General features: G+C 41.5%; 3 protein-coding genes across 3 annotated transcripts; all 3 read right to left on the minus strand.

Annotated features, from left to right (window-relative positions):
• Positions 1–518: 518 nt before the first annotated feature.
• Positions 519–43,641, minus strand: LOC119653382. The gene is made up of 7 exons (XM_038057929.1): positions 43,037–43,641; positions 36,794–37,066; positions 28,703–28,854; positions 1,455–1,602; positions 1,175–1,375; positions 890–1,109; positions 519–810 (listed from the first exon to the last, which is right to left on the minus strand). The coding sequence occupies exons 1-7, from the start codon at positions 43,121–43,123 to the stop codon at positions 584–586; spliced, it is 1,308 nt and encodes a 435-aa protein (XP_037913857.1). The 5' UTR covers positions 43,124–43,641; the 3' UTR covers positions 519–583.
• An 11,287-nt stretch (positions 43,642–54,928) lies between these two features.
• On the minus strand, positions 54,929–80,754 carry LOC119653381. The gene is made up of 8 exons (XM_038057928.1): positions 80,542–80,754; positions 80,379–80,481; positions 73,976–74,018; positions 73,730–73,864; positions 56,815–57,338; positions 56,654–56,743; positions 55,649–55,818; positions 54,929–55,569 (listed from the first exon to the last, which is right to left on the minus strand). The coding sequence occupies exons 1-8, from the start codon at positions 80,628–80,630 to the stop codon at positions 54,990–54,992; spliced, it is 1,734 nt and encodes a 577-aa protein (XP_037913856.1). The 5' UTR covers positions 80,631–80,754; the 3' UTR covers positions 54,929–54,989.
• A 22,101-nt stretch (positions 80,755–102,855) lies between these two features.
• Positions 102,856–125,214, minus strand: LOC119653380. Its single transcript, XM_038057927.1, has 8 exons — positions 124,724–125,214; positions 124,568–124,670; positions 111,368–111,410; positions 111,167–111,301; positions 109,097–109,620; positions 108,936–109,025; positions 103,769–103,938; positions 102,856–103,707 (listed from the first exon to the last, which is right to left on the minus strand). The coding sequence occupies exons 1-8, from the start codon at positions 124,810–124,812 to the stop codon at positions 102,948–102,950; spliced, it is 1,914 nt and encodes a 637-aa protein (XP_037913855.1). The 5' UTR covers positions 124,813–125,214; the 3' UTR covers positions 102,856–102,947.
• Between the last annotated feature and the right edge of the window lie 18,965 nt (positions 125,215–144,179).

Consider the following 144,179-nt stretch of genomic DNA (forward strand, 5'->3'; position numbering starts at 1 on the left):
TCTATGAGCGATACCATGACCGTCCGGTTGTGGATAAAATCCGGCTCAATAAGTTACGGTGGGTGGGTCACTTAATCCGTATGGATGAGGATGATCCCACCCGGAAAGTCTATAAGGGCAATATCTATGGTAGAAAAAGAAGACGAGGCAGACCCTGCCTAAGATGCCGTTGCCGTTGATGATGATGATAATGAATATCTTAAAACTTTGCAATTTACTCATAAAGATATTCATGTATTTGAGAATAAAATTATTCCTTTGCACCGTTCCTGTTTTGAGATATTTACAATAAAAAAATAGGTTCACCTTTGAAAATAAAATAAGTATTCAATCATTTTACGTTATTCAACAATGTTGTCAATCACAATTTGTTAGTCTGATAGATTAATAATATAATAGATTTATAAATACAACAATTAAACAAAATATTTTCGTCATTTTTCATAAGAAAATAAAAAAAAAAATATTACCAAAAAGATAATACAAAGTTAGGGAAATTATATTTAATTTCACAAATGTTGAATGTTAACTGAATATGTATTTCATATTTGCATAAATATATAAATTTGACAATTTATAGATTTCACAGTTTCTTTGACATATTAAATTTAGTTGCATTACTTTTGGTAACATGTCCTTTGGTTAAATTGTTAGTGTTTGGTCTCAGATTAGTTCCACTTGATGTTCTGCGCAGCGGCGTCGTCGATTTTGATGGCGTATTTGTTTTTTCTGAAGATTTAAAGCTTTCACGTTTTATTATTCTGTTCTTTGGTAATGTTTTTGGTGTTTGTGGAGAAAACTTCGCTGGACCTAAGAAAACAAATTTATTAAGGAAAGAAGAAACAAATTTATTAAGGAAAGATCGAAACAGATTGAATTCTAGACTCACTTTCTGTGGAACTTCCAATAGATGACCTGCGCCCAGTTTGCATGGCAGGAAAAGTTCTCCTAGTTTTAATAGTGGACCGTGATGGCACTTTTGGATTCGGTGGTGTTAATACAATTTCTGTGATTTTGATATCTGATAGTTGATTAATATTTATACTGCTAGGTTTAGATTTAATGAGCTTAAGCGCTACATCTAAGTTTTTTCGAGCTTTCAATATTTTCTAAAAAATGAAGCGGGATTATTCAAGGATTCATATGTTCATATTAAACTTTTGAGCAATTGTACCTGGACTAAATTTCGATCCTTTTCATTCGGCTCGTAATCGAATTCGAAATTCAATTCATCCAAATCAATTGAATCAGATTTGAGACTAGATAACGTTGAGAATGTTAACGATTCGTCAGCATTTTTGTCACTATCACTTATTTTCCCATTTTCGCAACTTTCAGGCTCCCCACTAGTTGCAGCATTGGCATCTGAATGTGGCTGGAAAATAAAAAACTGATTAATTTACTCCGCACTCACACTGCCATATCATTTTCAAATATTCAAAATTGCTACTTACGTTAGAGTTTGCAGTGGTCAAATTATTTGCGCTTTGAGACTTTTGCATCTGTGCATCACTTTCTACAATAGAAGGTAAACTTGTTGTTCTCGACGCTGAAGACAGTTCTCCATTGTTTGGCATTTTGATATTGAGGTAGTCAGCAAATCTGTCATAGAAAACGGTTAAGATTGATTATACATATATATTTCAAAAATCTTTCACAAACACAGGACCAAGTTGTGGTCAACTTGCAATACTAGTTTAATGGCAAGAGGAGAAAGGTCATAATTGCCTCTGCTTACTTAGCCTATGACCTCCACCGAGGCAAGAACTTAGGGATCTGGTTCTGTATACAGAATCAAGTGGTGTTGAAATGTTAATAGGTTGTGACGCGAACGTTCAGCATATTTGTTGGGGTAGTAGGAAATGTAATTCTAAAGGAGAGAAGCTTTTATTGCTTTAGCCGGTCTGGTGACCGCAAGTGTATTGTGCGTCCCTACGATTATGAGGCAAGAGCTGCTATACTATCCTTCGGATACCTCGTACCACCTGACATGGATGGAACTTATTCAACGTTGCTAAAGGAAGGTAGTAAGCACTTAGAGCATATTTTTCGAGGATGTATTGCTGTGTGCTACATGGCTACCTCTTGACAAAAGGTTAAGGTAGTCTTCATACCTATTCAAGACTATTCAAATCCAAAGCACCTTAGACAAATCAGCTTCACATCATTTTCGCTGAAATGTCTGGAGAGAGAGCGTCAGATTGGCGAGACCGCGCTAAGGTCGCATCCACTGAATGAAAGCCAACACTCTTACCAGCGCGGGAAATCCTCCGAATCTGATCTTTACTCTAAGGTTTCAAAGATAAAGGATGCAACACAAAAGCGAATACGTGGTGGGCCTTTCCAAAAGCTCTGTGATGCCGCCAAAGAGAATGGTGTTGATGAAACTCTAATCAAGTGGATCTATACTATGGTAACACAGAGATTCCTGTGTGCAGAAATGTGTGTTGAATGCTACTTAACCACGGAAGCGACGAAAAGCTGCCCCCAAGGAAGTATGCTGTAGCCACTTGTGTGATGTGACCGGTCTAGTTGTTGGTCGAGCTCTCGGAACGGTGATTGACCAGTGCCTCAGGCATTGACTTTCAGTAAATCCAAATAAAACCACAACGGTATTATTTTCAAAATGAAGGAAACAGTATGGTATTTGCCTTGCAGAGATGAGGGGTGCAACGCCTCAACTCCCCGAAGAAGTGAAATATCTGGGGGTTATTCGAGACAAGAAGCTTCTTTGGAACAAACATGGAGAGGTAAAGATGAAACAAGTTCTCACAGTTGGTGGGCTGTTTAGGCAGACATGGGGGTTGGGGCTGTGGAGCAAAAGTCTACCTCTCGAATAAAAACGAGAAGTGGGCTTTTCCATTGCGATAATATACAACGGTCTTTCAGGCCGAAGAGTATGCGAACCCAAGGGTAGCAACCTGGGTGATTGACGATCGTACATCGCAATCTGTAGCGATGCTGCTTTGAGGGCGTTGGGCAGTCCTGTGAATACTTCAAATATCGTTCAGGAATGTACCTGGTCATTGTGGTGTAAAGGGAAATGAAATCTCAGATGCTTTAGCAAAAGAGGGTTCAATTTTCCCCATTCCCGGACCGGAACCAACAATTGGAATGTTAGTACCATTGACTAATGCTGCTACCAAAAACTGAGAACAAGCTTTCTATAATGGCAGGCAGACCCTTATTGCTGCTACACACACCAAACTTTTCCTGTTAGAACCAAATAAACATACTGCAAAATTTATCCTGCTGAAAAGCAGGAAAATTTTTCAGGAGTATTGGGGGCACTTTGACTGGTCATAATTCACTAGTTGGGCATATGTTCAGAATAAGAATTCTGTTCATTCTGTTATAAGGAAGCAGGATCCACATCAGACGTAAGATTTTTGGTGCTAATGTGCTTCAACTGCAACGGGTAGCATCATATCTACTAACGGATATCTTGCGATACATAAACAAATCAATGGACAACTAGTGTATGAGTGCTCAGGGGCTCTGCTTCTCATCCACCTCATACACACGTAGACACAATGCTGTGAATCATTTTCCATGTGCTGTTCCTAAAGTACAGAGAGAAGACTTTCAAATTGATTTTGGTGTTGAGATAGCTGTATTTACAGATTTTGAACAAAGCAAGGAAGGCATGTATTGATTGACGTCAAATTAGGTGTCATTCGGTTGTGGTGGTGTTGGAGTGACAAATTGTTCCATACCAAGGGTACTCTGGAAATCACTGCAGATAGGATGAGCCCCATGATATGTCTGAATGAAAGTTTTAGTTTTTTGTTGGCATTAATCTCCAATTCGACAGTCCTTGTTTTATTCCAAATTCAAAACTATTTGACTAAGGTCCAGGATTCGACAAGGGAGCAAGCAGATGTCATTAATGTAGTTGAATACCTTTACCTTCTCCAGTTAAAGCAGCATAAAAGACCTAATCGATAACGAGAACAAAAGAATGGAACTCTACCGGACTTGATATGCCACGTGATATTTTTCGCTATCATATGTTGCTCCCATAAGACCCACTAATTTCTCCAAAATTGAGTGGGGATCGAAACTTAGTATACTGTGCCACAAGGAGCCCACAAGTGTTAACGTGATCGGTCGGGAAAGATCCAAAATAATCGATAGAAAAATCACTCTTTCGAGATTTTTTTATGTATTCCAGGATTACTTCAGCTAATATATGTATGGCAGCAAGGTGTACGCAAATACCTCTCCAATTATCGCTCTCAAGGTGAGTGGTCTTTTTCAGGAAAGAATGTGAAAAAGATAGAAGCTAAGGATTTCCACTTTCCAAGCGGTAAGTAGTCGCAAACTTTGACTTTAACAGTGACTTTTTACAATCAAATCGAATCCGAAGTCGTGGATATTGTAGGCCTTGCTTAGTGCCTACGGCGTAATAAAACAGGAGAATAAGGCGACCCCCATGCTGAAACAATACCGAATTACTGATAAAAGGAGAAACGTCATAGTAACCTATCTCCCTATAATTCTCAGTGCCTTTCATCGACGCAAGAACTAAGGAACCTTGTCGCGTAGGTTAAAGCCGTTTTCAAACCGAAAGAACTTCAGGCAAACTAACTTACCATCATTATCGCTAAAATGTGTGGAGAGATTGGTTAAGCGTGACAATCGCAAGATGGGTACCCGCTAAATGAAAACTAACATGCTTTTTCGGGTGGTGCGAATCTTTAAAAGGTACTGTACATTTGTATGGTCCACCGTGCGTGCTATTTTTCCCTAACTTCTGACTTCTTCCTTATGCAACCACAGCAAAGTATTACGTCGCGGGTTTGATCATGGTTCAAGCCTCTTTCTTCGCCCATCGACTGCATTCACAACCGCTCCTCTGTCGTTCTCAACCTGCATTAAATCCGCCTTACAATGAGAGACGATATGTTCTGGGTCCCCTGAAAAATCATTACAGTGAGGACAATTACTTCAGGTGTCGAATTTAAGGGTGGAAACCACATTAGGAGGTTTTCGAAATCGACTTCGCTATTACTATCCCAAAATATGCTGCAGAAATGTCAAAGCGAAATTTGTGGTCCTTTAGATTTTATAGGCGTAGAACTAAGCGATTATCGGGTAAAGGCTCAGGATCCAGTACGTCAGTACTTTATATGAGTGCATGTGTGTTTGCTATATTTGAATTTTGTTCGTAATTAACAGTGGTAAATGTCTTCATATCCGAAAGGGGATTTTTTAAACAATTATTTTTCAAATGTGTTTCCACATCCCGCAGTTGGAGGACTATAGTTACTACCTTCAGCGGAATATTTTCGTATAACTCTTTTATTTTTGGCTACCGAATATAATGTCCAAATTTGATTGAATTCCAAATAATTCTTCCCACTAAAAAAATACCAAAAGTGAATGGGAAAAAAGGCCTTATTATGTGGATTCCCCACTTAATTCCGTACAAGTATTTACAATATACGTCATGTCCCGTGAGTAATTGCGTGAGATCATAGTTTACTTTACGATGGCTTCTCTGTCTCCACACCTTGATGCTGGTAATAAATCTACGTGTTACGTGTGATACGTGTTATCTCATCGGCTAAAATGTCGATCGGCATCCGCATAGGCCGCTTTGTCGGAGACGGTTCTAAGGACACAGCCCACTGTTAAGCCGGTCCTCCTATAAACTGCACTTATGAACATTGCATATGTCAAAGAGGGCAGTTCCCTAAACTGTACATACATAAAGCTGTATAGAGCTTACTACTCTCGTTATAAGTATCGCCGGCTCCCAACATTTGGCATCATTCTTGCCAGGACTATGTTGACATTCAATGTCTTAATGGAAACATCTTGCTAATACTGCTTGAAGTTAAACTTAGTTAAACCTTCTATCATCCCTCAAAGGTGTTTGATTGTTGATTTTGAGGTGATGATTCTGATATGAACTTTCGTTTCCTTACGACACTTCGATCCTTAGTCCTACACAGAACCTGCGGAGAAAATAGCTCAATAACTAAGTACACCAATCCTCGCCAGAGGCCTTTTTATTAGATTCCAACTGGTCGAATTGAATGTATTTTGCACATCGAGAGCAAAAACTGCGCAATACTTGCTAGTACTTCTCCCTCCGTACATCGCATTTTCAGCTACGTCAGTAACCATTTTAATGGCATCGATGGTTAATCTGGCTCCGTGGAAGCTGAAATGACCATCTACAACCTGGAGCAATCTATTATAAATTATTCGCTCTAGCGTTTTTCCCATAGTTGGGTATGTGTATAGTATGAATCTGTAGGAGGATGGTTCACCAGGAGGTTTGCTAACTTTACGCCACAATAGTAGGCTTGGGGGTTTCCATGTTTCAGGAAAAATATCAGGGATGCTTCAAACAACTCCAAAAATATGTCCGTCCTCGACTTAACAGTCAGCCTATGGACTTTGTTTGGTAGATCGTGAAGGCCTGGTGTTTTGTTGCATCCCAACCTACTGTAAATCTCCAGTACTTTTTGCGTCATTACTGCAGGCATTACCTCCACATCTAAAGGTTCTGGGGCCGCTGCTGACTTGCCCTCCTGAGGAAATAAACCGTAATTTTCAGGAGAAGATCGGGACATGTAATTTGCGGGGATGAAGCTTCTCATCGCAACAATGTAGGTGCTTCCCCATAGATTTATATCTGCGAAGAGTTGCTTGAAACAGTTTTTTCGACATTTTGTGGGCCCATACCTCAACGCCACAGGTGGTCTCCGTCCCTTCGCGTCCAAGACCAATTTGTCCATCATGTGCTCGAACTTAACCAGAGACAGGCTTCGAGGACCATAGCAGCTGCAGACGTATATATATTCCGCCTATCTGTGCCCTCACGAATTCTGTTGTATGTTAGACTGCCTTATATATGCTATATGGGTTGCTCATCATATGCCCACTTGTTATATTATTAGTAGAGTAATAGGAGGTTCGCTTATTATGGCCACTTGCATCTCCATTTCATAAATGGTCTGCAAGAGCAGGCCTTAAGCGACAATGATTGAGGTTGGTTTGGATCAACCTCATTTTCCCACTGCACCTTCTGTATCGGACAAATAGCACCTGTTTATGTTCTCGACAGATGTTCATTCAAGAGACACCAGAAGTACCTCCTCAAAAAGATTTGCTTCAAAAGAAGGCACACTACACATCCAATACGGACCTTCCCAACATCTAGCAGTTTGCACGCTGCCTCTGCTAGTAGTCGAATGGGTGTTAACTGTGTATCTCCATACGCCTTTCTGAAGTTTACAATTAATGTCTCCTGTAAGTCATGTACCTTAAACTGCTTTACTAAGGCAGTGCAGATTTCTGCTTTAGAAGTGCCTTCGTCTAAAACCTTACATTGTATAGTTTCAGCGAACACCGCAGTATTCTCGCCAAGGGAATTTTTGACTTGCCTGTGAAAGTTTTCGACTTTCCTCTCGTCGTCGTCTCCTGCAGAGATCTCCTTTCGGTGCCTCCGGACCTTCTGCTTACTTAGCCTACGACCTCCACCGAGGCAAGAACTTAGGGATCTGGTAGTGTATACAGAATCAAGTGGTGTTGAAATGTTAATAGGTTGTGACGCGAACGTTCAGCATATTTGTTGGGGTAGTAGGAAATGTAATCCTAAAGGAGAGAAGCTTTTATTGCTTTAGCCGGTCTGGCGACCGCAAGTGTATTGTGCGTCCCTATGATTATGAGGCAAGAGCTGCTATACTATCCTTCGGATACCTCGTACCACCTGACATGGATGTAATTTATTCAGGGTTGCTAAAGGAAGGTAGGGAGCATATAGAGCAACTTCTAAGAAATATTTTTCGAGGATGTATTGCTGTGTGCTACATGCCTACCTCTTGGCAGAAGGTTAAGGTAGTCTTCATACCTAAGCATAGGAAAGAAGACTATTCAAATCCAAAGCACTTTAGACAAATCAGCTTAACATCATTTTCGCTGAAATGTCTGGAGAGAGAGCGTCACATTGGCGAGAAAGCGCTAAGGTCGCACCCACTGAATGAAAGCCAACACGTTTACCAGCGCGGGAAATCCTCTGAGTCTGCTCTTTACTCTAAGGTTCCAAAGATAGAGCTGCTGATATTTCCTCCCCAAGTCCTTAAGGTCGAGGTCAGTTTTCACGTTCCTTAGTATGATTGCGTAGGATATACCATCAGTGCTAGAAATAATGATAACCTTAATGCGGATCCTTATTCCCTCCTTTCTCTTTTTCGCCTTTTTTGGGTAACGCTCATTTAACTGTTACATCCTTTTTGATTGGAGATCGACACCCTTCCTGGCATTAGTGTTTGGGGTACTATTTTTCATCTACGTGGACGACACGACTTTTCGTCTTTTGGGAGCCTGTTGGTTTCCCCGGTGCTCTTCCTATCGATTCTGACGGATTGAATTTGGGACCACAATCAGAGCCCCACCACGACTGGCACAGCGGTACTGGTTTATACTGAGTGCAGGCTCAGCATTCATACCAGTGGATGCGAGGCCTATCTAACACCTCTGCCATAACTAAGGGGCCCGGCACCCGAGTTGTACAGCGCAACTCCACGCTTGAGCTCCGAGGAGCTCCGCCCGTCACTAGGGGGCCAACCGCAAATAACCGGGCGGAGAACACATCCTCCAGGAGTTCTCCCGGAGCATATGCTCTCAGAAGGCCATCCCGGTTCCCATGGTACCAGATAACCTCCGATGAGGCTTCGTGGCAGAGCCACTTCAGATGAGTCCCTGGCAGACTCGGGTCTGATCGCGCTACACAAGTACGTGGGGTCCTTCGTGTACATAAACACGCCCATGCACGCACACCTTCAAATGCGTACATGTGCATAGTCATATATGCATATGCGTCGAGTATTTCCTTAAGCCCGCCATTCACGTTCAGTTCGGCCTGTGAGTTACGCCTGAAGAGTCCGCATTTGACCGGTGGCCGTAACGTGGACTTAACTTAACACGCCAGAGACATCCCGCTTTTGCGCCGATGCCCATCCATTTGATATCCCTAAAAGCTGTCCCCCTGTCCTCCCTTGCGCAAATTGTTATTCCGTTTACGTTGCCGGGCTCGTCGTTGTGTTGTCAGTCCAGTCCGGGGCTCCTTTTGTGGCTTCGTAACGGTTTGTTTTCCGTGTAGGGTTGTCAGCCCTGGAAGACCAATTGGTACAACTTGTCCCGTTTTTAGGCGCGGGAGACTTGCCTTTCATCCTTCCTCGCCTGCAGCTTTTCGTTAAGAAAAAGCTCCCAGCGGTCACCACTTGGAGGTGGAGAGTGGCACGTTTCCACGCCTTCAAGAAAAATTAGCCTTTTTATTAAAGAGACACAACAAATCAAAAACGCCATGGCCGGTGGCAGCAAGCAAATTGATGTACCTAAGTGTTCACTGCTGATCGCGCATACGTGGCGTGAGTATATATACTTTTCTCTGGAGTGCTGTCCACGCACGTGCTGCCTGAGTAGATGTATTGTCGTCTACCTCTTCTCCTCGGGAAGGGATGTATCGTCAAGAAGGCGGATTTGAACTTTCGACAGATTCAGTTTGCTCCTACCATTGATATTTCTGAGACAGTATTAAGTTTGCAGTATTCTGTGAGTACCCATTCCTTCTTGCTTCCAAACTATTACCTTCTGGTTGGGTTTCGTTTAATCTTTGTTGTTTCGACGATTGATAATGGTAAATTTGAGCTCCAGTATAGTTTCTGTTTTTCAACTCCACGTAAGTGTTTTTTTTTATTAACATTTAGTAGTAAGAGGTTGAGAATAGTTTTTTTCATGAAAACACTGACTGATCTGATGACGAACCTGTGACCTCTTCACTGATTCCTGGCAGCAATAGTAGCACCACCACTTCAAATGTTCAAAGCAGGTTAGATGCTGTGCTTATCGACATTGAACTTTTGAAGGAAAGTAATGCAACTCAACATGGTAATTTTCATTGATTATTCCAGTTATGTTTTATTTGAGTCGTTAGGAGTTCATTCAAGAATATCAAAATGGAATGATAATGAGATGAAAATTTTCATTGGTTTAATTTTTCTGATGACTCAATCCGATCATCATGTTTGTAACGACATTATATGCATTTTCTTGGTCGACCTGTCGCGGGGCCTGTCACCAAGAGAGATCAGGTAGGATTTAGCATAGTAGAATAACTACAACTATACTCTATTTATTTCTTTCCCTGATCTCAGCATTTTATTTTTGTTTTACTGAGGATAGTACAGAGTACGTTGCCTCAAACCCTCCTCCTTTACGTGGGTTTGGGACCAGCATACTATGTTAATAGCAAATCGTTGAAATAACTGTGAATCAAACCGGATTTGTCAAAAACTGCGGACCTGCTGACGCAATACACGCTGCACGGTTACTCCTGGAAAAACATCGCCCTCTTTACATTGCATTTCTGCATTCACCGTGTGCCACACGAACTCATCTGGTATGCTTTACGGCAACACTTAGTGCCAGAAGAACTCGTGCGCTGGGTTCAATTGCTCTACCGCGATCCGAAAAGTAAAGTTCGAAGTATGGCGGGTGTATCAAAACCGCTTCGTGTCTCTGTTGGTGTTCATCAAGGAAGTGCCCTCTAACCATTCCTCTTTGTTCTTGTTATGGACACCGTCACACGGGGTATCCAACGTCCAACGCCCCACACACTGCTTTATGCAGATGATGTTTTCCTAGCATCTGATAGCAAAAATGATCTCGAGCAACTTGTCCAAAAATGGAATGATGGTCACATGCAACACGGTCTCAGATTGAATTTAAACAAAACTGAATTTTTGACGACCGATCCCCATGAAATAGGCACAATCACTGCCAGCGGCAGTGATCTGCCCAGAACTGAGCGATTTAAATACCTCGGATCAACGCTATCAGCCAATGGAGAACTGCGTTATGAAATTGCTTCACGCATTAACGCAACGTGGATGAAGTGGCGTTCCACAACTGGTGTTCTTTGTGATCGACGTATCAACGAACGTCTCAAATCGAAAATTAACCGCAATGTTGTCCGTCCTGTCACTCTCTATGGTTCTGAGTGGCCGACTATAAAAGACAATGAACGGCATCTTGCGGTAATGAAGACGAAGATGTTACGTTGGACTAGTGGCGTCACACGTTTAGATCACATCCGAAATGAGGATATCCGCGATCGTTACGGGGTTGCACCGATTGTGGAAAAGTTGCAAAGAGGCGTCTTCGATGGTATGGTCACGCAATTCGCGCTAACGAAAATTCACTTGCCAAGATTGGTGTGAATATCGAAGTCGATGATAAACGACCAAAAGCCAGGCCTAAACAACGGTGGCTTGATACGTTGGATGGGGATTTGAAAGTCTCGAGATTGCACTCAGATCAGACATTCGATAGATCCAAATGGCGAAACCGATCACGACGAACCGACCCCGCTTGTGAACGGGACAAAGGCTGAATAAGAAAAAAAAAAATTTCTGATGGGATTAATTTCAGTCAATAGGATCAATTTATTGTTCCGCAAGTTCATGAGTCGAGATTGGTACTTGGTTCTACTACGCTGCCTTCACTTCCAAAGAGAAAGGAGTTCAGTTCAATTCAACCTAAGATACAATACATTATTTCAATCATAAAATGAACGAAATATGTTACCCATCTCGCGAGCTTACCATTGAGGAGAGCATGGTTCTTGGACGGGCAGCTGGCATGAAGGCAATTCCTTAAAGGAAAACGCCATAAATATGGTATCAAATTATATGTGCTAGCCGAACCAAATGCTTTAGTACATAAAATTCATGTACATGGAGGGGCGAAAGATATTGATGTAAGTGGACGGGGACATGCCTCCAAAATTGTTGTCAAATTAATGGGCAAAGGACACGCCTTGTACATAGATAACTTTTTTAAATCCATCACACAGCTACTTAATCAAAATATATATTGCACCCAACAAAAAAGTTATCAAAGGAGGAAATGGTTTGCATGTATACGAATGAAGGAATCTGTTGCTGCAAATGGAGAGACAATGGAGACGTTTTGACCATGGAGCCAAACTCGTAAAAATGAGAAATAAAGAGGCCAGAAAAAGGAAAAACTAGAACTTATCGTTGAATACATCAATAACATGAAGGGAGTTGACCCCCAGGATCAGATGTTATCCTATTATCCACTCATCCACAAAACGTTGAGATGTTACAAAAAACTTGGCAATGCTGAATTATGCATATTTTCTTTACAACAACCAGAGTGATGGAAAACAACTAATTTGCATGATTTTCATATTGAAATAGTTTCAAGCTTATTGCCTGACTTTCTACCCAGAGGCACAAACAACAAAGTGCAGCGCAAACGCTGCAAACTTTGCAGCGAAAAATATAAACAAGTCGGGAAACCGGAAGGTGGACGCTTCAGGTATGAAAGGTTTAGTGTATATCCTTTATAAAAACATTTGAGTGGACATTTGTCCCATTAGTATTATACTTAGCACGTGTTATCCACTTTCAACTTCTATACCTTTGTTACTAATAGTGCGATTTCCACCAGGAAGGATCATGTTCTATGTTATAGTCAACATTGCTGCAAAATTCTACGATGAGCTTAAGGGGAGTTTTGCAGTCAATTACTAAAAATTATAGTAATATACAATACTATTATTAGCTTTGTCTAAACAGATATCGATATGGAGGGTATTTCGGAGCCTAGGCACAATATAGTGGCAGCCTTTTGATTGTTTTCAAATTTTTCGGTGGGGCAGTATCTAAGAATGAGTTCGTGTAAGAGATGATCACTTTCGACCCCCCGCTATCCCCACCTTTCTAGCAAATGTCAAAACTACGACCGACTTCGGAAAGTACTAATCGAGACCTTTCATTTGATACCCCACATGACTATATGTGGTGAAGAAATAATTTACACCCCCTTTTGCATGTATGGTGCTCCCCCCCCCCCCCCCCCCCCCTCTAAATTCGATTCGGAATGATGTAACTCACTACAGCGTGAGAGTTCACAGTTCGCACTTTTTCAAATCAATCAAATTAATATAACCAATTTCACATGTCCTTCATGAACTTGAAAACATTCAAGAATGCTCTCTGTTATCATCGTATCACGTCAACGAACATTTTGTTGCTGAGTTTTCCTCTCCACACGCCATCCCAGCCACCTACCATCCTTTGTTTACTTTGGATAGATCTAGAAATCTTTCCAGGGGTAACTAGAGCACATCATCTAGAAAGATAAAATGAACAAGTCGGGAAACCGGAAGCTGGGCGCTTCAGGTATGAAAGGTTTTGTTTGCTTCTTCTGTGAGTATATTTGAGCGTAGAACTATCCCATTTGTACGTAGCCCGTTATATATATGCGTTTAGCATGTCAGATTTAGTACTTCGGGTTGTAAATTTATGCGTTAGAGACAACTTTGAGCTACTCTAACTTTGTTACCAATAGTATGATTTTGATTAAGCTCGGGGATAATATGCTTCATATAATACTTTATACAGCTACCTACTTTTACAACTCTAATATAATATACTATTATTAATTTAATTTGCACAGATATCGATATAGAGAGTATTTTGAGGCGTGGGCACCATATAGAGGCAGCTTCATGGATTTTTTCAGATTTTTCGGTTGGGTAGTTTCTGAGAATGGGTCCGTTAAAGAAATCATCACTTTCCACCCCTCCCACTCCCCGGCTTTCCAAGAAATCACAAAACTAAGACCAGCTTCGAAAAGTACTAACCGAGACGTTTCATTTGATACCTTACATGACTATATTCGGTGAAAACTCTTTTACATCCCCTAAAACTCAACGTAGAAGGATATCACTCACTGCATGTCTGGGGATCCACAGTTTCCACCTTTTCACCAAATTTCGTGCCAATTGATACAACCGTTTCTGAGAAAAGTGCGTGTGACAGACAGACAAACATTAACCTTAAACCTTAAAAAGGTTTATTCGTCGCGTATGTTTTGTCCGCTTAAGGGGGTCATCCCATGTGAAGGCCGTTTTTTTTTGCCTTTTTTTGAAAAATTATTTTGGAGGACTGGATAAAGATAGAAACGCGATTTTTTCACCATATGTTTATTGATATCTCTAGTATATGTGATAAATTTTTCAGTTTTCGGAATACGTGTCAATTTGTGCACCCATCTCCAAAAAAATGTTTTTCTGCTGCCACGCTGGAGGGCGCTGTGTTCATCTCCGGAAAAAAAACTAAACGGCATTTTAATGTGGGCAATATTCCACGGTCCGCAAACTAGGATAATTAGAAAATATTAAAAGGTAAATTTTTGGTGGGCTTTTAAACTTAATTTTTTGGATTTTGGTGTTTTTTACGGCTTTTTTTATGAATAAAAAAAAAACTACCCATCCGATTGCAATTATCCTAGTTTGCGGACCGTAGAAGTATGTATTAAAGAAGTCGTGGAAATTTGAATTTGGTTGGATAGATTTTGAGCTATGGTGGCAGCCGATTTTCAAGATGCAGTTTCGAGAAAAACGCATTTGAAAATTTAAATGTGATTATCAACAGTAAAATTTTCACTCACCATTAATCTGCTATACCTGGTCCATAGAGACCACCCTCCGTTTCTGAAAAAAAGTCTTGTAAGCCCGTTTGTTGCTCTCTAGTTTCAATTCTGGCTCTCTTAGCGAGGTCAGCCGATCGTCGTTTGGACCGCCAAATTCGCGCTTCATTACGGCGGTCGGCAGAAACCTGACATATGTGACCAACTTGACATCCTATTGTCACTAGGATTTTGAGAATGCCATTGAATCCTTCATTGAAAATAATTGCAGCCAGAAAAGTAGCTATTTCTACGACCTTGGCCCCAGAATGAAGGTGTTTAGGAGCGAAAGCCCAGGTCAATGCATTTAACGACTCATTCTTATTCTGGGTCTCTGCTCCTAAACATCTGTTCAAGAGATCATCTCGTGACAAATCTTCGTAGATTGGTTTGATGACTGTTTGAACTTCTTCAGTCAAAGGTGCCTTCTCGTGGTGGAAACTATCCAGTTCTCCTTTAGCTTCCGCTTTGCGCCATTTGCACCAACTGTCCTCGCCTGCTGGACAATTTTGATGCTGAGGATTTTCGTCTGTAGAACATTTATGGAAGAAAGTTTGCCAAATTTATTAATTCATTCCTTCTATCGAATTTGCCTTTCGAGGAATAGCTAGCCCAAAAAATGTAGCGGAGTCGTTAATAACCTTATCTGTAAGTTTTCCAGCCCCTTTTCCACCAATGCCTTTGTGATTCTTCTTTTCATTTCTAAGCCGCGTTTCCATTCTTTTCTCGACATGCCCTACGCATTCCTTTTTTACTACTACGTATATTTTATTATTTTCAGAAATTTGCAGAAATACCGGAGAAAATTCCAGCAAAATCCAATATACAAGATACAAAACTTGCCGCAATTGGAACATCCATTTTCATGCTTGCTAAAAGTTTCTTTGATAATAAGCTAATAAGTTTAGACAATTGATTGGTTTTCCATCTTTTTATATTTATACCTGTGTTCGAATTTATAAGGTTCAGGTAAAAAACTAACAAGTAAAAAAAGATTCGATGCTCTTTCTCATCCAGTACTCTAGCCACGGCTGCAAACTCGTTACCTGTTTAACACTGTAATTTCTGAACGACTCGGAATATCGGAAAATCCCTTTGCCCACATATTCTCCATTATATATAGATACAATTCATGCAAAAAAAAAACCATTTCTCCAATCCGACACACGGGATGACCCCCTTAAGCTGCTAACTCGCTGCTTCAACCCTTCTCAAGTGCCCTGTAGCCCTTTGTTCATACATTATGACAAAAGTGATAGGATTGGATATATGTAGACCCTATTTTTCTATTTTTTTCAAACCCTTCCTTCCTCCAACTCTTGATTTCACATTTTTCTTGCTACTCAACAGTTATTCAAATATTTTCTTTAATGAAACGAGTCTGATAATATTCGCCAATTTCGATTTGGCGATGTGTCATTGTCGAAGACCTAAATTTTACGAATAGAGAACAAATATATGCCCGAACCAAAATTCTTATACCCACGGTCGTGACTTGCTCATTTACTTCTTTCGCTAACCTGTGTGAAGTGAAAAGCGATAAATTCACCTTACATACATACACACCCGTCTAGTTTCCAAATAATGGCATGATTTCATTTACACAGTCAACTCGCTAAAATACATTAAGCCTCTGGTAAAGTGGCCAAAAAGAATCGCATCAAAATGTACCCAAGCAACGAAACAGCTTGCCATCATCACAATAACTCCGAGCAAATTGTACAAATACGAGTTACGTTGCCGGAAAAATATTTCACATTATATGCACATTCATACTCGTATCTTCTTCGCTCCTCATTTACATAAGATATTATCGTCGAGCAGTTTGCAATTAAGCAACAAACCTAACCATTATCTTGTGTGTGAATATTTGCAGTCAACTACGAAAAATTATGACTCCTTGTGATGCATCTCAAACTGCAATCGTTTGCGCAACCTAGATACGGTCGATTTACCTAATTATTGAATTAATAACGGCAAGCGAACAAGCATTCACAGAGAAGTACATATACTGAAATTTCATTGTTTTTCGTTTTTATCTATATCGAAAAATTAGCGAGTTTCATGTATGTAAGAAATACTCTCTCACTAAAAGCAAAAGTAATTAAAAATTGAAATCGGAATGGCCATGATAAGTTCTTATCTACCTGGCGCTCTGTGATAAAGAGAATTCTATTCACGTTAGAATGCCGTAGCTTGTCTTCTATTAATTAGATTCCTAAGAATATACTAACAATGATCTTTACGAAAAATGATTCCTACATTAATTTATTTATTTTGTGCCCTGAGCTGGAGCTTAAGAATGCATTCAAAATCGTTCATGCTTGTCGTTAGAAGCGACTAAAAGGGATACACGTTTGTGGGCTAGCAACTGCAAATTTTGAAACTTTGTTTCTTGCGAAACGTCATCAACACCTCGGATATGAAGTGACCTCACGAACTTTTGCTATCGAAAACGGACTATGATTGGTTTCTGAAATGTGCGTACGCTCCTCGGCAACGTTGTCGGGGGCCCCAGAATGCTCTCTTTCTCTAACTCGAGCCAATGATTTGAGCTGGACATTCTGGACCTAAACGAAGTACTCCCTCTTTGTATTCTGTAAAGCCGTGTCGTAGCAGACGCGAATCTGGTGTCGGGTTGCTTCTGGTGGCTACCGCAAGGTACGATCTCGACATGGAAGTCGGTCTCTGACAGTTTTATGACTACAAGATTCCAGTCCAGTGATGAGGAAATACGCTCTTGGCGATCGTAATGATAATAGTGAGAGTTTGTGGATTTCTGCAGCTTCCACCGCCTCGTTATTGGTGGCATATTGTTCGAGCACAGGCTCGCCATAAGGTCAGTTGGGTGTCAACTGACCGACACAGCAGTAGATTGGAGAGGTGTCTAATGAATGTGAATATCAAGACAGACATTGTCCTCGGCCTCGAAAGGGATCACCACCTCTCACAGGGTTGGAAAACTGCAACCCTCTAAGTTCAACATCGACCACTTATATGATCTAGCTGGCGACTCAGCTCGACAGGGAAAAAGCTATCGTGCTGACGGATACACTGAGAATATCGATGATGATTGGGTCGCCATCAAAAATGCTCTTTTCTCCGGTGGTACGTAGGCCGCCATCCAAAGAAGGATACCTGCTCTGAGTGTGACAATTGGAGGGGTATCATACCGTCTTAAATATAATAGCTAAAGTAATCCTGGAAGGCATCAAAGAACATCTCGAAAGCTTGATGAACAGAGAGCAGGCTGGTTTCCGCTTTGGATCCTCCTACATTGACCACATCAACACCCAAGGGATACTTTTATGTGCGCAGAGTTGAGATCTTCGTTCACCTGCTCTTCATCAATTTCGAGAAGGCTTTCGATAGTGTGAACAGGGAGTGTATCTGGCGTACGCAGGAGAAGCATTCCGGAGAAACTAATAGTTATTATCAGAGCTACATATGTTGGCGTAAAATGTCACATGCTACACCGAGGTAGAATCTCAGAACATTTTTAGGTCCAAAGCAAAATCCGCCAAGGGCTGCATTTTGTTGCCGATATTATTTCTTCTTGATATTGGTGACGTTTTTCATGTCGCTTTATCTGGAGGACGCAAAGCAATTCAATGGTTGATGATATCTTTTCTCAAACACCTCGACTACAGTCATGACATCTGTTGGCTCTCTCACTAGATCATGGAGCTTGGCCGAATGCCTCTGAATTTGAAAAAATAAATAAATAGATTTGCTACTAAAGGTAAACACCAGTAAAGACAAGGTTCTCAGTCTAACGAATCAGCGTACTTTCCCTATCTGCATTAATGGGGAGAGCGTCGAAGACGTCGATCAATTTGTATGTCTAGGAAACATAAGTTCTGTCGACGGTGGCACCGAACTGGATGTTGCCCGATGCATTAACAGCGCTAGGTCCGTTTTCGACGCCTTGTATAAAATTCGAAAAAGCAGTTATGTCAACATGAATATCAAGTTGAGACTATTCTGTGTAAATGTTCCTTCTGTGATGCTATATGGGAGCATCACATGGAAAGTGAACCTCAATATTACTCAAAAGCTCCAACCCTTGCTCAACACTTGTTTGCTTTGTATCATTGGAATATGCTGGTCTGATAGTATTACAAATGAAGAACTTGGTCGGCACACAGGCCTGACACCCGTATGCTATGTAATCGGAAGGCGGAAATGGCAGTAGATAGGTCATACATTAAGGAAGAGCGACAATTTCATTGCTAGTTACGCTCTGTAGTGCAATCCACTCAAAGGTGGCCGACAAATGGATTGCTTCAAAGGCACTTGGCGCAAACCAGTAGAGAAGGAAAGCAGGCATCTCAGGAAATCGTGGAGGAAGCTAAAACGTATCTCTGGGAACCGTAAACGATGGCGCTATACGGCACCAAGTGGCAAATGAGGAGGTCAAAGGGTAGTATAGGTCCCAAGTCGAAACGCGGATTGGTACCCATGATGGAGCATAAAACCTGGGAAACGCCTGCTAAACCAACACCAACAGCTCTACTAGCGACCCCTATCTCCACCTCCACGTGGTGATCGCTGGGGGCTCTTCCTTAACGAAAAGCTGCAGACGGAGAAGGATGAAGGCGAGTCTCCCGTGACTAAAAACGGGACAAATTGTACCAACTGGTCCTTCAGGTTGGGGGTTGGGTAGGGCTGGCAACCCTACACGAAAAACAACTTGTTACGAAGCCACAACAGGAACCTCGGACTGGACGGATAACACAACGACGAACCCGGCAACGACAGAGGAATAACAATTTGCGCATTTTCTCATGGAACGTGCGCTCCCTGTACAAAGATGAAGCTACTGAGCAGCTAGCTAGAGTAATGCTGCATTCTCAAAGTACGCAGGCACGCGCAAAAACTTATCATAAAATCCGTCGAGTGGAGAAGCGACTGCACAGACGGAAAAAGGAAGCCCGCGCGAACCAACAGCTCTGTGAACTCGAAAAGTACAAGGAGCAACCGCACCAGACGCCGAAGTTTAACCAACAGTCAGCAGGATGAAGCCTTACACACCTCGATGTTCATCCTGCCGAGACAAAGAGGGAAATCTGATTTCCAACAGAATGGGAATATTGGAGCGATGGGTTGAATATTTTGATGAACTATTGAATAACCAGAACATCGGCGATTTGGAGGTCCCACCAACTGAACACGACGGACAAATACTGCCACCACCAAGTATAGAAGACACAGTCCGTGCAATTCATTGGCTTAAAAATCATCAGCCGATTGAATTACAGTCGAATTTGTTAAATATGGAGGCGACCAATTAGACCAAGTGGTTCACCAACTTGTGCTCAAGGTGTGGGACAGCGAATCAATGCCTGATGACTGGCAAAGAGGCATTATCTATCTCATACATAAAAAGGGAGATATCACACAGTGCAGCAATTATAGAGGTATTACGTTGTTGAGGACCATCTATAAGATATTCTCCGCTATCTTGCTAGGCCGCATAGCCCCATACGCCCAGAATATTATTGGCCCATACCAAAGAGCCTTCACTGCAGGCAAATTTAAAGCCGCCAATTATAGCATAGCCAGGGAAAAACTGTACGCGGCCATGAGAGAATTCGGTATCCCGACGAAATTGATACGATACGAATAAGACTGACTAGGCTGACCCTGACCAATGTGCGAGGCCAGATAAAAGCAGCAGGATCACTCTCAAGGCCATTCGATATCAACAACGGTCTACGACAAGGGGATGCCCTATCATACGTCCTCTTTAACTTGGCCCTCGAGAAAGTGATCCGTGATGCTGAGGTGAATGCAAGAGGTATGATCCTCTTTAACTCCACCCAACTACTGGCCTATGCTGACGATGTCGACATCATGGGAAGAACGATTTGAGACGTACAAACTGGCTTCAACCAGATCGAGCAGGCGACGCGAGATCTTGGGCTGCACATCAACGAAGGCAAGACAAAGTATATGGTGGCAACGTCAGCATCAAGAACCTACCAACCAACAACATTAAACGGCACTGGTCATAAAGATAGGAGACTACAACTTTGAGACACTTAATAATTTCTTCTATCTAGGGTTGAAAATCACAACCGATAACAGCTACAATGATGAAATCCGCGCACGGTTGTTGTCAGCCAACAGAGCCTATTTTAGCTTACAAAAACTGTTCCGCTCGAAACGCCTCACCAGAGGGTCAAAGCTCTTACTGTACAAGATTATGATCTCGCCAGTCCTCATGTATTCCTCGGAGACTTGGATTCTTAGCAAGAAGAATTGCGAACTCTTGGCCGCGTTCGAGAGAAGAATCCTCCGAAGAAGTTTTGGACGATTCCGTAGCCTAAATAACGACGAAATCATCATCAAACATATTTGACACCAGTTGCAAAAGAGGCAGAATGACTGGAAACTTTAAAGTTAGCAACCTAACGGAAGAATGCTGCATACCATTATTCCGAGCACTCCGACAATTTCAAAGAACGCGTATAAGCGCAGAAAGAAACAAGAAACTGAAAGCTAAACGCTCCAGGTATGACAGGTTTTGTTTGTTTTTTCTGTAAGTATATTAAAGTGCAGGACTGACTCATTTGCACGTAGGCCGAAATTCATATGGATATGCATATATATATATATACAATTCACTTTAATGTGATATTGATATTTTGTACTTTGGGTTACAGGAAATTACATGGAAAAGACAGCTTTGAGTTACTGTAACTTTATTAGTAATAGTACGATTTTGATCAAACTTCGGAATATCATGCTCCATACTATAGCCTATATTACTTGCAACTCTAGGATAATAAAAGCAGATCATTCAACATCAACAACGGTCTAAGGCAACGGGATGCCCTATTATACATCCTTTTTAACCTGATCCTGCAAAAAGTGATTCATGATGCTATTATTGTGAGGGGCACCATCCTCTTTAAATCCAACCAACTACTGGCCTATGTTGACGATATTGACAGTATGGGAAGAACAACCCGAGATGTACAAACTGCCTTCATCCAAATCGAGAAGGCGACTGTACATTAATGAAGCAAAACGAAGTACATGATGGCAATATCAACACCAAAGAACAAAGAAGCAACAGCATCAAATCGCACTGGTTAAATAAGAACAATAATAATAGGAGACTACAACTTTGGGACCGTTGAAAGTTTCTCCTATCTAGGCTCGAAAAGTAGAACCAATAACAGCAACGATGAAGAAATCCTGGGATTAAGACAGGTGTGTCGGAAAGTGATCAGATCAGCGAGAAAGATTTCAACGAAGCTGGTCCCTCCCACAGGAATACGAACACGAAGGTGCGAAGGGAGAGAGCATATGCGCTGCTGTGAAAGTTTCCTCCAAGGATGGCAAAATATCAGAGGGACAATTTACCATCCTCCGGGAATGCCTGTAAAAAAAATGCTGGAGCTTGCAACGAACCCAAAAGTTTAACAATCAAGGATTTCCGCGATGGGCTCCCCCATTTGGGGTGCATTGATGAGGGTGCCTTGAAGTAGCTCCAACAGATAATCCCGGCTTTTAGTTCTGTGGTCAGCCCAAGTTCGCAATTGTAAATACTAAGCTGCGTAGGACAGAACATGTCGGACGTTGGTTACCTGGCCCTCGGAGAAATGCAGGGAACATCATCCGCATGTTGGATGAACAGAACTCGGGCATGAGTTTCAAACACTGAAGGGTAAAGTTCATGAATACCGGGAGGGACAAATCTACAAAAGTGGAGGGTATGGAACTCAGGAACAGTCTCCATATGGTACTCCGCTTTTTTCTATACAGATTGAAATACAATCATATCAGGAAACTGTAGAGCATAATCTCCATTTTGAGAATAATGATGGTCTCCGGCTCACACAAGATAGAGCAAATTGCAGCATCTTCGATGCGCTTTCCCACAATGGAGCTGCGCGCGGATGATGAGTGCATACAGTGGCGGAACCCCCGTATGGAGACTCGCCATGACCAATGGATTACCGAGTAAGCTTCTCTTATACCATTTATGGAGCAGACGGAAGAAAAGGAAGGAACGAAGTTCACTTGATGCCAGTTGTGATCGGATCTATGCAAACCGGACACCGCAAACCACTGCAGGTGTTAAGTGGAAAACAGAGGAATGCTCTGCATGATGAGATGCGGCCTTTTATGAGAACTGCTGTACCTCCAAATGCGGCTATTCTCAAACAAATCAATCACGAGGGGATCGAGTCTCTGGCGGTATGGTGTGAGGAAAATCCGGTCACATGTCGACCGTGGCATACGTTCATAACTGTTTTCCATTACACATTAGACTAAGTACAGCAGAAAGATTGGTCAGATTAATCTGCATCATGCCGTAGCCTTCTCCTATCTGCTGGCAGCGAGGTGGACTTCCCCTGCATTTTTCTGCCGCAACAGCCGTGGGTTCGATTTAATAGAATCTGTGATATAAGATCAGTAAAGGGGGCTAGGATCTCGACGAAAGATCCATAAGACCGAGAGCTTGTGTTCTGGTGTGAAGACGATTAGATGCAATCATACTGAGGGAGTTCTGCTCCCAGAACCTAGTTACGGTCATCGTACAAAATCAGCTTATTGGCGAAAGGAAAATATCATAGTTGCCTCTACTTATTTACCCTATGACTCTTTGTGTCCTCCACTGACGCAAGAACTAAGGGATCTAGTAGCGTATGCAGAATCAAGCGGTCTAAAACTCTTATTAGGTTACGATGCGAATGCTCAACATATTTGTGGGTCAGTAGCAAATGAAACTCCAGACGAGAGAAGCTATTTAGTTTCATCACTTCAGCGGATCTCATGACTGCAAAGGTAGGGTGCACCCCTATGTCTGTAGGATCGAAGAGAAGTAATTGACCTAATAATCTGTACTTCAAAGGTGTTTGAGTTCATTACAGACCGGCGGGCACCAGACGAAGTTTCACTGTTAGACCACCGATACCTAGAATTGAATCTGTCTATTGCAGGTGAATAGTCTGTAATATAAAGACGGAACTCTAGAAAAACGGATTGGACAAACTTTAGTGAACTTCTTGGCAATAAATTGCACCTCCTTAGGCGACTAAGAACTGTTTTGGCGCTTGAAGATTAATCGAAAACTATGAATCGCACACTTCTAAATGCTATGAAGATGTTTGTCCTATTTCCCGAGGCCAAAGCGGTAAAATGGTTCCTTGGTGGAACTATGAACTGCGAGAATTCTGGAAATTAACCACGCGACCTTTGAATTGTGTTGGTAAAATTAGTAAGAATGAAGACTGGTTAGACTTCCGGAACTCACATCGTGAATATAAGAGGCTCGTTGAGTGTTCGAAACGAGGCTCGTTCAGAGTGTGCTGTGAGGAAGGCGAAAGAGAGACTTCAAGGTGGTGCAGAGTCCTTAAAAGGGATGAATTGGCCAAGTTGGACTCTCCTAAAGAATTCGAGGGTAATTTTTCAGATCTCCAGACTCGAATCAGTACAGGCTCTCTTGGAAGTATTCCAGGAGAATTGGTGAGAGAAGTCGAAGAGGGGAGTTGGCGGTTCCTGCGGAAGTGATGCAAGGTGAATTCGAACATTGCGAAAACGATTGTTACCAATGAAAAGGTGAGAGCTGCCATACTGTCTTTTGAACACTTCAAAGTGCCTGGCTTGGATGGAAGGTATAGAACAATTAGAGCGACTGACAAGAAATATTTTTCTAGCATTTCTTGCTTTGGGCTAAGTGCCTATCTCTTGGCAGAAGGTTGAGGTCGCCTTGATACCGAAGCCCGGGGAAGATGATTATTCAAATCCAAAGGATTTCAAACAGATTTTGACATCATTCTTACTGAAAAGTTTGGAGGGATTGTTAAGCGTCACATTCTTAAGAAGGTGCGTGGGAAGATAGAAGATGTAAATCTGAAGGGTGAGTACGAGCGTTTATGGTGGCAGAGCCTACATGCTGCTCGACACACCAAACTTTTCCTGCCAGAACCGAACATACGTACCGCAAAGTTTATCCTGTCGAAAAGCAGGAGGACTTGCAGGTGTATTGTGGGCATTCTGACAGCTGGACATATGTTCAGAATAGGAATTACCGAAGATGATACGTGTCCCTCCTGTAATGAGGAAGCGGAATCTACAGAGCATTTCCTAAGTGAATGCCCCGCCTATGGACGCATCAGGCATCAGATCTTTGGTGCCGATGTTCTCCAATTGGGACGGGTAGCATTACATCCACTAACGGAAATCCTGCGATACGTTAACGAATCTGTAATATTTCGTTAGACGGGGGTGGCGAGTACAATGGGCCAACACGGCCAGAGTGCTCAGAAGCTGTAGCTTCTCCCCCACCATACACACACACACGAGCGTTTATGAACATTCCAAAAAGTTAGTGATGTCTCCAGAGCACATGGAGTTGATGATACTTTAATTAAATGGATCTATGCTAACGCAGAGATTGCTGTGTGAAGTGGGAGTCGATCGCTACCCAACAGTAGAAGCAACGAAAGGTTGCCCCCAAGGATATGTGCTATCGCCACCCACTACTATGCGAACTGCTAAATTTGCCAATATGAGCGTATATTCACGCTTCACAGCTTATGATGATGACTTGTGTAGAAATATACAACGTGTTGTTGATTTGATTGGCAGTTGGTGCCTCCGGCGTGGACTTTCAGTTAATCCAAATAAAACCACAACGGTATTATTTACAAAAAGAAGAAAACCGGATAGATTTTGTCTCCCACAAATGAGAGGTACAGCCTTTCAACTCTTTGAAGAGTGAAATATCTGGGAGTCACTCTAGATAAAAAGCTGGGGCAATGAGGCCGAAGACGAATCAACTAACAACATCAAACCACACTGGTCAAACACGAAGAAGAATAAGGATAGGAGGATACAACTTTGAGACCGTTGATAATTTCTCCTATCTAGGGTCGAAAATCACAACCGATAACAACAAAGATGACGAAATTCGCGCACGGTTGTTGTCAGCCAACAGAGCCTATTTCAGCTTACAAAGACTGTTCCGTTCGAAACGTCTCACCATAGGGTCAAAGTTCTTACTGTATAAGACTATGATCTTGCCAGTCCTCATGTATTCCTCGGAAACTTGGGTTCTTAGCAAGAAAAATTGTGAACTCTTGGCCGCGTTCGAAAGAAGAATCCTCCGAAGAATTTTTGGCCCCCTACATGAGGATGGACGATTCCGTAGCCTACACAATGACGAAATCTATGAGCGATACCATGACCGTCCGGTTGTGGATAAAGTCCGGCTCAATAGGTTACGGTGGGTGGGTCACTTAATCCGTATGGATGAGGATGATCCCACCCGATAAGTCTATAAGGGCAATATCTATGGTAGAAAAAGAAGACGAGGCAGACCCTGCCTAAGATGGAGCGATGGCGTAGGTCAGGACGCCAGATAGCTTTTAGGAATATCGAATTGGTGGACCTCGGCGCAAAACCGGGATGTCTGGAGTTCCTTATTAAGGTAGGCCTAGACCGGATACCGGTTGTTGCGCCGTTGATAATGAATGAGGCCTATGTTAACTTATGTATTGGCAGTGTGTAGGTTAAGGTGAGACAAAAAGTATTCACCGCAAACTAGCCCCATTGCAAAGAACTGTGTGTTTGAGTGTTACCGGTGCCATAAGCACGACATCCGGTGCAGCTCTAAATGCATTACTCAATTTGCAGCCCCTAGATATATTTATTTAAAGCACTGCAATGAGAGCAGCATATAAACTAATTCGCTTAGATCTATGGGGAAACAACAGATGTGGGGCACAGAGCATTCGAAAAGTTACTGGGAGTACTGAACCCAGTTCTTACAATGTCTTTCGATTCTCGGGTCCCCATACATCTGTCTGGTAGAAGATATGAAGAAGGAATGCGTGCCGGGATATACGGAAATCTTCCACACCGATGGCTCAAAAACAGAACAGGGTTCTGGAGTCGGAGTCCACCTCTTGAATAAAAACGAGAAGTGGACGTTTCCTTTAGGACACTCTCTATGCAACGGTTTTGCAAGCTAAAGTATATTTGAAGGGTTGAAGGGCAGGCGCATCGCAGTCTGTATTGAGAGCGTTGAGTAGTCTTTTGATCACAACGAAAATCGTTCAGGAATGCAGAAACCGTTTGAAGTCAATACGGTGGAACTACTCTGGATAAGAGGTCACTGCGGTATAGAGGGAAAGGAAATCTCGGATGTCTTAGCAAAAGAGGGTTCAATCTCCCCCATGCCGGGACCGGAACCTGCAATTTGAGTATCAGTAGCATTGGCTAAGCCTGTCCTCAAAAACTGGGAAAAAGCTTCTAGACTTCCTGTTAGAGCATAACATGCCTACCGCAAAGTTTATCTTGCCGAAAAGCAGGAAGACTTGCAAAAGTATTATAGGCATTCTGACAGGCCACTAGCTGAACATATGTTTAGAATGAGAATTGTACAAGGTGATACGTGTCCCTCCTGTAATGAAGAAGCGGAATCCAAGGAACATTTTCTATGTGAATGCCCCACCTATGAATGCAGATCTTTAGTGCTCATGGACTGACATCCACTAACGGAAATCCTGTGATACATAAACAAATCCGGGATGTTCCCATTAGACGGGTGAGTCGAATACAATGCGCCACACCGGTTTGAGTGTTCAGAGACTATAGCTTCTCCTCCACCACCACAAACACACACACACATTATTAATATTCATACTATAATAAGACGCTTATACAGAGTTTTGTTACGTAAAACAGATGTTGAAGCGTACCTTACGTAAAACAGAGCTGACGCCCCAAAAAGTATAATAGAATGGAAGGGGAGCTAAATGCTATAAAATCAATTCAGATAGACTAGAAATTTTACATGGATATTCTTAAGTTAGCATTCCATCAAAGATGTAAAAAACAAAATCGAAAAACGAAAATTTCTGGCACAGTAGGCTAACTCCTTAAATTAATTTTTGAAACCCAGCATAAAATGTAATGTACGAGACTCAGTAAGGTTCGATTTCTGTTTTAAATAACGAATTACTTCACATAATCAAACGTCATAAAAGGGTATAACGTCTTTCCTAAATGGATACATTGCTAAGCTGAAAAGTAAGCATGTCTTAAAATTGCTAACTAAAGATAGATTATTGGAGCTACCGTCTTTCTTAAATAGTCATTGTTGATGTTAGCACAGAAACATTGTATTTCTCAAATTACGCGGAAAATTCAAATGCGACTGCCATACGCAACTTTCCAACTGAAGTACCCAAAACGTGATTACAACCGAGAAGTTTTACCATCACGCACAAAGCCGTAGAGATAAAATCCGGACCCGGGGTGAAAATTATGAGTCTGGGGTAAGAATTATGTCGGACCCTATATTATCTCGATAAAAGTCTGGGCCCGGGGGATTCCCTCCCATTCCACCCCCTCTCGTCACGCATGATCACGACAATAATACCCAGTGCGTGGGTGGGCTAATACCGATCAACAAGTCGAAGCGATTATCGTTTCATTCGATCCAATTTTTGATAAGATAGAAGCACTGTTAAGAACTTGATAATCCATTAGCTACACATGTCTTCTTTCCTATCTTTGGGAGAAACTTGTTTTAGACATGATCTTTTAACATTTTTGGTTCAACCGCTTTAATGTTTGGAACAAGTTGCTGAGACAAACTCTAGCTTTTCTATTGTGAGTGTACCCGTTTTCCTGCACTGCCCATTTTCGACGCATTTCTCACTTCCCAATAAAGCTGGAATCATTGGCATACTCGTACATTCATGGAGGCACAAATATAGACACTTGCAATTGCAATCAGGTAGGAGTTTTAATTATTTAAGATATAATAGGTGTGATGACGAAACACTGATCCATGTAGAGTAAACAAAACGAGTAACGAGAAAATTTCAACGGAGAGCGGAAAACGACTTATTTGAATTATTAATGAGTTTATTAATTTTATTTCTCGAGCTTATGGTTTCTCATTTTCGGATCTTGTTTTCACTGCATGTTTTTGGGCAAGTGTCTAAATGTTTACTTGTTTTGATTGCCAATAAATTTTGGAAGAGAAAATACTATCTCTTAATGATTGAATAGATTAAAAATTATGAAGCAGTCAATAAGATATTTGCAGGTAATTAAGCGCAAATAAGTTAATTGCGTATTATCATTTGCAGTTGGAAGGGTGAAAGGTGTCGAGGCTCAGACTGAAATTGAAATTGAAAAATTCACTTACGTTTTCACATCTATCTTGTTTCCTTTACTCTTATCCGGCGAGAAATCGTTTTGGTAATTTTGTAAAAGCATTGCCAGAGTCGTCCTAGAGATGTTTGCAGATTTCCTACTAATATCAGGCAGGAGATCGCATGATGTGTCTTTCACTATTCCCTGCAAGTAAATAAAAAAAATAAAACTTTTGATTTTTTTTTCAATGCAAGGGTATGGGCATAGTAGATTTGGATTAATTTTGCAGAAGTCGGAGGAGGGGGGAAGTTGATGAGACCGGCGAGACAAATCCTCAACGAAGCTGGTCCCTCCCATAGAAATATCAACACAAAAGCGGGAAAGAAGCGAATTTAAATACCAGGAGCGGTCGCGATTCTAATCCCTGGCGTAGAAGTTTTCTCTAAGAATGGCAGAATGTTAAACAGACAATTTGCTATCCAGGAAAAAGCCTGTGGACAAAACTGTTGAAGCCTAAACCAAAGCTAAGTTTTAATAATCAAGCCTTTCACCCATGAGATTGCCTTGAAGTGGCTCCAGTAGGCAATCTCAGCTTTTAGTTCCGGCGGCCCAAGTTCATCCTTGTGCACCATATTTATTGCGTGACAGGGAAGTGCATTCCTCACGTTGTTTTGACGGTGACTTGATTCGCAAGAGAGCAATCAACGCCGATGCTGGGGTGCGATGGTCTGGCTTTGCAGTTAGTGACAGTGATAAAATGTCGGCGTCTTATGAGGATATAGTTGATTTGCGTTTTACTGTTCCCACTATAAATATAGGAAGATGAGACAAACGTTTAATAAACCATGCATTCCTAAGTACAAATTCGTGAGTGTCCGCAAAATCGACTACGTGCTCCCCACCCTCACGGCATTTCTATCGCGTTCACGTTCTATGTCGCAGATTTTTGCACCACACCATCGAATTTTTTGTAGAGCGCAAATATCAATGCGTCTTTTCCGAAGGGCTCTTGCATCGCCGAGAGATCAGGTGGGATTTAGCATAATGAAGTAACTGCAACTATACTTTATTTATCTCTTTCCCTGCTCTCAAGATTTTATTTTTGTTTTACTGAGAATAGTACAAATTACGTTGCCTCAAACCCTCATCCTCTATCTAGGCTCGGAACAAGCATCCTAAATAAATAACATGACGGAGTTTTTAGATAAGAATCAACATGCAGAGGTGAAATGTGGATTTTTGTTGCCATCATTAAGTCAATGTGCGCTAAGCACTTGTCGGGTGGTTAGTTGAATTGAGATAAAACAGTTTTTATTGTAAGCTAGCCTCATTACAAATAACTGGATGTTTGGGTATTACCGGTACTATGGATACAGCTTCCGGCGCAACTCTAAATGCATTACTCAATTTGAAGCCCCTACATATATCTAGAGAACGGCAATAGGGAAACAACAGACGTGGGGGTACGGAGCTTAGAAAGATATATTGGAAGAATTTAATGCCTTCTGATTCTCAGACCCAATATATATGTTTGTTAGAAGAAATGAACCGATGACTTAAAAACAGAATAAGTCTCTGGAGCAGGAATCGACTTCTCGGTTAAAAAAAGGAAGTTAGCCTTTTCGTTGCGACAATATGAAGCCGTCTTTCAGGCTGAAGTGTATACGACCCTACCTGGTCATTGTGGCATGGAGGGAGATGAATTCTCAGATACCTTAATAAAAGAAAGTTTAAGGGGGTCGTCCCGTGTGAAGGCGGTTTTTTTTTTCTTTCTTTAGCAATTTTTTGTGAAGAACTGGATAAAGATACAAATATGAATTTTTTGCCGTATATTAATTAATATCTTGAGCATGCGTAAGAATTTTTCCAGTCCGATAACATAGTTCATTATTGAAATGCAGAGTAATTTATACACCCATTTCCAAAAAAGGTGTTTTCTGCACCCACGCTAGAGGGCGCTGCGATCATCCTAAAGAAAAAAAGTAAATAGCATTTTAACGTGCGGACTTAACTACAGGCCGCAAACTAGGATTATTAAAAAATATTGAAACGGAATTTTTTGTGAGTTGTTAAACTTTTTTTTTGTAAATTTTGGTGTTTTTTCAAGGCCACTTTTATGAATAAAGAAGAAACTACCAAATGAATCGCCAGTATCCTAATTTGCAGACCGTAGAAATATGCTCTGAATAAGTCGTGAAAATTTCAAAGAATTTCGATTTTGGGCTATGGTGGCAGCAGATTTTCAACATGCAGTTTCGAGAAAACCGCATTTAAAAAGCAGGATGTGAATTTTAACCATAAAATTTGTTACACCTAGTCCATAAGCCTTAGGTTTCTTCAAGAGACACATGTACAGCCTTGGCTTCAGTTCTTGTCCTTTTAGCGAAGTCATACGCGCTTTATTACGGCGGTCGACAAAAATCTAGCATGTGATATATTGCTTGTTTAACACTGTCATTTCCGAACGATTCCGAATATCAAAAAGTCATTTTGCCCATATATTCTACACTATATCTAAATACAATTGATACCAAAAAAAATTCGATTCCGCGGATCCGACACACGGGATGACCCCCCTTAAGCTAGTAATGGAACGGAAGAATGCTGCATACCGAGTAATGTTGCATTCTTAAAGGACGCAGGCACGCGCGGAGACTTATCACAAACTCCACCGACCGGAGAAGTGACTTGACAGATGAAAAAAGGAAACTTGGTAAAACCAACAGGTCTGTGAACTAGAAAAGTATGGGAGCAACCGCACTAGGCGCGGAAGTTTTACCAACAAGTCAGCAGGATGAGACAAAGAGGGAAATCTGATTTCCGACAGAATGGGTATACTGGAGTGATGGGTTGAGTATTTTGATGAACTGCTGAACAACCAGAACATAGGCGAGTTGGAGGTTCCGCCGACTGAAGACGACTGACAAATACTGCCACCACCAAGTATAGAAGAAACAGTCCGTGTAATTCATCGGTTTCAAAATCATAAGTCGCCAGGAGCCGATGGAATTACAGCCGAGCTGGTTAAGTATGAAGCGACCAATTACACCAAGCGGTTCATCAACTTATGCTCAAGGTAGATAGAGGTATCACGTTGCTGAGTACTATCAATAAGATATTCTTGGTTATCCTACTAGGACAGATAACCCCATACGTCCAGAACATCATTGGCCGGATCCGACACACGGGATGACCCCTTAATATCTTCCTTACCAAGATCGGAGCTAGCAACTTGAGTGTTAGCTTTAGCCAATGCCGCTATCAAAAACTGGGAAGAAACTTCCCATAATGACATGGCCTAAATGCCACTGAACACATCAAACGTTTCCTGTTAGAATCAAACAAACATACGAGTACTAGAAAGTCTATCTTATTGAAAAGCAGGAAGACCTGCAGAAGTATTGTAGGCATTCTATCTGGTGATAATTCGCTAGCTGGGCATATTTTCAGAATAGAAAGCGAAATCCACGGAACATTTCCTATGTGGCTACACCTCTCCCCCACCTATTTTATCATTATCATTCACTCATTCAAGACCATAATGATACATTTGGAGACTGGGCGATCAGTAGTGCGCTCGTATATATTTATTACCCTGATTTGACTTGGGTACTCACCCACAGCTGAGCTGACTGGTTTCTGAGGTGCAGCCATGATACGAATTTCTTTGCCACCACAGGGACAGCTTATTGCTCTAACCAATAAACCATCTGGATGGAGTTTGTATATAGTTGGGTCATATTTGCATAGAGTTTATTTCCTTTCCTTTATTTCAATCATTTTAATTCAAACACAACGTCCTTATACTTGACGGTTTCCGTAATATTTAAACTTCCTCGAAGCAGATTCCTGCATGTTAAATATCGTATATCTTTCGTTTTTTATAGGTTGTGTGGTACTCGCATTTATTATATATGATATACGTAGCTAGTTCTTGTCAGGAAGGAAAAGATTGAAACGTTCACTCCTTATAGTAGCGACATTTTGGCTTTTGTGAAAGTCGTATTTTGACCTCTATTTACCTAACCTCAGACGCTAAAGAAGTTAACTTTGGAATTTTTACATATGTTTGGCGGTCTGTACAAGTTGCAATGCTATATTTGGGAGGTGACGTGCTGTTTCTACTCACACGCTTCCAATATTACAAACAGATTTACTTAGTAGCAGTAGCTCCAAGATATTATTGAATTCATAAGATTTGGCTTTCGCGGTAGCAGTTCATCTCTCGAGGGTTGTGGCGCTTGACTGAGCCGAATACAGTTTCCATATCATCTGCACCTTTTATATCCCATCAAAGCCAAGCTACTTTAATTTATAGTTGTTATAAACCGCTACGGTGGATGTAGCCCTTTAACCATATCTACCTATCTCGTCCGGCTCCTGACAATGTGCGTCAACTCCCCTCTTAATTTTCCAAAAACTTTGCAACATATCTTCTCTGTTCTGCGCAACGGAACTCTCAGGCGAGCGATTTATCGGAGCCCCTGAGCAGCGGCGTTGATCATTTTCCTTGTCTTATTTCCATATAGTAACACATTAGTGCGAACCAGCGTTCATTTCATGTTGATTGACCTACTTTTTAAGATTTTGTCTGTGCGTCTGTCTATCTGTCTGTCACACCCGATTTACTCCGAAACCACTGAACCGAATTTTTTAAATTTTGGAGAGAACATATAGTGTGTGTCCCTTTACATGCAGCGAATGGCGCCATTTTGTGTTGAGTTTGAAGGGGGAACTCCTCATACATGCGAAAGGGTGATATAAAATTTTGCAGGTCTTGTCTTCAGAATCTATCCCGTTCCGATATCTGCACAAATAAAGTTAATAGTTGTATATTACCATGTTTTAGAAATTTACCCGAGCCCGGGGGAGGGCCCTTAAGCTCACCCCAGAAATACAAAATGTGCAACAGTGTAGCTGATAATACAGGACATAATTCTTGAAAGTTTGAACGCAATCCAACTATTATTAACAAAGTTATTGGAAGTCAAAATATTGCATTTCATATAAATTTATTGGATTCTAGGGAGAGGAGGGCTCTTTCGTCGACACAGTTTGGTTTTTTTTTCAGTTATTTGAATATCAGTATCAATTACTGGAGACAGGCATGTCTGTATATATGTATATGCGAACCTTTAAATCAATTTTGTGCACAATATTTATGTCTTTAATATGTATCTACATATGGATAATTTTCTTAGCAATATATGACAGAAAATTGTGCATTCTTAGCTATGTATGAATGCATAGAGAGTTGCTCACATAAGATGAACATAAAACCTTTATACCTGAAGCGCCGAGTTTCCGGTGATGTTAATCTTCATTCCGAATCAAACTGCTTCCTTTTTCAAATTCAGAGCCATCTGGTCTAGGTCCATGACTTGGTGAGAGAGCAAAAAGAGCGTAACCGAGGTGTTCGAGGAAAAATAAAATCAGCCAGCCACGTCTTCATACCAAGGCAGCGTGGAGGGCATCACCGATAACGAGAAATAATATCGGTGACAAAATGCAACCCTACCAGAATCTACCTTACACATTGCTCTGAATTTTTACCTTGATGTAGCATACGACATCTCGCGCCTTCAATTTGATAACAGCTATTAGATTCTTCGAAATGCCCTTCAGCGTCAATGTGGTTGGTATATGGCGGTCTAATGAACACTTTCGTGGTGTTCTTCCAGGATTATTTAAGCTTTTATCAGCGTAATACCAAGAAGAGCGCCAATGCCTCACCGGTTGTCACAGTCAAGGTTTTGTATAAAAAAACCTAATTCAAATAGGTTTACTGTCTGTCTGTTTGTCACTCGCACTTTTCTGAAAAACAGTTATTCCCATTAATGTGAAATTTGGTGGGAAGATGGGAATTGTGGACCCGCACGCGTGCAGTCAGTAACACCGTTCTATATTGTGTTTAAGTTATAGTAGGTCAAAGAAGTATCACGGTAAAGTGAATTGCCTGCCATAATATATGTATATACATCACGAACTAGGTACAAATGCGCCAAACGACAACTCAAATATTTTTATAATAGAAATACACAAGATCTTTCATACTTGAAGCGTCCGGTTTTCGGTTGTTCGACTTCTTTTTATTTAAGTGAGGTAACTTGAAAAATTTTCATAATTTGCAAATCCTATGAGTAGGAAAGTTTCATTGTCTCTTGGTTTCAATTACAATATGCAGTTTTGAATCGGATGTTAATACTCTTTGATACAAGTAAGGAAACAAGTAAAACAATGTTTTATAGACAGCCGTCAAGAGCAATGTGAGCTACATATATACTATATGTACAGTGCAGTGCCAACGAATTATAAACACCACTGATTTCAATGCAACTATGAAATTTAGTGTCTGTAGTTTTATGATATGATATTAGCTTCTGATTATTTGTCCACTTTCTCTCCCTGCTAACAGTAGAAAAAGTACCGATGTTTTGTTTTACGCTCAAAAATTATTACTGAATAGAAACGTGATAGAGCATCTTTGCGTGACGTGGTTTGTAGCATTATCATACGTTATTATTACTGTTCTGTTTAGGGAAAGTCGCATCGCGTCCTTAAAGAACTATTGTGCCCCCTTTACTAGTTATAGTGTACCTATTAATCATAGTATCTCAAGCAAGCCTGTAACCGTCAGGCGCTTTAGTATGTTTCGTACTTCCAAATCTTTCAGCTTTGGATCTGGTATTAAGTGTTCTCCCAGAGGCGTCGACCTACTTTGCACAAGTGCCGGACACTGTCCCATTCTGTGTATAGAGCTTTCGTTACACTCCGCACAAAACCTGCAGGCAGTGTCCGTGGATATCCCTAGCTTCCCTAGGTGATAGTTTAGCCGACCGTGACCAGTGAGAATTCCCACTATGATTTGGAGGTTCTTTTTGATGAGGTTTAATCAATCCTTTGTGCCCATGGGTTCGTATCCTCCAATAAGCACCCTGGACTGCTCCATCCCTGGTAGGCCCGCCCAGTATAATTCCCCCAACCGTTCCTCTTCATTTCTTAGTGTCATAGCCATGAAACCGTTTCCGATTCCACAGAAGGGTTCTGGTCCATTTAAAGGCGTCCCTGCTCCCTTTTTGGCTAGTTCGCCCGCTGCTTCGTTGCCTTCCAACCCAGATTATCCAGACCTTCTTGGATGAGCCGAATGTATTCAATCTCTCAAGACATTCCCATACCAGTTTAGAGTTTACCTGGTTGGACCTAAGTGCCTTGATCGCTGCTTGGCTATCGGTGAGAATAACAATGTTCTGCCCCCTGTAGTTCCTTTGGAGATTAAAGAAGGCACATCTGTCCATGGTGTATGTTTCTGCCTGGAATATGCTAGTGCACCTGCCCTTTGGCTCGAACCACATTTTCTCGTTTCATACGTTGGTAAAACAGACGAATTTTATTGTTATATGTTTGACATCATTGCAGCATGTTTGATATCATTAAGATCAATTATTAAGTCTATAGATTTCAATAGTTTTGGAGGTAAGTGGTCTAAAAATGGGCGTTTTCTTCAAATGTTAATAAAATCGTGTAATTGAAAGTATGCGCAGGAAAGCTGATATTCCAGTCAAAACAGAGTCATTGTTGCCCTCATTCGTGGTAAATGGCGTAATTACCGTGAATTTGCCTGAATGGAAGGGGTAAGTTTGAGTACAGTTTCTACATATGCTAAAAATATCTATGGAGGAAAGAGCGACCAACCAAGTCAATGTCCGTTTGAATTTCGTAAGGTAGCACAAAATATTCACTGCAGCTAACTGGGAAAAGGTACGGTTTGAATAAAAAGTAATTTCTTAGTGTTTGCTATAGTAAAAAGTAGCTGCGGCTAATATTAGTTTTAGCTTCGATTTAGTGACGAATACACTTCGAAGGCATTGAGAGATCAATTTTTTCCGCTCGACGACGATCAGGAGAAAAGTACCACCCTTTCTGCGTTCAAATAACAGTTAGATAATCTTGGGGGTGGTAGTGAGCAAATGTCCTGGACCCTTGCAATTGTGCAAGGCGACGAAAATCAGCAATAATATTTAAAAGTTTTAAACGATGGTCCTCTGCCATTTAAACAACGAATGGAAGCCAATAGACATATCAAAACTTTCTTAGTGTTCATAATTCGATGACACTGTTCTGTACATATATTTCAATGCCTTACCTTAAACCTAGAAACTGGTGTTTGAGGACCTCTGCCTTGAATCTCCCAATATGAGTTGTTGTTTTCTGCTTGTTTATTTCGCTCAGGACAAGTACATTTTTTCGCGTTCAATAATAATTTTGATGTAATGCCTGAACGTTTACATCGGATTTCCATTTCGATATCACTAGAATCAACTTCAGGTGATGTTTCGAATTCAAAGGAAATCAATCGAAACCCTATTGATTTTAATAGTACGGTGAGCTCTACAGCGTCATATTCAAGTGCCTCCTCCTAGAATGAAAAAAGAAATAAAACATAATAATTTTCCATACTTACAGTGAATGAGCACAGGAGTATTTATATATTTTAATTTTATTTTCCCATTTACACATGCATGCATTACATAATCCGTCTTATTCTACATGAAATGTATTCCAGTGGTTGGAAAGTTGCTAGCTTTAATGATGATGGCGCGAAAATCCAATTGGATGGAGCAGGGTCTTAGAGAATGTTAGAGTAAGACAGTAACAGTAGACTACAGAAGGCAAGGTGGTCAGCATTGCGCTTGCCTGTGATTATTACCCTGATTTGACTGTAAAGCAGAGCTAGAATCTTTATAAAATTACGAACAAAAAAATTGAAAGAATTCTAGTCTAATAAAAAAAGTAAAAATGATTCATCGGCATTAACGGCGCAACAATCAGTGCCCGGTCTTAGCCTGCCTTAATAAAGAACTCCAAACTCCAAACCTCGACGCAGTCAACCAGTTCGATTGTTCTAGCAGCTACAAGGTGTCCTGGCCTACCCTAATGTCCTTTTTAGGGAAACAAGTTCTATGAAAATTCCCTTTTTGAACACGGTTAAGAACTCACAATTTTCTGACTAAGAAATCAAGTTTCCAAGGAATAAATGAGGGCTGGAAGAGCATTATCTTGGACAGTAGGGGCTGAGCCACTATGGTGAGGCCAAGTTCAACTGACTGATAACATTGATCCGAGATATATAAATCGGTCAGTTCTGGTTAGGTCGCTACCACTGACAGTAATAGACCTTGTTTCGTTAAAATTAGTTATCAAAAATTCAGTTTTATTCAGAATCAATCTGACACGGCGTTGCATGAGGCAATCATTCCATTTTTGCACAAGTTCTTAGCGACATTGCTATGAGACGCTGAAGCAGCATGAAGCAGTGTATAGGGCGCTAGACATTGAATGCTCCGTGTGACAGTGTCCATGGCAAAAACAAAGAGCAGTGGTGAGAGGGCGCTTCCACCGACAGAGACACGAAGCAGTTTTGATATACGCGCCACATTTCGAACTTTACTTTTCGGATCGCGCTAGAGCAAGTCAACCCAGCCCACGAGTTCTTCTGGTACTAGCTGTTGCCGCAGAGTATACTAGATGAGTTCGTGTAGTTAATAAACGTAGTGATTAAATTAGCGACAAAGTGTCTTTTCGTTATTAACTGCAATATTCCGTTATTTCTACATCGTTTGTGACTAATGACTCCACAAGGGCTCCGAATTTACGGTAGAACATGTTTTGACATAAAATTCCTTAAATTGTTCCAAACAATTATTTCCAAAAATCTCACACACATTTATTGCATTGCGGTTTAAAAATACACTGAAAGTATTTCCTGTTTGTCGTAAAAGACGACTAAAAGGCATAGAAGTCTGTCTGCTAGCAACTTGCACAAGAAACCTCATTGACACCGAAACGTCAACGCCTCGGGTAGGGACTGAACTCACGCCGAATATGCGCACGTTCCTCGGCAACGGTGTCGGTGGTCCTCAGAATGCTCACTTTCTTCAACTAGAGCGATAATTCCAGCGATATAAGATGGACATTCTGGGCCTATAGTATCCAGGTGGCTCAGTGGTTAGAGCGCTAGGCTATCGTAGCAAAAGGTCGCGGTTCAAATCTCACTGATGGCAGAGGGATTTGTATGTTGACTGAATGTCGAATACCAGTTGACTTAGCTGTGAACGAGTCAAAATTGGAATAATCGCGGGAGAACCAACGCTCTGTGTAGCCCCAAGCAGTATACCGTAGTGTACCGTTACCGTCTTGAATGAAGTGCTCTAACACACTTCAAGACCTTGATTCAATTAGATTGCCGCCGCAACGATTATTATTATTCTAGGCCCATGCGATATGGTGGTCAAAGGGTAGTATAGGTCTCAGGGCGAAACGTGATGGGACCGGTTTCCTGGAAAAGAGTCGCTACACCATATATTATAGTGGCCATCCAGTAAACCATGTGCTCGGAGTAGGTTTCTTAGTCAGTCCAAAAATAAATGAAAACATAAGCGAACTGTATTTGTGAGACAAATTTAGAAATATAAGCCTCAATAACGTTCACGCCCCTACAGAGGAGACTGCAGAGTCGGAGAAGAATACCTTCTTCGAGGCAAAAGAACGAAATCTCGAAGCCTGCCCCAGATATGATATCAAAATTATACTTGGGGATTTTAACAGCTAAGTACGGACGGAGCCCGTATTCAGGCGTTACATTGGCTCCCATAGCTTACATCCAAATACAAATGATTACGGACTGCGGATTATTCAATTAGCAGTGTCACACGAAATGGTTGTTGGAAGTACATGGTTTGTGCGGAAAACGGTCCACAAACATACATCGGCCTCTCCAGACGGGACCACTTTCAACCAAATTGACCACGTGTTGATCGAACGCGGCACCTCCCAGCCTTGATGAATCTCAGAACATATAGGGGGCCAATATAGATTCGGATCACTATCTCGTTGGCATGGTGCTCCGAGCTCGAATAACAACACCACCCAGAATCCCCTCTGACAATCAGGTGAGAGTTAACACTGAAGCCATTTGCAACACAGCCCTCCGCAACGTCTATAAGAATGGATGCTGCACTAACCACGGTCAACAGAGATCATGGAGATGAAGCATCAACAAATGTTTTTCACAATCACCTGAAGAACGTTATCATGAATACGGCTACAAACATACTTGGCCCCAGCCGCAAAACGAGTCGAAACGGTTGGTTTGACGATGAATGTAAAGGACGCGAGCATGCGCGGAAACTTATCACGAACTCCGTCGAGCGGAGAAGCGGCTTCACAGACGGAAAAAGGAAGCCTGGGAGCATCAACAGGTCTGTGAACTCGAAAAGTACAGGGGGCAACCGCACCAGGTGCGAAAGTTTTACCAACAAGTCAGTAGGATGGAGCCTGACATACCTCGATGTTCATCCCGCCGAGACAAAGAGGGTCGACTCCTCATCCACGATGATGAGTAGCTGAAGAGGTAATACTTCACCACATTTCCTTGCCATATCAGATCCGTTGAAGTTTTGGTTCGTGTGGATGAAATGGCTAGTCACCGTAACATGCCCGAGCAGAAAAGAAATCATTTCGGCTATCAGTGCACTCCAACGGAGTAGAGCCGCTGGGTTTTTCGTTCTCCCCACAGAGTTACCAGGTGTACTCCTAATTAATTTCCGTTTTTTTTTGTGAATAAAACACAATTCCAAGGGAACCGTAATAGTTATTTTATTCGAAATTTTTTTCATCGCTTTCTACACATTTCTCTCACCTTTCTGGTAATTTGTGAATACCACGTCAGTAGAATTGTCTTTGGAATTGAACCATTCAGTGAGCCATTTCCGCAAATTTTCGGAAGAGTCGAGGTGCTTCTCAAAAAGTGCGTGGCCCAATGAGGCAAAGAGGTGGTAATCCGAAGGGGCCAGGTCTGGTGAGTAAGCCCCATGGCTAAGCACCATCCACTTGAATTTTTCCAGCGTGTCGCGAACGACTTTCGACTTATGCGATGGTGCATTGTCGTGGAGCAAAATCACCTTCTGCTGTCTTTCTCGATATTCTGGTCGGTTCTCCGCAACCGCTCGGCTTAAATCTTCCATTTGTTGTTTGTAGCGAATGGCGTTCACAGTTTCACTAGGTTTCAGCAGTTCAAAGTAAATCACACCGTTCAAAGTAGATCACACACAGCATGACCATCCGACCGTAATGATTTGGCCGATGCCATCGATGTCGATGCTTCACCTGGACTCACCCACGATTTGTTGCGTTTAGGGTTCTCCAAGACAATCCCCTTTTCGTCGCCCGTAACAATTCGATGGAGAAAAGACTTTCTTTTGTACCGTTGAAGCAGCATTTCACACGTCACTTTTCGGTTCTCCATTTGTCTCTCGGTCAGTTCATGCGGCACCCACTTCCCACATGCCGGAGCGTACGGGGCCGTTCAGCTAGAAATCTCCACTTTTGAATTGTCGAAACCACGTTTCACATGTTCGAAGTGTTAATGCACGATCGCCATAAACTTCCATGCACAGTGGCTGTCGGACACTTTTTTTCCTTGATTGAACATGAAATGCAATGCATGGCGCATATGCACGAAATTCGGTACGTACGCCGACATATTTGACGCGCAATAAAAACTTGCTGGAGGAACTTTTTGGGGAAACGTCAACGCAGTTTAGACACTCGACAACAACTAAATAAAATGACAGATATGTGTGACCAACAGCGACACAAAACATAGAACGCCATCTATCCAAACAAAAACGGAAATTAATTAGGAGTACACCTGGTACGCCGCACCTGCAGTTACTGCAAATCTGCTACTTCTACTCGTACGGAAATTCTGAGAATCCAAAAACTTCCCAGAGAGTGGAAGAGGGACCCGTACCCGTCCCGAGTGTTACAATTGGAGGGGTACCTACGTGCTTGCTGTCGTCGCAAAGATAATAATGAAAGTAATCCTGGAACGCATCAAAGAACATCTCGAAGGCCTGATCGACAGAGAGTAGGCGGGTTTTTGCTTCTGATCCTCCTGCATTCATCTTTCAACAGAGTGAACAGAAAGTGGATCTGGCGTGATCTACGCAGGAGGAGCCTTCCGGAGAAACTTATAGCTATTATCAGAGCACCGTATAATAGCATAAAATATGACGTACTCTTCCGTACCTGTCCGGAGGATGTGAAACAATCAGGACGATGACATCTTTCCTCAAACAACTCTCAGTCTGACGGATCACCACACTCTCGCTTAATGCATTAATGGGCAGAACATCGAACGCGTCGATCAATTTGTTATATCTAGGAAGCGTGGTTTCTGCCAACGAACTGGATGTTTCTCGACGCATTAACAGCGCTAGATCCGTTTTCGTTGCCTTCTCTAAAATCGGGAAGTGTCCTATCTGTGCCGCTATATGGGTGTAGCACATGGGAAGTGACCCTCAGTATAGTTTAAAAGCTCTAAATCTTTGTGGACAAGTGCCTGCAACGTATCAACGGAGTATGCTGACCTGATAGTATTTCAAACGAAGAATTTGGTCGGCGTACCCGTGGACAATTGGATTAGAAGTTGGAGGTGGCAATAACAATAAGGACGACAATTGTATTGCTGGCTACGCTATTAAGTGTAATACACTCTCCCAAGATGGCCGAAGAGTGGGCTGTCGCAAGGGCATTTGACGCAGAACAATAGAGAAGAAGTGCAGGCGTCTCGGAAAATTGTGGGGGGAGCTGAAACGCAATTCAGGTAGCCGTGAACGATGGCTCGTAGGAGTGGTGCGATGCACGCACCAACTCTATATTTATTTCAAATTCAAAATTGTTACTCACACTTTAAACAAAAAGTACAAAATATCTGTCGTTTATACTTTTTTAAGTGAAACACGTAATGTAAGTCAGTAATTGCAGTCAGTATTTTTTTCAATTTTTTTTTAAGTAGCGCAATTGAGTTCCCGTAATGAAACAATAGTGATTTTTCAATGACTAGGAAACTATTCCTAGTGAGAAAAATACAAGCATCCCATCGAAAGTTGACATGAAACATCTTGAGCCGAAAACAAAGTTACTTATCCCTCTTTCAAAATAAACGGCTCATACGCAAGTCTCTTTTGGGTAAAAAATATTCGAAACCGCCTCCCCCTCACCAGGCAGCGGTGAAGTCAGAAAAACTTTCTGGATTTGTTGCCATGAAAATTTCGTTTTTCCGAGCAACTATCAGGACATGAATTGGCTTAGACTTCTCCTTATCATTTGTTTGCTTATTTCAAAAACAGTTTGGGAAAATACATAACACCTAATTGGGGCAGAATTTCGAAACCATCTTAGGCGCATGCCGAATTTCGAATAACAGTTACAATTTCTGCTGAGGGACCGTTCGTCAACGAATTTCGGGCTGCTGATACTGAAGGACCTCCACGTGGCCTTCACTGTTGCAAAATACACACAAATTATTCAGAGAGATACTTACCGTGTCAACGATGATGTCACATGTTTTATCAACAATTTCGCCAATTATGGAGCAAAATTTCTCCTTGGATGGAGATGCGCCCGACATTTTCAGCTTCTGAATATTTCTGGCACTCTAGCACTGGCACTGCACTCGCGATCGGGGTTGCATCAACGTTCATCTATAAACGCACTAATAACTCCAAACGCAGCGCGTACTCTTGTCTTATTATTCTTAACCAATTCTTTTTTGAGAGTGAAACCGCACACAAGAAAATAAACTGGCACTGAGGAATGCAAGCTCGAATCGACGCCGCCACCGTCGTCCGTCCGTTGCGCCGTTTATCTTCTAGCCAACGACTGAACGGGGCTAGAGTTGGAGAGCTCCAGCTGGCGAACAGTAGGTAGGTAGGTGACTCAGCCTATCACGAAATTCCAATCGGAATGCGAAAACAATAAAAATAATTAAATACGAAAAGAATAGGCAGCGCCAAACGAGAAACAATTTAAGAAGACGCTAATGCGCGGACATAACTAGACTAGAAATGAGAAGTGGCTTGAGTAAAAGCACTGGAGAAAATGTGAGTGGACAGTTGTGGCTGCACGAAGAAGAACTTCCGGCTTTTCAGGTCCCACCAGCTGACTGGCAACTGCAGTGGAGCCGAAATTTTGAGTTGGAACCGTTGCACTGCATATTCCAACTTATGGCTGCAAATTAGGGGAGCGGAAGCTATTCGTAAGTGAGAAATTGTCAAGTCAAATTGATGATACTTTTCACTTCAAATGTTTGTTTTTCTCTCATTTTTCATGAAAGTAAGTTCAGATTTTGGCTCAAGAAGGAAATCGTATAAAATGTTTTGTATTTGGCAACAAATATGTGTTTAAATGAGGTCTTCTTGCGGTTAGGGGGTGTGAGCCCTCTAAATAAAGAGTTTAGCAAATTTAAGTATAGTATGTTGATCGTAAAAAGGTGTGGTCACTCGGGGTTTTAAGGGTTGAAATATCGGTACAAAGTTTTGTGAAAATCATGTTTTTTGCATGTAACTTCATAACGGTAAAGTCCTGTGACCTCAAATTCATCATGTATATGGACGTTAAAAATTCCTATCATTTGACACTCTACTGAATATAATGTTGTTTGAGGTCATAAAGGACATTTTTCCGATTTTTTACATCACATTCACATCCTGAAAAGTTTGTCAGTTCATAGTATTAAGGCATCCTTTAGGATCCTAAAATTTGTTCGTGGTATGTCCTTGTTTAAGAATTTGGTGACCGTGAAAAGCTACTTAAAGAACAACAGTTTTTCCATTCCCAGTGAAAGGATAATCACAAGTTTTCATGAATTTTCAATGAATGAAAAATTGCCAATCCTTCAAAAAAAGCGAAGCGATGGCGGCTTTACGGTTTCTTACCAGGGCAGAGGCAAATCGTAAGACGCTGCCTCACCTCTGCCCGCAGATGTTGAGTGCTCCTTTATATAATTCGTAGAACACGACATGACTACGAATTATATTGAACGCAAATCCGCCTTATTGACCAGAGCTTGGCCAGAGCTGAAATATTCATTTTGAGAATGAGGGATTCCTAAGTCCGCATCAACTTAATGCTGGACCGGACCAAATGGGAAACAACTTACTCCCTCTTTCCTGGTCCACGGACCCCTCGCTTAGGGCTTGCACCCAAACTTTTCAAAAAAAGTGAAGCGATGGCGGCTTTACGGTTTCTTACCAGGGCACAGGCAAATCGTCAGACGCTGCCTCACCTCTGCCCTGGGAGCAGCGTGACCGTAGCGGCTCGCAGATGTTGAGTGCTCCTTTATATAATTCGTAGAACACGACACGAATGAAAAATTGTCAATCCTTGTTGTGTGTTTGTTTTTGATTCGCATGTAACGGTAAAATAATTAGCATAATTTTTAGTCAACAACCGATTCATGTCGATGACATTTCTTTGAGAAAGCTGAAAGTTGATATCATAATCATCAACGGCGCAACAACCGGTATCCAGTCTAGACCTGCCTTAATAAGGATCTCCAGACATCCCGGTTTTGCGCCAAGGTCCACCAATTCGATATCCCTAAAAGCTGTCTGGTGTCCTGACCTACGCCATCGCTCCATCTCAGGCAGGGTCTGCCTCGTCTTTTTTTCCTATTATAGATATTGCCCTTATAGACTTTCCGGGTGGGATCATCCTCATCCATACGGATTAAGTGACCCGCCACCCTAACCTATTGGGCCGGATTTTATCCCCAACCTTATGGTCATGGTATCGCTCATAGATTTCATCGTTATGTAGGCTACGGGATCATCAATCCTCATGTAGGGGGCCAAAAATTCTTCGGAGGATTCTTCTCTCAAACGCGGCCAAGAGTTTGCAATTTTTCTTGCTAAGAACCCAACTCTCCGAGGAACACATAAGTACTGGCAAGTCATTGTCTTGTACAGTAAAAGCTTTGACCCTATGGTGAGACGTTTCGAGCGGAACAGTTTTTGTAAGCTGAAATAGGTTCTGTCGGCTGCCAACAACCGTGCACTTTATCGGTTGTGATTTTCGACCCTAGACGGGAAAAATTATCATCGGCCTCAAAGTTGTAGTCTCCTATGTCTATTCTTCCCTTCCTGTTGGTTGGTTGGTTTTTGGTGCTGACGCTGCCACCATATATTTTGTCTTGCCTTCATTTATGTGCAGCCCAAGATCTCGCGCCGCCTGCTCGATCTCGATGAAAGCAGTTTCTACGTTTCGGGTCGTTCTTCCCATGCTGTCGATATCGTCACCGTAGGCCAGTAGTTGAGTGGACTTAAAGAGGATCGTACACCTCGCATTTACCTCAGCATTACGGATCACTTTCTCCAAGGCCAGGTTAAAGAGGACGCATGATAGGGCATCCACTTGATCGTAGACCGTTGTTGATGTCGAATAGTCTTGAGAGTGATCCTGCTGCTTTTATCTGGCCTCGCACATAAGTCAGGGTCGGCCTAGTCAGGCTTATCAATTTCGTCGGGATACCGAATTCTATCTTGGCCGTGTACAGTTTTACCCTGGCTGTGCTATCATAGGCGGCCTTAAAGTCGATGAAAAGATGGTGCAATTGATGGTCATATTCCACCAGTTTTTCCATCACTTGACGAAAGTTGAAATAACGTGTTCAATTGCAAGGTTTTTAATATGTGATATTTGTTCAGTTTAAGTGAAATTTACCGGAATGGCGATGGTTTTGTGTCGTGGTTGGAAGAAATTTAATTTAATTTAATTCCGCGGACGAGATTGTGGTGGAGCGATACCGGGCGCACTGAGGGCGTAACCTACCACGAGCCCGATTTGAATGAACGGGACTACTTCACACGCAGTAACCATAAGAAACCAAGTCGGGAAACTGGAAGCTAGACGCTTCAGGTATGAAAAGTTTTGTGTATTTCTTTTGCAAAGGCATTTGAGTGTGCATTTGTCCCATTAGTACGTAGGACATAATATATGCATATATTTTATAAAAATATCCACGGACAGACAGACAGTAAACCGATTTTAATAAGGTTTTGTTTTACACAATACCTGAAAAATGATTTTCGATGGCGAAGATGTCTTTGCTTTATTCATCTGCGCCACAAAATTTCTATTGCTAAAAGCACATGATTCGAACCATCGTAAATATGTCCTCAACAAGTGATTATGCTGTCGTATTGCTTTCTCCATCACTTCCCTTACAATGATGCTATAAGTTTCTACTTTTGATGAAATCCTGAGTTCGGAAACTGTGACTGTGCGGTATTCTTCTGCGCGAGATTGAATGGTGAAAATATAAGCGCGGACGTGTGGTTGATGGACGCTGGGTTATCGGTTTTGATTGAAAGAAATTCTAATAATCGCAATATTGAAATATGTCTCGACGGATTTCGTGATTCCGAAACTCTACTCAATATTAGAAACTAGTCGCGAAACCGGAAGCTAGACGCTTCACTTATAAAAGGTTTTGTGTTTCCCTATGGGAGGAATGATGAGTGCATAACAGTTCCGCGTGTACATAGTTAAATATTCCACTGTGCGCTATCTTTTAAAGCTCCATAACAAAAAAAAAATGATCTGGAAAGCACCGTCTTGATAATAGTCAATGTTATAGGCTTCACACTAGGAGTTCAATATTATTCATAAATATGACGAAGTTTACCTACAACATATACAAACAAGTCGGGAAACTAAAAGCTGGACGCTTAAGGTATGAAAGGTTTTGTGTATTTCTTTTATAAAAACATTTCAGTGGACATTTGGCCCATTAGCACCTAGCACGTAATCATCATCATCAACGGCGCAACAACCGGTATCCGGTCTAGGCCTGCCTTAATAAGGAACTCCAGACATCCCGGTTTTGCGCCGAGGTCCACCAATTCGATATCCCTAAAAGCTGTCTGGCGTCCTGGCCCACGCCATCGCTCCATCTTAGGCAGGGTCTGCCTCGTCTTCTTTTCCTACCATAGATATTGCCCTTATAGACTTTCCGGGTGGGATCATCTTCATCCATACGGATTAAGTGACCCGCCCACCGTAACCTATTGAGCCGGATTTTATCCACAACCGTACGGTCATGGTATCGCTCATAGATTTCGTCGTTGTGTAGGCTACGGAATCGTCCATCCTCATGTAGGGGGCCAAAAATTCTTCGGAGGATTCTTCTCTCGAACGCGGCCAAGAGTTCGCAATTTTTCTTGCTAAGAACCCAAGTTTCCGAGGAATACATGAGGACTGGCAAGATCATAGTCTTGTACAGTAAGAGCTTTGACCCTATGGTGAGACGTTTCGAGCGGAACAGTCTTTGTAAGCTGAAATAGGCTCTGTTGGCTGACAACAACCGTGCGCGGATTTCCTCATCGTAGTTGTTATCGGTTGTGATTTTCGACCCTAGATAGGAGAAATTGTCAACGGTCTCAAAGTTGTATTCCCCTATCCTTATTCTTGTTCGTGCTTGTGTTTGACCAGTGCGGTTTGATGTTGTTGGTTGATTCGTCTTCGGTGCTGACGTTGCCACCATGTATTTTGTCTTGCCTTCATTGATGTGCAGCCCAAGATCTCGCGCCGCCTGCTCGATCTGGATGAAGGCAGTTTGAACGTCTCGGGTGGTTCTTCCCATGATGTCGATATCGTCAGCATAGGCCAGTAGTTGGGTGGACTTGAAGAGGATCGTACCTCTTGCATTCACCTCAGCATCACGGATCACCTTCTCGAGGGCCAGGTTAAAGAGGACGCATGATAGCGCATCCCCTTGTCGTAGACCGTTGTTGATGTCGAATGGTCTTGAGAGTGATCCTGCTGCTTTTATCTGGCCTCGCACATTGGTCAGGGTCAGCCTAGTCAGTCTTATTAATTTCGTCGGGATACCGAATTCTCTCATGGCCGTGTACAGTTTTACCCTGGCTATGCTATCATAGGCGGCTTTAAAGTCGATGAACAGATGGTGCAACTGTTGTCCATATTCCAACAGTTTTTCCATCGCCTGCCGCAGAGAGAAAATCTGATCTGTTGCTGATTTGCCTGGAGTGAAGCCTCTTTGGTATGGGCCAATGATGTTCTGGGCGTATGGGGCTATCCGGCCTAGCAAGATAGTGGAGAATATCTTATAGATGGTACTCAGCAACGTGATACCTCTATAATTGCTGCACTGTGTGATATCTCCCTTTTTATGTATGAGACAGATTATGCCTCGCTGCCAATCGTCAGGCATTGATTCGCTGTCCCATACCTTGAGCACAAGTTGATGAACCACTTGGTGTAACTGGTCGCCTCCATATTTAACCAATTCGGCTGTAATTCCATCGGCTCCTGGCGACTTATGATTTTTTAGCCGATGAATTGCACGGACTGTTTCTCCTAAACTTGGTGGTGGCAGTATTTGTCCGTCGTCTTCAGTTGGCGGGACCTCCAACTCGCCGATGTTCTGGTTGTTCAGTAGCTCATCAAAGTACTCAACCCATCGCTCTAATATGCCCATTCTGTCGGAAATCAGATTTCCCTCTTTGTCTCGGCAGGATGAGCATCGAGGTGTATAAGGCTTCATCCTGCTGACTTGTTGGTAAAACTTGCGCGCCTGGTGCGGTTGCTCCCTGTACTTTTCTAGTTCACAGACTTGTTGGTTCTCCCAGGCTTCCTTTTTCCGTCTGTGAAGTCGCTTCTCCGCTCGACGGAGTTCGTGATAAGTCTCTGCGCGTGCCCGCGTTCTTTGAGAATGCAACATTACTCGGTATGCGGCATTCTTCCGTTCCGTTGCTAGCTTACATTCATCGTCAAACCAGCCGTTCCGACTCCTTTTGCGGCTGGGGCCAAGTATATTTGTGGCCGTATCCATGATAACGTTCTTCAGGTGGTTGTGAAGATCATTAGTTGATGCTTCATCTCCAGGTCCTCTATTGACTGCGGTTATTGCGGCATCCATTTCCCTCTTATAGGTGTCGCGGAGGGTTGTGTTGTGGATGGCTTCAGTGTTCACCCTCACCTGATTGTCTGAGGGGATTCTAGGTGGTATTGTTATTCGAGCTCGGAGCACCATGCCAACGAGATAGTGATCCGAGTCTATATTGGCCCCCCTATATGTTCTGACATTCACCAAGGCTGAGAGGTGGCGGCGTTCGATCAACACGTGGTCAATTTGGTTGAAAGTGGTCCCGTCTGGAGAGGCCCACGTATGTTTGTGGACCGCTTTCCGCGCAAACCAGGTACTTCCAACAACCATTTCGTGTGACCCTGCTAATTGAATAGTCCGCAGTCCGTTATCATTTGTTTTTTCGTGTAAGCTATGGGAGCCAACGTATCGCCTGAATACGGGCTCCTTCCCTACTTGGCTGTTGAAATCCCCAAGTATGATTTTGATATCATATCTGGGACAGGCTTCGAGGGCTCTTTCTACTGCCTCGTAGAAGGTATCCTTCTCCGACTCTGCAGTCTCCTCTGTAGGGGCGTGAACGTTTATGAGGCTTATATTTCTAAACTTGCCTCGCAAGCGCAGAGTGCATAGCCGTTCGCTTATACTTTCAAAGCCGATAACAGCAGGTTTCATTTTTTGGCTGACTAAGAAACCTACTCCGAGCACATGGTTTACTGGATGGCCGCTATAATATATGGTGTAGTGGCTCTTCTCCAGGAAACCGGTCCCTGTCCATCGCATCTCTTGCAACGCTGTTACATCAGCCCTATATTGGGACAGGGTATCGGCTAGCTGCTTATCAGCTTCATCTCTGTACAGGGAGCGCACGTTCCATGAGAAAATGCGCAAATCGTTGTTCCTTTGTCGTTGCCGGGTCCGTCGTTTTAATATCCGTCCTATCCGAGGCTCCTGTTGTGGCTTCGTAACGGTTGTTTTCCGTGTAGGGTTGTCAGCCCTACCCAACCCCCAACCTGGAGGACCAGTTGGTACAATTTATCCCGTTTTTAGGCGCGGGATACTCGCCTTCATCCTTCTCCGTCTGCAGCTTTTCGTTAAGAAAGAGCTCCCAGCGGTCACCACGTGGAGGTGGAGATAGGGTTTGGTAGTAGAGCTGTTGGTGTTGGTTCAGCAGGCATTTCCCAGGTTTTATGCTCCATCGTGGGTACCAATCCACGTTTCGCCCCGGGACCTATACTACCCTTTGACCACCACTACATTGCTGCTTCGTGATTCTAAAATGAACTTAAGGGAGGTTTTACAGTAAATCAGTAAAACATATTATACTGTCACTTACTTAATTTAAACAGATATCGGAGGGTATTTCGGAGCCTAGGTACCATATAGTGGCAGCTTGCTCCTCCTTCACATTTTTCGATTCGGTAGTTTCTGAGAATGGCTCTGCCAAAGAAATGATCACTTTCGATCGTTGGACGACAAAAACCATGATAACATCCACCGTATATGATCAAGATGCGCAATAGCAAGGGTACTGCAGGACCAAGAAATGGATGCGAATGGAAGGCGAAAGGACAATTCTGAAAATCAACACTAATCGTTCAGAAAGAGGCAAGCAGAATCAACATTGATGACTTTCGCACTCAAGTTAAACACTCATTTGGGGAGAATGCCGCAATGCGTGCCCAAAAACGTGAGATCTACAAACAATGTAAGGATCTCGATGAGGTAACATCGAAAGGAGAAATTTGTACTACTCTGAAGGAACAATTTAGGCTGGAAAAACTTGGAGTCTATGGCGGTACTCAAGCGGCCACAATACGAGCACCAGAGCGGGTAATGCAAGCTGTTAGCGGCGGGAAAAGTTTGGATTGCATGGGTTGTCTGCCGTCTAAGAAAACAAACTTCACAAAAAAGGTGCTTTAAATATCTCATCTTTGGGCACTTCGCGAAGGCATGCACCAGCGGCGTTGATCCATCGATGCAGAAGGTGTGGGGAGAAAGACCATATTGCCAGGGGGTGCAATGGGGACCCCAAATGCCTATTATGCGAAGTAAAAGAGGGACAGGATAACCAGCAAATTGCCGGAAGTGGTAAATGTCCGGAACTTAGGAAAGTGCTGACTGCAATGAGCAAATGAGGTTTATTAAAATAAAGCTTAATCCCTCAGAATTTACTTGATCAGACCACGTTCGAATCTGAGATAAAAATCGCCACCATTAGTAAAACCGTATAAAACGGTGGCATATGGGTCACAGAGTTGCCTGGTGGAGCAACGATATGAGCTTGCGACAAGCTATACAATGTATTGCAAGTCTGGCAGTGAATTCAAATGTATCCATGCCACTTTTTAAGGATTTGTGTGAAACAAAAACTTATTAAAATCGAGTCGATGTCTGTCTCTCCGTCTGCCTGTTTGTCTCTTTTTTTTTGAGGAGGTGGAAATCTTCAAAAGACACTGGTCTGGGCACACCAATGTGTGGGATTTTTACCCAATAAAACCACCCCCGACTCTCCCTGCCCCGCGGAACCAAGGTATTACATCACGGGGCGGAGTCGGGTAATTCTAGCTTAATCCCGTTTTTTCTATATGCGTACGTGATCGCGCTTTTCTCCTCCCCCCTGCCTTTCGCAATTTACCTTGAGTAAATACGATCATGCAATTGGCCGCATTCCAATTCTCTTCTTTTGCTAGCATTTTCGGCACCAGATTTTTTGGTACCAGCACCTCTCCTAGAGTCTCCTCTAGATTCCTCCTTTCTTCCACAAAGCTCGGACAGTGGAAGAATATATGCTCTGGGACTCCATCGCAATTTGGACAATCGGGTGAGGTCTCCAATTTAATTCTGTGCAGGAATTGGCGATATCCTCCATGGTCCGTGAGAAACTGCGTGAGATTATAATTAATCTCAACCAGTCCTTGATGGCAGGAATGAGCCTGTAAGTCCACCAACCCTTTCCCAAGCGTTCCCATCGCTCTTACCATCTATTTATGGATCTCTCTCTCAGCGTTCTTCGTCTGCAATAAGGGAGAGATTGGCTTCGCATTATATATATTCGTCATTTTATCTACCAAGATGTCAATTGGCATCAATCCAGAGATGACGAATGCTGCATCATCTGAGATAGTCCGGAAGGCAGAGCATACCCTCAGGGCTGTCCTCCTGTAGACTGCATTCCGTTTGCTAGTGTTAACGGATATCCGCAACGCCTCCCTCCAAACTGGGGTCGCATAGCGCATGAGCATGATCTAAGCAACCTAGAGGTATGCCGTGGCCCTCCCACTTTCCGCATCATCCTCGCCAGGGCCATACTAGCAGTGGATGATTTATCACAAACATATTGTGCTTCCTGTCTATCACCACCCCCAAATATTTGATGGTCGGCTTGCAAGTGATGATATGATTCCCGATTCTAACACAGGCGTAATTTCTCTTCCGGCGCTTGGTGATAAGGACCGCTTCAGTTTTTTTCCTCCGCAAGCGTCAGCCCAGAGTTCTCTAACCAGCATTTGACAGCACTGATTGCCTCGCTTGAGTATAACTCAGCATCTTCGAAATGCTTTGCGTACGAGTTTACATACCTGCATATATATGTACAGTATTCGGAAATAGGCAGTTTGTTTGTTTAGGGTGAGGATAATATCTACGGCTGTAATATGTACGTATGTCTAGTAGTTTATAAAAATATGAAGGATTATGTTGGAATTGTAGCTATATACGAATAGAAAAATATGCATTGAAGTTTGTTACATAAGATGAACACAAAACCTTTATACCCGAAGCGCGAGCTTCCGGTATTCCAACTTGTTTTTAACATATCGACGCCATATAAACACAAATGTAAGTCAAAATTTTCAGTTTTGAATGTAGCTTTGAAGAAATTCATTTTGAGGATTCACTAGCTGCCTTCAACATTTTGTGTATGGTATCCAGTGACAGTATCAACAAAATTTTTATGCTGTTCCATAACTTTGTGGGTATATTCGTGTTGAGCCAGTTTCAAATAGCCAAGTATTAAAATCGATTCACTGTCTGTCTGTCTGTCACAGGCACTTTTCTCTGAAACGGCTAATGCAATCCGACATATGGGAACTATTAATATGCGAACTATGAAATCCCACGCATACGGTGAGTGACATACATTTACGTGCAGTTTAAAAAAGGGGATGTAACACTTTTTTTCATCGAATATAGTCTTGTAGGGTATAAAATGAAAGTTCTGGATCAGTACTTTTCGAATCTATTTGTTTTGAAGTGAATTGTAAAGTACGCGAGTGAAGAGTCAAAATGTACGCACTTAAAGTGAGATAGCTCTCATTTTGGGAAACTACCCAACCTAGAGCGAGGGTGAGGGAAAAGAAGAAATTCCGCGCGGTGTGTACGCTGACACCATTGTATAGGTAAGGAAGCCGCAAATGGATAAGATTTCGCCACATCTCATCACATTGGCGTATATAACGATGAAATCTATGGGCGGTACCATGGTGTGTGTACTTGTGGACAAAATCCGGTTCAATAGGTTGCGGTAAGCGAGTTACTGGGTGAGGATGAGCCAGTCCAGAAAATCTATTATATAAATATCGATGGTAGGAAACAAAGACGTGGCACACCTTGCCTCAGATGGAACGATTGCGTAGTCTAGGATGCCAAACAGCTTTTAGGGGTGTAGAATTGGTGGACCTCTGCGTAAAACCGGAATATCTGGATTTCCTTATTAAGGTAGTGCTAGATCGGATATCGGTTGCATTGCTGATGATGATGATATCACATCATGAAAGAAGTTGTAGGTGGTCGTAAGGCTTTCGATGGCTCTGTAACAAACATTAAAAGTAGGCTACAAATCTGCATAGTATAACATCTAGTAAACCTGAACCTCTTGCGTGTGGCTCTTGTAGTCTCTGCTGTTGCTGTTGTTACTTCTACATATTGAGATGGTGAAAAGGGACGCAACTAAAGGGGCAAGATGTTAGCTAAAATCATATCGAAATGCATCAGGGAACACCATGAGAGCTAGATAAAAAGAGCAGGCTAACTTTCGATATGGATCCCTCACATTCCAACCAGATTAACGCAAAATGATATGTGCAGTAGCCAGATAAAATTCCACAGGGATTTGAAGTCGAAATCACGGAATCCGCCTGGTTTAATTTTATCACCCTTACTTTTTCTTCTAGTTATCGGTGATGTTTTTCATGTTATTTTGGCTAGAGAATATGAAGAGTTTCAATGGACGATGTCATCTTCCCCCAAAAGGTCGCACTATTCCTCCAGATACTCCAAAATCATTTTAAATTTCGATTTGAAAATTTCAAGATATATTATACGGAAAATCATCAACATTTTTAGATAGAAAAAATCTGAGTTTTTGAACTAGTTGCTCATATCTCCTCCTTAAGATGAAAATGGATTGAAAGTGTGAAATAGATTTCCTTCAATTTTTCCGCTGGAACATAACATTGTGTCCAGATGAACGAGAACACAAGGCACTTTTTCCAGTAAAACATGCAAATATATGTATGCAGAATGAGTAAATATTATTTAGTGTACTTAAAATCACATTTATTTTTATTGCAAACAATATAACTTTAATAGAAACGACACTCTCTACCTAATCACTACCACCCTGATCATTCTTTTCTATTGGCCGTAATGTGTAGAATCCTCCGCAATCTTTGCACTTTTTGCTCTCTCCTAAGTTAGGAATTAACTTATTATAATACGATTCAATCTTCCTTGTCACAAAAGTCTCATTGACACTGCTCAAAAAATCGTTGATACCTTGCCCTTCACATAATTTATATACTATTTTATAAGTAACCCATAAAACTTCCTCCAAAGGTATGAACCGGGATAACTGTCGGCTTATTTCCTGGCCACGTTCAATAAAATAGTCTCTTGCGATTCGGCAAAGTTTATCTAAAGCTTGTGGGTCAGCTACATGAACAGTAACATTATCGATAGTGTCCTCGAGAAGACCTTTATCACTAGCTGCACTGATTGCCTTTTCGCCCAATATGTCCATTTCTCGAGCTACCAGCTGGATCCGGTCCTTTTTGTCAAGTACTATTGGCTGGTCGAGGTGTTTCGAATCAGGCATACTATTCAATGCTCGAATCACATCCATTCTGCCCTGATTATCGGATCCCAGCAAGTTGACAATGTTCTTATGTGCATGATCAAGCTGCTCCCTAAAAAAACGAATAAAAAATTATATTAAAACTGGTGGCTAACTATTATCATTTTGAATATATAATTCTGAAAATATACCTCTGTCGTTTGCTCAGCTCTTCTCGGGTGTTTTCTATGCTTCTGTCTTCGAGAGCAATTATGATTCGCGTAACCGTTTCAAAGTTATGTACGGAGTGGGTAAGTAAGAATAATGAAGAACCAAGTTGAGCCACATCCAGTGGTGTAATTGTCTCCTTGTTAAGCCGTTTCTGTTTTATAAAAGGAAAGGAAATCAGAAGGTACTTAATCTAATAGGTAGCATTTTTCGATGGAAAGAGTTGGTTATTTAATAATGATATAATTCCAGAGAAGTCTAGAAAAAGATTATTTTTTTAGTCCCTTGCTTTTGCACAGAACTGGAGCCCTCCATAAGAAGAAATTGAAACAACTCCGAAACTGGGAGCTAAGCGCTTCAAGTATGAAAGGTTTTGTGGACTTTTAACGTAATAACGGTGAACAGCTTTGTATAAATATCTGATAGAGTATATATACATACAACTTTGACTTATTATAACTTCGTTAATGATCGAAGGAACTGGCAAAATGATTGAAAAGTGGAACTGGTAATGTTGCGCTGCCTGCCGTCACTACTACAAAGTTTTCCATAAGGCTGCTAGATAGTTTAAGAAGCACACATGGGTCCGTCAAGGATCTTTGAGATTGTAGAGATGTCATACTAAGGAGAACCAGACGATCGGGATAAGTCGAGTAGAGAAGGTTCTTTCCAAGGTTAGAAATTGACTAAATCTCGTTTGCACAGATTCAGTTGCGTCATAATCACAATTATAGTATGATGCGAAATTTTAAAGGATGACTGAGGAATGAATGATAGGAGGAACGAAGGATAGAGGTGAACATTGGAAGGAAGGGCGAAAATTAAATCATAGTGTGTTATCACACCGAAATAATGTAAAAAGATGGGGATGTGTTTCCACAAAAACTTAAAACGAAAACAATAATAACAGTTAGTTGAAAGTAATCCAGTGTTTTTGTATCTTGACTGGAATTATTGTATAAATTAAAAAAATTATGGATATCACTTACTAGTATAATTTCGAAGACTCCATTGCCCACACCTACACCGTTGATGGCGATGGTTGCGATATTCAAACTATTCACTGTACCCATAAGGATCTACACAACGTGAAAAGAATTCATCGACGATTTTGATCATTTAAGATTTCATATTTTTCGGGAATTGTTACCTCTGAAGCAGTTTGACCAAGTGCAGTATGGTGTGACAAGACTGCAGTTGCGCCACTAGCTCCAAGTGCAGTTACAGCTCCAGCCACGCCTATCCAGTCAGACCTAGCCTTAGAATCTTTCAAGTGTATCGGTTCTTCGTGAGTTCCGCGATCAATTAATCGTTTAGCTGCAGCGCCTGCTCCCCAAATTCCTGAACCAATACCTGCTACAGCCGCGACGGCAAGAACTGGCGCAGCCACTGGAAACGCTAATGCGGTAAGCGCAACAGCCGCAGCTCCGACTCCTACGATCCCTGCCGTTTTATTCGCAGCGTTACCAACACGAGACAGCAAATGTGATGCTGGGGTAGGAAAACATTCCAATAAAATTCGGTCCTTTTCATCGAAATTATAGAACCCATTTCGAGGAGCGACTAAAATTCCTTTCGGCAGAGTGTTGTTTGATTTATAGTCAGCCCAATTTTGGTAAACACGTCCATTGTCATCAACGAAAATCATGCAGCAGTTTGTGCTGTTCTCATCATCTAGAAAACAGTTTATTTTATAAGTTCATATTTATATCAGAGAGATGTATTACGTAGATACGAACTGTTTCCAATCAGACTAAGATTACGGCTTGGACTGCACATTAATGAAGGCAAGATGAAATATATGATGAAAATGTCAGCATCAAAAATAAATACAACAATAATATCCAATAGTATTTTTCTATTGAGAGCAATGAAGATGTAAGTCTACAGCTTTGAAATCATTCAACATTTCTAATATGTATTTAAGGTGAAAAATCACCATCTATAATAACTATAATGATAAAATTTGCAGACGGTTGTAGGCAACCAACAGAGCCAATTTCACTGTTGATGCCTGCCCTGAATGTGTGAATTTACCACTACCACTTCCATCCTCTAATCATCACTTCTGCGGGTATCTGACCCGTACGCTTACTACTATCTTCATTTGTTATTATTACGGGCCAAGGTACCCCGATGACATGAACATGATTTTGACAATTTTGATGCTCATGTTGAGAGGTCATAGTCCATTGAAATCTTCCATGTTGCCCAGACAAAGCAGCATGAAGAACGTCACAGATAAGGAGAAACAAGTCGGGAAACCGGAAGCTGGACGCTTCAGGTACGAAAGGTTTTGTGTATTTCTTAGTACGTAGCACGTAATATATGCATATATAATATTATATGAGAATATCCACTTTCGGATGATATTGACATTCATAGTCTTGAATTTGCAAGGAAGCGACAACTTTGACGTATGACAACTTTGTTAGTAATAGTGCTATTCCGACCAAACTTGGTGAAATCATGCTCAATGTTATACCCTATATTATTGTGAAATTTCATGGTGCCAACATGAACTTAAGGGGGGTTTTTCTGCCAATTACTAAAAATTATGGTAATATACTATTACTAACTTTATTTGTACAGATATCAGTATGGAAGGTATTTCGGAGCCTAGGCACCATATAGTGGCAGCCTCCTGATTTTTTTCAGATTTTTCGGTTGAGTAGTTTCTGAGAATGGCCCCCTTAAAGGAATGGTCACTTTCAACCCCCCGCACTCCCCACCTTTCCAACAAATGTCAAAACTAAGACCGGCTTCGAAAAGTACTAACCGAGACCTTTAATTTGATATCCCACATGAGTATATTTGGTGAAAAAAAAATTTACACCCCCCTTTTGCATGTATGGGGACCCCCCCTTAAATTCGACGTAAAAGGATGTAACTCACTGTATGCGTGAGCGTTCACAGTTCCCACCTTTCTACCAAATTTGGTGTCAATCGCTATAACCGTTTCCGAGAAAAATGCGTGTGACGGACAGACAGACAGACAGACAGACAGACAGACAGACAGACAGACAGACGGACAGACAGACAGACAGACGGTAAACCGATTTTAATAAGGTTTTGTGTTTACACAAAACCTTAAAAAGGTATCGGTGACAAAATGCAAACCTGGCAGACTTCAGTTTGGGCTTCGAATTCGTCTGAGATTTTAACTCGATGCAGCACGTGAGGTTTCTACCTATAATAACAGCTACCGGTTCTCCTAGAATAGTACTTCTACGTAGAGCTTTCCAAATACACTCCCTATTCGCCCTGTCGAAAGACTTCTCGAAATCGATGAAGACGAGGTGGAGCAGTGACCTTAGCCCGGCAACTTGTTTCATAAAGATCCCTAGGGTGTTGGTGCATTTAGTATACGAGTAGGAAACCAACCTACTCTCTGTCGATCATACTACAAAATATTCTTAATCGTATTCCAGGATTATTTTAGCTAATATATTCGCGACAAAAGAACCGCACCCATACTCTCGACTATTCTGATGACGTCTATTTACTCTCATCATGGACCTAAGTCAAATGGCTTTGAATTCGGAGAAGGAGACAACTAAAGTCGGACTAAAGATAAACACTAATAAAACCAGGGTTCTCGGTCTCAAATCCCTTCTGCTGCGGAAGTTCGAGGTGTATGGCCTGAAACAACAACAAATGAATGCCGCCCAAGAATTACATGCCGTAGAACAGTGAAGAAGTAGTGTGAGCTTCTCGAGAAACTGGAGGGAGTTGGAGCGCATTGCTAGGAACCGACAGCGATGTCGCGTAGATGTAGTTAATGAACTGTACCGCACAAAAAGAATATACTATATATACTGATATTTGCAAGAGTGCCCAAGTAACCCACCGAGGAGGAACTGCAGCCCCGGGTATCGATGGTAGGTAGCTTCCTTGCCCACTAACAAAAGATCATGGCACTAAAGTCTCGAGCCCTTGCAAAGTAAATTTCACTTCCTTTATTCAATCATTATGGCTTTAATTTTCTGGGTGTCCTTGCCGAAACTTTGTCGGTCTTCGCTCCAGAGATTTGCAAACAGCTACCCATACACAATCTGGCCCACATGAATACATATCTCTTCATAGCTAAATGCTCTTGTCCGCCATTTGGAAACACGCCCGATTATCTTGTGACCTGTGACTGTGAGTTCTCGCAGATCTCTCTTCCTGCCTGTCGGTGGGTCACATCTTATTTACTCGCAAACGGCTAAATCTGTTGTTACATTAATAATAATAATAATAATCGTTGGCACAACAATCCATATTGGATCAGGGCCTTGAAGTGTGTTAGAGCACTTCATTCAAGACCGTAACGGTACACTACAGTAGACTGTAGGAGGCAATGTGGTCAGCATTGCGCTCGCCCGAGATTATTACCCTGATTTGACTCAGGTACTCATTCACAGCTGAGTCGACTGGTATCCGACGTCAAATCACGATACAAATCCCACTGTCGCCAGCGAGATTTGAACCGCGACCTTCCGTACGACAGCCTTGTGCTCTAACCACTCAGCTATCCGCTTGTTACATTATTGGCGTAAATCTGTAGTCTATGAAATCTTTTGCATGCAGGAAGTAACACGACTTCGTGTTGGCTTGAAGGGATCAGGGGTAAATTTTTTTTTCCAGAAAATAGCCTGTAACTCCCCAAATGGAGGAGTCTGATTACTACCGATGAAAAATAGAAATAGAAAAATAGAAAAATTAAAACTCAAAATGTATGCATTATAGAGTGTAATACGACCCGTTCTAAGAACCGATCCCGTCATATCAACTATGCCAAATCATAGATGTCAAACTGCAATATAGGACTTGGCGGAAATGCTATTATTATTAGCGAAATTATAGTATAGAGGCCAAAGTCGTCTATTTCGGGTGAATTTACTGAATTCTGTGTCCGGATAGCTGAGTGGTTAGAGCAGAAGGCTATCGTACGAAAAGTTGCGGTTCAAATCTCACTGGTGGCAGTGGGATTTGTATCGTGATTTGACGTCAGATACCAGTCGACTCAGCTGTGAATGAGTACCTGACTCAAATCATTGTAATAATCTCGGGCGAGCGTAATGCTGACCTTATTGCCTCCTATAGAGTACTGTAATCCGGTTGTGTACCGTTACGGTCACACAACAGATTTCAAGGCCCTGATCCAATATGGATTGTTGCACCAACGATTATTATTATGACTGAATTCTCAGTACAGTCTGACGCGTACACACCTATATACGATGCCTAGATAACCAATGTAGAGCAGACTTCGCTCCAACAATAAGTATAACTAAGAACATGCTTATCTCTGTCCTCGAAAACATCACCCTGTAACCAATTCGACTGTATTTCCATTGACTATTGACGACTTATAAATTTAAACCGATGGATTGCATGAACTGCCTCTTCCATGGTTAGTGGTGGTAGCATTTTTTCGTCATCTTCAGTTGGCGAAACCTCCAACTCACTAATATTTGGGTTGTTGTTCATCAAAGTACTCCACCCATTGCTCCAATATGCTCATATGGTCGGTTATCAGATTTTCCTATTTGCGAAACAATGGTTCACCAGTAAATCCTCTAGCTTATTCCCCTCTCATTCATCTTTTCCCACTTCCCGATTCCATCCCCTGAGATTACATCCCACCACCCATACATGCTGTCGCGCCCCTTAAAGTTCAATCCATCATCCTCTCCTGAAAAAAATAAACAAGTCGGAATACAGGAAGCTCGCGCTTCGGGTATAAAGGTTTTGTGTTCATATTATGTAAGAAACTTCAACGCAGATTTTTCTATCTATATATAGCTACAAATCCAACATATTCCTTCATATTTTTCCAAACTACGAGACATACATACATATTACAACCATAGATATTACACTCAACCTAAACAAACAAACTGCCTATTTCCAAATATTGTAGACATATATGCACATATATAAATTGACCGTACCCATATTTCGGATTTACTTCTTATATCTATCTGAATTAGGCACTACCCGCAAAGTTCATTAGCACGCATATACTACATATATACCTACATACACACGCGTCTGGTTGGAGTAATTGATATTCATATACAAATGACTAAAAAACTAAAACAAAATAATTCTTTGCGACCCCATTCATAAAAACTCATTTCGTTGTGGTATTGACGAATTGATATGTGATGATGACGTCATGCAGATTGTAGAGTGCACGAAATTCACAAAAAATGGTAAAGTTTTACCCCCTATAACTTTGTTAATAATAGTAGGATTTTCTTCAAGCTTGACCAAATTTTGTATTATGTTCTTCATTACACGTATCCAAATTTTATATAATACTTCTGGGATGAACATAAGGGGGTGCCGGGTAAATTTCTAAAATATACTATTATTAACTTTATTTGTGCAGATATCGGAACCGGATATATTTTGAGGCCTAGATTTCGTAGAGATGCACCACTGTGATTTTTTTTCAGATTTTTCGGTTGGATAGGTTCTGAGAACGAGACCTAATTACCTGTTAATTACCGCGGCGAGTCTTATTAATTTTGTGGGGCAGTTACCCGAATCTGTGCTTAATAACCGCGTCGCGTCTTCCCTCAAAATGTTTAGACTTTCCCAAGGGTCCAAGGTTGTCGGTTCGGTTTATATGACGCAAGAGCTCAAAATTTTCCCCTAGATATACACTAGGCAGAAAAAGTGTGCGTACACTCAGTAGTATGATACTTTTCCTTAGTAAAACAAAAAAATTAAGCTAATTTTTGTGGCGAATTTATTATCCAAACATTACAAATAGTTCCGTAGTTTTAGTGTATTTAATTCACTAAGTTATAAGTCTTACAAAAACCAGGTTATAAAGCCAAAAATTAAAAGAATCGCAATAATTCAGTAGAAAAAGTCTGCGTACAGTAAACAAATATTTAAAAAAAATTATATTTGAGTAAATATGAAAAGCAAATCAGTAGCTTGTAGGATACCCTTTTCTTTTTATGACCTCTTTTAATCTTTTCGGCATAGAAGATACAAGTTTAGATGTTTCTTCAACACTTATTTTATTCCATTCTTCTTGTAATACATTTTTCAGCATATCCTTTGAAGTTATATAAATTTTCAGCACTTTGTTTTAAATTACGTTTTAAAATATTTAGGTAGTCATATTTGTCCATGGTAGACTCTATAAATTGCAGATTTCCTACGCCACCACTTGCCATACACCCCCAAATCATTATTCCGCCACCACCATGCTTTACCGTTGGCATCAAATTTTCTTTATTCAATGCTGTACATGCTTTTCTCCATACTATTTTTCTTCCTTTTATTCCAAAAATGCAGTATTTACTTTCATCTGAGAAAAGCACATTTTCCCAGAATTCATTTGATTGATTTACGTACTTATTCGCAAATTTTATTCGTTTTCGCCTATTAGTTAATGAAATAAATGGTTTCTTACGTGCAACTCGCCCATGGTAACCAGCTCTCTTGAGTATTTTCCGGGCAGTATCAGCACAAATTTTTTTGTTGAACTTAAGTTCAATATCTTTCGCGATTTGTGGTGCAGTTATTCGTGGATTCTTTTTCACCGAACCTATAATACTTCGCCTTTCCCTAATCGACAACTTCGATGGGCGACCAGATCGTGGCTTCGATGTTATTATTCCCGTCGATTTAAAGTTGTTAACTACCCTTTGAACAGATGAATGTCGCCTTCCTACTATCCTGGCTATTTCGCGGAAACTTTTTCCTTCTTCCCATAATTTTATTATAACTTTTCTTTCACTTACACAAATCTCTTTTCGCTTCAATTCCATAATAACAATTATACACACAAAATAACGAAAAAACGTCCTTATTTTTCACACTTCAAACAAAGCCATTAACCAATAACTCACAATCAATTTACTCCAAATGGCAAGGATTTATATTTCGGGGAATCACCTAATTATGTGGCTGTACGCAGACTTTTTCTACTGAACATTTGTGACTTTTCTTATTTCCCTTGTTTTATTTCAGTTTCCTTGAATTCTAATTTCGTAAAAGTGGCCTTATCAAAGCAACAAGACCACAAGCAATATGCAAACAATAAAATGTTTTTAAAAAACTAATTTATTCGTGTGTTTTACTAACGAATAACCAGGAACTGCTTAGTGTACGCACATTTTTTCTAGTGAGTGTATATCTACATTGAAAAATGAAAATTGTAGTTTGAAGGAAGCTACTTTTACTGGTCGGGATTAGAAACCAATACCTAACTTATTTGCTTTGAAAAGGTAATTTAGGTTTTTTCTATAATACTCGTATACTTGTAAAATATATTATTTTCCTTTATCCAATGAATTCTATACTTATAACACTGCACTGTTGCACTTAAGACTTTTATTCGTTTCACTGCCTTTGAGTAAATGCCTTAGAAGCAGAAACAAAAGAATAAGAAGTCGGGAAACCGATAAGTTCATAATAGTTCTGTGTGTACATAGTTTTCAAAATTCCATTGCTCTCTGTTTTTTAGAAAGCGATTTGATGGAAAGCACTGTATTGATAGTAGCAAACACCATACGCTTGACACTCAGAGTTCAATATTATTAGCAAATGTAACCTAAAACCGATACAAGAAGTCTGGAAACCGGGAGCTGGACGCTTCAGGTATGAAAGGTTTTGTGTATTTCTTTTATAAAGACATTTGCCCCATTAGTACGTAACACTTAATATGCATATATTATGTGAGAATATCCACTTTCGGGTGATATTGACATTCAAAATCTTGAATTTCCAAAGAAGTGACAACTTTGACCTATTATAACTTTGTTAGCAATAGTGGGATTTCCGCCGAATTTGGTAGGATCAAGCTCTACACTGCTGCAAAATTTCGTGGTGCTAGGATGAGCTTAAGGAGGGTTCCGCAGCCACTTACTGAAAATTATAGTAATATACTATTATTAACTTTATTTGGTTGGGTAGTTTCTGAGAATGGCATCCTTAAATAAATGATCACTTTCGATCCCCCGAACTCCCCGCATTCCCAACAAATGTCAAAACTAAGCCCAACTTCAACTTCCAACCCTTGAATTCGATGTAACTCACTGTATGCGTGAGCGTTCACCATTCCACCAAATTTGGTGTCAATTGCTGCTATAGTCTCCGAGAAAAATGCGCGTGACGGACAGACAGACAGGAAACCGATTTTAATAAGGTTTTATTTGACACAAAACCTTAAAAAAGGACTGAGAAGAAGTAGATTCTTCAAGAATGGAATTTTAATATTTCACTCGAATGTCAATTTATTTATTATTAATAGTTGGCGCAACAACCCATATTAGATCAGAGCCTTGAAGGGTGTTAGAGCACTTCATTCAAGACCGTAACGGTACACTACAGTAGACTGTAGGAGGCAATGTCGTCAGCATTGCGCTCGCTCGAGACTATTACCCTGATTTGACTCAGATACTCATTCACAGCTGAGTCGACTGGTATCCCCTCTTCGACCGGCGAGATTTGAACCTCGACCTTCCGTACGACAGCCTTGTGCTCTAACCACTCAGCTACTCGGACACTGTCATGTCAATTATTCGGGTTAATTATGACGTCAGCACCTTATTTGCATGGCTTAGGATTTGACACTAATAACCGAAACTTGGCATGAGTATGTGCGATACTGTCTTCTATGCCAGCGCAAAATTTAGTGCTCCTAAGATGAGTTTAAGCGGGGTTTTTCAGTCAACTTCCAAAAGTTGGTGATATACTATTAGTTAGTTTATTTGAACAGATATCACAGTGGGACATATTTCAGAAATTGGACTTAATTCAAACGAATATCAATTATCCTCGCTAATATTGACATCAGCATCTTATTTGTTTGAGGTACTATGACTTCGGCACTATCGGCCGGTTTTTCATGAAACTTAGCACGGGTGTGTGCGACACTGTCCTCTATGCCGGTGTGGTTTTGTGAGCCTAGGATGACTTTAAGGGGGGTTTTAAGTCAATTTCTAAAAGTTATTAATATGCTATTAGTAAGTTTATTTGTGTAGATATCGGAATTGGACACATTTTGAGGCCTAGATTTCATATAAGCGCACCTTCCTGATTTTTATTCAGATTTTGGGTAGGGTAGTTTCCGAAAATTAGTCCTGTCTCATTTTAAGTGTGTACGTTTTGATTCCTTACTCGCGCATTTTATAATCCATGTAAAAGCGAATACCAATCTCGGAAAGTACTAATCGAGACCTCTCATTTGATATGCGGCCATATCAGGTGAAAAAAAATGTACACCCCCTTTACATTTATGGGAAACTCCCTTTAAACTGCACGCAAATTTATGTCACTCACTGTATGCGTGGGATTTCATAGTTTCCAAATGTCCATCAAATTTCGTTAAGGATTGAGTTAACAGTTTTGGAGAAAGGTGTGTGTGACAGACAGATAGACAGTGAATCGATTTTAATAAGGTTTTGTTTTAAACAAAACCTTAAGAATGGAAGTGAAAACAAGTCGGCAAACCGGAAGTTGGTCGCTTCAGTTATCACAGGTTTTGTTTGCTTTTTCTGTGAGTATATTTGAATGTAGAACTATCCCATTTGTACGTAGCCCGTTATGTATATAAATTTAGCATGTCTAACTACCCACTTTAGTGTGACATTGATATTTTGTTGCAGTAAATTTACAGGGTAAAGTCAACTTTGAGTTCCTGTAACTTTGTTACTAATAGAATAATTTTGATAAAACTTGGGGATAATATGCTTCATATTATATTTTATACTACTGCCAACTTTTATAACTAGAGGGAAACTTAACGGGGGTTTTATTCAATTTCCCCAAAAATATATTAATATACTATTTATTATTAACTTAATTTGAACAGATATCGATATGGAGAGCATTTTGAGGCACCATATAGAGGCAGTTTCATGAATTTTTTCACATTTTTCAGTTGGGTAGTTTCTGAGAATGGGTCCCCTCCCCGCCTTTTTAACAAATCTCAAAACCAAGACCGGTACTAATCGGTACCTTTCCTTTGATACCATACATGACTATATTCCGTGAACAAAATTGTTACACCTCCCTTTTACATGTGTGACCCCCCCCCCCTAAATTTCAACGTAGAAGGATATCACTCACTGCATATCTGGGCGTTCACAGTTCCCACCTTCTCACCGAATTTCGTGTCAATCGGTATATCCGTTTCTGAGAAAAGTGCGTGTGACAGACAGACAGACAGACATTCAAATCCGTAAATCCCTGGTGAAGGTTGGTATTCCCGCCTATCCGGCTGCTATCGTCCGATCGTACCGATGACGGACCTCAGGAGTCCGTTGTTTCCGCGGGTGTCTCGCAGGGTTCCGTATTGGACCCGCTACTGTGGAACATCATGCACAACGATGTACTTAATCCCCCTTCCGGAAGAAGCCACAGTTGTGGGTTACGCTGACGACATAGCGCTGGTTGTTGTCGCAAAACATCTCGAAGATGCTGAGTTATACTCAAGCGAGGCAATCAGTGCTGTTAAATGTTGGTTAGGGAGCTGTGGTCTCACACTTGCGGAGGAAAAAACAGAAGCGGTCCTCATCACTAAGCGCTAGAAGAGAAATTACACCTACATTAGAATCGGTAATCATATAATCACTTCCAAGCCGACCATCAAATACTTGGGGGTGATGATAGACAGGAAGCTCAGCTACAAGCAACCCGTATAGTATGTTTGCGATAAATCATTCACTGCTAGTATGGCCCTGGCAAGGATGATGCCGAACGTGGGAGGGTCACGGCATACCTCTAGGTTGCTTATAGCCAGGGTGGTCACCTCAATCATGCTCTATGCGACCCCAGTTTGGAGGGAGGCGTTGCAGATGTCAGTTAACACTAACAAACTGAGTGCAGTCTACAGGAGGGCGGCTCTGAGGATATGCTCTGCCTTCAGGACTGTCTCAGATGATGTAACATTCGTCATCTCTGGAATGATGCCGATTGACATCTTGATAGATGAGATAGCGAATATATACAATGCGAAGCCAATCTCTCCCTTATCGCAGACGAAGAACGCTGAGAGAGGGAGAGATCCATAAATAGATGACAAGAGCGGTGGGAACGCTCGGGAAAGGGTCGGTGGACTCACAGGCTCATTCCTACCATCAAGGATTGGTTGGAGGGACGACACGGTGAGATTAATTATAATTTCACCCAGTTTCTCAAGGGGCATGAATGATATCGCCAATACCTGCACAGAATTAAATTGGAGACCTTACCCGACTGTCCAAATTGCGATGGAGTCCCAGAGGACCCAGAGCATGTATTCTTCCACTGTCCGAGATTTGTGGAAGAAAGAAGCAATTTAGAGGTGACTCTAGGAGATGTGCTGGTACCAAAAAATCTGGTGCCGAAAATGGTAGCACATGAAGAAAATTGGGATCCTCTGCGAAAGGCAGAGGAGGAGAAAAGCGCGGTCACGTACGTCGCGTATAGAAGAAAGGTGACTAAGCTAGAATGAGCTGACTCCGCCCAGTAATGTAATACTTTATGGTGGTTTCGCGGGGCAGGGAGGGAGTCGAGGGTGGTTTTATTGGGTCAAAATCCCACACGCTGGTGTGTCTAAACCATTATCTTTTGAAGATTTCTACCTCCTGAAAAAAAGACAGGCTAGACATTGAAAATTTGCAAACAAAGCCTTAGAAACCATTTTCCTCCTTATTCATAGCCTTGACAATATTTTTATCAAGCCAAATTTTATGTGGAGTGATGGTCAAATGACATGACCATTAACGGTGCATCTTCCACATTAGATTTTCCATAAACAAGCTCTGACCTTTCAGGCCATACTTTTCCAGTATAGCGGTTTTGAGTAGCAATGCTGTCCCATATATAAGGAAAACAACAGTATTTAGTAAATCCACCTTAGACTCCGAGTAAAATAGCTATAACTTTGAGATCAGCGCATACTTTACAGCTGCAATCTTTGTATTTTGACGCTTCTTTGGCGCTTCAGGAATCTCCATCATTGGGAAAAGTGGATGTGACAAACAGGCAGATTGAACCGATTTTAATAAGGTTTTGTTTCTTCTATGATATGTTTCAATTGAGGGTAGTTGAAATAATAATTGACATGTACCTCGAAAACTAGAGGTCATGGATACCACATATGTTTGGAACTTTTCATCTATGACTCATAACCTATTTGTTCCAACTATCAGTTAAGCGGGTACCAAAATGGCATAACGCAATGTAATTATTGCAGTTAAGATGAGTGCCTTTTATTAGAATATTGGCGATCAGCTCAATCAGCTGCAGCTGATTGGTTTCAAAGTTACACCCAATTACGTGACATCACTTTCGTTAATATGGAAAACAGGGACAAGAAGATGTTTCCTGTGTTAATTGTACATTGTTTATTAATGGGAAACATATTGTCCAAACCATGAAATGATTTGCAAAGTATTACGACGAGTCTGTCCTCTCGAAAACAATTTGTAAAGGGTTCAGTAACATAGTAAATCACGCCCCAGTGATATTGATTCCAGGAAACATCAATGATGTACATCGCATGGTTTTAAATAGTTGAAAAGTGAAAGTACGTGAGGTAGGTGACTTCTTAAAGATGTTAATAGAACGTGTGCGGAACATTGTGCATGTATGTATGTGCAATATTTTGAATATTTGCATACGAAAAACTTCTAGCGTGATAGCTGCGGCATTTTTTGACATCATCATCGTCAACGGCGCAACAACCGGTATCCGGTCCAGGCCTGCCTTAATAAGGAACTCCAAACATCCCGGTTTTGCGCCGAGGTCCACCAATTCGATATTCCGAAAAGCTGTCTGACGACCTACGCCATCGCTCCATCTCAGGCAGGGTCTGTCTCGTCTTCTTTTTCTACCATAGATATTGCCCTTATAGACTTTCCGGGCTGGATCATCCTCATCCACACGGGTTAAGTGACCCGACCACCGTAACCTATGGTGGTCGGATTTTATCCACAACCTGACGGTCATTGTATCGCTCATAGATTTCGTCGTTACGTAGACTACGGAATCGTCCATTCTCATGTAGGGGGCCAAAAATTCTTCGGACGATTCTTCTCTCAAACGCGGCTAAGAGTTCGCAATTTTTCTTGCTAAGAACTCAAGTCTCCGAGGAATACATGAGGACTGGCAAGATCATTGTCTTGTACAGTAAGAGCTATGATCCAATGGTGAGACATTTCGAGCGAAACAGTTTTTGTAAGATGCAACAGGCTCTGTTGGCTGCCAACAACCGTGCGCGGATTTCATCATCGTAGCTGTTATCGGTTGTGATTTTCGACCCTAGATAGAAGAAATTATGAACGATCTCAAAGTTGTAGTCTACTATTTTTATTCTTCCCGTTTGACCAGTGCGGTTTGATGTTGTTGGTTGGTTGGTTTTTGGTGGTGACGCAGCCATCATATACTTTGCCTTGCCTTCATTGATGTGCAGCCCAAGATCTCGCGCCGATTGCCGCATGCTTGATCTGGATGAAGCCAGTTTGTGCGTCTCGGGTGGTTCTTCCCATGATGTCGATATCGTCAGCATAGGCCAGTAGTTGGGTGAACTTAAAGAGGATCGTACCCCTCGCATTTACATCAGCATCACGGATCACTCCAAGGCCAGGTTGAAGAGGACGCATGATAGGACATCCGCTTGTCGTAGGCCATTGTTGATGTTGAATGGTTTTGAGGGTAATCCCGCTGCTTTTATCTGGCCTCGCACATTAGTCAGGGTCAGCCTAGTCAGTCTTATCAATTTCGTCGGGATACCGAATTCTCTCAAGGCCATGCACAGTTTTACCCTGGTTATGCTATCTTAGGCGGTCTTAAAGCCGATCAAAAGATGGTGCAACTAAGGTGCATATTTCAACAGTTTTTCCATCGCTTGCCACAGAGAGAAAATCTGATCTGTTGCTGATTTGCCTGGAGTGAAGCCTCTTTCGTATGGGCCAATGATGTTTTGAGCATATGGGGCTATCCGGCCTAGCAAGATACCGGAGAAAATCTTATAGATGTTACTCAGCAACGTGATACCTCTATAGTTGCTGCACTGGGTGATATCCCCTTCGTGAACAAAATAAATCCCGTTATCAGCTGTAAGGTATTGAGTTGCTGTCCCACATCTTGAGCACAAATTGATGAACCACTTGGTGTAGTTAATCGCCTCCATATTTAACCAATTCAGCTGTAATTCCATCGACTCCTGGCGGCTTATGATTTGTAAGTCGATGAATTGCACGGACTGTTTCTTCTACACTTGGTGGTAGCAGTATTTGTTCGTCATCTTCAGTTGGCGGGGCCTTCAACGCGCTGATATTCTGGTTGTTCAGTAGTTTAATTAAATACTCAACCCATCGCTCCAATATGTCGGAAATCAAATTTCCCTCTTTGTTTCGGTAGGATGAACATCGAGGTGTGTAAGACTTCATCCTGCTGAATTTATGGTAAAACTTCCGCGCCTGGTGCGGTTGCTCCCTCTACTTTTCGAGTTCACAGACCTGTTGGATCTCCCAGACTTCCTTTTTCCGTCTGTAAAGTCGCTTCTCCGCTCGCCGGAGTTCATGATAAGTCTCCGCGCATGCCCGCGTCCTTCGAGGATGCAACATTACTCGGTATGCAGCATTCTTCCGTTCCGTTGCTAGCTTACATTTTTTGAAGTTATTAATTCTTGTTTTCGCGCGAGACGACTTGGGATATCACGTGGCAGACTGTTTTCACCCATAAGTTGCTCATTCGGAGAAAGTCCTTCGCTTAGATGAGATTGGCAATGTTCTCCTTTAACGATGTAAGTATCCTTTGTTGCTCTATGTATTAGTCATCCATTTATACATAAACACCATATTCGTTATATATTTTATGTATTAAGAAATGTTTTCTTGTAACAAACGATGTTTACTTTTACATTCGCTTTTTTTACTCTCTTTGAACATATAAAGGAAAATTCACCAGAAGTGCTAAAAACTTAAAATATTGAAGCTTTTAAAAAACCTGTGACCACAAAATGACAAAACTTAAACGGACTTCAATTATTTTTCTATCATTCCGCCGCCTACTAATGGCACTCTTCCCCCGCCTGCTCTCTACTCCTGTGGCGAGCACTAAACTGAGTGAAGAGCGCCGGTGACGTCATCTGTCCGCTGGTATTCGCAACATTCGAAATAAATTTCGAATGCCGCGAATCCCGTCGCGCCACACATTCATCGTCTAACCAGCCGTTCTGGCCAAACGTGTCATAAATCATAAATACGGCCAAACGTGTTTGTGGCCGTATTTATGATAACGTCCTTCAGATGATTGTGAAGATTATTTGTTGATGCTTCATCTCCAGGATATCTGTTGATTGTGGTTATTGCAGCATCCATTTCCCTCTTATAGGTGTTGCGGAGGGCTGTGTTGTGGATGGCTTCAGTGTTAACTCTGACCTGATTGTCAGAGGGGATTTCAGGCGGTGTTGTTATTCGAGCTCGGAGAACCATCCCAACAAGATAGTGCTCCGAGTCTATATTGGCCCCCTATATGTTCTGACATTCATCAAGACTGAGAGGTGGCGGCGATCAACACGTGGTCAATTTGGTTGAAAGTGGTCCCGTCTGCAGAGCCCCACGTATGCTTGTGGACCGTTTCCGCGCAAACCAGGTACTTCCAACAACCATTTCATATGACCCTGTTAATTGAATAATCCGCAGTCCGTTATCATTTGTATTTTGATGTAAACTATGGGAGCCAACGTATCGCCTGAATATGGGCTCCGTCCCTACTTGGCTGTTAAAATTCCCAAGTGTGATTTTGATATCATATCTGGGACAGGCTTCGAGGGTTCGTTCTACTGCCTCGTAGAAGGTGTGCTTCTCTGACTCTGCAGTCTTCTCTGTTAATAAGGCTTATATTTATAAATTTACCAGCGCAGAGTGCATAGCCGTTCGCTTATGTTTTCAAAGCCCATAACAGCAGGTTTCATTTTTTGGCTGACTAACAAACCTACTTCGAGCACATGATGTAGCGACTCTTCTCAAGGAAACCGGTCCCTGTCCAACGCATCTCCTGTAACGCTGTTATATCCGTTCTATATTGGAACAGGTTATTGGCTAGCTGCTTGGCAACTCCATCTCTGTAAAGGAAGGGCATGTTCCATGAGAAAATGCGGAAATCGTTGTTCCTTTGTCGTTGCTGGGTTCGTCGTTGTGTTATCCATTCAGCCCGAGGCTCCTTTTATGATTTCATAAGAAGTTATTTTCCGTGTTGTCAGCCCTACCGAACCCCCAACCTGGAGGACCAGTTGGCACAATGTGTCCCGTTTTTAGGCGCGGGAGACTCGCCTTCATCCTTCTCCATCTGCAACTTATCGTTAAGAAAGAGCTCCCAGCGATCACCACGTGGAGGTGAAGATAGGGTTTGGTATTGGTTCAGCAGACGTTTCCCAGGTTTTATGCTCCATCGTGGAGGGTACCAATCCACGTTTCGCCCTGGGTCCTATACTACCCTTTGACTGCATTTTTTGACAACCGATCAAAATCAACCATACGCGGATTATTCAAAGTATTGCTGAAAGCAATTTCAGCGTAATTTTGGTAAAAAATCGGAGCAGTTGGTAGAACAAGGTGAAAATCGCTCAAAACGACCGAAGGGGCAAAAAACAGGCGGAGAAATGGACGATTAGTTTTTGCTCCCGAACTTGGCCAGGTGGTTGCAGAGCAGGAGAAACGGGAAACAGGGGCTTCTTTTAATTCGCTTTACAAATTTGACATTACAGAAGGTGTAGAACCGTTGGAGGAGCGCTGTAAAAGGTGTATTGCTCTGGAAGGGAACCACGCTGAACAGTATGTACAAATTTTTTCGAAAAAAATGGTTCTTTCACTTCCTTTCAAGTCTGCGAACTTTTCACTCCATGTAGTAATTGCATACAAAGTATCGAGAAATCGTTTGAGTATTCCGTTTTTCAAATATAATATATACGAGTATAACAGATGGATTAGATAAAGGAGAGGAGAATTTGAAATTTGGAGAAGAATATACCGAGCCAAAAATGGGACTATTCAACTACGGTTCCCATTAAAAACTAAATACATAAAACTTAAGAATAGTAAATCAAGCAAGATACTTACGGCAACATTTTCGCACTCTGAAAAGCGGATACACGAAGTATTCAATTTCCTTAACAGCTTCCTCCACATTTTCAATTTCCTTCGTGTAAATCACATATTGTATTGACATCAGAAGTTTGCCGCCATAAAATTTTCCTGAAATTATTAAATTGTTCTTTTTATTTTCACATATTACTTGCAGTAATGAAATGAATGGAAATTTGGTCAAACGAAACCAAGGTCAATTTCAAAGTCCGCTGTACTCACTTTGATTCCAAAGAGCTGCTACAAGAGTGGATCTTAATTTTCCCTGAAATTATGAAAAATGAAGTCAATTACTCGACTGAAAATGTAAATTTCTCCCGGAAAATGTGAAAACATTGTGTCGTTTTGGTTGTTGCATATATATACCATATGATTGCCACTGCTAAACATTTTTAACATAATCTCATGCATAGCATATGTTGAAAACTCTGGTGGCACGCTGACGTTCTAATTATCCGGAGTATATCACCGGAAAATTGGAAAATCATGGTTTTCTCCACCTAAGTAGGATTTGCGCCAAATCGTGCTGTAGTTTAGGTCCAGTATACTGCTTATCGTTGAGTCTGACCCCGGCGTTGAATACGAAAAATGTCGATTCAGCACCCTGCAAGGGTCAGCGTCTGCTAGAAGATCGACAAATTGAAGACCCGCTGGTCACCAATAAGTTGCAAAGTTTAACCCCTTCCTTGATCATTAACATTGGCTCGTGGTTGGAGGCAGGCTACGAAATGCGGATATATTTGACGGCCGCAAGCATCCGATTCTCTCGCCAAGAGATCGTGTTACTTTCCTAATCATTCTCGAGATTCATGCAGTACTTTGCATGGTGCCGCTTCTCAGAGTTCGAAACTACTTGAGAATGCGATAGTGAATCTTCAACGAGCAAAAGGTGATACGTAACGAGTGTTAGGTGCTCTACATGTGTGAAATATACGAGCCAACAGACTTTGACTCCACATCTCAGCAAGCTCTCCCCCAACTCCCCATATAAAACAATGAAGGCAAAAAATTTCTCTCAGGGAATACGGCCGAGCAGTACTTTCTACGTTCCAAAGCACAGCTTATATCGGAGGCTAGCCGATAAACTTGTTCAACAGTTACATGTTGTGATGTTACCAGTCCAATGATAGTTCCCAAGGGTCGAATTTGTGCCCCCTCCGATCCTAGCCTCTTTATCTTGCCATCTCTCTATACGAGTTTATGGAAAGTCGGAGCAGCTAAAATGCCAAACTTTTGGGAGCAGCAATTGCTTAAACTCCACAAGATTTAAACACGTCCTGTTCAGCTTTGATAATTCTGACGAACTATATATTTCTCAATTGATGTTCCCTAATTTATACAAAATTTACATATGCTTAGTCATCCTGTACTGTACTTTTAGATACATATGGATGTACAATGTATGGGAGAAAATGGTATGATAATGTGGGTAAGTTTGACAGTATTTTACAATGTTTTCTTCTGAAACCCAACTGGCGAGAAAGAATAACCTCTTTTTCGTCCAAGTTTTGTTGTAACTTGGATAATAGGAGCTTGTCGAATAACTTTGGTAGTGAGGGATGCAGGTTTATCAGTCTATAAGATGTGATAACCGTAGGATTTTCACTTTCCTTCGGAATCATCATTAATAATCCTTATAATAATAATCGTTGGCGCAACATATTGGATCAGGGCCTTGAAGTGTGTTAGAGCACTTCATTGAGTCCGTCGGCCAGTGGCTTTGTGTGGACGAATCTAAGTGTGTATACATGTACAGCTGCTACGCATCAACCAGTCTCATATTCTCTAAATTTGAAGACATATTAGACAACCAAGTTCTCGAGGCAAGAGTATGAAGTCCAAAGGTGATTGCCAATGATTTTAATGTTTAAGATCTCGAAAGCGGAAGCAGAGAGAATGATTACGCTGACACGATCTTTGTCAGACCTGTACTGGAGCTTGATATATCCTGGCACATTGACAACTACCTGGCAATTACCTTTTAACTATGGAGAAAGCCACAGTACAAGAAAACAACATACCCAAAGCCAAGAAGCACATCAGGCTGATCTACAAAAGTGTTGGTTGAATAAACTTTGGTAAAAGCATAAGACGTGTTCACCCTTAGGAGATATAGATTCCCCAGTAGAAGATCCAACTACTGGTGAACTGCTAAACAGGTCAGCTTACGATCTGATCATCGTTTTAGATGGCAGTAGGTAGGTTCAATTTGATGTAAAAAGGACATGCATATAAGAAAGCCTGAAAAAACCTCATAGGTCGGTCATCCCCACAGATCACGTGCTCTGCTCTATATCGAAAATCATCCAAGCGTTATTCCCCCTGCAAGAGGGGGCCGCTGACATCTTACAAAGGTCTCTGTATTTAATAACAAGAGTTGGAGATTCGGAATACCGAATCGGCGTGAAATCCAGACGAGGCATGTTCGCTTAGTGGTTCGAAACATCCATGTCCGAGGTTTCCTGCATCATGGAAGGCGCAGAAGCTGGAGCGGAGTTGAGTCTATAGAAGGGCAGCTTTAAGGGTAGGCTCTCAGAAGAAACGCATTCCAACAAGTATGACAACCTTGGGCTTCGGTAATGATGTTGAGATAGCAATACTAGAAAACTCCTAGATGAGGCCGAGATTTATGTATGCGAGGCGTTGTGGAAAATCAATTCCTAGTTGAGAAATTCCAGTATTTCTAATTGGAAAGAAAAGAAAGGAGACAATCGTGCATATTATAGCTGGCGAAAAAAAAACAATAGTCACAAGCGGAGTTGAAATATTTGAGAGTAACGATCGAAAGAAAGCTTAACTTTTGAAAAAAAACGCATTCAGTATACAGCAACTAAAATGTTTCCATCGTTGTAACGATCTCGAGAACATTGGCGCGCCAAGACAAAGCCATCTTTTTCTTATTTCAAGAGTAGTTAGCGCCGTGCTAATCTCCGCAGCGCGAGTTTAGGCAACTGCACTGGCAAACAAATTAAACTGTTGGAAACTAAGTGCTTACCGGACAAGATAAAGGGAAGCACGTACGTATTAACGAGACGCTCCGCATAAACATCCAAACGAACGCAGGCCGGTGTCTCTACGTAAAAATATACCCCACCAGGGAGTCAACGGTAGGAATCAATTGCAGCTGTTATGTGAGGAATTTTCTATGCACGTTTTTTGTTTCGTACATACATAGCTAAAAATCCAAAATTTTCCCTCACATATTTCCAAACTTCCAGGTACATGTATGTACATATATACATATTGAAGACATAAATATTATGCTTATGCTAAACAAAGAATGCATATTACCACATACCAATGTATATGTATATATCTAAATTTATCGCGCGTATCTCAATACGTAAAAAAAAACGGATCCCTTTCATTGAAACGAAAACTGAGGAAACATGATTTGGACGCCCTTTTCAGTAGCAAGAACAGCCAGCTCAAAATCCGTCTAGGATCACCCAAGGACTCAATCCATCAAATGAAGAAGGCGTATGGGGGTGCACAGACCGCTATTACAAGCTTGCCAGAGGAATTAGCGGTTAACCTAATTACCGCGTGCAAGATGCCGACTTAGGGAACAAGTGTCTCTCACGAGACGCTTCCGATGTCTCGATTTCGTTTGGTTGAAAAGGAGTAGAAAGTTTGGAGAATAGGGCCATTTCATCAAAAATTGCAATTGAAATCCACAATGCATGTTGTGCAAAGAGAAAGAGGGAGTGGACGACCGACACGTAACAGGTGGTGACAGGTGTCCAGCAGATAGTAGGGAGCTGAATCTTAGAGCTAAATGAGGTTGATACAAATCAACCTCAACTATTCCGAAGCAGCTAAAATCACTCCAAAGTCAAACGTGGGCGTAGTGGTAATCTGCGAACCTTAACGAAAGTACGTAATGCTACATTAGGGAAAGACTCATTTGGAAAGAAACGAAGGCATTCAAAGCTTTGTAGAGGCAAAAGTCAACGGCGATTATATCTACAGTCGTTACGCTTCTTTCACTGCAACATTAGCGCAATATGAGAAAATGCTAGACAGTTTGGTGTAGTACCATATAGACCACAGCCCTAAAATTAACGCGTGGGACTTGGACCGGGGAGGCCGATTGGCGAACACCAGGAGCCAAATCCTGCTTGAAACCTTCGTGAAGCTTTCCGAAAGCGAGAAACTTTGCAAAAGGGCAAGCGGGAAGCCAGAACATTGGCAGATGCAAAAAGAATATCATGATTTTCGAAGTAGCCTTAGAAACGCCGCACGGAACAGGAACCGGAATCGGTACACGCAGCTGTGCTTTGGTGCAAATACCAACCCATGAGGCATCGTTTACAAGGTTTTAATTAATAAGATTCGTGGGGAAAAATCACCCTAACTGACGTGCTCCCGACTTTTTTTTAAAATAATCGCATCCTGCCCAGTGGAGGAGGGGGAAGGAGTGTTTTCTCGCCCAGTGGAAGAGATAAAAGTTGGTTCTGCTACCAAAGTCTCAAAAATCACCTAGTGCACCCTCTTCATATCTGCTTTTCTGTCTTTTATGGAGAAGATGATGGAGGTAGTGATTTATACAACAGGCTGTTTTCGCTCGTCAAGCTAGCTTTTGGTCCATCGGAACGGAAATATAAGTTTTGGTGGGCAATGGTTGTGTGTCTGGCTCAGGAGACGTCGACCGTTAATAAATGCTGTGCGGTGGTGAAACTTCTTTGGTACGAAACGGGTGCCAAAAGAATATATTATGAGAGCAGGTGCTCCGCAAGGATCCGCATAGAGGCTCCTGCTGTAGAACTTTAGGTGTGACGGCGTGGTTGGCCTATGTGTGCCTGACTGGTTTTGCGTTTTGGCGGTGGTTAGAGCGCAAGGCTATCGTACGGAAGGTCGCGGTTCTAATCTCACTGGTGGCAGTGGAATTTGTGTCGTGATTTGACGTCGGATACCAGTCGACTCAGCTGTGAATGAGTACCTGAGTCAAATCAGGGTAATAATCTTTAAGTATTTATCCAATAATAAATACCCATATTATAATAAACATTTATAAGGCGCTTTTATTCATTTGCCGTATAGTTTAAATATTCACAAGAAAAACTGAACTTAATTTATAAGACACTTTTATCCATTTGCTGTATAGTTTAAATATTCACAAGAAAAACTGAACTTAATTTATAAGACGTTTTTATCCATTTGCTGTATTGTTGCTTCTCAAACGTTAGAGGCAGAAAAGACGTCTCACTTCATTTGTTTCTTTTCTGCCCCTAACTCATGGCACACTCGCCGGTCCTCCACTCCCGTGTCGTGCTCCGCAAAGTGGATAGATCCGCGCCATCTATTCGTGCGCACTCGCAACATTCGAAATAAATTTCGAATGCTGCGAATCCTGCCGCGCCACAATCTCGGGCGAGCGCAATGCTGACCACATTGCCTCCTAGTGTACCGTTACGGTCTTGAATGAAGTGCTCTAACACACTTCAAGGCCCTGATCCAACATGGATTGTTGCGTCAACGATTATTATTATTATTAGTAATTACGAAGCACCTTAAGGACGTGGAACTTTATGGAAGTGAAACCATTCATACCTTCAAATAATAATAATAAAGGACAACACGGTGAACCGGAAAAGAGTGAGTTTCAGCCAACCGCGCTGGGGGTGTGCAGCGCATACAGGACATGTGACAGGCCATCATCATGTGAGGCAGTGTGTGTCATCGCAGTAATTCGATCAATTTAGGAGGAGGAATATTTTATAGCTATGTATGAATTAAAAAACCTACATAAAAGCTCCTCACCAAGAAGACTACACACAGGAGATTCGTCTTTCGGTGCATCACTTAAATTTGTATGGTGGAAAAAAATCATTACGCATGTTCGTTTTTCTTTAGTACGCGCGTAAGAAAAATTCAGTGCAGTGCATTGGTGTGCGGCCATGTGGTTGGGAGCAATGTGTCAAAGTGGCAGGATATGTGCCACTTTGACACATTGCACAACTGTTTATAGCTATATGTATAGCTGTTTATGTATGGGGAAGAACACACAAGAAAACCATCTAGGCACTATCGACACACCGACAACAATATATGAGCAAATTAGCTACTTCATCCCTGCCCCGTTAATATGCAGTGACATTCCGTCCCCCTGACACTTGATTTGCTCCTCCTGTGTTTGGTCTTCTTATTGCTCGCATCAGCTCTCGGTATTCTAATTTATTTCCTATTGTGGTCATTCTGATGAAAGTGCCAAAAATTGGGGTCATTTCTTTTTTAATTTTTTCTTTGCTCTTTGATATATTGCTTAATTTTTCTTCTGTTAACTAATAATAAGCTTCTCAAAGAGCACAGGTACTATAATTTCGTACAATAGAAATTAAAATAGTTATTTTGGTTTCCTTCGAATTATTCATTGTGATTTGTTTCTTGTATAAATAGTTGTGTCCATGACTGTATATATTTTGAAATAAAATAATCAGATGCGGGTTGGAGACTTCTCGCTGCAACTTCATCATAAAATGTTATGGACTCCTCTAGCCACTACAAAGCATTTACACACTACAGCTGTCCAATGGTTTCAGCGCATGTGCGCGCTTCTCATTTTGTTTATATGTAATCATATGTTTGATGACGTCATAGACGTACTCAGATTAGCATTGCTTACCAGCCGCGTGTTTTCTCTTTGTGCGTTCTCAATCGAGTTATCAATATCTGGTATTAGTAGTTCAATTTTTCGCACGAGATACTCTCGATCATCTTCGTCGTACCTGCGTGCAAATAAGTTATTATTTAAATCCAAAGACATTCTATCCAGTTTGAGGACTCACAGATCCCACGAAATGATATCCTTGGCACCGAATAGGCTCCCAAGCTGTTGCTGCAATTGCGCCGCAGTTCTCGTTCCTTCGTCAACCATTTCACCTGTTCACAGTTCTGACTCTAAATTACCAAATCGACTAAACGCACCACACTCAACAATTGTATTTCACCAACTAATGAAGTGCGGAGTTTGCTAAGATACTCGAACAAGCTGTGATCGCGGTCATGAATCATCAACAAGTCACTAATTATCATATTATCAATACACTTCACGAGAATAATATTCGTCCATAATTATTTACAGGAACTGAAAGAGTCAGGTCGTGATCTTCCTACTTAAATTCATTTGCAGAAGCCGAAGCCAAAACATGAAATACTCATCCCTTTAAAGATCAAATAATTTTCCACTATTTTCTTGTATTCTTCAAAATGTTCAAAATTCCAAGATATTCATACACATACAGTCAAAGCCGGACATAGCGACTCGGTAATTTGGTCGTCCACCCACTTAAACAAGTGGTTACATCTTCAACTTCGCAATAAGTTTTCCACTTCATACTTCAAACATAAATACTCGTAGTTTAATAGTTCATTTGTATATAACTATATAAATGTGACTCTTTTTCGGTTATTACATACATATGTATATTCATTTTCAAGGGATTTTCTGGACAAAGTTGTGCAGAGGTGCAGTCCTTCATTCGCCTTTTCCAAATACAATCTAAAAAGGGAATGCGTTTACTAATATGGACTATTCCCTTCTCTTCAATTTTAACACCCTTATACTCCTCCCAATTTACTTTTCCCGCCCCCGGCGTTTACGTACGTATGTATCTTTAGAAATCATATAAAGCAGTACAGGTTATGAATATCCAATATAAGGAAGGCATTTGTGAATAATGAAGCTTTCTAATGCGTCCAATTTCCGAAAGTCGTTAACCTGCTTAATTACCCTTAGGTTATTACATGTTTCTCCTCCATGATGTGTCTGACTACCAATGATTTGAGGGCAAGAAAAGCCAGAAAGCCGAAAAAAAGCGAATATTTCCAAAACAAAAAGGGACATTTCGAAGTTATACAAAGCGTAGGAGAACATTTGAAGCGACAAACTCGTCAGTTAATTAAACATTGGTTTTACAAACATCTTCCAAATGATGAGAAACTTCTCAGGAAATGGACTTTTGTTGATCGTGACAAAGAAGCTGGTATATCAAAATTATTACTTGACATTGTTATGTTTTTAGCAAGACAAAACTTACCAATTCGGGGCCATAGAGGGCATGAATTTTCTATCTTAAAAGAGAATTTAGTGAGAATCCAGCACCGTACATCAGGAAACATGATTTCATACCTCTGTCCTAAAATTCAGAACGTTGTCTTTTGGGAAATACTGTGAAGTAAAGAATCACTAAAGACATAAAAAGACAATATTGCGGAATAATAGTTTATAGTACACTTGATGCATTTCGACAGGATCAATTGAGCGAGATAACTCCGCCATGCTATTAACATATATGCTGGTCCCAAGCCCAGGTAAAGGAGGAGGGTTTGAGGCAGCGTACTCTGTACTATCCTCAGTAAAACAAAAATAAAATGCTGAGATCAGGGAAAGAGATAAATAGAGTATAGTTGGAGTTATTCTACTATGCTAAATCCTACCTGATCTCTCTTGGTGACAGGTCCCGTGACAGGTCGACCAAGAAAATGCATACAATGTCGTTACAAACATGATGATCGGATTGAGTCACAAGCCTCGGAGAAATGCTAGGGCGTCCACCTCAGCCGACGCGGCAGGACGGGCCCCGGTCCTGTCGAGAAATGGGCAAGTGTTCTTGACGCATGGACGGCGTCAGGACGTAAGCAAGTTAGTCCGAACAAAACAAACAAAACAAAAACGTGTCTGCACGCTAAATGTTGGTACCCTAACTGGAAAGACGGAGGAACTCGCAAGAGCCCTTCGGAAAAGGCGCATTGATATCTGCGCTCTGCAAGAAATCCGATGGTCTGGTGTCAAAAGCTGCGACGTTGAACTTCCCTATTTTGGTAACCCACACACTGAACATGGTGTTGGCATTGCCATCTCAGAGGGTTTCCGTGATGCCATTAAAGAAGTCGAACGATTTGATGATATCAGCCAACATTTTACCACCGTAACTGATTGCAAAGTCGTTCCCTGTGAGATCATCGCACCTCAACATCGCCCGTTGATTGCCGTCCTGCGAATTAAGCCACCGATAAAACAGCGTGAGGAATGCACTGGCTCGCAGCACATCAAACGGTGGCGATTTGGTAAGAAGAAAGAAGAAACGATCTCACTCATACGATTGCCGACCATTACGAATGTAGAAGAATCGTGGAACCAAATGAAAGACACGATCCACAAAGCGGCCTCTGTAACCCTGGGGGTCACCAAGCCGGGTAAACAGTACATCAACCGAGATACTTGGCTTTGGAATGATGTATCAACTTGCTAAAAGCCGTAACGAACGTACACAGGATATCAAACACTTCTGTTGCGTTAATGACAAGAACGGTACTTTGCTTACCAACTGTCGAGCCACAACGGATAGGTGGCGAGAATACTTCGAGCAGATTTCAACTGAAGAATTTGCTCATCCTCCACTTCCACAATCATTGCCAATATTTGGACCAGTTCCACCTGTCAGCGCTCAGGTGGTCAGAGGTGGCGGCGAGGAAGATGGGGCGGCAACCCTTTCGGCCAAACCAAAACCAAGTGGCCGAGGAGAACCTCCATAGTGGTGGCACCGGGAGACGCTGTAATCACTTTGGTTTGCCGGCCGTGATTCAGTTGGCGAATGCTCCAAAGGCCTAATCAGGGCGATCAGACCCGAGTATGCACGAGGACTCATCTGAAGTGGCAAATTGGTCACGAAACCTTACCAGGGGTATACTGGTACCATGGGAACCGGGAAAGCCCCTGGACTCACATACTTCGGGTGAACTCCTGTTGTATGTGAGGACAGCTCGGTTATTTGCGGTTGGCCCCCCTAGTGGGAGTTTCAAGGTAGTTGTGGTTATGCTCAAGCGAGAAGAGATCTTCGGGCCTCGACGTGGTGTTGCGTATCAACACGGGTGCCGTACTCCATAGTTCGGTAGAGATTTAGGTAATTCTTGCATCCACCAGTATGAATGCTAAGCTTGGTACAGACTGGTCCCGTTGTTGCTTGTCTCAGCGGGGCTCTGATTGTGGTCGCAAAATCAATCCGTGTCTGAAGAGGACCGTAGGATTAAGTCTCACGACAGGTGCCTACGTAAAACACCATGGGCTTCACTGTCAGCGCAACTTTAACCCGTTGGGGAGTTCCGTCCCCCCAAGTCAGCAAGGTACTCATCTGAAGTGACTCTGCCACGAAGCCTCACCGGAGGTTATCTGGTACCATGGGAACCGGGATGGCCCTCTGAGAGCATATGCTCCAGGAGAATTCCTGGCGGATGTGTTTTCGGCCCCGTTATTTGCGGTTGGCCCCCTAGTGGGAGTTTCATGGTGGTTGTGGTTATGCCTACATGGCGGGCAGAGCTCCTCGGAGCTCGAGCGTGGAGTTGCGCTGTACAACTCGGGTGCCGTACTCCTTAGTTGCGTCAGAGGTGTTAGATAGGCCTCGCATCCACTGGTATGAATGCTGAGCCTGCACTCAGTATAAACCAGGACCGCTGTGCTTGCATGGCGGGGCTTTGATTGTGGTCCCAAAATCAATCCGTGTCTGAAGAGGACCGTGGGATTATGCCTTCACGGCAGGTACTCACATTAAACCCCCCAGGACTTTCATGTCAGCACAACTGAAGTCGAAGAAGCAATAAAACAAATGAAATCGGGGAAAGCCACATGACCTGACGACATCGCATCTGAGCTCTGGAAAGCAAAGAGCTGGGACCCAACACTGTGGCTCAGTGAATTCTGGCTGGCAAGAAAGTACCACTGTTCCAATATGGAAAAAGAAAGGTAGTCCAGCAGAATGTTCAAATTGCCGTCCGATCCGATTACTTTCCCATACCCTGAAGATTTTTGAATGCATTCTTGAGAACCGTATTCGCGAAATCGTCGAAATAACCGTGAATCAAGCCGGATTTGTCAAAAACTGCGGAACTACTGACGCAAAACACGCTGCGCGGTTACTCATGGAGAAACACCGTGAGAAGCATCGCCCTCTTTACATTGTTTTCTGGATTTAGAGAAAGCGTTTGACCGTGTGCCACACGAACTCTTCTGGCATGCTTTACGACAACACTTAGTACCACTTAGTAAACAAAACTGTATTTTTGACGACTGATCCCCATGAAACAGACACAATCACTATCAGCGGCAGTGATCTGCCCAGAACTGAGCGATTTAAATACCTCGGGTCAACGCTATCAGCTAATGGAGAACTGCGTTATGAAATTGCTTCACGCATTAACGCAACCTGTATGAAGTGGCGTTCCACAACTGGTGTTCTTTGTGATCGACGTATCAACGAACGTCTCAAATCGAAAATTTACTGCAATGTTGCCCGTCCTGTCGCTCTCTATGGTTCTGAGTGTTGGCCAACTATAAAAGACAATGAACGGCGTCTCGCGGTAATGACGACGAAGATGTTATGTTGGACTAGTGGTGTGACACGTTTTGATCACATACGAAATGAGGATATCCGTGATCGTTATGGGGTTGCACCGATCGTGGAAAAGTTGCGAGAGAGGCGTCTTCGATGGTATGGTCACGCAATTCGTGCTAACGAGAATTCACTTGCCAAAATTGGTCTGAACATCGAAGTGGATGGTAAACGACCAAAAGGCAGGCCTAAACAACGGTGGTTTGATACGCTGGATGGGGATTTGAAAGCCTCGAATTGCACCCAGATCAGGCATTCGATAGATCCAAATGGCGAAACCGATCAAGACGAGCCGACCCCGCTTGTGAACGGGGCAAAGGCTGAAGAAAAAGAAGAAGAAGTTGAGCGAGATAATTAGATATGTTCACCTTGAAAATGAAAATCTAATTGGATCAGAGCCTTGAAGTGTGTTAGAGTAATTTATTCAAGACCGTAAGGGCACCCTGCAGGATTACAATACTCTGTAGGAGGCAATGTAGTCAGTATTGCGCTCGCCAGTGATTGTTACTCTGCTTTGACTCAGGTACTCACACAGCTGAGTTGACTGGTATCCCACGTCAAATCACGATACAAACCCCAATGCCACCAATGAGATTTCAACCGCGACATTTCGTACGATAGCCTATCTACACTATCTTGGCACTTGAAGGAATTATTTTGGATAAAACCATTAAAAAATTAAAACTTTTCTTGGAAGAGAGCCGAGACGAACTCGTTGAAAATACGTTAACATTTCGAGCGAAAACGTTTTAAGGAGATGATGCCAGAAGAAGAGGCAGGAGGTGAAGAAAATGCATGTTTCAGTCAATTGATAATTTCTATCAAGATCTTAAAACAAGGATAGAATCAGTACAAAAAATATATTATATAAAAAATTTGCAGCCATTCAGTTATCGCACCTTATTGAAACAGAGATTGTAGAACTTTCGAAGCTGATCTCAAATCTCACGCAAACTTTGATGATGCAATAAAAGAAAATGAAGTTTTATTAAGACGCCATCTCCAAATAGCAACAATTGAAAAGGCCGAAGAATCATACTTATATTTATCACTAACGGTTTTTTTGATAATGTGTGTTTCCGTTGCGCGAGACAAGTTTTTCAAAGTAAAAATTAATTAAAAGCTATCTTCGCTCAACAATGAGCTAAAGAGGACTTAATGGTTTATCAATACTTTCTATTGAAAGTACAGAAGCAAAAAACATTAATTTTCTTGAAATTATAAAAAAAATCGGAAGCGAAAGTCCGTAAAAAACAGTTTTAGCTCATATTTCATTAGCAAGAAACTTACAATAACTGGCAAATTCTTCTTTATGCATGCCCAAAACTGTTATCCTCGCTTTTCTCATTTTCCCACCGGTACACATTTTCCTTTAAATATGGGAGTTTTCTTAAGTGCCCTCTTGCAAAATAGCCCTACCTCCTCAATGTTATAAATTTCGTTATCTAAATATTTTTTTCGGAGCTTTAACCAAACTATTCGCAGCCAATCTTCCGCTGCGTTTAATCTCAACGAATTTTTCGGGATGTACCCGAGAACATTGAATCTATCTCTGCGAGCACACATGATCTGTCTTACCCTTTGTAGGGCCCATACTATAAGACTATACACAGAAGGTGAAACTAGTCAAAACAAGCAAGAAAAAATCATCCGGTTTCAGGCCGAGTCAAGATCGTAGTGCGTGCTGCGCATCTGTTAATGGATTATGTCGTGTTTTTGTAGCACTTCTATGTGCGAATTCATGTAACTAAGCAACCAGCCCAAAGAATACATGCATACTTATATACAGCTACGTCTCTGTGGATTAACGTGAGCACCTGTCCAGTAGATTTAATTTTACGGTCTTCTTAAGACATTGTGACATTGATTTTATGACCACAATCAGAGCCCCGCTGAGACAAGCACAGCGGTACCAGTCTATACTGAGTGCATGACTCAGCATTCAAACTGGTGGATGCAAGACCTACCTAAACTTCTACCGAATTCTGGAGTACGGCACCCGTGTTGAAACACAACACCACATTTGAGGCCCAAAGGTCTCTGTTCGCTTGAATGCAATCACAACCCTCATGAAACTTCCACTAGGGTGTCAAGCGCAACAACCGAGCTGAACACACATACAACAAGAATTTTCCTGAAGTATGTGAATTCAAGGGCTATCACGATTTCCATGGTACCAGTATACCCCTGGTGAGGTTTCGTAACCTACTGCCAGTTCAGATAAGTCCCCATGCAGACTCGGGTCTGGTCGCCCTGATTAGGCCTTTTGATCATTCGCCAACTGCATCACGGCCGGCAAACCAATGGGATACAGCGTCTCTCGGCGCCTTTACTATGAAGGTTCTCCTCGGCCACTTGGTTTTGTTCCGGCTGGCAGGGTTGCCGTCTTCCTCACCGCCACCTCTGAGCACCGCATACATAAATACAATAGGAAATTGATAAAGTGCTCTCGGTGGGCGTTACCGGGCACACTGAGGGAGGGCGCAGTCTGCCACTAGGCCTATTTGAAAGCGCGGAACTACTTCACACGAAGTAATTCTTGTCGTGTGAACTAGGCCTTGCTGGTTGACTTGACAAATTGTAAAATAATTGATAAGAGGGATTTTTTCAACCACGAAGTGAAGATGTACTCCTAATTTTACATTTATAATTGAATTAGAAGGATTTGTTATAAACAAATAACCAAAAATAAAAATATTGTTGTTAAAACTCCGCCGTAGCCGATGCCAAGCCCGGTTGTGAAAGGAGGAGGGATGGATAGCTTCAGTCTGAATGGCTGCACGCCACTGCAGCATCTCAGGAAGTAGATGAGGAAAGTGCAGGAACTTTGTAGTCTTGCAGATTACTCACGGAGGAAGCTATCTCAACACCTGGCAGCTAGGGATAAAATGCCCCACCAAAAATGAGAAGAAGAAGAAATTTGAGGTCCGGTACGGATAACCGGCGGTAGCCGTGTGACTTGGTGACTGGTTCTGGCTCCCGTAATGGACAGCACGGCGTCGAAACCGCTGGTTGTGGGGCGGATCGACGTCTAGACGCCACGACGACCAGGAGCATTACTCCGCCTGCTGCAGCTGGTTAGCCACAATCTGTGGCGGCCACTTCAGCAGGAAGTGTTCCCTGCCACCAAAACCCTTTTATACAAAACTCTTATTCGTCCAATCCTGACCTACATGGGCTACCATGTCACCGAACGTAGCAGAAGCCCTCCAACGCTTTGAAAGAACGATATTCTGGAAATGCACGGCCAAATACAGAAGGCCAAACCTAAAATTTCACCAAAACTCTCTTCTGTACGACCTTTCCGGGGTTCCGCACATGTCGCATCGCCAGACTGAAAAAGTGGCTGTGCCACCCTAATCCGCAGATAAAAACTCTCGCTAAACGCAATGCATTGTTACGCGAGCAGAGGTACTACGTGTCAGGTCTGGCTCTGCTCTCGGACAGTAACTCTCCTCTCAACCATCACGCCTCACCTCCCTCCTTCATCCCCTCCTTTTATCAAAGCTCCTCCTCGGACTTTCACAGAGGCTAAACGCCACTAGTCCAGTGTTCTGGCAGTCAACAGTCCTCATTCCCACAGTCCTCTTCATCCCTCCCGCCTTGGGCCACTGTCCTTGCACAGGTCCAAATCGAGTAAAAGGTAGCTCTTTCTCAGAATGCTACCACCACTGCGAAAGGACTGCGCGTTACTCCAATTCCATCGATCAATCCTATCCACACAACCGATAACAGCTACGATGATGAAATCCGCGCACGGTTGTTGTCAGCCAACAGAGCCTATTTCAGCTTACAAAAACTGTTCCGCTCGAAACGTCTCACTATAGGGTCAAAGTTCTTACTGTACAAGACAATCATCTTGCCAGTCCTCATGTATTCCTCGGAAACTTGGGTTCTTAGCAAGAAAAATTGCGAACTCTTTTCCGCGTTCGAGAGAGGAATCCTCCTACATGAGGATGGACGATTCCGTAGCCTACATAATGACGAAATCTATGAACGATACCGTGATCGTCCGGTTGTGGATAAAATCCGACTCAATAGGTTACGCTGGGCGTATATGGCTCCCATCAAAATAGTACAACTCGCAGGAAGGTCGGGGATTTATTTACCTAATGTGATATTATTCCAGAAAGGACTACAGACATTGTTATCTATTGAATTGTTTGATGGTGGTCGCAGATGGTTGGCATCTGCTTCGTCGACTATGACTGGTGCATCATTGTGATTTCTTTCAGATACTTGGGTAGGTTCTGAGAACGAGGCCTGTTACACTTTTTGGGAGTCATATTTTGACCCCTCGCTCCCCTACTTTTCACCCGATATCAAATATGGGATCAATTTCGAAAAGTACTAATTGAGCCCTTTCATTTGATAATCCACGTGGTCATATTCTGTGAAAAATAAATACACTCCTCTTTTGCATGTATCGGGAGCCCCCATTATCTTCAACACGCCATATGTAAAAGGATTCACAGACCTCACGTTCTCACCAAATTTCGGGACAATCGGTCTAGCAGTTTCCGAATAAATTGGGTGTGACAGACAGACAGACAAACATCGAATGGATTCTAATAACGCTTTGTTTCTCAAAACAGCTGACGGCCTGGCATAGACTGGAGGACAAAAGTCAGGACTGAGCTCTCTCGATTTGACCGCCAGCGCCACCGGCTCACATATTGTAAAGTACATAAAAAGTGTGTTTCGAATTTACGATGAATTAGTTAATAGTGATAATATTGTATTTACGTTAATTAAAATACAATATATAATGAATTAATAATTTTTGTATTGCCTAGGCTCCGAAATGCCCTCCATACCGATATCAGTTCAAATAAAGTTAATAATAGTATATTACAATAATTTTTAATAATTGACTGTAAAACCCCAATTTAGTTTATCTTAGAGCCACGAAATTGTGCAGCAATTTAGGCTCTAACCTAGAGCATGATTCTACCTGGTGGAAATCGCACTATTATTAACAAGGTGATAATATGTCAAAGTTGTTACTTCTATCCATGTTCAAGACTTTCAATGTCAGTATCACGCGAAAGTGGATATTCTCACATAATATATGCATATATTACGTGCTAGGTTCTACTGGGATAAATGTCCACTCAAATGTTTTTATAAAAGAAATACACATAAACCTCTCTTACCTAAAGCGTCCAGCTTCCGGTTTTCCGACTTGATTTTCTTTAAGATGAGCAGGGCACCCTCTAGCGTGGTACCCGAAAAACACTTTTTTTGGAGATGGGTGGCCAAATTGCTGCGTACTTCAATAAAGAGTGACGATATCGGCTGAAAAAATGGTTACGTATGCTCAAGATATTATTAAATATATGGTGTAAAACTCGTAGTTGTATCTTTATTCATTTCTTCAAAAAACAAAAAAATGTCCTCCACACGGGATGACCCCCTTAACAGAATAATAATAAGAATATCATCGAATTACACTTTGCGCATATGTTTATTTGGTCCTTGCGTGATTCTTTATATGTATAAATACATTTATGAACATACACTATATAGAGTAGGTGCATGTAGTTGTAAATTTCTTAATGTCGTTTTCCTATGTGACGGTTTCCAGAAATCTTTTTTCTTTTATATATATTTTGGAAACAGCATACTTTGAGAGTATATAGCAGAAACTGAACTAGAAAAGTACAGGGAGCAACCACACCAGGCAACAAAGAGAGGAATATGATTTCCGACAGAATGGGCATATTGGAGCGATGAACCTAAGGGGGGTTTCTAACCAATTACAAAAAATTGTAGTAATAAACTATTATTAACTTTATTTAAACAGATATCGGCATGGAAGGTATCTCGGAGCCCAGGCACCATATAGTGGCAGCCTCCTGATTTTTTTTTCAGATTTTTCGGTTTGGTAGTTTCTGAGAATGGCTCCCTTAAAGAAGTGATCACTTTCAACCTCCCGCGCTCCCCACACTTCCAACGAATGTCAAAACTAAGATCGGCTTTGAAAAGTACTAATCGAGACCTTTAATTTGATACCCCACATGACTATATTTGATGGAAAAAAATGTTACACCCCCTTTTGCATGTATGGGGACCCCCCCCTTAAATTCGACGTAAAAGGATGTAATTCACTGTATGCGTGAGCGTTCACAGTTCCCACCTTTATACCAAATTTGGTGTCAATCGCTATAACCGTCTCCGAGAAAAATGCGTGCGACGGACAGACAGACAGACGGACAGACAGACAGACAGACAGTAAACCGATTTTAATAAGGTTTTGGGTTTACACAAAAAAGGGAGATATCACACAGTGCACCAATTGTAGAGGTATCACGTTGCTGAGTACCATCTATAAGATATTCTCCACTACCTTGCTAGGCCGGATAGCCCCATACGCCCAGAACATCATTGGCCCATGCCAAAGAGGCTTCACTCCAGGCAAAGCAGCAACAGATCAGATTTTCTCTCTTCGGCAAGCGATTGAAAAACTGTTGGAACATGCACATCAGTTACACCATCTTTTCGTCGACTTTAAAGCCGCCTACGAGCATAGCCAGGGTAAAACTGTACACGGCCATGAGAGAATTCGGTATCCCGACGAAATTGATAACACTGACTAGGCTGACCCTGACCAATGTGCGAGGCCAGATAAAAGCAGTAGGATCAATCTCAAGACCGTTTGACATCAACAACGGTCTACGGCAAGGGGATGCTCTATCATGCGTCCTCTTCAGCCTGGCCCTCGAGAAAGTGATCCGTGATGGTGAGGTAAATGCAAGAGGTACGATCCTCTTTAAGTCCACCCAACTACTGGCCTGCGCTGACGACATCGACATCATGAGAAGAACCACCCGAGACAGACAAACTGTCTTCATCCAGATCGAGCAGGCGACGCGAGATTTTGGGCTGCACATCAATGAAGGCAAGACAATAAATCGTGGCAACGTCAGTACCGAGAACCAACCAACCAACAACATCAAACCGCACTGGTCAAACGGGAAGAATAAAGATAGGAGAATACAACTTTGAGATCGTTGATAATTTAATGGATAGCAGCTAGGGCGATGAAATCCGCGCACGGTTGCTGTCAACCAACAGAGCCTATTTCAACTTATAATAAGTCGGGAAACCGGAAGCTGGACGCTTCAGGTACGAAAGGTTTTGTGTATTTCTTAGTACGTAGCACGTAATATATCCATATATTATGTGAGAGTATCCAGTTTCGAGTGAATTTGAGGTATTATAACTTTGTTAGTAATAGTGCGATTTCCACCAAACTTGGTAAGATCATGCTCTATATTATAGCCTATATCACTGAAAAATTTCATGGTACTAAGATGAACCTAAGGGGGGTTTCTAACCAATTACAAAAAATTGTAGTAATATACTATTATTAACTTTATTTAAACAGATTTCGACATGGAAGGTATTTCGGAGCCCAGGCACCATATAGTGGCAGCATCCTGATTTTTTTCAGATTTTTCGGTTCGGTAGTTTCTGAAAATGGCCCCCTTAAAGAAATGATCACTTTCAACCCCCCGCGCGCCCTATCCTCCCAACGAATGTCAAAACTAAGATCGGCTTTGGAAAGTACTAATCGAGACCTTTCATTTGATATCCCACATGACTATATTTGATGAAAAAAAATGTTGCACCCCTCTTTTGCATGTAAATTCGACGTAAAAGGATGTAATTCTCTGTATGCGTGAGCGTTCACAGTTCCCACCTTTTTACCAAATTTGGTATCAATCGCTATAACCGTCTCCGAGAAAAATGCGTGTGACGGACAGACAGACAGACAGACAGACAGACAGACGGACAGACAGACAGACAGTAAACCGATTTTAATAAGGTTTTGTGTTTGCGTTTTGTTCCGCTCGAAACGTCTCACCATAGGGTCAAAGTTCTTACTGTACAAGACAATCATCTTGCCAGTCCTCATGTATTCCTCGGAGACTTGGATTCTTAGCAAGAAGAATTGCGAACTCTTGGCCGCGTTCGAGGGAAGAATCCTTCGAAGAATTTTTGGCCCCCTATATGAGGATGAACGATTCTCTAGCCTACATAACGACGAAATCTATGAACGATACTATGACCGTCAGGTTGTGGATAAAATCCGGCTCAATAGGTTACGGTGGGCGGGTCACTTAATCCGTATGGATGAGGATGATCCAGCCCAGAACGTGTATAAGGGCAATATCTATGATAGAAAAAGAAGACGAGGCAGACCCTGCCTAAGATGTAGCGATGGCGTAGGTCGGGACGCCAGACAGTTTTTAGGGATATCGAATTGGTGGACCTCGGCGCGAAACCGGGATGTCTGGAGTTCCTTATTAAGGCAGGCCTAGATCGGATACCGGTAGTTGCGCCGTTGATAATGATAGCGGAAACTTTCCAATAAATAAAACACGATTTTCTTTACAATATAGCCTTATTTAAATTAAACATTAAAATAATTAAAATTTAAATCGTTGTTCGGACGGTAGATACAGAAGAAGAAAACATTTGAATTTTTGATCCTAGATTACTACAAAGGAGGATGTGCTTCCCACCAGCCACCCACTTTGTGATAAGGAGCCTACTTTGAGCGCAAAAATCAAATACAAACGATTATTAAAAATGAAAATTTTGTATCATAATTCAAGACCCCAATAATAACATAACAAGTCGGGAAATCGGAAGCTCGGTGCTTCAGGTATGAAAGGTTTTGTTTGCTTCTTCTGTGAATATATTTGAGTGCAGAAGTCTCTCATTTTTACGTACCCCACTATGTATATGAATTTAGCATGTCCGAATATTCATTTCAGTGTGATATTGGTATTTAGTTGCAGTAAATTTACAGGGTAAAGTCAACTTTATGCTACTGTGACTTTGTTAGTAATAGTATGATTTTGATCAAATTTGGGGATAACATGCTTCCCATTATATTCTATACTACTACAAACTTTTATAACTCTGGAGTAAACTTAAGGGGGGTTTTTATTCAATTTTTTCCAAAAATATGGTAATGTACTATTATTAAGTTAATTTGAGCAGATGTCGATATGGAGAGTATTTTGAGACACCATATAGCAGCTACTTTTTCTCACATTTTTTTGGTTGGGTAGTTTCTGAGAATGGCTCCGTTAAAGAAATTATCACTTTTCACCGGCTTCGCAAAGTACTAATCGAGGCCTTTCATTTGACACCCAATGTGACTATAGTAAAAAAGTATTTTACATCCCCCTCTTGTATGTATGGGGACCCCTCCTAAATCTCAACGTAGGAGGATACCACTAACTGCATGTCTGGGCGTTCACAGTTCCCACCTTCTCACCAAATCTCGTGTCAATCGGTATAGTATTTCTGAGAAAAGTGCATCTCACAGACAGGCGGACAAACAGTCAGACATTGAACCGATTTTAATAAGGTTTTGTTTTGCAAACAAAACCTTAAAAAAGAACAAGTCGGAATACCGGAAGCTCGCGCTTCGGATATAAAGGTTTTGTGTTCACCTTATGTAAGAAATTTCAACGCATATTTTTCTATCCGTATATAGGTACAAATCCAACATACTCTTTCATATTTTTCCAAACTACGAGACATACGTACATATTACAGCCATAGATATTACGCTCACCCTAAACAAACAAACTGCCTATTTCCGAATACTGTACACATGTAAGCACGTATATAAATTGATCGTACCCATATTTCCGATTTACTTCTTATATAATATCTATTTGAATTAGGCACTAACCGCAAAGGTCATTAGCACGCATATATTATATACCTACATATACACATGTCTGGTTGACAAATAACTAAAAAACTAAAACAAAATAATTGCTGCGACCCAATTCATAAGAATTCATTTCGTTGTTGTATTGACGAATTGATATGTGATGATGACGTCATGCAGGTTGTAGACTGCACGAAATTCGCAAAAAATTGTAAAGTTTCACCTCCTATAACTTTGTTAATAATAATTGGATTTTCTCCAAACTTGACCAAATTATGTATTATATTCTTCATTATACGCATGCCAAATTTTGTACTTCTGGGATGAACATGAGGGGGGTGCCGGGTAAATTTCTAAAATGTGGAAATATACTATTATTAACTTTATTTGTGCAGATATCGGAACCGGATATATTTTGAGGCCTAGATTTCGTAGAGATGCACCACTGTGATTTTTTTCAGATTTTTCGGTTGGATAGGTTCTGAGAACGAGACCTGTTACACTTTTTGGGGGTCATATTTTGAGCGCTCACTCCTCCATGTTTCACCCAATATCAAATATTGCACCAGTTTCGAAAAGTACTAATTGAAACCTTTCATTTGATACCCCACATGGCTACATTCTGTGAAAAAAAAATTTGCACCCTCCATTCACATGTATGGGGAGCCCCCCTTAAACTTAACACAAGATGGCGCCACGTACTGCATGTAAAGGGATCACCAGATTACATACTCTCACCAATTTTCGTAACAATCGGTCCAGCCGTTTCCGAATAAATTGGGTGTGACAGACAGACAGACAGACAGACAGACAGACAGACAGACGGACAGACGGACAGACAGACACCGTCTCGATTCTAATAAGGTTTTGTTTCACACAAAACCTTAAAAATAAACTGTCTCCTACACGCAGATGTTATGTAATAGATGGTCTCCTCTTCACAGTTGCATAACCTACAACTGGAGTTGGTGATTTAGGAGTCGTGAAGAATGTACCGTTTATAATTTTTTGTTGGGAGCGAAGCATCCTGGCTAGACTTTAGGAATGCTTCAGTGTCATAAGTACACCATTAGTCAACCATTTGTTGGAGGCTTCGATGTCAATGCCTGACAATAACAAATTTTTGATATGACCTCCGTGAATGGGTTTCTCTTTCCACATGTCGATCTTCTGTTGGATTGAAGTAACATTCGACATGGGATCCCATTCTCTGCTTCTCAAGTTCAAAGGAGATAATTTATTATCTGCCATGATGGTAGCCTGATGTATATGGCTAGACGTTCGTTTCTCATAGAAAAACTCACGAAGAGAATGTACTTGATTGAAGTGCAATGTTTTTAAATCAAGTACCCCCCCTCCTTTCTCCCTGATGACTTTTTGGCAGCTCTATTGTGCATGTTGTTGTTTGCAAGAACTACCCTTACCCGTCTATTGACAGATTCTAAATCAGTATTACTCCACTGTATCACACCGAAAGTGTATAGAAGGACGGGAATGGCAAAGGTGTTGATTGCCATGACTTTATTTTTCCCGTACAGCTCAGTTTTAAGGACAAGATCCAGACGCCGTTCAAATTCCCCCAGCAACTTAGATTTGATTATTGCCACAGCAGGTGTTGTTGCTTGCAATATGCCGAGATATTTGTAGACGTCGTCCGAATCCATGCCCTCAATTCGGATGTTATTTTGGCTGTATCCTTCGTTGTCGGTGTGTTTTCCCCGAACAATTGTTTTTATGCGACATTTCTCCAAACCCGACTGCATGCCGATATCCCTGCTGAACTGGATGGTGATGTCCAGCAAGGAGCGAAGTTGGTTCTCGTCTTTGGCATACAATTTGATGTCGTCAATGTACATTAAATGGCTTAATGTACATTTCGACAATATGCCATGTTTGACTTGGAACCCGTATTTACTTTCATGCAAAAGATGGGATAGCGGATTCAAAGCCAAACAAAACCACAGTGGGCTTAGAGAGTCGCCTTGGAAAATGCCACACCTGATTGGTATCTCTCCTGATGTTTGCGAAGATACCGATAGCTTCGTGCTCCAATTCTCCATTACTGTTCTCAGTAGAAGAACGACATTCGGGTAGATTTTACACAAGCGTAACACTTGTAGTAACCACGAATGTGATATGGAGTCAAAGGCTGATTTATAATCGACGTAGGCTGTCGAGATGTTTCGTTTTTGGTGGACAGCCTGCTTTACAGCCACCGTATCGATTATAAGCTGTTCTTTGCAGCATCGGGAACCTTTTGCGCATCCTTTTTGCTCCTCAGCTATCAATTTATGAACATCAAGATGTTTTGAGATGTTCGCGCACAGAACTGAAGTGAAGACCTTGTAGATGGTAGGAAGATAAGTAATTGGTCGACATTTTGAAGGGCAAGAGACACCCTGTTCCTTGGGGATGAGGAAAGTTATCCCTTTGGTGAAAAATGGTGGAACTAAATCAGGATCGGCAATCATCTGATTAAATTGATTTGCCAATATCCTGTGAGTGCTCTTGAACCGCTTCAGCCAGAAGTTGTGAATCTTGTCAACTCCTGGCGCCTTCCAGTTACCTGCCTTGTCAAGGGCTGCTACAACGTCGACTTCAGTTACGTCAGGCGTGGTCATTTCGGGGAGGGCCTCGCATGAACGCATAAGGTGTGAGAGCCACGCTGCTTCTAAATTGCAACGGCTGGATTCGCTCCAAACACTTCTCCAGAAGTCTTCTGCCTGATCCATATCGAGGTTACTTTTCCTATTTAAGCTGGTGAGATTTTTGTAGAATCCCCGTTGGTTCTGGAAGGACAAGGTGTTGTCTGTCCTTCGCTGAAAGCTTTTCTGATACTTACGGATGCGATTGGAGCATACCGCAAGTTTCTGCTTCAGCACCTCGAGAATTTCTTCGATTGGCATATCATTGGACAGATGGTAGTTTCCAATGATGTTCGCAACGCATCTGTGCACTCTTGGTGATTGATTTCCAAGGAGTGCTTGCGTTACACGACCAATCTCCTTTCTCAACTTTTCGACTCTTTTGTTGAGTCGAAACACCCAGAACGGTAAAGCCTTCTGCGCATACCTCTGTTATTCGCTCTAAGATGTTGGTTATGGAGACGAATAACCGTGGCAGCTGCAACGTAGATCAGGCTGTGAACCTCTGTAGCAGTAATCTCCCTAGCCAAACGATCAGCCAAGATTCTGTCAACGGCAGCAATGATGTTAGTAGTTGCCGAGAATCTCAGCATACTCTGTGAATGCGACCTGGAATGCGGTCAAAGCCTCATTATAAATTGGGTCGACATCCCCAGTTACTAAGCTTCTCCTGACTACTGGATTCATGGAGTGCCTTACAGGTGGAGTACTTGTGTTACTCCTTTGACTAGTTCGGTAATTTGATGACTCCAGCCCGAGCTCAAGTGAAACCTCTTGGAAGATTTGTTGCCTAGTTGGTAAGGCAACTCGGGTGTTATTCACGATCACCCGGTACTGGTTGACGACGTTCTGTTCCGGAACATGACTTAGCTCCGGAAATCGGGTTATGAACGCGTCATGTAGTCGATGTCTGTACCCTGATGGATTCCGTTCCAAATCCGTGACACGGTAATAGGCGCGGACGATAAATTCGTTGAGTTGGTTCGTCCAAACCATACGACGCCTAGATCTCCCGTCCCTGGTGGTTGACGGCATAACCGCCAAAACATCCAAGGGCGAAGAGCCGCTCTGATGTTGTTGAACGACCCTTAACCGTGTTGGGTACTGTCTTCGTGTCCCTGGGGTCCCATTAAGAGAATTTAAATTGTTTTCCCCAATTTTACTCCCACGAGTATTGGGGAAGCAGTCAACCCTGCAACAGAGCCCCAATGTTGCAATGCCCCATGGTTACCTCCAAAGGTAGGGAAGGTATTTGGAGGGGAGCCGATGAAATACAGTGTAACGTCACTGCAATTCATCCGATAGGCGCGTTGTTCCCTTCACCCCGGATTACGGATTTGTTAAGGAGGTTTACTCCCCCTGAACGGGAAGAATCGGTAAGGGAGGACGAACACAAAGGGAAACGTTCTGCTTATCCACGGCTACTTATTCACAAGATTAACTTGCGATATTCGTAGCTGACCCGGTGGGTCATGTCATTATCCGCAACCCATGACACGCGCCTGGTCGCATGCAGCTCTGCGTTTGCAACTCAGGTGAGGATAAAACTGGTACGCCATATATGTATGTATGCATGTATATATATATATTTATATATGTTTTTTGTTCATAGACGGAGATGGAAATTTTTAGAAAGACACGTCCGTCCCAGCTCCGCCGTACAAACACCGGAGCTACAGCGGGCGGGATTCGTACCCACTAAAAACTACCCCGTTCTCTCCATCTTTTGCTCTTAGGCACTTCTCCTTCTCCTCTTTTCGGCTTTCCTCCTGAATTTGCATGATTGCGGAGCAAATTGTAAATTCTCCTTGGACTTCAGCATCTCCGCAGCTAAGTTCTCCGGGCTCAAGCTCCTGCCCAACACTTGGTTTAGGCTCCCCCTCTCTATTGCAAATCTTGGGCAGTGAAACATTACATGCTCTGGATCTTCCGGTATGCCATCGCATCTGGGACAATTCGGAGAATCATCCAACCCAAAAGTGTTGCAGATACTGCCTGTAGCAACCACCGTGTCCAGTGAGGAACTGGGAGAAGTGGCAGTTGATCTCCCCATGTTCCCGCTCAAGCCACACCCTAATGTTGGGAATGAGCCTGTGCGTCCACCGAGCCTTCGTAGACTCGTCCCATCTGCGTTACCAGAGATCATGCGACTCTGACCTAGCCGTATTTCTACGCTCTGCGTGCCCCCTCCATACGTCTTGCATGTTACAGCACATGCATTTCTTTAGCCAGAATGTCGACAGGGATTATGCCTGCCATCACCAATACTGCCTCATCAGATGCGGTTCTAAAGGCACTGCAAACCCGCAAAACTATCAGCCGGTAAACAGAGTTCATCTTCCGTCTCTGAGAGTTTACAAGCGCCTGTGCCCACACAGGTGACGAGTAAAGCAGGATGGAACACACCACGCCGGCTAGCACCAAGCAGCAGTGTTTCGAATCACCAATATTCGATAACATTTTTACAAGTGCCGCGGTGGCACTAACTGCCTTTCTGGCATGCATATTCTAAGTGTTCACTAAAGCTCAATTTGGTATCAATTATCACCGCTAGGTATTTGATAACCGGCTTCGATACGACCTTATATCCACCGACTTCCACTTTCGTAGTGTTATTTTTCCTGCGGTTCGTTATTAAGACCACCTCCGTTTTCGCATCCGCTCATACTGTTTCCGTCACGTATATCTCCACATCTGGGTATGTTGCTGACCCCAGTCGCACAGCAGCCGCCAGAAATCAGTGAAGCGTTTGCCAGGTTTACCACCATGCTAATTACGTCCACCGTAGAGTGGACACGTCGGAAACCAAATTGGCGTTCCGACAAACCATTGATGGCTACGACGATGATTAGGAGTCTGTTGTAGATGACTCTCTCCATCATCTTCCCCATTGTATCCAGCAGCCAGATAGGACTATACGATGCTGGGTTTCCAGGTGGCTTGCCAGGCTTCGGGAGCAACACCAACTCTAGCTTTTTCCACTGAAAACGAATTTTTCCTTCTTTTAGGCAAGCCTCGAAAATGTTGGCGATAAAATCGGGCCTAGTCTTCACTGCCAGTTTCAAAGCTCGGTTCGGGATGCCATCTCGGAACCTTGTTGTCAGCGATCCTACCACATATTTCCGGCAGTTCCTCCACAGTTACTGGATGTATAATGCCTTCATTTAGCTGGATAACCGAGGGGGGAGGAAGGGAACCGGGTGGTAACAATCTGTCCGAGGAGGCGCGGACAGGTCACCTAGGGTGATCTCCGCAGTCCTTTCATTACCACCCTGTATGCCTCGCTCCAAGCATTTATGTCAGGATGGTCACACAGCTGTTTGAAGCAGTTTTTTTGCTCCTCCGAATAGTTTCATTTAAGCGGCCACGCAGTTGCCTGTATGCCTCCTCTCGGCCGTCGACACCGGGGTTTCCCCTAGGCCTCTGGCAAAGCCTGCTTGCCCGGAAACATGCGGCTCGCAAGCTTGCGATTTCGTTGTTCCACCAGTAGTTCTGTTGCCTAATGGTGAGTAATCGCCTTCTGGGCATAGTAGCGTCGCATGCTTCCGTGATTTAGTGGCTTTTCTCTAACCGTGCCAATCAGAGGTATGTCGAATTCGAGCGCCGCGGAAAATGTGTCTCCCTCAAAAGCTTTCGCTGTCCAGCCGAGCATACCACCCGGCATTCTGCGAGAACTCTTTTTCAAGTTCGATCTACCCTTGATTTCCATGCGTTGTGAGTATAGCCATCACTGACATGCCACGCGACTCTACTGGCTAAAGCGGCACTCAGATATGTCAGGTCTACTATAAACCCCAGGCCTCTTCCCTGGAAAGTGTACAAGGCTCCAACATTCGCCAGTACCATGTCTACCTCCGCGAATGCTTCGAGGAGAACACGTCTCTTCACATTAGTTGTCCGGTTTTCCTATTCAAAAGCATCAAAGTCGATTGGAATTATGAGCGCCCAACGTCCTACTGCATCCAAAATTAGAGCGGCAAGCATCTGCTTATACTCGGCAAGTGTAGCACGGGGTGGAGAATAGCAGCTGTAGATGTGAACGCCTTTCACCTTCGCTCTGATGAAGCCCTCCTCCAGGTGCTCTATTATTTCATCGTTCGTTGTTCTCCACAAGCCCACAGCGCTGCTTGGCTCGTTTGGCCTTTGACCCAAATACTACCACCGTGGTTTACGAGAGTATATCCTACGCCGCCTCGCAGTGGTTTAAGTTGATTTGTATCAACCTCATCTGCAACTTGTCTTAAGGGCTCTTATGTATTCTGGGCATTTGCTGCTGCTTAAAAGGTGCCGATCTCCTCCTTCCCTTGGCACAGTAGGCAATTTGGGACTGCTCCACAGTCCTTGATGATGTGGCCTTTGCCACTAACTCTTGAAGTCCAATGAGGTCAAATTCTTTTTCCAAAGCCTCATGAACTTCCTCCTTCGTGGTGATCTCATTTATATCCTTGCAGACTATAGAGATCTCCGATCTGTTAGCTTGACTCATTCAACCGTTCGCGATGCCTCTTCCCCAGTTTCTCTTCTCCCGAGTTTTTTGTGGGCGTCACTTGTGTGCCTTCACTTCTCCTTCATCCTGGTCCTTGTCGTACGCCAACCTAATGCCTCGAATCATGGCCCTTATACTTTGATGGATATTCCGACGTTCCTTGACAAGTTCACAAAACTCTAGGATTTTGTTACCTAGTGTGATGAAGGCAGCTCCCAATTTATCGCTGCACCTTGTATCGCCTAAGTAGTTATCCGCCATTGTTTCCTCCTTCCCGTACCCCGCTAGCCTCTCCCCCTTGGGAGTAGCATTTTCATTCGTGGGGGCTTGCGCCTGTAAGGTTGGGGATCTACGAGGGATCGAGCTTCCTCTGAACGGGTCCGTCAATGGAACCAATTTTGCTACATCCATCGCACTTATAACATTTGATGTCACAGTAGCCAAGGTTCCCACTACTGCAGCACTGCAGTCGTTGGATATCGACTTTGGCCACTCACAAAAACCGCCGGTACTGGGTGTCCAAAGCTCTGCACCGTAACTTCCCTCTTTTCTTCTCCTCTATGTTTGGTTTTATTCCTGGGTATCCTCTCATTGCCAATTTTTATCCACCTTTTTATTTCCACCTACCCGGCCTGCGAATAAGCCCATCTCCGGATGCGCCCATCCGCCGAGTGTTCCCTTATTCGCACCAGCGGACGCGGCTGAGATTTTGGATCGGGGTGTATTTTGAGGCCTAGATTTCAGATAGATGCATCACTGGGATTTTTTCAGATCAAAAAATTACTTAATATTCCCTTAGAATTGCGTGAGGAACTACCTGGCGCACAGCTTGTCCGGTTGATTTCAAATACCTTGTATATTTTCAAAAGAAAATGTTGTTTGCACCTTATGAAATTTTATTTTATATCGAATTGGTCTATACTTACTAATATACAAAGAAAATCTATCAAACCAAGGAAAATAGGACAGTATAAATTCATATAGCACAAATAGTAAAGTAGCCTCCACATTTCGAACACTTCACTTTTGATCCTAATTTTGGTTTCAAGTTTTGATAAACTTGTGCTAGTTTCATCTGGATGAAATCGAAATCCAATTTCTCAATGAAACTTTCGATATCATGAAGACCGCATTCTTTTTTCACAATTTCAAACACTTTCCATAGAACTTCTTCAAACGGTATAAAACGTGTCAATGCTTCCTCCAAAGCTTTTACGTTTTTCTCGTAATATTCACTTGCAATGCGACAAAGAGTTTTTAGTCCCTCCTTCGTGACAGACCTAAGGATGTTCATAACGCATTCTTCTAAGTTTGATGTATCACCTATTGCAGCGAGAACTGTTATTCCCAGCAGTTGGCTGAAGTTGACCACTTGGTCCAAAGCAGGTCGTGAAAATGTATGATTTTGTTGTCCTGATGGCACCATACCAGAATATTCCACCGGATTAACTGGGGCAGCAGCAACGCGTGCAGGAATGCTGTCACCAATTCCGTGCTGTAAATTTTGCCTGAGTACGCCTGACTCGACCGCTAAGTCATTGTTAAGCAGAATTTTTCCATCAGGATTGAACGAAGCTTTGAGGCCATTCTCATTTAGTTGTTTGTTAATTTTGAAGAGATCGTTGAGAGGTTGTTTCGAATCTGGCATTTTGTTCAGAGCTCTAATGACATCCATTTTGCCCTGATTTTGCCCTTTTAAACGAATAGTTTCTTTATATGCCCGATCAAATGCTTTTCTGCAAGAGTGAAAACCAATTATATTAGCAAAATCCTTCAGAGTGACAATACGCGTGTTACCTTTGACGATTACTCAGTGCTTTTCGAGAAGTTTGAATAGTTGCGTCGCGGCTACTGTTGACAATTTGCGATGCAGTTTGAAAATTGTAAACCGAATGTGTAACAAGGAAAAGTGATGCTCCAAGCTGTGCCACGTCTATAGGTGACACTTTCTCATCATTAAGCACTTTCTAAAAAAGAAAACCATTTTCATCATGTAAGCCCCGAAAATATGCTCTTAATCTACCTCTGATCAATAACTCATTTTATTGTTATTTTCATTTCATTTTCAATTCTACTGAGACAGCTGATTGTTCTTCATAATAAACAATAGTCCATTATTTATTATTCGACACAAAGGACTACCACACATGAATGATGGCACCTTATTTCCGCCTTTTAGGATATCTTGGGTTGAAAATAGACAAATTAACACGTTATCGACCGACCGCTCAGCAGCCGATTCTTCGCTTTCTCTTATAACCGATTTAATAGAATGTTTATTTTCATTCGGTTTTTAATTCACATAATGTACCATGATCTATATATTGATATACTTGAATTCGGGAATCGCTATATCTTAGGCCCAATACAGAAGCTCGCTACCAAACCCTTATAACTTGAGAGCCTTTGACCCCATATCGTACTCGTGGTTACTACGCTTGTACAAAATCAACCCGAATATGTTTTTTCTCCTGAGAACAGTGATGAAGAATTGGAGCACGAGGTTATCGGTATCTTCCAAAGCAACTTTCTAAGCCCACTGTGGTTTTGTTTGGCTATGAATCCATTATCCTATCTTTTGCATGAAAGCAAATACGAGTTCCAAGTCAAACATGGCATATTGTCGAAATGTACATTAAGTTATTTAATATATATTGACATCAAATTGTACGCCAAAGACGGGAACCAACTTCGTTCCTTTCTGGACATCACCATCCAGTTCAGCAGGGATATCGACATGCAGTTGCTGGTCAAAGAGTAGTATAGGTCCCAGTGCAAAACGTGGATTGGTATCCACGATGGAGCTTAAAACCTGCCAAACGCAGGACCAAGACCAATAGTTCTATTACCAAACCCTATCTCCGCCCCACGTGGTGACCGCTGGGAACTCTTTTTTAACGAAAAGCTGCAGACGAAGAAGAATGAAGGCGAGTCTCCTCCAAATTGTTCCTCCAGTTTGATGTCCCAGGTATGATATCAAAATCATACTTGGGGATTTTAACAGCCAAGTAGGAACGGAGCCCGTATTCAGGCGATTAGCTCCCATAGCTTACATCAAAATACAAATGATAACGGACTGCGGACTATTCAATTAGCAGGGTCACATGAAATGGTTGTTGGAAGTACCTGGTTTGCGCGGAAAGCGGTCCACAAGCATACGTGGGCTTCTGCAGGCGTGACCATTTTCAACCAAATTGACCACGTGTTGATCGCCGCCACCTCTCAGTCTTGATGAATGTCAGAACATATAGGGGGCCAATATAGACTCGGATCACTATCTTGTTGACATGGTGCTCCGAGCTCGAATTACGGTACCACTCGAAATCTCCTCTGACAATCAGATGAGAGTTAACACAACACAGCCCTCCGCAACACCTATAAGAGGGAAATGGATGCCGCAATAATTGCATTCAACAGAGATCCTGGAGATGAAGCATCAACAAATGATCTTCACAATCACCTGAAGAACGTATTCATAAATACGACCACAAACATACTTGACCCCTGCCGCAAAAGAGTCGGAACGGCTGGTAAGACGATGAATGTAAGCTAGCAACGGAAAAGAAGAATGCTGTATACCGAGTAATGTTGCATCCTCAAAGGACGCGCGGAGACTTTCACGAACTCCGGCGAGCGGAGAAGCGACTTCACAGACGGAAAAAGAGAGCCTGGGAGAACCAATAGATCTGTGAACTCTAAAAGTACAGAGAGCAACCGCACCAGGCGTGCAAGTTTTACCAACAAGTCAGCAGGATGAAGCCTTATACACCTCGGTGCTCATCCTGCCGAGACAAAGAGGGAAATCTGATTTCTGACAGAATGGGCATGTTGGAGCGGTGGATTGATACTTTGATGAACTGGTCAACAACCAGAACATCGGCGAGTTGGAGGTTAAATACTGACACCACCAAGTATAGAAGAAAAAGGCCATGCAATCCATCGGTTTAATAATCATAAGTCACCAGGAGCCGATGGAATTACAGCCGAATTGGTTAAATATGGAGACGACCAATTACATCAAGCGGTTCATCAACTGACGCTCAAGGTGTGGGTCAGCGTGACGACTGGCAATGAGGCATTACTTGTTCCGCACATAAAAAGGGAGATATCACACAGTGCAGCAATTATAGAGGTATCACGGTGCTGCGTACCATCTATAAGATATTCTCCGTTATCTTCCTAGGTCGGATAGCCCCATACGACCAGAACATCATTGGCCCATACCAGGCTTCACTTTAGGCAAATCAGTAACAGTTGCACCATCTTTTCATCGACTTTAAAGCCGGCTATGATAGCATAGCCAGGGTAAAACTGTACACGACCATGAGAGAATTCGATATCCCAACGACTAGGCTGTTCCTAACCAATCTCCGAGGACCAGATAAAAGCAGCAGGATCACGCTTGAGACCACTCGACATCAACAACGGTCTAAGGCATTGAGATGCTCTATTATGCGCCCTCTTTAACCTGGCCCTGGGAAAAGCTATCCGTGATCTAGAAGTAAATGCAAACATTACGAGCCCCTTTAAGCCACCCAACTACTACGAAACGTACAAACTGCTTTCATCCAAAGCGACCAGGCAGCGTGATATCTTGGGCTGCACATCAATGAAGACAAGACAAAATATGTGGTGGCAACGTCAGCACCGAAAACCAACATCAAACAGTACTTTTTAAATGGGAAGAATAAAGATAGGAGACTACAACTTTCAGACTTAATGTATTCCTCGGAGACTTGGGTTCTCAGCAAGAAAAGTTGCGAACTTTTGGCCGCGTTCGAGAGAAGAATCCTCCGAAGAATTTTTGTTTTTGTTTGTTTGTTTTTTGCAGTCAATGCAAACACGCCATGCGCCATGCGCAATACGCAATAGTACTCAAATTTGTTCACAAGGTGGGGTATTATCACCTTTAATGCGGAGCTTGGTAGTTCATGAACACCTAAAAGAGCTAACAATCACTGAAATGCAGATCCAGGGTTACACGGATGATATTGTTTTAATCTGTTGGTGCAAATCTGACTGCGAATCACATCAGAGTACCATTCACTAGGAATCGGAAGACCAAAAACTACTCTGTAAGACACATTTTGAAAACATATTTCGGAAAGTCACAAGAGTTCTGAGGCAAGGAGGACGATCTTCAAAATGTCAGTGAGCCGGGGAGCTGCCTAAATCGAAGGAAAATTTATATTCTTTCTAGGTGGCATCCCGAATTACTAATACCAAGTGATAGCATGACGAAGTTTCACTTCGATAAGAAGTTTAAAACATGTTGGAGTAGCAGGGCAAACTGAGAGCCCATGGCATTTACATGCGGCTGTGAACCAGGTAATCAGTTGCTGGTTTAAGCCGCATGTCAATGCCATGGCGGATCTCTTACGACAGAACAAGCAGGCGGTGAGGTCATTGGTCCAATGGGCAAGCACACCAGCTTGTTTCAGGTGGAATCATAAGCCATAATGTGCCTCCTTCAAACTCGAAACAAACTATAGGGGGTCGCACATTGATATTTTAACCGATAGTCTAGCGCCTATTAAGGTATTTAGCTTCTACCAGTGAACAAGCTCGGCTCGCTCTGGTTTCCAGGCCACATTGATTTAGAAGGACTGACGTAGAGGACGAGATGGCCAGGCAAGGAGCAACGGCGCCGCTATACGGGTCAGAGGCATTCTGTGGAAATGGGTTCATGGATACGACATTCAAAAACTGCAGGCTAAACTCTCACCTAGGGAAGCTAGGGATATCTATGGACACTATCTGTAGATTTTGTGAGGAGAGTGATGAAATCCTCCACACATGTTCTGGGAGAGTGTCCGGCACTTGTACAAAGAAGTTCAGGCACGTATGAGAATACTCAATACCATATGCCTGACTGAAACACTTGGAAGTAGGTAACCTGTCGTTTATAGATTTAATTGACATACTATAGTTTATGGGTACACTATAACCAGTAAAGGGGCACAATAATTCTTTTAGGACGCGGTGCAGCATCCCTTGGCGATATTATTATTATTTATAATGACACTAAGGAGTTACTTAATATTTTTAGCTTAGAATTGTATGAGAAATCGCTCGACATACAGTTTGTGTGGTTATTTGGAAACACATTGTATGTTTGAAGATGAGATAACCGTTTAATAAACCGGGTCAGCATGTCTTTGATGAGAATGAATCGTGCGGTCAGTTAAAATAATGACAAGGTTCTTCAATCTCTCATCAAATTGCTGGAATTCTTTAATGGCGACTTGGATTTCCAAAGCACAGGATTTTTGACTACTTTTACCGTGTTCACGTTCTATGTCGCAGTTCCCAGCGTCACACTATCAATTTTTTGCAGAAACTGACATCGATCCAACCCCTCCGAAGAGTTCTTGCAAGTTCCTCCGTCTTACCAATGAGAGTACTAATATTTAACACAAACAGGGACGCTCTTCGTCATTCCTCGAAAGGACTAAGGAACTCCCTGCTGCGTCACCTGAGATGCGCCCTAGCATTTCCGAGGCATCCTAAATGTCACCTTTTTTTTTTTAATGGCATTCAATAGATTTTCTTGTTCGGCCTCTCACGGGCCTGTCATGAAGAACCCAGGTATGATTGATCATAGTGGAGTTACTACAACTATATTTAACTCTTTCGCTGATGTCGGCATTTTATTTCCTTTTTACTGACGACAAGTACAAGTATCGGGACTTGAGACCAACACATTATGTGAATAGGGCGACTTCCTGCTATGTAATCGAGTTAATTGCAAGGCGGAGGAAGTATTTCAATTTAGTGATTTTCCATAAATACATTTCTAGCCCACTATGACTTAGATGAAGAAATTATTTATTTACCAATTATTTCAGTCTTGTTCCCTATATTATGTTTACTTTATACAGATGTAAGAAAAAATAGATTTCTGCAATGAACTCAAAGGACCTCCGCTGTTTATCAGCTGAACCTTAGCAAAGAAGTTACTTACGGTTATTATCTCTATGGCACTGTTTCCTGCACCAACACCGTTAATAGCGATAGTAGCCAAATTCAATCCGTTCACGGCACCACGCGCAATCTGAAAGTGTAAGAAGGTAAGGTTCTATGTAAATTAATTCAACAACAAAACACTAAATTCCAAATCCTTACGCTCGAAACGTTCCTTCCGGTTGCAGCAAAACGTGATAATACTGATGTCGCGCCACTTGCACCAATGCTTACTACGCCTCCGGCTACTCCTAGCCAATCCGCTCTCGCTTGTGAATTAGACAAGTTAATGTTTTCCTCATGCTTCCCTCGATCAACAAGGCGAACAATTGAAGAAACAGCTCCACAAATTCCGGACCCTATTCCTACTACAGCTGCTCCAATCAGTACCGGGGCGGCAACTGGTAGCGCAAGTGAAGCAATCGTGACTCCAGCAGCACCAAGTCCAGCAATTCCAGCCGTTGTGTTGATTACATCTCCTGCCTTAGACAAAGGCTTCGCAGCAGGTGTTTCTTCGCACTGCAAAAGAACCTGACCACCTTCATTGAAGTTGTAGTATCCTTTTCTAGGAGCCACTAGAATCCCTTCGGGCAAATTATTATTCTCCAGATAGTCGTCCCAATCCTGGTATACCCGCCCATTGTCATCAACGAAAACCATGCAGCAATCAGTACTGTCATTATCTTCTGCAGAGATGAATGAAAACTTACAGGATACAACAATAATTCGTGTACTTAATTTTAGCAAGGGATGTAGATGTAAATGGCAATGATTAAGGCTCACACGCACTGGCGGTGAACCGCAATGCTTTTTGATTTTAGTAAGCAAACGCCAATATGAACTAGACCACCACAAAATTTCGAACGCGGCTGTTAAAGGAAGTGCAGCAGCCCGACCTACGGCTATACGCACTAGGCGGTTGTAATATTCGACCAACCGCCATGAAGTTCGACATTGAGAAATTGCTACTTGTTTAAACTGCACAATACTAAGAATTATAGTATAAGAATAGCCCACATATTTGGAGAAGAATGAAAAGGAGCGAAAAAACTCTTGTTAAGCATCTCTGATATATGTACAATGCAATACAATGTATATCCAAAGTTCTAATTCAATTTCTATTATAATAGATTTTCAATTATAAAATTCATTCCCACGATATTTGATTCTTGCAAGTGATATGATGGTATTCAATTCTTGCAACTCAGCACAATTCAAAATCAATAACAGGACGGTTGTTGGCTGCCAACAGGGCCTGTTCCGCTCGAAAGGTCTCACCATAGGGTCAAAGCTCTTACTGTACAAGACAATGATCTTGCCAGTCGTCATTTATTCCTAGAAGACCTGGGTTTTTAGAAAGAAAAAATGTTCAAAGGAATTTTTGGCCCCCTACATGAGGATGGACGATTCCATAGCCTATATAACGGCGAAACCTATGAGCGATACAATGACCGTGTGGTAGTGGACAAAATCCGGCTCAACAGGTTGCGGTGGGCGGGTCACTTAATCCGTATGGATGAGGATGATCCAGCCCAGAAAGTCTATAAGGGCAATATCTATGGCAGAAAGAGAAGGCAAGGCAGACCCTGCCTCAGATAGAGCGATGCCATAAAGCAGAACATCAGACAGCTTTTAGTCATACCGAATTGAGAAGCTCGGCGCCAAACCGGACTGTCTGGAGTTCCTTATTAAGGTAGGCCTAGACGAATACCGGTTATTCCGCCGTTGATGATGATGAATAAAATGCTGGATTCATTCAGTCACCGAAATTGGTTGCTTTCATTTCACAGTTTCTGTCAGATGTAGCGTTTCAAGTTCCATAATATCACTTATCAATATAGTACAGGTAAAGCAACCTGTTCTTTAGTAGTAAGCATTTTTTATATAGCGATGATGTGATAATAGCTTGCATTTCATTTGTGAATCGGATTTTCATTGATCGGCAATCTAATCGCTCTATTTACGCGGTTGGACAATCGCTAGTTATTTCAATCGCGTCTGGCGGTTAGTCGACTAGGCGAATAACCGAAAGTGCGTACGAGCCCTAACACTTGAATTCCTTGGGGGGTTTTATCTATGCGTCCTAAATGGTTCCCGATTCCTGGTTCAATATTTCCTTCATGACCAGGAAAACAACTTTAAGTATCCAACCGTTAGATAGAACCATTAAGGGGCAAATTAAAAAAATAAAATAAAGGAAATTAAATAAATCAGCGTTTTACGATAACATACTGCAACATTTGCGAATTCTCATAAGTGGGTACACCCCATAACTTGTTTGGTGTTGAGCATACAATTTGTTTTCGGTGTAATTCGTACAAAGAACATAAACAATAGACATCAACAGATTTCGTCCATAATACTTCCCTGAAAGTACAGAAAGCATACATATGTTATCCATGGGAGATTTTTATATCTAGAACAGTATATTACTTTGATTCCAGGCTGCTGTTACGACCGCATCTCGGATTTTTCCCTAAAAAAGAAATGTATATTACTAACTTATACATTTTGTATCCTTATAGTCTAAAAATGACAGAATTAGTGAAGATTCCTATAATATGTTGGCAGGCAAAGACGGACCCATAGCACTGTAATGGCGGACGAAATAAAACTGCGCGCAAAATTATGCAAGAGTCTATGACTTTATTATATTCATAACCACACAGCTTTTCGTTATCAAGGACTTCATTTGATATCACACAAACATATTCGCAGAAAATGTTTTACATCCAGTCTCCTCAAAACAAATTTGATTTGAATCAAACGTTATTGGACGTCGAGGCAATGGTAACTGACGACCAAAAATATAGAATTACCCCCTTTCACGTTCACAGCTCCAACCTTTCCACCACTTTTCGCATACGCATGAGTCCTCGCTATCGTGAAAATTGCGTGCAACAGAGAGATGACTGCAGGTTGGCAGCATTAGATACAAATCGTGATCGCTAAGAGTTCTGAAGAGTGTGAGTGACTACTGATCATGACCATCCTACGCGAAATCCATTCACTTTGCAAGTTTCCTCTTCCCATTTTCTCATTAAAGCGCAAATTTGGATTTCCATTCGCTACCGGCGGCTACTAACTGGCTAATTATGCACAGAAAAGGATCACATAGCAGGTACTTTGGGCTCGTGGACCTGGGTCCAATTCTGGACAAAAAAACTTCTTTCTATTTGAGCAAATTATTTGAATTTCCAATTGAGTCAACGTTGATATTCGCGACATTTAAGCTTCTAATGGAGTTTGGTAAGATAATGTTTGACGAAGTCGGAAAAATTTAAGTAAGAAGAGAAAAGAATGTTAATGAGGTGAAGTCGACCAAGAATTAATAATAATCGTTGACGTAACAATCCATATTGGATCAGGGCCTTGAAGTATGTTAGGGCACTTCATTCAAGACCGTAACGGTACACTGAAGGATTACAGCACCCTGTAGGAGGCACTTGATCAGCATTGCGCTCGCCCGACATTATTACTCTGATTTCACTCAGGTACTCATTCACAGCTGCGTCGACTGGTATCCGATGTCAAATCACGATACAAATCTCACTGCCAGTGAGATTCGAACCGCGACCTTCGGTACGACAGCCTTGTGCTCTAACCACGCAGCTATCCGAACACCAAGAATTGCGTACTATTAATAAATGACCATTTACTTGGTATTCTGACTTCGGTCGGATAGGTTTTCCATCTACTAAATAATAATAAGGAAATTTTGATTTAGCTTAAATCGGTTGGTGAAGAGGACTGTAGTTCCATCCTCAATTTATATGAACTATTATAAAGAACAAGAAGTCGCCGGTGGTAAATTTTAATGAAAATAATCTGTTCAGAAGAAGCGCTACACTGATGCGCGTGTGGAGAGCCCTCCTTCAAATTCAATACAAAATTGCGCCACTCGCTGCATGTAAAGGGACACATAGACCACATATTCTCACCAAATTTCGTGACAATCAATTCAGCCGGTTGCCAGTAAATCGAGTATGACTGACAGAGAGACATTGAATCGATTTTAATAAGGTTTTGTTTCACACAAAACCTTAGAAATGGTTGTAAAAGCGAGACCAAAATGTAGCAAGCTAGACTGGGACTTTGCGGAAAATCAAAATAGATCCCTGATGGACCTGAACGAAAATATCCTGCATACAAGACGAATACAGATAGTTCATCGGCTGCTGACCTTGACTTGTGAAAAAAACTGGAATATTACTAGATAATGATGTGGTGGCCAAAATCAGGGAGGAATTCGTGCTTACCGAGTGCCAGGAATTGGACGAAATTTTCTTAAAATCCGAGATCTGTAACGCCATGCAGTCTCGATGAGTAAAGCTAATGTGTTGCAACTTAGAAAAGCGTACGGTAACATAAAGATAGTATCAGTAATTCTTTCTACGGAAAAAGCAAAATAAGCGTTTTGGGGGGTGGTGTGCCGTCTGCGAGAATAGAACCCAATGCAAAAATGCTTTAAACGCTGGCAGTTTGGTCGCATGGCGATAGCTTGCAGATCCCATCCTTGTCGCAAATGTAGAAAGGAAGGGTAGTTTGTCAAGGATTGTAATGCAAACGTCAAATGCATGTTCTGTAGGGAAATGCAGACAGTAGCGCACACAGACAGGGGCAGAAAATGTTCAGTGTTCAGGTGACGTTCCCAATTACGCTCGCTTGCTGTTAAATCAATTTTATTCCACGTATTTGTATGCTGCAATGTACAATAGCACTTGCTCGCTGAATTCAACGATAAGCTCGCAAGGAAGTTGAACTTTGCATGGACAGGCGCGATAGAATAGCACCAGCTAGAATTCAACGTGCCTCTTGCCAGGTTTACTGACATGTTTATTGCATCCATAGTCGAGTATGTACGTCGAAGCCCATTTAACGCTCTAACAGACCATCACGGGTTCCGACGATTAACAATGATGAATAGCAGTCTGTTTCGGAAAATCCTCTGCATCACTTTCCCAATTGTATCCAACAAAAAGATCATAAAATACGATACTGGACCTCCAAGTGATTTATATGGCTTGAGAAACAACACATTTTTGCTTTTCATTTCTGTTTTTAGTGTTGATGAAAAGTTCGAAAGTAGCCTTCATGTTTAGCTCCAAGGCTTTGTGGAAATATCCGTTACCATATGCCGATGCTCTCAAGTAGTTCCTCCTGTTTATTTGGAGGTATCCCACATCCATTGGGTGGAACCATCGTTTGAATTTCGCACTTTGTCATGAGCAAAGGGACTGGTTACAATTTCTTTGAAAGCACGCGGGCAGGTTCTTCCCATCTTTTCATTATCACCCTTGTAAACCCCGCCCCAAGCGCTTATAGCGGCTTTTGCGCATAAGCATGCCGACCTATCGGCATTCTATGAAACTTCTTTTTAGAGTTCGATCCACCTGAGATCTCCATGCAAATTGTCAACTTACCAACCAACTCTCCTGTCTAAAATGGGCACATATACATATGTCAAAAGCCACACTGAAGTTTTCAGACCACTTCCTTACAAAGTGTATTACCTCCTAACAATCGCAATACCACGCCCAGCTCCGCGAATGCTTCGAGCAGATTACACAACCTGCCGTTCACTATTTGGCTGCCCAATTCAAGAACCCATGTATTTCAACCTCTTAATTATAACTTTTATCCTCTGGCCTCCAATGCCTAGCTTCATATAGAGTTGCCCGGGTAAAAGTTCTAGTACATTCACAAGAGAATAGAACAAATCGGGATACCGGAAGTTGGGCGCTTCGATGAAAAGGTTTTGTGTTCATTTTATATGAGGAACTCTCTATACACGGTTTTCTACTTGTGAATAGCAAAAAATGCAAAATACTCCTTCAATAATTGCTAAAATCTAGATATACACAAGTAGATGCATATGAAGGACATCAATATTTTGCTAATCCTAAATAAACAAGCGTTGTCTATCCAAATTGATCTGACGCATCTTCACGTATTCCCACTTTACCCCGCGCACAAAGTCATACAAATATGTACTTAAAGTAAATACCACTGGTAATAATGTAAACACAAGTCTATCCAAACGTAATTAGCATATACATATACATACAAATGCCTGTCTCGAGTAATTGATACTGATATACAAATAACTAAAAAAAGCTAAAAAAAAGAAAATTAAAATGTCCCCATGGACCCCGTCGTTCATATAACTTCATTTTATATGATGATGACATCATACATCTCTCAGAGTGCAATAAATGTTCATGAAATGCAGAAGTTTCAACGCCAATAACTTTGTTCATAATAGTTGGATTTCATTCAAACAACCAAAGTCATGTCTTATATTATCTCTTATACCTTATCTTGTACGTCTAGGATGAAATTAAGGGCGGTTTTTGGGTAAATTTCAAAAATATAGTGATATACTGTTATTAACTTTATTTGTCCAGATATCGGAATGGAATGTATTTTGAGGTATAGATTTCGCATAGGTGCACCATTGTGATTTTTTTTATGTTGTTGTTTTTATGTTTCATCCAATATCAGAAATAAGATCAGTTTCGAAAAGTACTAATCGATCCCTTTCATTTGATATCCCACATGACATATTCGGTGAAAAAAATGCACACCCCCCTTTCGCATGTAAATCCAATACAAAATGGCGCCACCAGCCATATGTATACATATTAGAAAACAGGCTTTGTTTTTATTGATTTTTATATAAAAAAAATTCAGATAATTGCATTATTTTGATCCTAATTTCGTTATTAATCCCCGCCTACATGAGATGCATGGTTTTCGAGTGATGGATGGGAAGGCGCACATCGGCACTATATAACTTTTGTTTCTTATGCCACCCTCTACCCCCACCCCAAATTTCATGTCAATCGGTCTTGACTGAAAAAATTCGGATGTTGAATGTATAAAGATATAAATTGGTTAATGAGATGTTTCTTGGTGACAGGATCGTGGCTCCTAGAATGCCTGATTTCTTCAATTCGAGCGATTGTTTCAGCGCTGCAAGTTGGATATTATGGTGTCAAGCGAGATTAGGTGGTGGAATTCTGAGGAGCATTTCTCTCCGTATTTCGGCACTTGATTCTCTATTTCGCAAATCTCACCTCTCATCTGGAGTCAGCGTGGCTGAAGCCGTTCGCAGACGTTGAATGTTTCCTTTTATACAATCGCAAACACAACGTATGAATTATAATGAGCGTGTGGCGAAGCGATACCGTTCACTCGGAGAGCGCGGCCGGCCAATACTCATGCCATGTCTGCTCATTTTGACATTTCAAAAATTTTTTAAAATAATTCCATTAAGAAAACGAAAATCTTTATAAAAATTTATCATGTTGTCTGTTGTTCTAATTGTTTTTTTCTGCAACATTGATCGTTTTAACTAACATTTATGTACTAAATGTTTTTGAAGAAGCAGATTTGAGAGAAAAGTCTCCAGCGCGACCGAGAAGATGCAGTTATCTGGTGGACACAGGTGGGGAAATCTCGCTCCTGCCCAAATCCAGACTATTCCTCAGCAGCAAACTCGACGCCCATTGCAACTTACAGCTATAGGTAAGTAGACATGAGTCTTGGCTTACATCGGACCTTTTCGTGGCGCTTCATTTTAGCTAATATCGGTGTTTCCATATTAGACGCAGACTTCCTGTGTCACTATGGACTGCCGGTAGATATGCAACATTGGTCTCTGATAGACCCCACAACCCCACTTCTGTCAGCAGGGAAAGTTATAATCTGCTCAAACAGCAACACTTTTTCTATCATTTTTTATTACGTTGCCGATCCACGCATTCGCGCAATCCTATAAAAATATCGCAACATCACTACCGAATGTAATATCTCTCAGCCAGTTAACCATTATGTCCAACACCACATCAACGCCGGTTCTCCAATCTTCCCCAAGGTGCGTCCACTACTAACTTATTAAGCACAGTATATACCAGACCATCCAACAGCAGTTAGTGGTCTCCACTCCATCTGGTTCCAAAGCCTAACGGCGAATGCCATCCTTGTGGAGATTATAGACGCCTGAATGCTCAAACCATTCCGAACCGGTCTCCCATTTCCACCCATCCAAGGACCTTCCGCATTTAGCAAACACTCGTGTTTTCTCTACCTTGGATCTCACCAAGGCCTACCATCAAAGTCCTGTAACTCCCGAAGATATTCCAAAGACAGGAATTTGAACAACTTTTCGTGTTCGCCGATGCCAGATACTGCAGCACCAAAGGATGAATCACAATTGGCAACCGTTGGGTTTCTTCTCAAAACAATTGAATCTCGCTCAATGCCTTACACCGCCTGTGATCATGAATTACTAGCCACGTATCTGAGTATTAGCATTTCCGACATTCCTTTGAAGGCAGGGTTTTCACTTTGTTCACGGACCATAAGCCCCTGACATTTGCCTTACGGCAAAAACTCGGAAAAGCGTTCCCTCGCCAACTTCGGCACTTAGTCTACATCAGCCAGTTCACATTGGACATTCAGCATGTTCCGGTAAAGACAATTTGGTTGCTAACGATTTGTCCCAAATATCCGAAATCAACATTCCAGCCGCAGTCAGTTTTTCGGGAATCGCTGTGGCCTAGAAGGATGACGCAGTTCTTCAGAGCCTGCAATCGGACTCTAAATACAAGTTCAAGGAGTTCCCTATCTTCAGCTCATATTCCCCTATCTGCTGCAAGATTTCTGAAAAAGGACCTAGATCATATATTCCGGCCGTTTTTCGCAAGAATATTTCGCTGGTTGCACGTTCAAATAACGAAGTGGCTAGCCTCCAGCAAGTATTTCTGGCCGTTCATGAACAAAAACGTGAATTCTTGCGCCAGAGCCTGCATCGCATGCCAAAAGTGTAGTCACCAGACATGCTAGGAAGAAGGTAGTTGTATTCCCTAGGTCGACAAGGCGCTTCCACACTATACACCACGACATTATAGGCCTTTTGCGAGACTCGTACGACTAAAAATATTGCCCCACGATCAATGATCGGCTTACGCGGTGATTTGAGACAACACCTCTGAAGAACATAACAGCAGACATGTGGTAAGCCCCTCTGCCAAGAGTGGATTCCGTGCTTTGATGTTCCCGCCGTCATCATCACAAACCAGGGAATGCAATTTGAATCTACTCTTGGCGCCCGGAAACCTCCTGGGATTCAAACGTCAGCGGATCTGCATACAATCCGTAATCCAATGAGATACTAGCATTGGACGTTGAAGGTAGCCCTAATGGCGAGCGACGAGCCGTCCTAGTCGCAAGTCTTGCCTTTCATTGTTGGCGTCCGTACAGCTGTCCACGAAGAGTTTGCTATCAGTCCTGTTGAGGTGGCGTACGATTTAATAAAGTAAAAATAGTTTGATTAGTTAAAAATCCCATGGTCGAATTTGGTGAAAATATTTGAAGTTTGTGAAAAGTCAGTGTCCGGATAGTTGAATGGTTAGAGCACAAGGCTGTCATAAGGAAGGTCGCGGTTCAAATCTCACTGGCGGCAGTGGTATTTGTATCGTGATTTGACATTGGATACCACTCAACTCAGCTATGAATGGGTACCTGAGTCAAATCAGGGTAATAATCCCAGGTGAGCGCAATGCTGACCACATTGCCTCCTATAGTCTACTGTGGTGTACTGTTACGGTATTGAATGAAGTGCTCTAACACACTTCAAAACCCTGATCCAATATGGATTGTTGCGCGAACGATTATTATTAAATGGTGTCAGTAAATCTAAATATATATTGATATATTAATTGCAATTCATAGGTTTTTCTAAACTAGAAGCTTTTTACAAAACTCACCATTTATATCGATTCTTGCCTCAAAAATACCCTTAAACAACTGCACCCCCATAAAATTCAACACAAAATGGCGTCACTCGCTGCATGTAAAGGAACACACATACCACCTGTTCTCACCAAATTGCGTAACAATCAGTTCAGCCCTTTCTGAGTGAATCGATTGTGACAGACAGACAGACATTGAACGGATTTGAGTAAGGTTTTGTGTTTACACAACGGAATTTCAACCTGGTATTTATTTCTCCGTCTAATTTATTATTTAGTACTCTCGCTCTTATTTTTTCTACTAAAAGGACTTTGTCTCACTGTATGGGCGGTTCTCTTTCTTAGGGTCGCCACCACTTTCAAGTCAACAGGAAACTATGCATTGCGAACATTTAACAAGTCGGAATACCGGAAGCTAGTGCTTCGGTTATAAAGGTTTTGTGTTCAGCTTTGTGGGAAACTTTCTAGACACATTTATGCGTTCGTATATATGACTAAAAACCCCCCCCCACCCTTAACAAACACTGCCTATTACTGAATCCTATACTTATACATGCACGTATATAAATATATATATTTCCGAGTTGCTTCTTTCACAAGAGCAAACATATACACATATACAGTATGTATATTGAATATCACTGGTTTAATGTACATATTTATCTACTTGAACTACCCCAAAGCGTTTTAGAACGCACGAAATTCACATAAAATGTGACAGTTTCACCTTGTTAATAGTTGGATGTACTTCAAACTTTCCTACTTCCCAGTTATGCCTTATGTTATCTCTTATACCACTGCCAAATTTTGTACTTCTAGCATGAATTTAAGGGGGTTACCAGCTAAATTTCTAAAATATGCTAATATGCTACTATTAATTTTATTTGTGCAGATATCGGAATAGGATGTATTTTGGAGCCTAGATTTCGTTTAGATAAATGACCGATTTTCTTCAAATTTTTCAGTTGGATAGATTCTGAGAACGAGACCTGTTACACGTTTCAGTGGTTATATTTTTAGCCCCCAATCCCCTACATTTCACCCGATCTCAAATATGGGAACAGTTTTGAAAAGTAAGTCAAATATGATACCCCACATGGCCATATTCTGTTTAAAAAAAATTTGCAACCCCCTTTCATATGTACGCCGAGCCTCGCTATATGTAAGGGAATTCACAGACCAGACGTTCTAACCAAATTTCATGACAATCGGTCTTGCCGTTTCCGAATAAATTGGGTGTGACAGACAGAAAAATATCAAATCGATTCTAATAATGTTTTGCTTCACACAAAACCTTTAAAGTGATGCATATCTTCTGCAATTTCAGCAAATATATTCAAACTTTACGACAAGAAACGCTGTTTATAAACAAATTGAACCCATTTTCATTGATTTTTTAATAAAAATTCAATTAATTTGAGATAAACTATTATTCGTTATGTAAACGTTTTCAAACTTCTTTTTCCTTTCAAAATACAAAAATATACAAATCTGATGACTGATATGTCCTTTTTTCTCTCTTACTAATACGATTTAACGAAGATTATTCTTTGCCTTGTTTAGGGCCTATGATGTGTACGGATAAGCTCACGCAACACATTTGCAAATCGGGGCATTTTAGTGTGGGTACTGCCTTCTAGGTTGTTCAATAAGTTTTGCGGCTCGATAAGAAAAACAAAATTTTATGGTCTAAAATACACTTATTATTCAGTATAGTCTACACTTGTTCCAAAGAGATTCCAATTTATGAATTCCACCCCTGAAGTGAGAATCTAGAAGGACTGCAAAATACGCTTCCACAGCTGTTATGATCTCATCATTTGATGAAAAACTCTTTCCACGTTTAGGTGTGGAAACAGATGGAAGTCGATAGGGACCAAATCTGGTGAATACGGTGGATGCTTCAACAATTCGAACTTGAATTCATGCATTGTAACCATTGTCAAAATGCCCTTGTGGCACGGTTCATCGTGTGGACGAAAAATATTTTTCTTCTGCAAATCGGGTTTTTTCACAAATTTTTTCCTTCAGCTAGTCTAAAAAGTTACAATAATATTCAGAATTTATTGCTTTATCAGTTGCAAGCAATCTACAAATAAAATTTTGCATCCCAAAAAACTGATGCTAACTCCTTCATCGATTTCTGGACATAAACTCGTTTGATTCAGAATCAATCAAGTCTCATCCAGGGTGATGAATCAACGCACACTTTATCCTTCCGAAAACGCTGTTGTCGAGAAAGTTGCATTCAAATGTGTTTTTTGTTTACTGTGCGCGAATGCGGCACCCATTGTACACACAGCTTTCTGAAACCCAATACTTCAGTCAAAATATTGCTTAGACTGCCCAATGCCTAGAGCTTCTACTAAATCTCTTCAAATCACTCGACGATTTTGCAATACATTATCATGTATTTTTTCTACGATTTTTGGTGTTGTTGATGTTTTTGGATGTCCTTGACGTGGATCGCCTTCAAGCCTTGTACGACCACGTTTAAATTCAGCATCCCCTCTTTCTACGGTACTAACTGAAGGCGAAGAATCCTTATATATAATACTTTCAACACTCGTTCATAAATTTCCTTTGCTTTTAAACCTTACAAAAATAAAAATTCAATCACTGCACGATACTTAATTTTTCCCATTGTAAAAAATACTGTGACACGTTAATACTAAATGGTTTGTTTACAAACAATGAATTCACAGATTGAAATGAAACTTCAATACGGTCATATGAAGAGTGTACCAACATGACAAAAAAAATTAAGGCTAATAATAACGCCCTCTCTTATAGAATCGCAAAACTTATTGAACAATCTGGTATTAGATATACTATGGGTCGTTAGATTTACACAAAGCAAGAACAACAATAGGTCACAATTTTACACCGAAACCCATTTGGGGCAATAACACGTTCTTTATTCAAGCGAAACCAGAACATCACGTGCCTCCTAGATTGTTCCACTATCAACTATTTTCGCATAAAAAGTGGCACAGCAAGTTCCTGTGCACTTAATGCAGTCCGCCATTAAGTTGATGGTGGGCTCAGCACTCCTCAAATAAATAATGAAAATTTAATTTTCGATAATTGTTTTAAAGGCAAGAAGAGATTGCAAGTTGCCAAAGCGAAGTAGAAAGTATTTCTCTTTTCAATTGACTCGAAAAGACGCCCAGGTCCAAACAGACAACTGTAAGCAGCCTGGAAGGAGAAATAAAAGGTATACCCTTCGAAGAAATGACAGTAGGATGCGCTAGAAAATTTGGCGGAGTTTATTATTAAAAAGTGCCGAATCGAAGGAGAAACAATGCAAATGGTTGCACATCGTTCTACATACACCTGGGTCGACGAACGATCTGAAGATGGCTTGAAGAAACCAGACCAACACCTTCTTAAATCCATTTTCAAATTAGAGGAAATATTCAAAAGGCTAAATGGCGATAAATTTTTTAGTGACAAAAGTTACTTAAAAGGATACATTTCTTGCACTGAAGATATTCCCTTGGCTGCTAACCTCAAAAAGTTATTCTTTAAGTGACATTTATATTTTCAAAATCGTCACCTAAGTTATTTGCTTCCACAACCGGCCAATGAAAAAAGAAAAATTATTAAGACTATTAATGTTATGTGTTCATGTTACCTTTATATTCTTTATTGAACATAGGCGTGACTAATTCATTTTATTATCAATGAATTTGGCAAATTTTTCTTTGAATTTCTGAAAGTGAATGCTGAATATTTTGTTATTCGTAATTTGATTTACTAACAATAAATGTTAGTCATGACTTCACTTTTGATCAGGGTATTAACAAATTTGCAGTCATCTTTCTACCGATTTTCATATATATGGACTGTATTCATAGATAGACATGCTACCTACAAATCTTGATTCATAACTATCCTTTAACCGTAATAATTCTAGAGATACAAGATGTTCATTAAATTTCACTACATATACACTAGGCAGAAAAAGTGTGCGTACACTCAGTAGTATGATACTTTTCCTTAGTAAAACAAAAAAATTAAGCTAATTTTTGTGGCGAATTTATTATCCAAACATTACAAATAGTTCCGTAGTTTTAGTGTATTTAATTCACTAAGTTATAAGTCTTACAAAAACCAGGTTATAAAGCCAAAAATTAAAAGAATCGCAATAATTCAGTAGAAAGTCTGCGTACAGTAAACAAATATTTAAAAAAAATTATATTTGAGTAAATATGAAAAGCAAATCAGTAGCTTGTAGGATACCCTTTTCTTTTTATGACCTCTTTTAATCTTTTCGGCATAGAAGATACAAGTTTAGATGTTTCTTCAACACTTATTTTATTCCATTCTTCTTGTAATACATTTTTCAGCATATCCTTTGAAGTTATATCGTATTGGCGAATTCTGCGTTCTAATAAATCCCACAGATGTTCTATGGGATTTAAATCTGGCGATTGTGGGGGTGTATGTAACTGTTTGGGAACATTATATAATAGCCACAGCTTATTAACCTCAGCCGTATGCTTAGGGTCGTTGTCATGCATAAAATAAAATTCGTCACCCAGGCGTAAATTTTCAGCACTTTGTTTTAAATTACGTTTTAAAATATTTAGGTAGTCATATTTGTCCATGGTAGACTCTATAAATTGCAGATTTCCTACGCCACCACTTGCCATACACCCCCAAATCATTATTCCGCCACCACCATGCTTTACCGTTGGCATCAAATTTTCTTTATTCAATGCTGTACATGCTTTTCTCCATACTATTTTTCTTCCTTTTATTCCAAAAATGCAGTATTTACTTTCATCTGAGAAAAGCACATTTTCCCAGAATTCATTTGATTGATTTACGTACTTATTCGCAAATTTTATTCGTTTTCGCCTATTAGTTAATGAAATAAATGGTTTCTTACGTGCAACTCGCCCATGGTAACCAGCTCTCTTGAGTATTTTCCGTGCAGTATCAGCACAAATTTTTTTGTTGAACTTAAGTTCAATATCTTTCGCGATTTGTGGTGCAGTTATTCGTGGATTCTTTTTCACCGAACCTATAATACTTCGCCTTTCCCTAATCGACAACTTCGATGGGCGACCAGATCGTGGCTTCGATGTTATTATTCCCGTCGATTTAAAGTTGTTAACTACCCTTTGAACAGATGAATGTCGCCTTCCTACTACCCTGGCTATTTCGCGGAAACTTTTTCCTTCTTCCCATAATTTTATTATAACTTTTCTTTCACTTACACAAATCTCTTTTCGCTTCAATTCCATAATAACAATTATACACACAAATAACGAAAAAACGTCCTTATTTTTCACACTTCAAACACAGCCATAAACCAATAACTCACAATCAATTTACTCCAAATGGCAAGGATTTACATTTCGGGGAATCACCTAATTATGTGGCTGTACGCAGACTTTTTTTACTGAACATTTGTGACTTTTCTTATTTCCCTTTTTTTATTTCAGTTTCCTTGAATTCGCCTTATCAAAGCAACAAGACCACAAGCAATATGCAAACAATAAAATGTTTTTAAAAAACTAATTTATTCGTGTGTTTTACTAACGAATAACCAGGAACTGCTTAGTGTACGCACATTTTTTCTAGCGAGTGTATGTATATCGGTCCAAGTGACGTCATCGATAATTCCACATTTCGTATTGATATTACCTTGTCTACCCTACGTGCACTAACACTGCACACTTCTATGATCGAGTTGGTTACACCCAACAAGCATGCCGCCGTGACAGCAGATGATCAAAACTTGGTTTTGAGACGGACGCTACATGAGCGGTGATGCGGCCAATTCTACGCGTGCGCATCAATTTCATCCACTTGTACTGTGACAGCTACATTGCTATTTATGGATTACTTAGCTTACACTTACCAGTCTTTTATTCTCTTTTATCGTTTTCGAGTCGTTCCCCTCTAGTTCGGGGATCATCAATGCGACCTTTTTCACAAGATATTCTAGATCATCTGGATTATACCTAAAGCAAATTATAATCATCAAGTTTTGTTGGTTAGAAACTGTTTGACGTACAAGTCCCAGGGTATCATGTCCTTCGCTCCGAAAAGGCTGCCTAGCTCCTGTTGCATCTCTCCCGCCGTCTTTCTGCTAATAATGGCCATTGCAAAAAAATCGTTTCGACACTAATGAAAGAGCAGTCTCAATGTGACAAAGATGTGTCTGCCGTGTTAACACTAAATCTACAGCAAAATGGATGGCTTATGGGCACTAAGCTTTTCTCTACAAACAACTGGGCTCACTTCGCAATCAACTGTCCAACTAGCGTATTTGTTCAGATTAAACTAAACTGCGATAATGGAGCACGGAACAACACGAGACAATCGGTCGATTGAGACTTAAGAGCTGCACTGACAGCATTCGTTTATATGGAACACGCATTACTAAATGACTTCATCAGTTGGTGTATGTGTTCGTAGAACTGTAAGTAAGGGGACTCCCCGAATGTTTTGATTTGTTCCCTGGAAGTCAGTGACATTGCGAGTTTCCATATAAACCTTTCTGTAGCACAAAACCCAACTGTTATACAAAGTCTGCTGTCATTTGTATGTGATGAAGTGTTTCAATACGATAAACACTCGTCCACGAGCTCTGGTGCGAAGGCGGGAAATTTCGAGTGTTTTTCGAAATTAAAAAGTTGTGATGAAATAGAGAAAATCTGTATAAAAGGCACTGTGGCAGTTAAGTATCATGCAAATTTCCTAATCTTAAACAAGTAAATTAACGCTGACTTGGTTTTCCATTTAATTACATAAACCGATGTGGCTCTCCAGTACTTATCATAACAATAACAATCTTATCCTGCAGACGACTTATTGGAATCAAGAGATCTCATAACAATAACAATGTGATCTTGCAGACTAAACAAGAGATCTCATAATAATAACATTTTCAGTCTATAAAAGATTTCTGTAGCCAACGATTGTTAGTTAGTAAGCTTGAGGTTTTAGAAATAAACGAATCTTTTTCACCCACGTCTTAGTAAGTCATTGTAAGTAGAAAGCCCAGATAACGTGAAATAATTAAAAGCGTATCGACACTTTATTCTTTTCACTTCTGCTCGGACTTGAAACTTCACTGGCGCAGTCTTGGTGTTTGGAAGGGAGGAAAAATACCTCAAAAACCTTCTCAGAACTACATATCAACCTAAATCCCCGTGGTGAAAACCACGGAAAAAACAATCCATATAATATCTATAAATCAGTATTTGAAATGAAAATGGCAGTAGCGTTAACTTTTTCAGAAGTAATTAGAGAAGCTAGAGCTGTACAATCGTACAAGGGGGAAGATGGATTCCAGTTACACGATTATATAAATGAAGTAGAAAACTTAGTGCGATTAGCAGTTGAAGGGCCGCAAAGAGAACATGTTGCTCAGATCCTGATGTCAAAAATTCAAGGGAGGGCAGCAGCCGTAGTGAGACGTTTAAATGACAGAAACTGGGAAAATATGAAGGTGCTGCTTACAAACACGTTTGGAGTGAAAGAAACATATCTACAAATGAAAGAGGATGCTGACAGGATTCGATCGAAAAGTGCAAAGGAAATATTCGAACATCTTCAGTTTAATTTAGATAAATTGAATTTAAAATATAAATTAGATAATAATCACCCTTTTGAATTTACCCCAACTAACAATGAGAGTAGTATATTAGAAACATTTTTAAACAAAATTCATAGAAACGATGCTATGTATCTTAGAGCAATACCAGTAACTTCCTTAGAACAATCATACAGTGAGTTACTATTGACAGGTTACAAAAACGTGAACATAGTGACAAAAGCCGTGATAAAAACAAAGATTATAAATATAGGGATGCAATCGGGAAGATGATCAAGATCGAACGAATAGAAGAAATTGTGAAGACAGAGGAAGGTATAATAGTAACAGGTGGAGAAGTCGACGAGATAGGAATCATTCTCATCGATATAGAAATGATAATTATCGGCATGTAAGTGGTAGAAATCGACAGCAACCACCGGAACCAATGGAAGTGAATAATACACAAAGTGTACAGGATTTTCGGTCAACAGCCTTGGAAACCTCAATCTTCCAATAGTGAAGATACACATAAATAACTATGCGATCAGAGCATTGATCGATTCAGGTTCCACTACATCATTGTTAAATGAAAAGAAACTGAGAAATCACCCAAGAATAAAAGTAGAAGGAGTATAATATAGGGCCATATCCGGAATTCAACAGGTCCAGTTTGAGACCATTACTAAAACACCACCCAAAGTTGGAATTCGAGAATTGACAAAGTGGAGACTGGCTGATCTCAGCAATAGAACATTCGACGCTATCATCGGTGCTAATATCTTAAACCCAACAGGAGATGTAATAGACTACAATTCCCGAACGGTCAAATTTGGAAACAACACCATACCCTTCCTAACCAATGAGGAAGTAGAAATAAAATACGAAGATGTAAATTTAATGGAACCAGTGGAAAAGGTGGAAATAAAAAGTGAACATTTGAATTCGGAGGTCAAAGAGAGGTTAACGAGAATAATTCGGAAGAACGAGGATATCTTTTTCAAAGAAGGATACTCTCTAACTGCAACAGACATAGTGAGACATGAGATAAACACTTCCACAGAGGATCCGATATATTCCAAAATGTACCGCAATCCAAGGATACACGATCAGGAGATCGAAAAACAAATTAAAGAAATGCTTCGTCAAGGCATAATACGGGAAAGTAAATCGCCATACAATTCACCCGTAGTGATGGTTAAAAAGAAATTAGACAACTCTGGAATTGTAAAATGGCGTATGGCGATCGACTATCGACGACAGAATGCTGTCACAGTGGATGATAAACACCCACTACCCAATATAGAAGGAATTCTAGAAAAATTGGGTTGCGCCCAATATTTCACCAGTTTGGACTTGGCCAAGGGATTCGATCAGATCATGATGAATCCAACCGATATAGCGAAAACAGCGTTTCCGACAGCTCAGGGACATTATGAATATTTACTCATGCCATTCGGACTGAAGAATGCGCCTGCCACCTTCCAACGCTTGATAAATCAATTGTTAAAGGAAGAGATAATTAAAATATGTGTAGTGTATCTCAACGATATTCTGATCTTCGGAACACCGCTTGAAGAACACCTACAAAATATTCAAAATATATTCACCAAATTGCGGAGAGCTCACCTGAAAGTCCAAGTAGATAAGTGTCATTTCTTAGCCAGAGAAACTCAATTTTTAGGACACACAATTAATCAATATGGGATACAGCCCAACAGCGATAAAATTGAGAAAATTCAGACAATGCCTATACCAACAACTGTCAAAAGAATAAAATCATTCCTAGGACTAACGGGATACTATAGAAAGTTCATAAAGAATTACGCTAAGATAGCGCAGCCAATCACCCGATATTTGAAAAAGAACCAGAAAATAGATACTACAAATGCTGAATATATTAATGCAATCGAGAAATTAAAAATTATTCTAACTACTTCTCCAGTACTCAGACACCCGGATTTTGAAAAGAAATTCGTAATCACTACAGACGCAAGTAACTATGCGATAGGGGCTGTACTTAGCCAAAATAAGCATCCTATGTGCTACATCAGTAGAACCCTAAATGAACGCGAACTGAAATACGCCATAATAGAGAAGGAAACGCTAGCTATTTTGTGGCCCGTGAATTATTTGAGACCGTATGTATATGGAAGGGAATTTGACCTCCAAACGGATCATCAACCCATCAAATGGCTGTATCAAAAATTCAAAGGTAAAGACATAACCCCACGTTTACAACGATGGATTCTCAAACTAGGAGAATACACCATTAATCTGAGTTATATAAAAGGGAAAGAAAATATTTCTGCAGATTTCTTATCTAGATTAAAGGAAGTGGATGAAGTAAACCTGATTACCATTCAAAACATACAGGTGTTGCCGAATAAAGTTCTGGGAGCTCCGATGTCACTATTGAGTCAAAAACAAGATTTAATTTTAATACCCCAGTGTAAGGAGGAGAATCTACAAACAGTTGATTCACAGGACGAAAATTTTAATAATCATATATCTATCAGAGAACATATAGTGAACAAGTACCAAAAACAATTGTTCCTAGTAGAAAATGAAGAATCTCGACACCTAATGACCTCTCCTAGTAGAAGAAGAACCGTGATAAACTCGAAACAACTGGATACACCAGATAAAGCTATAAACTTTCTAAAAATACGACTACAACCTGGTACCGTAGCTATATATAGTGAAATCGATGATCATCAGTATAACAAACTGCAACAAATAATCCTTGAAGGATTCGACAATACCGTAACAAAGTTCATTAAAGTTACTCAAATAAAAAAAGAAATTACTAATGAAGAGAATCTAATCGACCTTATTAAATACTATCATGAAAAAGAAACCGGTCATGCCGGAATTCGCGAAAATTACTCAGGATTGAAAAACCAAATATACTATCCAAATCTTCATAAATATATTCACCGTTATATAATATATGTAATGAAAATAAAGTGGATAGGAAACCCATAAAACCTAAATTCCAGATCACAGAAACCCCAAAAGATATTAGGATGATCATCTAGATCTATTATTATTCAAAAATCTGAATATCTTGGTCATGATTGACAAATTCTCTAAATTTGCATCTCGAATAGTAATCCCATCTCGACATAAAATTGACATTAGGTCAGGACTGTTAAGTATATTAGCGACACTAGGACGACCTAAATATTTGATAGGAGGTGCCGAAATTGATAGCATGTTATTGCAAGAAGTTTACCAGGCCAAGGGTATAACTTTCCATACTACTAAACCATATTCACACACCGGAAATTTCGATATCGAGAGATTTAATGATACCATCCAAGAAAAGATGAGATTAATACCAGTTCGGAAGAATATGAAGACAACTAGTGAATGTTTCCACGAAGCTTTAGAATTCTATAATCGTCAAGTCCATATAACAACTCAAGAAAGACCCATAGATGTAGAACAGAGACGAGTAGACAAACAAAAGTACATAATAAGATTCTATCTAACAAGGAAAGAATAATAGAAACAAGTCGGAATACCGAAAGCTCGCGACGGGTATAAAAGTTTTGTGTTCATCTTATCTAAGAAATTTCAACGCACATTTTTCTATCCGTATACAGCTACACAACTACGAGACATACGTACATATTATAGCCGTAGATGTTACGCTCACCCTAAGCAAGCAAACTGCCTATTTTCGAATACTGTACACATATAGGCACGTATATAAATTGATCGTACCCATATTTCCGATTTACTTCTTATTAAGGTTTTGTGTGAAACAAAACCTTATTAGAATCGAGACGGTGTCTGTCTGTCCGTCTGCCAGTCACACCCGATTTATTCGGAAACGGCTGGTCCGATTGTCACGAAAACTGGTGAGAGTATGTAATCTGGTGTTTCCTTTACATGCAGTGGCGCCATCTTGTGTTAAGTTTAAGGGGGGCTCCCCGTACATGTGAATGGAGGGTGCAAATTTTTTTTTTAATTAAGAAATAATATAAAAGGAACTTCAAGTTTCTTAGAAGTGTAGTTTTTTCTAACATTGTTGACTATTAAAGGGGGTTTCGGTGGTAGTTTTTCAGAAGCCATATTTGGCTTCGTGTGCATTCAGAGTAATACATATTTTCGTTATGAAAACCAATCCATATACGGTTTCGTATGAGTAAACGCATATTTCTTGTTATATTTTAGAAATGGATCCTTCTAAATTTTATGTTCACAATAAATGTGTGAATCCAGTACCTGGTGAAGGTTCTGAAAGTGACAATGTCTTTAATCAGATTCGGCTGGGAATGTGATGTCCCGCAGGCGCCTTAATTTGGAAGGGAATCAGTTACCATCTTAGAAACAGAAAGAAAAAATCTGCACTTTTCAGCCATTGTCAAGGAGGCGCTGAAAATGCACTCGAGATGTGCCAATGCTCGGACTCTGTGGAAGATGATCCATGCTCCGCCACAAAATGATGGCGCCTTAACCGAAGTGGCGATTAGGGCGGCAGAAGGTCCCGTGACCTACTCATTTTCGCGCAACATAACTTTACAACAACTTTACAATAACAAGTCGGAATACCGGAAGCTCGACGCTTCACTATAAAGGTTCTGTGTTCATCTTATGTGAGAAACTTCTATGCACATTTTTCCATCCGTATATAGCTACAAATCCAACATATTCCTTCATATTTTTCCAAACAGACATAAATATTATTCCCCTTCTCGCACACCACCTTGTCCTGGTGGGGGAGCCTGTAGTAGTTCACTACTACACTAAAAGCGTCCAAAACATGAATATGGAAACGAAGGATTCAAACTTACTAAGTGGTAAGAAGTCACAGACTTGGAATCCACCCGCGACCATGAGCAATAATGTCGCGGCCGAGGCAGGGGTTTTGGAGGTCTCACCACATTCATACCCCCTATAGATAAATCTGTAGAAGGCATCCTTTCCGACTCAGTGGAAAGCTTGCATTTAGTGCCTACGGCGAAGCTAGCCAGAAAAGAAAGCACGGTAACTGAGAGAAACTGGAAATCCGAATACGGACGGTCCGTCTGCAAACGCAAGAAGAAGGCTCGGCAGAAGGGAACTTCGGCCACTAAGGAGGGGGGACTACAGGCTGAATCCTGCCTGTCAGAACCTGCTCCTTCACCCTAACAGGGTAGAGCGGAAGAAAGGGAATCTAGTGACGTGGATGCTACTGGTTTAACGCCGGTATGTGGAAATGGATTCAAGCGGTCCGGACATCGTGAACTCGGAAAAGCCCCATACCGGCGGCAGAAGAGGAAAGAAGATAAAGCACCTTCCGAATGAGGACATGGACGCGGCTGGACCGCTGGGCGCGGTAATGTCGAGGGAAATCGGACGCAAGAAAACAGAATCTTTCGCGGAAGGTGGGGATAAACTGGAAACCCCGGTGAGATCCACACTGAACGCACCAGACTCTTCTGTCAGCTGTAATGCGTGCAAGAAGAGTAAGAGCAACACATCTGTTGTGGCCAACGCTTTATTGTGCTCCACACCAGAGCTTACATCCACGCGTCCTGCGGGGATTAGGACGATTTGACAATCAAGGTTTCCGCGATGGGCTTCTCCATTTTGTGCAGTGTTTGGAGTGCACTGACGAGGCCTCCTTAAAGTGGCTCCAGCAGACAATCCCGGCTTTGAGTTCCGGCTGTCGGCCCAAGTTTACTATTGTGAACAGAACATGTCGGATGTTGGTTACCGGGCCCTCGAAGGAAGGCAGAGAACATCGTCCACATGCTGAGTGAATAGTGCCCGGGCATGGACTTTGGACACTGGAGGGTAAAGTTCATGAATGCCAGGAAGGACAAATCTACAAACGTGGAGGGTTTCAACTTGGTATTCGAACTGGACCAAAAGAGTCTGAATGTGCTCAGAGGAAGTCACCATATGGTGCTCCAATTTTTCGTAGATAAACTGAAATTCATTCATATTAGGGAACTGTAGAGCATCATCTTCATTTTGAGAGTGAATAACAATAATGATCTTCGACTCACACAATTTAGATTGTAGATATTCTAGTTAATAATAAGTACCACTATTATACAGTATAAGGATTTCTATTGGGATTTTACCATGGCTTGTTTTATCAGAGGGAGGGAGGGATTTTGACGGTGTGTTCTTTCCTAAGTGAAACCTATAAATGAAGAACAGCTGCAATTGATAAAAAGTATATAAGTACTAAAAGAGTAAATTGCAGCATCTTCGGTGCGTTCCCCCACAATGGACCTGCGCGCGGTGGATAGTGCATACAGTGGCGGAACCCCCGTATGGGGGTTCGCATTGATGAAGGGACTACAGAGTGAATCCTATCTGCTAGTAACTTCTCGTATGCCTTCCAAGGAACAGGCGAAAGAAAGGGAAACCAGAAACGTGAACAGAACTGACTTGATGTCACTTCGAATGATCGATCGGTATGCAAACCGAACATCGCAAAGCAAACAAGGTGCGGGAGGAAGAGGAAGACAGACGAATGTTCTGCAGGATGAGATGAGATTTTTCATGGATGAGGACATGTGAACTGCGGTACCTCCAAGTGCGGCTCGGAAAAACCAAACACGAGGGAATCGAGTCTCTGGCGGCACGGTGTGGGGGTTGGCAGCGAGGCTGACAATGCTACAGGACTTCTTCTAAATTTGTCTGGTGCAAGAGCCATGGGTTCGATTCTTCTACGATGAAAGATCTACTAGACCGAGAGCTTGTGTTCTAATGTCAATACGGTTAGAGGCAACCACGCTGAGACAGTTCTGTTTCCCCAGGACCTAGTTACGGTCATCGTACAATATCAGATAAATGGCGACAGGAAAAACATCATAGTTGCCTCTGCTTATTTACCCTGTGATTCTTTATATCCTCCACCGACGCAAGAGCTTAGGGATCTGGTGGCGTCTCGAACAATGGTCTCGAACAATTAATAGGTTGCACTGCGAATGCTCAACATATTTGTTGGGGCAGTAGCAAATGCAATCCAAGAGGAGAGAAGCTATTTGATTCCATCACTTAAGCTGGTCTCATGACCGTAAACGTTGGCAATAAAGTACAGTTCCCTAGGTGACTAAGGACTTCTTTGGGCTAGAAGATGAATTGGAGACTCTGAACTACACACTTTTAGAGTGCTATGAAGAGGCTTGTCCTATTTCCCGAGGCCAAAGCGGTAAAACGGTTCCCTCGTGGAACCGGGAACTGCAAAAACTCAGGAAATCAACCAGGCGACTTCCGAACCGTGCTTGCAAAAGTAATAAGAAGCTCGTTAGGTGTTCGAAGAGCGTACTGTGAGAAACTGGAAGGCGAAAGAGAGACTTCAAGAATGTGCAGAGTCCTTAAAAGGGATGAGTCGGCCAAGTTGGACTGTCTTAGAAAACCCGAAGATACTTTCACGAGCTCCACACTGGAATCAGCACAGGCTCTTCTGGAAATATATCACCCTAGAGAACGGGTCAAAGAAGTGGTAGGGGGAGAGTTGACGGTTCTTGCAACCTCTTCAACACGCAAGTGCTTCAAGGGGAACTGAAACATTTCGAAAGCGGTTGTTACCTATGAAAAGGTGAGAGCTGCCATACTGTCCTTTGAACATTTCAAAGCACCTGGCATTGATAGCATCTATCCAGCAATGTTAAAGGAGGATATGGAGCACTTAGAGCAACCTCTAAGAAATATTCGAGGATGTCTTGCTTTGGACTACGTGCCATCCTCTTGGCAAAAGGTTAAGGTAGTCTTCATACCGAAACCTGGGAAAAATGGCTATTCTAATCTAAAGAACTTCAGACAGATCAGCTTGACTTTATTCTTGCTGAAGGGTTTAGAAGGACTGGTTGAGCGTCATATTCGTGGAAACGTACTTAGGTCGCACCCACTTAATGAAAACCGCCAGAGCGCATGGTGTTGATGATGCCTTGATTAAGTGGATCCATGCTATGCGAATGCAGAGATTGCTGTCCGCTGAGGTGGGTGTCGAAAGCTATCTAACAGCATAAGCAACGATAGGCTGCTTCAAGGAGGTGGGCTTTCGCCAGTATGCTGATCGACTCACTCATTGTAGTGAACTGCAAAATTTGTCAATATACACTCAAGCTTATGCCGATGACGTGGCTGTGCTTGCTGTTGATTTTGGAACGGTGTGTAGAAATATACAATGTGCCGTTGATTTGATAAACAGTTGGTGCCTCAGACATGGTCTTCCAGTTAATCCAAATAAAACCACAATGGTATTATTCACAAAAAGGAGAACACTGAATGGACTTTGCTTCCCTGAGATGAGGGGTACTACCCGTCCACTCTCCGAAGAAGTGAAATATCTGGGAGTCACTCTAGATAAAAAACTTCTTTGGAACAAACATGTAGAGGTAAAGATGAAACGAGCTCTCACAGCTTATGGGCTGTGCAGACGGATCTTTGCGTCGACATGGGGACTTAGGCCTCATGTGATAATGTGGATATACGTTGCTATCATTAGGCCGATATTCGTTTATGCATCCGTAGTGTGGTGGGTTAAGGTGAGACAACAAAGTTTTCACCCTAAACTAGCCGCACTGCAAAGAACTGTGTGTCTGGGTACCATTGGTGCCATGAGCACGACATCCGGCGATATAGATATATTTGAAAGCACTGGAATTAGAGCAACTTATAAACCAACTCAATTAGATCTATGGGGTAGCAACGGATGTGGGTTGCACAGATATTGGAAGAGTTACTGAAAGTACTGAATCCAGTTCCTACAATGCCTTCCGATTCTCGTGTCCCTATACATTTGTTTGGTTGAAGAAGCGTAGAAAGAACTGGGAAGTGCCAAAGGAATGCTTGGCGAGATATATGGAAGTCTTCTACACCGATGGCTCAAAAACAGAACAGGGTTCTGGAGCCAGAGTCTACCTCTCGAATACAAACGAGAAGTGGACTTTTCAAGCCGAAGTTTATGCGATCTTAAGGGCGGAGAACTAGGTGATTGACGAGCGGATGAAGGGCAGGCGCATCGCGATTTGCAATGATAGGCAAGCTGCATTGAGGGCGTTGAGTAGTCAGTATTGCGGGCATTCGGACAGGCCATAATTCACTAGTTGGGCATATGTTCAGAATATGAATTATTCAATATGATAAATGTCTCTCCTGTAATGAGGAAGCGGCGGGCATTAGATCTTTGGCGCCGATGTTCTCCAGTTGGAACGGGTAGCATCACATCCACTAACGGAAATCCTGCGATACCTTGACGAATCCAGAATATTCCGTTTGATGGGAGTGGCGAGTACAACGGGCCCACACGACCTTCTTCCCCACCAGACACACATATATACATATTATCCTCACCTAAACAAACAAACTGCCTACTACCGAATACTGTACATATCCGTGTATATATAAATTGATCGAAACTATATTTTCGGTCTTCTTCATGCACAAAGGAATGCATATATAGTACGCCGTTTTTCTTGATGTTTCCCAAACTTCCAATAAAGTGTGGTACCAACAACTGATTTATCGTTTGTACAGCTCGCTGGTTTAATGTACAATTATATCTGTCTGGATTAATTACCCGCAAACTTCATTAGCACGCATATATACCTACATACAGACATGTCTGTCTGGAGTAATAGATATTCAAATGACCTGAAAACTTGAAACGTTTCTTCGTGACTCCCCATTCATATCAGCTGACTTTGTTGTGATATTGACTAATTGATATGGGATCATGACGTATGACGTCATCAGAGAATGCACGAAATTCATAGCAAATGGCAAAGTTTCACCCTCTATAACTTTGTTAATAATAATTGGATTTTTTTTTTCAGAGTGACAATCGGTCTAGCCGTTTCTGAATAAATCGGGACAGACAGCCAGACATCGACTCGATTCTAATGCTTAAAAATGAAATTAAATCAAAATTTATATTGTTTAAAAAAAAAGAAAAAAATGAGATTAATGCAAAATAAAACTTACACGTTGATTCCACTCCGAGCTCGGCTTGGCATGTATTTGTTGTTGCTTTGTTTTTGTCTGTGGATAAAATATTTAGACCACTAAAGTACTAATTGCATATATTTGATTCTCTATTCATTCAAAATGTCTGCGATTTGAACACTTGGTCTCTGATTTTGGAAATAATATCACTTCATTGGCCCCACAACATTTATTGCTCATATTTTTTTTTAAAGTGGAAATCAATTTTAGTAAACATTGGATGACACAAATACCGAATAAATTTTCAAATATTCTTAAATTTCCTTTCTATTGAACAAGTAACCATTTATTCCTGATCTCGTCGTTTTCGATCAGTTTTCCATTGAAATTCTAGAAGATTATTTCGAAATTTTAACAATTTAGATCCTCGAGACACGAAAAATCGACCGAATTTTCCCTCCAAAATCACTTGTCGTGGTTTCTTCTGGAGCTGATTTTCGACGCTTCGCGTTGCGTACGGTTAGCGATGAACCATGCCAACAGGTTGCCACAAAATAACGATATTGAATCGATTCCGATGAATGTGCCGGAATAGGCGGAGTAAAGCACCGTACGACAGCACCTAGTCGAATAAAATGCATTAAACTGAGGGATAGTGTTTGCTGAAAGTGGATTTCGTCTGTCCAATACACAAAAAGAAGTAAAACGTTCGTCACGCTCGTTCGCCTCAATTGCAAGGGGATGATGATTCAGCACTGGCGACGCTAACGACCAGCTAAAAACTAATTGATGATTTTATAGCAGGCTTACAGCCTTCTCGCGAGTCCTTCAACTGCACTAGAACCTCATACAGTGGTATCGTTAATTGGTTACAGTACTTTCTTCGAGAAATCTGGCAATCTGACATCATGTTCGCTTGGCACTATGAATCGCAAAAGGCTCACTGCTTAACAATAAACTCAAATTCCATAATTTTATTTAAATTTTTATTCTCCTGTCAACGCTTCTCGCACCACAAAACTCCAATTCTTCCTAAAGAACGAAATTCTCACCCCGAAAATTATTGGCTGTTCCGCGGAACGGGCACAGGTGAAAATCGTTTCAGCACTTTTCTCGTTCCAGGGAAATTCGGAGATCGTTCCCCACAGTGTCGCCTTCCCGGGTGTTCGAAGTCCGAATCCTTTTTAAAATCCCCTTCTCCAAAGTCGAAATTCAGAAGCTCCCAAGTTACCTCTAACTCTTTCCGTCCGACACCAACAATCCTTCGTATCGAAAGATAGTACTGAATGCACTCGTTAGACTCAAATAATTTTACTATTGAATCAATTGAATGATTAACTTATGAACTTATGTCATTTGCTGCCATTCTATGTAATCTATTAGGACGACTTCTTCAAATGGTTCACTTATATCACAGTTCATGTTCCACCCAATTTCAAAAGTTTATCGGATCGCCTACTCACAAATTTGACCCATCACCTCTTCACTCACTTGTCTATTTCACTTTCCTTGTCAGATCTTGACGTCCACTCTTTCAGCGACTTTATATCAGGTCCTCACACTCCAAAGACGAGAACGAAATCCTCCTTTAACCACAAAAAGGAAAGACGACTTTGCCTCGATTGCTCACTCTCGCTGCAGGCTACCAATCCACTCCTCCTCCCGCAGCAGTGTTTCACCGAAAAAAAAAACGATTCCTCCTTCTCTCCAAGATATAAATCAACTTCGCCCCGAATCCAGTTCATCAATTCCTCGACCTTATTAGCCGGTCCCATGCCTCTACGCTCACTTTAAATTTCGTTGAACTTCGAGAGTTCATGTTGCGGCAATATGAGTATGCGCGTGCGCCCACGGATGCGGCAAATCATTCCCGTCAAGATCAATTCGCCCGAATGCTTTCAATAATGTGCAATCTGCGGCCAACATTAGGGTAATTGCACGTTTATGGAATGCATTATTTGAGTAAATTAATTCAGAAAGAGGTGAATGAGATTTCGCTCCCGTCACAAAGACGCGGTCACTACCCTATTAAATCCGTTTTGTATAGGTTCTGAGAAGGAAACCTGTTTTTGCCTTTTGGATCCTGACTCCGCTGCGCTTCAGCCAATGTCAGAAATAATACCAAAAGTACTAATTGAGCCCCACGACCATATTCTGTAAACAAAAATGTTTGCTCTCCCCTTTCGCATATATGGGTAGCCCCCTCAAATCCAACATAAAATGTTCTCCACGTATACCGGTTTACAGGTCTGATATTCTCAGCAAATTTCGTAACGATAGCTCCAGCCGTTTCGGAGTAAACCTCGTATGACAGACGGACAAACAGACAGATCGACGAGGAATGGCAAGTATATATAACTTTCGAGGTAGACTTAAGCGGGCTATATAGACCAACAAGATAAAATTCTGCTCGATATCGTTATGGCGCTCTTCTCCCGAATAAAGGGGAGTCCAAAAAACATAAGCAGGCATTGTAGGTCTACACCATACCTACTGGTAACTGACGAGGAAAGCTCCCGGTGAAGACGCTGTTCCAAATAGAGCTCTTGAACTCTCTGGTAAGACCAGAACCGACTAGTTTATTAGGGTGTTTGAAACGTGCATGATAGAAGGAGTTTTCCCCGCTCGATGGAAGAGGCAAAAACTAGTTTTGCCCCAAAGCCGAATAAGGAACCAGAACATCCATCATCATACCGCTCGACTTACCTTATCGACACGGTAGGAAAACAAAGACAGATGGACCGACTTTGAACAGATTTTACAAAACCACCAGTAAGGTTAAAACGAGCAAAAGCGACACTCTGTATAATTCTTTTCTAATTTCTGGGTTCAACTTCGTATGGGTTCGGCCAATAAAGTCTAAGGAGAAGAGGAACGTTATGCTCACTAAAACGAACAAACAGGAATTTAAAGAAAATTGCAATGAACATTCCAAACGAAAACCTAAATAAGAAACAATCGAAAATACTGATTTAGGGGAAACGAACAATTCCAACTACACTGCAATTATCGATTTTGTGTAGTTTTTAAATTTCTTGCTAGTTATTACTCCTATAGGAAGAACATCTAAACGTGTGAACACAAAAAAAAATACTTAGAACAATACAGCGTCATCTCTTTGGTCCAGAATGTTGGCCTGGTCACGGCCTTCGCCCGCAGCTTTTCTTTGAGTAGCTGTTTCTTCTTTTTAAGGTTTTCTGTAAAACCCCATACATGCAAAAGAGGGGTTTACATTTTTTCACCAAATATAGCCATGTGGGGTATCAAATTTAGCGGTTAAAAGTGATCATTTCTTTAACGAAGCCATTCTCAGAAATTACCCAACCCAAAAATCTGAAAAAACCAAGAGGCTGCCACTGTATGGTGTCTAGGCTCTGAAATACCCTCCTTATCGATATCTGTTCAAATAAAGTTAATAATAGTACATTATTATAATTTTCAGTAATTAGCTACAGAACCCCCCTCAAGTTCATCCTAGCACCACGAAATTTATTATATATAAAGTTATAATAGGTCAAAGTTGTCACTTCGAAATTCAAGACTTTGAGTATCAATATCAAAGTGGATATTCTCACATAATATATGCATATATTACGTGCTACAAAAGAAATACACAAATAAAAGAAATACACAATACCTGAAGCGTCCAGCTTCCGGTTACCCGACTTGTTTGATAATGCGTTTGTTAAAGTTTTTTGAGTAAAACAAAACCTTATTAGAATCGATTCACTGTCTGTCTGTCTGTCGCACGCATTTTTTTCAAAACAACTGCACCGATTCAAACGAAATTTGGTGGACATTATAGGAACTAATTTACATGGAGTTTAAAGGCGGGATACTCCATACATGCAGAAGGACGTAAATTTGATGTAAATTTTTTTTCACCTAATGTATCCGTCAGTCCGGATGGCTCAAGTATTTAACGCACTGGGCTATCGTAGCGGAAGGTCACGGTTCAAATCTCCCTGATCGCAGAGGGATTTGTTATCGTGACTGGATGTAGGCTACCAGTGGATACAGCTGTGTATGAGTACCTGAGTCAAATCAGGGTAATAATCTCGGGCGAGCGCAATGCTGACCACACTGTCTCCAACAGTGCACTGTAATTTACCGCTACTGCCTGTATAAAGTCAAAGTTTTGTATTCATCAGCATCATCAACGGCGCAACAACCGGTATCCGGTCTAGGCCTGCCTTAATAAGGAACTCCAGACAGCCCGGTTTTGCGCCGAGGTCCACCAATTCGATATTCCTACAAGTGTCTGGCGTCCTGGCCTACGGCATCGCTCCATCTTAGGCAGGGTCTGCCTCGTCTTCTTTTTCTACCATAGATATTGCCCTTATAGACTTTCTGGGTGGGATCATTCTCATCCATACGGATTAAGTGAACCGCCCACCGTAACCTATTGAGCCGGATTTTATTCACAACCGGACGGTCATGGTATCGCTCATAGATTTCATTGTTATGTAGGCTACGGAATCGTCCATTCTCTTGTAGGGGGCCAAAAATTCTTCAGAGGATTTTTCTCTCGAAGGCGGGAAAGAGTTCGCAATTCTTCTTGCTAAAAACCCAAGTCTCGGAGGAACACATGAGGACTGGCAAGATCATTGTCTTGTAAAGTAAGAGCGAAACAGTTTTTGTAAGCTGAAATAGGCTCTGTTGGCTGACAACAACCATGCGCGGATTTCATCATCGTAGCTGTTATCGGTTGTGATTTTCGACCCTAGATAGGAGAAATTATCAAAGTTGTATTCTCCTATCCTTATTCTTCCTGTTTGACCAGTGCGGTTTGATGTTGTTGGTTGGTTTATTTTCGATGCTGACGTTGTCACCATATACTTTGTCTTGCCTTCATTGCTGTGCAGTCCAAGATATTGCGCCAATTGCAACCTTCACCGTTGCTAGATATTTTACTTGGGTTGCATACCGCTGGAATGTTCAGCAGAGTTTCAGCTGGACTTTTCCGTTTGCTGTTAGGGTTATTTCAAATCCAACTTCTTTATACACATTTTAGAACTGCATGGTTTTTTTGCTAGCTAATACCGAAGAACAACCTAATAATTATCCCCGAACGTGTAATTACTGACTAGTCAAATTACCTTAATGCCAAAAAAGAAATTTCTTTCTTTCGTTCTTGGAAACGTTTGTAAATGTATCCTGCTACATCGTGGAAGGCATTTCTTTCATTTATATCCATTTCGTGAATGTCTCCAACATTAGGCATTGTATGTATTACGGATGGAGCTGCTCTTGCGTTTGGTATATTTAGGCTGACTGTTCGTAAAGTCCATTCTATCTGTACTTCGCAAGTGCGTGTTTTTAAAATTCCCAAATCCCTGAGGCTGAACAATCTTTTAAACAGCAAATTGGCAAGGCGCCGATTTATGGTTCCTTCTCGTTTTCTCAGCAAACCAAACGTATGTTCGAGGTGAAGTTGAGCTTTCTCGTGAAGAGAAATTTAAATTCTTCACTTTGCAAAGCTCCAAATATTTGAATGACTCTATTAGTAGCTAATATATCTTCGCTTCTATATTTAGAAGCCAAAAAATTATGCGAGCGAGCTAAATCTATAATCATAAGATGTATAGTCCAAACAACTGGATTTAACTCAACAAAAGCCTTATTAACCTTGGTCCTACATCTGTCTGTCCGTCTGTCTGTCATATCCGATATACTCGGAAACGGCTGAACGGATTATTACGAAATTTGGAGAATAGATGTGGTCTGTGTGTCCCTTTATAGCGGCGCCATTTTATGTTGAGTTTAAAGGGTGTTCCCCATACATGCGAAATGAGGTGTACATTTTTTTTTATCACCGAATATGGTCATGTCGGCTATCAAATAAAAGGACTCGATTAGTACTTTCCGAAACTGAAACTGAGATGAACACAAAACTTTTATACCCGAAACGCCCAGTTCCCGGTATCCCGACTTCAATTAAAACGGGTGCCTTTCTTTGGAATCCGTTTATCACTTTATAAATTGCAATATTAAAACGCACAAGCTCCAAGTGATATAAAGATACAAAAACCTGACAGCGTATTTCAAATGTCAGTATAAGCAACTAAATTACTGAGGGCGAATTATATTCAAAGTAGGTACAGCATGCCCCTTTTACATCGCTTACAACGATCTGCTTTGCACACCCAAGCAATTGGCAATTAAACATTTGAAAATAATTTTTGGGAAAAATATATGAAATTTTCAGGAATTGGTAAGAAGAATGCATATGGTATTTCAAAAAGATGCTAGGAAATTTCTCAATGATAATGCAATAAGTGTATCTATTTACATATACATGGGACACACTATTTTATTATGTAAATAGTTCCGGCCACCATATTTTAATTGCGTCATTAAAACGCTCAGAGTGTGCCTTTGCATGTTTGTTTCATAATGAATGGCAACAAGTCGAGAAATCGGCAACTAGATGCTTCAGGCATAAATAGTTGAATCCCGTTTGGGGTTCACAACGCTCGCGAAACATACCATTTGAGTTTTGCGCTAAACCGTGAACATTATCCGTAAACGTTGGTGGGTCATTAGTTCAAAAACATTGAGGCGAAATGTCAAATCAGGAATTAATTCTTTTCGATATCCAAAAGGACAAGATTGTTGAGATAGTCGTAACATTAAATGACGTGACATACAAAATAGATACAAATGTATTTCCTAAATAATTACCTTCTCAAAACCGTTTCGTTTGGAAATGTACACAATACGATCACTACCAAACGGCACGATTTTGAGCGCGGGTGCCATACGGAACGCAACTAATGGTTCTGTTTCCTTTATGTGAGGAACGATTAGTGCGTGATCGTTCCGTGTGTACATAGTTAAAAATTCAATTGAGTTTTATTTTAAACAGGTCAGGAAACCCGAAGCTAGGCGCTTCAGATATGAAAGGTTTTGTGTATTTCTTTTATAAAGAGATTTGAGTGTGTGCTTGTGCCATTAGTACGTAGCACGTAATATATGCATATATTATGTGAAAATATCCACTTTTAGGTGATATTGACATTCAAAGTCTTGAATTTGCACAGAAGTGACAGCTATTATAACTTTCTTAGTAATGGTGTGATTTTCACGAAATTTGGTAGGATCATGCTCCATGCTATGGCCTACATTGCTTTCGTGATTCTAAGAGGAACTTAAGGGGGGTTTTCCTGCCAATTATTAAAAATTATAGCAATATACTATTATTAACTTTATTTAAACAGGTATTGGTATGGAGGGTATTTTGGGGCTTAGGCACTATTCAGTGGCAGCCTCTTGACTTTTTTCAGAAGAAGGAGACGATCATTTTCAACCCCCCCCATTCCCCACCTTTCCAACAAATGTCAAAACTAAGACCGGCTTCGAAAAGTACTAACCGAGACCTCTAATTCGATACCCCACATGACTATATTTGGTGAAAAAAAATTTACAACCTCTCCCCCCGCCCTTAAATTGAACGTAAAAGGATGTAACTACTACTATATACGTTAGCGTTCACAGTTCCCACCTTTCTACGAAATTTGGTGTCAATCACTATAACCGTCTCCGAGAAAAATGCATGTGATGGACAGACAGACAGACAGTAAACCGATTTTAATAAGGTTTTGTGTCTACACATAGAACAACCAATTTGATCTGGAAAGCCCTGTTTTGATAATAGCCAGCCGCATACAACATTATCAGCAAATGTGCAGAAGTTCATCTACAACAGATACAAATAAGGTTTTGTTTTACACAAAACCTTAAAAAGAGCTGGGGAAAAGTAGATTCTTCATATATGGAGCTTTAATATTTCACTCGAATGTCATTCAATATAATAACAATTGTTGGCGCAACAATCCACATTGAATCAGCGCCGTGAAGTGCTTTAGAGCACTTCATTCAAGACCGTAACGGTACAAATTCCACTGAACCGAGACCTTCCGTACGACAGCCTTGTGCTCTAACCAGTTAGCTATCCGGGCATGCGAATGTCATTTATTTTCGCTTATTCTTACGTCAGCATCTTATTTGCATGCCCTAAGATGGAGTGAAT

The sequence above is a fragment of the Hermetia illucens genome, chromosome 4 (assembly GCF_905115235.1).
Source record: "Hermetia illucens chromosome 4, iHerIll2.2.curated.20191125, whole genome shotgun sequence".
NCBI lineage: Eukaryota > Metazoa > Arthropoda > Insecta > Diptera > Stratiomyidae > Hermetia > Hermetia illucens.

Coding starts and splice junctions, on each gene's coding strand:
- LOC119653382 (XM_038057929.1), bottom strand. CDS start 43,123: ATGTCGGGCGCATCTCCATCCAAGGAGAAATTTTGCTCCATAATTGGC. Junction 37,067..43,036: donor GTGACATCATCGTTGACACG/GTAAGTATCTCT, acceptor TTTTCATTCTAG/GAGGAGGCACTTGAATATGA. Junction 28,855..36,793: donor CACCAGTTTCTAGGTTTAAG/GTAAGGCATTGA, acceptor ATTTACTTGCAG/GGAATAGTGAAAGACACATC.
- LOC119653380 (XM_038057927.1), bottom strand. CDS start 124,812: ATGGCCATTATTAGCAGAAAGACGGCGGGAGAGATGCAACAGGAGCTA. Junction 111,411..124,567: donor TAAAAGAGAATAAAAGACTG/GTAAGTGTAAGC, acceptor TTTCTTTTTTAG/GGAAAAATCCGAGATGCGGT. Junction 109,621..111,166: donor GAGAATTCGCAAATGTTGCA/GTATGTTATCGT, acceptor TCATCTCTGCAG/AAGATAATGACAGTACTGAT.
- LOC119653381 (XM_038057928.1), bottom strand. CDS start 80,630: ATGGTTGACGAAGGAACGAGAACTGCGGCGCAATTGCAGCAACAGCTT. Junction 80,482..80,541: donor GATATCATTTCGTGGGATCT/GTGAGTCCTCAA, acceptor ATTTGCACGCAG/GTACGACGAAGATGATCGAG. Junction 56,744..56,814: donor TTGGTCAAACTGCTTCAGAG/GTAACAATTCCC, acceptor CACGTTGTGTAG/ATCCTTATGGGTACAGTGAA.